Here is a 144,179-nt window from a genome sequence, read left to right as displayed (position 1 = left end):
TCAAAGTGCCATCCATACATGCTAGCACTAACCATGAAACATAAGAACAAAAGTATCACATAACACCAAAGTGATATTGGATTTCACCCCTAGAGGGCTACATCTCTGGGTTTGCTCAACTGCAAGACCCCTCTGATAATTAAATAAGTTAAGGATACATAAGGTTCATTTTTTTTTTACAATCGTGCCATCAAGGCAAACATAACCAATATACAAATGACCACTTTGGTCAATAAATACCTAAATGATCCCTACATAGAAACGGATCCAACTGAACATATTAAAAGAAAATACAAAAATCCCTCGTCTGAAGGTACTCTAACTAGGGACTTGACCATCTATGACCAACCACATGTCAACCAGACGATAGGGTCCCAACAAACATATCAAGTCTTGTCGTTACTTAAGCAAAAGCGAGTATAGAAATTAAACTTGCATAGGCATTAACCGGTAGGGGGAATCCTTTTTCCTATTGGTTCAAACAATAAAGATCGATCAAGTTTTCTAAAAGATCTAAGCTTTTCAAAAATTCATTAACAGAAAAATCACAATTACAAGGTGAATACAATGCCACAATTTCAATATTACCATTTGTCTAATTCTCATTACAGAGGAAAAGTATAACTAAACCATTTATTTCACTAAGTGACAATATCAATAACTTACCAATTCTCAATCGACACATTATTAAATTTCCAATAATTCTATTAGCATATCATTTAAGTCTTGAAAATATCCAATGATAAGTATTTCACTTCTAAAATTCCTAGATCACCTATAACATTCAAATCCAATAATAATACATCCTTGAATAACATATTATATGGAAATTACCAAGATATATTTTATTTCAAGAAATTTTCCAATTAAAAGATTATTTGGTCTTTTTCCAAAAAGATACTTCCTCATTAAGACGGATACCCAATTTAAGTATTAACTGTTATATATTTATTAGCCCCAGGAAATAAAATATAACAATTAATAATTTAATGATAATACCCAGTTTCAAATTAAATATTAATTAATATATATATATATATATATATATATATTATTCTCCATTAATAAATATATATATATTATTCTCCATTAATAAATATATAAATATATATATATTAATAATAATTTAATAGCTCACCGTTGTCAAATTAAATATTAATTAATATATATTTATTAACCCTCGTTAATAAAATATATATTAATAATATTCAATAATAAATAAATGAAAAAGATCTATTAAAATAGAATTTGTGTAAAACAAATTTTATATTATATTATCTCTTTTATTTTTTAAATAATAAAAAAAAACTTTTAAAACAATCTGGGGAGGCTGCTGCGGGGCCCACCTCCCTTCATGGGAGTGGTGGAAGCCACCGTAGCTCCCCCCTTGCGGCCACCACAGTGGGCGCAGAGGCCCCTGCGGCCACCGCGGCGCGGGGAAACCCTACGGCTGCCACGAACACAGGTCCCTGTGGCCACCACGGGCGCAGGGAAACCTTGTGGCCACCACGGGCGCAGGGAACTATGACCTCCGTGGGCGTGGGACCCTGCGGAATTACCGCAGGGAGGAGGGAAGGGGAGGCGGCGCGAGCTGAGCCTCGGCTCCTTCGCCGCCAAACCCTAGCCCAAACCATTTTCATTCTCCCTTTTTTTTTGTTGATTTAAATCAAATCAATAATCCCCCCCCCCACAAAAAAAAAGAATAAAAATAATGATAACTAAAACCCCCCACACATAAAAAAGGACTTAGAATTTTTTTGAGACAAACAAAGAATGGTTTCAGCCATTTTTAAACAAAATTTTCATTCCCAGGCAACCCATTCTGGCAAAATTTCGCCAGCATAACCCCCTCTCGGGGTAAAATTAGAGAATCTACTTACCTACAAGTATGGACTCCAACTAATCTAACAATATTTCCACAATACAAAACAATGCAAACCAGTTTTTTAAACTCAAATCTGAGAACATTCATGGATTTTTAAACCAGCATTTAATGAAGAACAACCAAACACAATTTTTGATTTAACAATGAAATAGAAAGGTAAACAAGAATCCTACCTCTGTTAGCATTCTTGACAAGATTTTTGAAGAAGTGCCCAACCTGCAGCTGTAGAAATTCTTCCTTCCCAAAATCCCTAATTTTCTCTATCCAAAAAATCAACAACCCTAAAAATATTTTCCAACCTAGGTTAAATGGAATAAAATTTGACCTAATCTCCTAATTTTGAATTTAAACACTTTTTAAATAAAAAAGAAAGAAAATCATTCTTTTCAACTATTCAAATAATTTAACTTGCTTTTCTAATTAAAATTAAAATGCCTCTTTCTCATTTAATTTTAATTCTCTCAATATTAACAAAGCTAACATTTATATTTTGCAATATTGATGAAGGTAAAATATTTTAATTAAATTAAACTCCCAAAATCAATCTTTCACACTATATCAAATATATATATAAATTAAACTTGCTTTCTAATAAAAAATGATTTTCTTAAATAATTAAAATTAACCTTTCTATTCCAAAAAGCAAAAAGGGATTAAATTATTTTTATTTCGAATAACTTTAAATCTTCCCTTTTTCAAAATGCATAAACTAAATAAATTCACGATTTTAAATTAACCATTAAATTAAACTTGCTACAACATAAATAGAGCAATCTTTTTAATTAATGATTAATCACATAAAAGAAACCTATTTATTTTAATTCCTCAATTACTAATGCGTAAATGAACACATTAAATCGAATTAAATACTTAGGATAAAATACTCAATTTTTTTACCACAGGCAAGGCACGCAACCCAAGAAAGACAACCAAATACATGACCCGCAAACCCAAACGAAAAGGGAAACTGGCGGACCACAAGTGACTCTCACTTGAGCATGACTAGGGTAAAATGAGGGTTTTACGACCACCTAACCCAAATTCTAAGGACAAAAGAGGTATACTCAACCCTGCGAATCTTGATGAAGACGAACCTCGCACCTAGGCGGTACTATTCCTGCAATCTCTTGCAACCATGAGTCACACAAGCATATATATATATATAATGAAAGTGTTAGCTCAAGATTAATAACAAGAATCAGGAGAACAATTAAACTTACATAAGAATATATGTGAAAGCACCTTAACAGGTACACACAGTAATCACAATATCTAACTACAACATTACATCATGGTAAATCAATCATTCAAGAATGCCACATAAAAAGTCAACCAAGGTCAAACCGGTTTGCAAAGTTGACTAGGGTAGGGGCACTACATACAGTCTTTGGCTTTGGTGCCTATCATCTCTCAACATCGGAAGGAGAACAACTTCGTGAACCGATCAACACTGTCCACTTAAAAAAGTTGTTCACTTAATATTCTCTGCTCCAACAACTTGTACAACTGAAAAAGTCCTGAAAAAAAAAAAAAAATCTTTGCCAAGCAGGTGAAAACCTGGTAAACATGTGCCTCTGTACTCAAGTGCTCCATCTATCAACGCAACTTTGGCATATCCCGCTTTTTTGCATCTTTGATTTCACTTGTACATATCTTTTAGTCACTTTTTGTGACATCCTAGTTCTTTTAGAACCCTCATGGCTTGAAACTGATCGATGTCCTAGTCTTAGGGTAACCGACTGAGCATTTTACGTGTCCTAAGAAGTATCAACCAAGTCATCAATCTATCAGTGATACCCGATCGTCGAATCTGAGTCAGTCACCTGTCTCCTAACTAGTGAAGAGTTCTATCACTGAGTAAACAAACAAAACAACTTTACTGAAAACAATCACTAAACAGTTTGAGATATGATTGAAATTTTCTTTGTGTGTTGTGTTTTATATTGGTTTTCGATTATTATTCCCTCTGAGTAACTCGAGGAAGTCTATCTTGACTAAGAGGAGCAAGGATTGGGGGCATAATATTTTCTTTGTTTTTTGCTTGTAGGAATTATTTCGATGATCTAGAAACTTCTAATTAGCTGGTGTCTGTGATAAGTGCCTTCACATTAAGGTGAAATCACCACACATACCTCAACTCTGCTTATTTGTATGCTACAGGGAGGTGGGCATTATTTCTTTTTCTATTTTGAGGGAATTTCTTTACATGTGCAATCCAGATGCATGCGTAATCTGTCCAAGGATATGAATGAAAAAAAAAGGGTCATTGCGGACAAGATAATTAATATTGCACATAAAAGGAAGGAACTCTATTCTGTCTACTATGTTTGTAAATGCTTGATGATGAAAATTAAGCATTTCAAATCCAGTGACTAGTTTTAGTTGCATTCATTCTGCATTTTATGCATTTCGAGTGATTTCTGCATTATAACAATGGTCTCTTTATCTTCTGAATGAGAGTTTGAAGTATCATCATTTCTCGGCTAAGTGGTCTCTTTTTCATCATTTCTCTGATCGAGTACTTGTGTATTGAGATGTTAGCTTCATACATAAGCATCTTATATAGATCCATACATTTCATTATACACATTCATTTGCATTCACATTATTGCATAGAAAATAAAAATTTACATTACTAGTTATTCATTTTCATCATTTATTTGCATATGAAAAGAAACAAAAACAAACATCCATATTCATCTACATAGCATACATCTATACTGAAGAAACATGCATACCTATAGAATAAAGCATATAGAAAAACATCTCATAATCAATCAACACAGGTACGATGACATCAAATCAAGATCTCGTATATATCATCATAAATATCTCAGAGTACAAATAAAAGTCTCAAGGTACAAATGATATCAACTCTCATCTACAATCTCCCATTGGAGTAAGAATCGTATGGGCTATAAAAAATAGGGTATATAACAAAATCTAAGAGCTATAAAAATCTATCTCTCTGCCTCTCGCTCATCACCAGGTGGTGGAGGAGGTGGAGCCTATTGACCAACATCCTGCCTAGGTGCCCGAGCTCCCTCAGATCGAGCCATATACTGAGAATATGGGACAACCTGCTGCACTACAGGAACTACTACGCTATAAGTTGCAACATAATAAACTGCTCGACTGGTCTGGTGCAAAACCTCTCGCTAAAGAGCATCTCGTTCTGCCCTCATCTCAGCGAGCTGACGATCGCGCTCAGCTCTGACCTCCATCAGCTATCGGTCTTGCTTTGCAAGTTGTGTCTGAGCCACTATCAACTATGACTGCAAACCTGCTAATCTCGATCTCATAGACCGTGCTGCATCAGCTGCCCCCTACTCCCTCACAGGCTCTCTACTACCATATCCACCCTGCTCATCCCTCCTCTGTTACACCTGTCTAGGAGCTACTTTCCCCTCCTCTCCTCCACCCTTTGTTGTCCTAACACCACTAACCTCCACACCAATAGCTCCAAGGGATCTTCCCTCTCCTTTTTGCCTGTCTCCCCCTAGATGGTACCCTGTAGCTGCTCGCACTAGGATCACCACCTACCCACCTAGGAGCCTTTGCTCTCTGTCCCTATCCCTATGCCTGTACCTATACCTGTGCCTCTGTAGGGGCCTCATCCTCAGCCTCCTCTATGAGAGGCGCATGCTCAGCTGGATCTGTAACCTAGGGAATGGATGCCGCTAGAACCAATCCTTGTACTGGGGCAATACCCCCGCATCTGCAATGTCATCCAAGTAGTCCCACTGAAGTCGTTGTAACCCTGCCAGCTTCTGCATGCTCAATGCGTAGGACAACCTAGGAGCCCATCCTCGTCTCTCCTCCTCCCCATAACGAGTGTAGGTCATGAACTCCTTTGGAATCCCCTAAGGCCTTCCATACTACCTCATAACCTGAGATACAACAAATCACTCAATAACTATCATAGACCTGCCGATAAGAGGACGAGTCATAAACATGTCATGCCGCACAGCTCTCCAGTAGTCCCGTAGCTCAGCACCCCTGTATGGTCTCCATACAACAATGATCAGATCATCAAGTCATCATCGCCAATACTCTATCTTACCCAGATGGGGCTGAGTAATGTATCCAGAATATCTATAAACGATCAACTAGTGTGGATCTCTGGCATCATCCACAATAGGTCTGCAAACTGGGATATGCTCCCAGACCCATATCTGTAAAACTAGAACACCTGTTGCCATGCTCTTCTCCTCCCTGTATACAATCTCATGCATCTCACAATACATGTGGGCTAATAGACAAGAACCCCACCCTAATCTCTCAGGATGATCCAAAAGTCTCTCCAGCATCTTGGCCCAACCACACATAAATCCCTGTTGTCCCCTGTTCGGCATGATGAAACATCCAATGAAACCTGCTAATACACATGCCAAGGGAAACTACTCACTGTACCTGGCCATCATCACATCCCATGTTAAGAATGTCCTCATCATGAAATATGTGTCTCAAGGCTAATATACCAGGACTGTGAGTAGAATCGTAGTCGACCTTATCCCCAACAAATGAAATCCTCAATATCCTGTAAACATCCTCTGGAGTGATGGTCATATCCCCAACTGGTAGATGAAAGGTGTTATGCTCAGAATGAAATCTCACAACCAGTGCAGTAAGCATCCCATGATTCACACGGATATTCGACATCTGTAAAAGGTGGCTGAACCCGCACAAGTCAATATGTGCTCTATCAACATCGGATAACTCACAAACTAGCCTCATCGTCGGAGGATAGACGCACCGAAAAAGGACATGTGGCAATCAAACCTACAAAGAATCAAACAATAGAGCATCAAAAAGTCATTCAAATTTTGCTACAAAACAAATTAAACATCATGCAAATCCAAACACATCAATTGCAAAATCAAATTTTCATGTTTGAGCCCTTAAAATGCTCACTGTTTTTCATACGACATTTCACAGTCTCAGCAGAAACTCGTACGAGTTAGGAATAAAAACAACACAACAAAAGACTTTCATACGACACATAACATACATTCACATGATAATATGGTCTCTTAGGAAACATCTCATACAATACGCGGGGAGGTCCCAGATGACAAAATTAATGGCCTAAAATGACAAAACAATAAAAGACAATTTGTCATACGAGACACAGTATCGTCTCGCACGACAAAATGACACTGCACGATTTTGAACGACATGCAAAATGCAAAAAATTAAACCAAAACTCAAAATTGATGAAATAAAAAGGCATAAGATTAGTCACTTACCGCTGGCTCATAATTCCGTGGCTGATTATGATGTCTCTGGCACTCGAATTGATGTCCTGGATCGGAATGGCCATTTTTCTTTGCAGAGGGCTTTTCAAATTTCAAACTTGGAGAGGTTAAAATGAATTGAAAATGACACTTGGACCCCTTATATAGCCAAAACCCTAATTTTTCAGCTTGCTCCAATGGACATGAAAATTGTACCCTTAGCTAATTTGCCCGTCCTGATTCCATTTTTGGGATCAAAATTGAAATTCGAGATCATTCTTCTAGTCAATTTCGCACAACTACGACCACTTAGAGCTTTCATCACATTCTCATTCTTTTCTTCAATTTGCGCTCAATTTCACATTAATCATTGCTAAATCTTCAAATATTCCTCTGAGTCATTCTTTGTGCTCAAGTCATTATCATTGCCAATAACTACCTATAATTGTCATGTACCCTCGCTATCTTTTGATTTCGCTCCTGAGGGGGCATACTCATGACCTCATGACCTCACATCTTCAAAATCGAGAAAATTTTCAAATCTTCATCAAAAGTCGAGCAAAAATCTTTTCAACAAAAGAAAATTAAACAAATTCTTCTCGCTAGGGGCATCTCAGCTTCATCGCTTCATATCAAGTTGAGATCTCTCGATCATCTAAATCAAATTCTTATCGCTAGGGGCATATTAGTTTCATCTCTTCATTTCAAGCTGATTTGTCTTCATCTGAATCAGTCTCTTAGCATTAATCAGTTTCATCACTTTTCATCGAGCTGATTATTCATTTAAACTCGATCAAAATTTTAAAGAGTATCTTTGATCACACGCTTAATCTAAGCAGGTGTTCAATTTCATCGCTTCAAATCAAGCTAGATAGTTTATCTTCGCTCGTCGTGTCTTGATCCATCAAGTTCAAGATCGATTTTATCTTTGCTCACTGTGTCTAGTTCAATCAAGTTCTAGATCAGTAAGATCCGCTTCTTGATCAATCAGGTTCAAGTTTGGTATCTTTGCTCTTCATCGGTCCTAGTTCAATCAAGTTTGGGATCAATATTGCTTTAATAAACTTTGTTTAGCTTCATCGCTTCAAATAAGCTAAACACCTCGCTCTTTATCTGGTTCGTGATCAATCAAGTTCAGAACTAGTATCTCCTAGACATCAACTATTCTTTGAACCAACGCGTTGCTTGCACATTAATTCAAAGAGGGGAAAATGTAATACCCTAAAATTGGTCACCTAAACAATGGGCCCCTAATCTTGACAACATCACCAAGGTCCTAACCAAAGGCAATTAATTCAACTTTGAGCACACAATTAATTAATTATTCAATCATTAAATATCACATGGCAAGTGAATTATTCTATATTAATTAAATATTTATTTAATCAATTAAATCATTCCAAGTAAATCATTTTGATCAATTATCCTATTTAATTTATTAAATATCCTAGCATATTTAATTAATTAATAAATTTGTCATTTAATCATTAAAAAGGAATTAATTTATTACTAAAGAGGAATCAATATGCAAAGCAAGAGTTAAATGGAAAATAAAATAAAAGAATTGAATTGAGAGAGAAATTAAACTTGAGATATTATTTCTTCTCTTAAATTGAGATAACTTGAAATCAGAAAAACAATTAAATGAATTATTAATCATTCTCTAAAATTGGAACTTAAAGCTTTTGAGAAAAGAAATTCAGTTTAATTGAAAAGACTTTTTCTTGAATAAATCAAAGAAATCGCATGGAATCACCTATTTTTATCTCAAGTGCATAGAATTAATTGAATTATATCTCCAATGCAAACTCAAACTTATAATCTGAATGCATTTCAATCAAACTATAACTGGAATCTATCTCAAGGTTAACTGAATCTGATCTCTCAATTATTTTAATTATCCTAAATTTGCTTTTTCTTGAATAATCTCAACCGCTCGTTGCTAATTGATCTTGACCATTGGTCTCTCTTGTGATTTTCTATAAATTCAGTCTTCATCTCTCATTCAAAACACCCTGGAGATTTATTCTTATTATGTAGTTTTTGCTCTGGAGTCATTGAAGATATTGTGCTTGCTTTTTTGAGATTATTGCATCTTAGTTTAGCTTTTTTTTTTGCACATTTAGTTCAATTATGATTGCTTGAATTCATATAGCTTACTATTCATCCATTTAGCTTTATATCATGCTCATGTAGATTAAATCCTTTGTCTTGGTGTAGTCTAGTCACTAGTATTGCTTATACAAATATGAGAGCAAGTCTATACTCGCATCTTTCAGAAGGCAATTGGTCGATTTGTTATGGTTTTATTATTCATGCTTATATCTGTCTAACTATACATGTAATGACTTAATTGAAGTGTTGTGTCTTACAACTTGCAAATACTTATTCCACTTTTTCACATTTTCACACACACAGTACTTAGACGAATGACCCCCTCAAAAGTCTCAATGCTTTATTCCAATGAACATCATCTACACTTTAGTTCGAATAGTAGGGGAAATGACCTAGTACTTGAGTGTGTTCCAATGGTTGTGATAGCAATTGTTGATTTAATACCCACACTTGTTGATCTAATGTCCAATTTTTTTAACAACATTGCACCAATAGTTATGACTTTAAAGTTGTTATTGTTGATGATGCCTACCCATAACTGTTAAAAGTAACCAATCATGTGATGCCACATCAGTTGTACAAGTATGGGTCTCCCTTTTGCACGACCATTGGTCTCACCTTTTTTTTGGGTTGTTTTGGACACTTTGGTAAAAAACATGCTGATGTGGCCCTGAAACCTTAATTATAAGCAGGGGACTTGCCAAGCAAGCTGCTATAAAAAAATGGGTTTGAAATTTTCATATAAGATTTTGAGAAGTGTGAAACAATGCATGACTGGTCTTCTCCTTTTTTCGTGCCCACGGTTGCCATTTTTGTCAAGTGCGGGTCAAGATTTTTAAAATTTGTTTTGAAGTGGAGCCCGTTGGTCCACCAACATGTTGGCAAACCAACAAAGTCCCCTTCAAAACAAATTTATTTATATTTTGGATAAATTTGATTTGATATTTAATGTATTTTATTTAATAAATTTTTATTTATATTTTTAGTAATTTTTAATATATTTTTTTAATATTTATGTTATATTTTAATATATTTTAATATATTCTATTTTTGTAAATATATATTTTTAATATGTTTTAATATATTTTAAATGTTATATTTTTTTATCGGTAATTTTGTAGTATATTGATTCAGAAAAAGATATACAATCATCCAAGGCCACGCTAAGATATAAGCATCGACCCAAATTTTCACAATCCTGACCTACTATGGAGAATATTCGAAGCTAAAAAATAAGGAAATAAACCCAATTCTGTGCATCTCTGCACTAAAAATATTACAGTCATCCTTAAAATGTATTTTCAAAAACAGCAGTGGAAATAAAAACAAAACAAGCATCATGGCCCCATGGCCGCTCAGTCGCTATCGCTCTGGTTCACCTTCTCCTCATCCACGATATCTACCAGTGCTTTTCCCTTTGCAGCTTCGCTCTTTATTTTCGGGATGCAATCCAAACTTCCAAAGTCAGGGTCACCTTTTAGACTTGCTAGCAATTGGACCGCCCGCCCTTCCTCAAATTGGTCTCGCAGATCTCTCCCAACCTCCATACGCGCCACCACCTTGAGAGCCTTCAATACTTCATCTGTTCTGATTAGCTTAACACAGAGTTTCATGGCTTCCCAACCAATGCGAGCTCGCTCACGACATTGCTCCTTAATGCGATTTTTCGGCCCTTGAACAAACGACAATATCTCCTCCTCAATGTCTCCCTCCCTAATGCGGATGCCTGTCTGAGGGACAACCCACTCCAAGATGGAGTTGAGGTTGATTAAGTATTCCCCGTCTATCAATTTTGTCAGAGTAAGCTTTATTTTTTCTACATCTGGCTCGAACCCGCATGCCCATGCCATTATCAGAGAATAAACCTCCATATTGGTCCGATAGTGAAAATGGATGTGCGACACCTCCTCTCCTAGCATCAAGCGCACCGCACTCCACAATTTCTCCTCTTTGTACCTAAAGAGCCCCTGCATTCTTTTATCCGGCACAGTCCCCAGAAATGGGACCAATTTCTTCTCGGTTCGCAAAGTGAAGTTTGCCTCCATTGGACCTGCACAAAGTATTAACACCAAACTCTACACTGCAAATGACATGAAACCACTTATCAGTCAAATTAAATACACACTCAATACTCCGCTCACAAACCAAAGGAGTTAAGTTCCTCCACCGTCATTTGGGACGGGTCATAAATGCATGATCAATGTCATATAAGGAAAGAGATTTCACAGTAGATTTGTTGCACTCCGCCATCATCTCTAATAGGTACTATGCTCACGACAACTGCCTCATTAATTGTAGCATTCTGCAATAGGATGTATTGTCGCTTCGGGCTTCCATGCGTGCATATTGAATGCTTCATGCTTCTAGGACTGTATTTAAGTCCAATTCCACACTCTACCGTCTCCCTTCCACCACTTGGCCATTTGGCTTGACATGTCACATCCAATGTTGGACAGTAGGTCTGCCATTGCATTAGCACCTTGCCTGACGTGGGAGACCTGAAATTCCTCAAAGAGGTTGAGTTTTTCTCAGATAATTGCCACCCAGCGAGATAATTTCCATGATGGAGTATTGCCCTTAGCAATTACGTTGATGACCACCTGGGAGTCTCCTTCCAGATGCAGCCTCTGGATTTTCATGTTTAAGGGCAACTCAGTTGCCATAAGTGCCGCATGTACCTCTGCTTCATTGTTTGTTCCATCCTGCAGTCGACGTGCACCTTTGAAAATGATGGCCCCTTTGTCATTTCTCGCAACTACCCCTACTCCTGAGGTTCTCGGGTTTCCCCTAGATGCCCCATCAAAATTTATTTTGATCCATTCCTTGCTCGACGACTCCCATGTAACCTCCTATTTTTCTAAAGTGGGATTAACCCTCAAGGACCCATTAACGGGTTGTTAAATGTTATATTATATTTATATTAATATTATATTTTTTTAATATATAATCATTAGACATAAGAGTAGACAAAAATTCAATCATTATATTCCTAATAATTAGAAAAAAATATCATCTTGTTATTTATAAAATATCATATTTTTATTTAAAATATAAGTCAAACAGTTCTCAAGTATTTTATATAACAATTTTTTTCATCTTTCTTTGGTTTGTTTATAAGTTAGTTTGTGAAAATTATTTAAATTCTTGTTTTATTGTTTGAATTGTCATTCAATTTTTTATTTTTATTTTTTCCTTACATTATGATCTTATATTATTGTTTATATAGATATAAAGGAAGGTATTCTTTTAGTTAGGTTAACTTCTTCTTTTTTTTTAATTTTCTTTTGGAGGGGTTATGTTGGAATAGTATTTTGATCAAATATTGATTCTTGGTATATTTGCTTAATATTTGAACTTGTAGTTTTACTCTGTAGTGTTGCATGTTATTCCATGACATCTTTGCATTTTAAAGCTATAAATAATCTAAGAGTTTGCAACAAATTTGGATAAGTTAATTAATTAATTTATTTTCTAAAATATAAGCATAGTTATTGAATTGCACATAAAGTTATTGCATGTACTCTTCATGGGACCACAAGAATTTAATTTACTTTTTTAACAAATCTTGATATGTTAAGTGGGTATACCATTTTTCTAAAATTTAATTAGTGTATTATGTGTCTTTTAACTCTTTGGATAAAAATCAAACAACAAAGTTTCAAACCTCAAACCAAACAAGAATCTGAATAATATATTCTATTTAAAATATATTAAAACATATTAAAAATATATATTTACAAAAATATAATATAAATATAATATTTTAAAATATAAAAAATATAATATAAAGAAACTAAAGTTAAAAATATATTAAAATTTACTAAAAATATAAATAAAAATTTATTAAATAAAATACATTAAATATCAAACCAAATTTATACAAAATATAAATAAATTTGTTTTGAAGGGGACTCGTTGGTCCAACATGCTGGTGGACCAGAGCTGAAGCTATTCTGGCTCCAAAACAGACCTTTTGTACGACATGATAGCGACGTGTTAGTCAATCCCAGCCGTTTATAAGAAATCGACGATGTAAAAGCCAGAATAGACGCGTCGGTGGACTGAGAGTCCACTTCAAAATAAATTTTAAAAATCTTGACCCGCACCTGACAAAAAAAGGCAGCCGTCGGCACGAAAAAAGGAGTCACCGTATAGAGAGGGGTGCATGGAAATTAGGAAGGAAATAGGGGCTATACATGGCTCCATAGCCGGTGCCCACCCACACCTAATATTAAAAATGAACCATTCACTTTCTAACCTTGAGGTGCAGAATCCGATCGGCTTGTACGACCGTATTTATGTATAACCTTGGAATACAGAATCCGAAGGGCTTGGACGACCATATTTATAACATTCGTACGGAATATGAACGACGAAATTAGAACCACAAATATTGATGACGTGGTAGGCATGATCATTGGATTTGTCTTGCTGGCATTCATAAGTAGGCGAAGTTGTCCGTTTGTGTGCTTTTTCCCTTGAGAAAGATCAGAACTTTCTGGAATCCCCGCGAGATGAAAGGGAAATCCTGTACAAACCGTCCGATTACAGAAAATATTGGGGGACCGCAACATATTCTTGGATGGGATTTTGCTTTTGTTTTTGGTGTAGATATTGTGTAGCTATGTAGGTCCAGGTAGGTAAAGAGATCCGATTAGGGAATGGTCATTCAGTTTCTAGTATGTATCAAATATCTTTTATAAATGTATAAAAGATGTTGATGTGTTTACGGGTTGGATAGTTTGATTTGAAAGTCATTAAATTAGAAAATTTGATTAAAATCTATAATTTGGAAGAGATCAACACATCTATTACAATTTGTAAGGTCTATTTATTAGACAATAAAATTGAACTTCAGAAATATGTGTGAATAAAAGTTGAGATTATTAAAGAAAATAAAAATGAGAGTTAGATTGTTTGGTTTTTTTGTTCCCTTATTTTGTATAATCAATATTGTTGTCAGTCAAATTTGTCAATATCTGATCACATTAGATTTTATTTTATCATAATTTTAGTAAATTAAATAAATGTAAAACAGTTTATTTAACTTTTTGTATTCCACCTCAAATCCCATTAGCTAGTTAAAACCAATAGATTAACTATTTAATCTCTTGCTCACACCCAATTATGATTAATTTTATTAGTCACATTCTCATCTTACTTATCTACAAAGTTAAAGGGAAAGTTTGACAATCTATTTGATCAATAAAATCATCACCTAGTTTAACATATGTCACTCTCATACTTGTGTGAAGTCACATGTCTTCTTCCACTCTTCCCAATGTGTCCTTGAAGGACACTTGTCTCATTTTCCCTTGCCAAGGTGTTCTTACACGCTTGAGAGAACACTTGTATCTACCTACTTTTTCTATAGACTCCACCATTAGATTTGGTCAAATAAATCTTAGCACTTGATCATTCGTCCATCCTCTCCTCTCCCAAAATCCATTTGATCAAGAAAATCATCAAAGTTCCTTGGTCCATTAGATGGCTTAGTCTTGTGGATGCGATTAAAATTACTTCATTTATTCATCACCTTTCATTACATATTTTATTCCACTCTTCCTCATGTGTCGTTATTTCATTTTCTTTTCCCAACGTGTTCTTGCATATGTGAGAGGACAATTGTCCTTATCCACTATTGCAAAGGACTCATCCTTTGCCATTAGATTGTGTCAAACAAATCTTAGCACTTGATCATTCCTCCATCCTAGATCTTCTCTAGAATCCATCAATCTAGTAATGATAGCACTTGGGATCCTCTCATTAACCCTAACCTTTTACAAATCCTCTAGTAAAAATGTAAGTTGCATTTAATCCCACTATGCCACATTTGTCATGTATAGCCATGTCTCATGCAAGAGAAACATCTCTCCATACATGTTATCTATTTAAGGATCTTTAGATTCATTTTATTTGATGTATAGAGAATATCAATTTTATAAATTCAAGCTCTTCAACTTTAACAATTGGTATCAGATTTAGATTTGATGATATTTGCATAATAAAAGGTGTTTGAATGGCTACTATGTGTTTTCTATAAAGAATCATGTTTGAATTATTATTTTTAAGAAACTTTAGGATCCTTGGAATAACAACACTTTGCAATCTCTAACCTCTTTAAAGTAAATTTGATTGCTTGAAGGAACTATGAATACATTCCACTCATTGTTGAATGAATCTATTTGAACAAATATGAAAAAGTAGCCACAAAGAACAACTACACGTAGTATCGATCCTTTAATATCTTTTAAGACACCAAATACAATGAAATACCAACAATGAGCTATACACATAGTAGAAATTTAGATTAAACAGAAAATAACATATGAAACAAGTGCATGAGAAAGTTTACAAAAAGAAGAAGTTGTTTAAAGGTAAGTCACCTCAACAAATAAAATCAACCAAGATAAGGATGAATCAAGCATATGAGAGTAGTTTGAGATAAAAGTAAACATTCTATATATATATATATATATATATATATATATATATATATATATATATATATATATATATATATATATATATATATATATATATATATATATATATATATATATATCTCAAGTCACATAATTTAATCACGGTCATAAATAGTTGCCTCGTATGTAAAGGAGTCAAACCATGAAAAGGGATCGTGCAAAACTGATATATTGCAGATGTAATTGCAATTATAGAAGGAATAGTCATCACCAAAGGAAATTATTGGTATGTAGAAACCCAAAGCATTCAAAAGGAAGTCATAGATGGTAATATTTGTTGACAAGAAGTCATTTCTTGTCGTTGATAAAGGCATCATAGAATGATCGAATATCATTTCCAAAAGTCACCAATGGAGATTAATCGCGAAGGTTATGATAGATATAAAGATCATTGAAGATGGAGAAGCTGCTAATAATTGAAAGGGGGGCAACAAAATTGGTAAAAGGGAATAAATTTGCAAGTTGAATTCACAATTAGTACCACTCATCACACATTTGTTTCGCCAACAGAGTTGGGATTAAGAAGATAACAAGTGAATATTGAAGTCTTAATTGGAAAGTATTTAAAAGATATTGAAATTTAGAAGGTAAATTGTAGCATAAAATGCAAATTTGAAATCAACAATTTTAATAAATTGTTGAGCAAAATATTTGAAGGAATCACACCATTTGTTTTGTGAGGAGTCGGCTTTTTGAAAGGAGAGGTCACTATAGTTCTAATGTATATAAGACAACTAAGCCACAAAAAAGGACAAGAAAAATGGTTGTCAAGGATTTTAGATTTTGAAGAGATTCAAATTTGTAAGAAAGCTACCAATTTTGGAAGAAAATTTCATGTGGTAAATGACAAGTGGTGAGGTGTGAGGTTTAGAGTTGTAATGTTGATCACAAGGATCATTGTTGAACCTCAAAAAATATAGTGTTGATTACAGAGATCATTATTGAATGGTTATAATGTTGGTCATAAATATCATTGTTGAACCTAAAATTTTTTAGTGTTGATCATAAAGATCATTTTTGAATGGTTGTAACATTGATCACAAAGATCATCGTTGAACCTAAAAATTTGTTCTATTGATTGTGTAGTTCATTGTTGAATGGTTGTAACGTTGATTGCAAATATCATTATTGAAGCTAAAAAGTTATAGTGTTGATCAAGGAGATCATTATTGAATTTTGTAATGTTGATCACAAAGATCATTGTTGAACCTCAAAGTTGTAGTATTGATCGTAAAGAAGTTGCTAAATTTGTGAAGGTTTTGATCATAAAAAAATATTGTTGAACCTAAAAAGTTATAAGATTGATCGTAAAGATCATTTAAATCTATGACTGTTTTGACTGCAAAGATCATTGGAATGCTTCACCTATTTTATTGATATAATTATGATTACTATAGATAATGATAGACAAAAGTAATCAAGGGTGTTCAAAACAAGGATACATTTTTATACTTCTAAAATGGCATTGGTATTTTAAGTATTCTTCATTATACATAGGTAGCTAATAAACCTATTTGTTATAGATGGACCCCAACATCTAGTTAAGCTATGTGATAGAATAAAATTTATGGGGGATGTTATAATATAAATTATGCTTAATCACACTATGCTACATTTGTCATGCATAGTTATGCCTCATACAAGAGACACATCTCTTAACACATGTTATCTATTTAAGGATCTTTAGATTCATTTATTTGATGTACAAAGAATATTAATTTTATAAATAACAAGCTCTCCAATTTTAACATCCTCCAAGATTGACCTTCAAATTAAATCTTAAGTGTCGACCAACCATCACGGGGGCTTCACTTAATGAACCCGAGTTATATCACGTGCATTCGTGGCATACTAAAGAATCCCCCTATTTTCAAAAAATATTGCCCTTAACTTCTTTCTTGTCAACCCCTCCCAATACATAGCCCGAATTAAAAACCCCCTTATTTTCACTAGATATTGTGTGTATCAAATTTGTCTTTTAACATTTTTCATGCCCCTTTATATTTCTATCTAATGTTATGATAAAGAGTTGGTTGGGTTTCAAGCATAATCCTAGATTTGGTAGAAGGTACTGATATTAATTGATGGGTTGCATAAAATATTTTGGGTTAAAATTTTCAAATAATCTTAGGTAGGCTTTTGTTTTAATTTTTAGTTGACCGACTCAACCAGTAAGATCTCCTCTTAAGTTGTCTCTAAGGGTTTTATCTCATTGTGTTAACCGGCCACGTGCTTAGGCTTTTGTTATTTTATCGGTTGGTATATTTTTTCCTTAGCCTTCACATGCATGTTTTTATTTGCCTAAGTCATGTGTTAGTGCTTATAAGTCCCCTCATATATCCTAGTAACTTTGTATTTAAAGCATGTACTTTAAGTCACTCTTAAGTGATGGTCCCACCTGGGAGTCATTGGGTTTTCATTGAAGTCTATATCGCATTCAACTGATCCACCAAGCTGATGTGGAAGTACACGATATAGTCTATCTAGCACCTAACCTGTACCATTGACCGTGCTTAATAATTAATTGAAAAACAAAAACTTGTTATATTTGAATTTTTAATTAATTAAAAATCACGATCAATGGTACAGTTTGGGTGTTGCATAGGCAATTCGTAACATAAGCAACTTTTCGATGATACCCTTCTTGAAGCTTCAACGACCTGATGGTGTCCACATGTACATCCACATGTCCACATGTCGGTGAAATTTTGTCTCTCGAAAACATTAAAAATTCATCTTTCCTACTCACCGATGCACATGTAGATGGACACATCAAAATGAATGACCATCGACAAATTTTTTTTTTCAATCAACCAATCATTTTAGACAATTTTTCCATTACTTTAGCATTCTTATAGTTTCCATTTTTTTAAACATTTAAATAATTTTAATAAAATTGATGTCGTCAACAATAATTGCAAGGCTGAATTGTCAAAGTAAAAAAAAAAGTATTCACAATCTTTGTAACTTTTCACTTGTTTTTGATCAAATATATATATATATATATATATATTACTAATGATTTAAAAGTATTACAAAATTTGTAAGGATTCTAGAAAGACCTCAGGAATCCAAACTATCATGTCAAAAACAACGATTTAGTAGAATCACTATAAAACCCATATACATTCTTTAGATTATAAAAAAAAAAGCAAAACCAGAAAAGTCTCGTACAAAATATAGCCCACGGGCTTATACATTGTTCAGATTATAAAATAAAAATCAAATCTTGAAATTGTTGGAGCGACAACGTGCAAGAAGAATAAATAAAGGGGCAAAGCAATCCTTAGACCTGGAATGGATTGGTCCTCAAATTTTTTCCCTTGCCACACCTGGAGTCTCGACTATGGCTTATCATCAGAACTAGAAGGCCAAACTTCATCTTCAATAACCTGTCCATGATGCTTCAGTTCATAGTTTTTGCCAAACCCTTCCTCATTGATGTATTCCTTGAACCAATCCCTGCCTTTGTTGAACTTCAGACCTAAAACTCTTAGCACAAATCTCATATGCTTAAGAATTTCTTCTGTTCTTGCTACAAACACTTCCACCAATAGCCTATAATGAATAGGCATCCTGTGAACTTTCCGATTCCCACGACGAGTTGCATTATAGTCCCATGGGAATGGAATGGTGAAACGGTCGTCAATATTATCAACAACTATTTCAATTTCTCCCAAAAAAGCATTGTTGAAGAGCTTCCAACACAAGCGCATGGTTGTCACCTTTTCTTCTCTTGCCCTGATAATCGAAGCTAGAAATACAACAAGGATGTCTGTATTCACTCTATATCTATGAGAAGTCATGATGAAATCCTCCCCCAGGATTTTTTTGACTGCATGAATGATGAGGAGGCTGGAATAATTCAAAACTCCTAAGAGGCGCCTATCTGAAATTTCCCTAAGAAAAGCCATTTGTTCTCTGGTAGAAAATAATCAGATAGGAGAATCCATAGATGCAAAGCTAAAAAAAAGTAGCAAGGCAAATGGTGGGAAAATCAGGGGCAAATGAAGGAATTGAAACGTGAATTGAAATAGAATTAAAAAAGACACCAAAAGGAGAAGTTGCAAATACCTAAATATATCTAGAAAATTAAATAATCGACAGAGAGAGATCATAAATACGGAATAAATGTGATACGAGTAGAGGTTTTGGAAATCCAAAACATATGGACATCGCAAAATATTCTCAGTCGCATCGTACATCATTTGTCCATCGACATGTGTGAGGAGAAGGTAAGAATGTAACGAGTTTAACCAAATATTAAATCATTATTAAATGAGAAAAAACAAATTTTGAGGAGAGACCGTAGTGGTCATCTTTTTGGTTTAAGCCCAAATACCTCCCTATAAACCCTAAAGTTACCCATGCAATCCTTGTCTATTTTTGTTATAATCTCGCAGTGACTTCCTGTAGCCGGTTTTCAGTCTCTTAAGTCATAACTTAAGCCTTTTGCATCATTTTTATGACCGACCCCTTCTTGCTAGCCACCCAGTTGCATGTGCTTTAAGTCACTCCTAAGTCATGGTCCCACCAAGATATCATCAATCCCAGCAACTTGACGATACCAATGTGGACAGATCGATGAGATTGTGCGCTTAGAAGAGGCTCTAATTATATCTTGTCGACTCGCCTATGCATATGTGGATGGACACGTAAAAAGAGAAATCTTGTTGGTGAGATTCTGCATCCTGGTGCCATTTAAATATCATCTTACCAAATCACCGATGCATACATGGATGTACACATATAGGAAAGTTCAACATGCAATGAATTAGTTTTTGGTACAATCAAAACTCATTGGTGATGGTTTTAAAATGTTTCAACTACCCAACGATGCCAACTATTGCACACGTGTTGCAAAACCATCGGTTAAAAAAATTGTGAAATTTTTTCAAATTTTTTCGATGACCATCAATCAAATCAAATCAATGGCAAATTTTTAAAGTTGCTCAACTACTCATTGCAAGGAATGAAAGCACCAATTTGAGAGAATTTTCAATTTTGAGCAAAAAATCGATTGAAGGCGAAAGAAAACACAAGCTCGAGCTTTGGAGATTGTGTTGCAGAGAAGCTAAAGAAGAATTATGGACAAGGGAATTTGGACAGTGAGTTGACTTCTTTACCATTTTCTTGTATTACTCTATAATTTTTGAAAGTTTAGAAGCTAAAAAAATTAGAAACCATAGCCATAGTAAGCAGAAAACCAGAAAACAATATTTAGGGGTCCTCCATAAAATTAAGAAACCAGTAAACATGTCAACCTCATCCAAAGCCTCTAGAGAAGAGGGCCCTAAAGCCAAAAGACAAAAGAAGGAGATGAATCTCTACGATGACCTAATTTCTCAATTGCCAGGGTCTTCTCAGAGACAAAGAATTGTAGGTAACGCAAATAGATTTCATGACTCACAGAGGAATTGTAAAGAAGCTTATATGTCATTTAAGGCCATAAAATTTTCAAATATTTTTACATGAAATCAAATAGAGAAGTGCTTGAGTGTAATACCTGGAGGCTAGGGTTGGATTGATTGGTAGTCCCAAATGTCTTTGTAAAATTGGACTTGATTAGAGTAATAGTAAAGCCATACAATCCCAATACAAGGTGCATTCAATCAATTTACGGGAACTTGATTGAAATCAGTAAAGCCACTATTTGTCAAGTGTTTTACATGGAGGATGAAGTAGGTAATGACATGGTTATCGACCTGGGTAGCTTGAAAGTATAATACCAGAGTGTCGAGATGATTTATAGGAGAAAGTGGCTACTGCTTCACAGGCCCAAGTTGGGTAATTTTTTTCAAAAGTTTGACAAAACAAACCTACCGCCTTATAGTGTTGAGTTGTTTCACAAATATTTTTAGATGACTTATTATGTTGTGTGTCAAGTTCCTGGTTTTGAGGGACACCTACACATGCCTGGGGTACTTATAGTGTTGATTTGTGATGTCGAAAGCAGTGTTGAAAATAGACCTTTTGACTATCCTCGCTTTATAGTTGAAGTCATTCACAATGCCCTAATCTGTATCCAAAGGGATAATTCAATTGTCACATTCAAATGGTATTCCTTATTGATGCATATGCTGCTATTTTTTGGACAGAGAAAAAGATTCTAGAGTAATGATTTGTGCATTAAGGAATTTGATAATGATGGAACAAGGTGTCTCGTGCAATTGTGGACATCTAGTTGGGACTATGGTTTTATGTCTGCCCAATATTTATGTTTTGAGGAGCATTTTGTTCAAAAAATGTATGGTTTATTTAGTCATAACCCTCAAAGGCTATCAGATAAGATCATAAAGTTATTGAGGCCTAAAGGAAGGGAACATGAGATAAAGGTTAAAATAAACCATAATTGGGGTGATTGGTACATTATAGAGAAGCATACTTACATAAGAATCTATGGATTTGAGGGACATTTGCTGCCTTTGATAGTTCCTGATAGATTGGTATATCTAGAAATAATTAGACAAATGTGTGGGGCAGATACTCCTTTTTATAAGTCACATAAGGCCTCTTTTCTCCCTTCTTATCTTCATAGTGGAGATTTCCACGTCTCTTCATCAACTGGCTGTACAAAGGTCATCAATCTCCTGGATAGCTATAAGTTACCCCTACATTCAGAGGGCCAGAAGTTTGATCCAGAAAGATACATCACATTTGCAAGAAGTTGTGTAAGTTTGGGTGCATACAGTCAGACATTTGTGCTCAAAGAGAAATTAACAAGGAATCACCCCACTTATGAAGCCACTGTGGAAAGGGTTAAAGCATGGATAAGAATCCGACAAGATAAGAAGCAAGAAAGCTAGCCGACCCTACATATAAGGGTGCATTTGTAGACGTCAATGATAAAGTCAGAAGAATGGAGTTGTTATTCCAACATGAATCTAGGTTGACATCAAATGTGCCAATCATTTCCCCATATTCATCCACTGTCTCATCCATCATGGTGCAAGGACATAAGGATGTTTCTCGTTTAGCTCAAATGTCTCCCACTCCATTAGTAATATTGGAAGTATCTGAATATGTGGGAGAAATTGCAGCACACCATGAGGAAGAGGAAGAGGTTATGCAACAAATGCAAGTGCATGTGTTAGCTTACCAACCCCCAAATGATCAAGATGATGACATTGCTGAAATTCTCAATTTCTTAATAGATGAAGTCAGAGATCTAGCTTCCAAGAAGTTTGTATCTGTAAAGCGGAAAATCGCGATCGAACCCTAGTTGCTCTCCCCTCTTCCAACTCCAAGGAGAGAGAAGGGAGATTCACTAGGGTTGATGGTTTTCACTTAGGGGAGAGACTTTACATTCAAAAGAGGGGTTGAAACCCACAAGATCCAATCCCACACAATGCAAGATTGGATGCTAAATGTGTTTCAAGGGTTAAGAAAGCAAGGCTACCCTCTTTTGTAAAGAATGTTGATAGAAGAATTAAGTTAGGCATGCATAGAAAGTGAGAAAGATTCGCTTATAAACTGAGATAGGGATATAGGATGAAGCTGCGGACCTGGAATTAGCAGTAAAATGTCGATACGACGCTGTCCTGCAAATTTGAGCAAAAGTTGTCGGGACGATGGCGCCCGGCGTGCACACGGTCCTCCGGAAAATCCGCGAAACGAAGGGGGATCTATTCGTCTCTGCACAAGGATTCCAGATCTTCAATTTCAGCCGTGTACCTACAACCTACACACAGAAAAGTGAAGACGATTGGGGGGTTAGGGATTAGGGGTTTGCCTTTAGGTCAAACCCCGGTTTTGGAATTAACCAAGAAATGAGAAATTGCTGTAAATGTAATGTAAACAAGTACTAATACCTTGTTGTAAGGATGTTTGTATCCTTATATGCGAAGGTATAGATGTTGTTGTTTGTTGTATGTTGTATGTTGTAGCATGTAATGTGTGGTAAGTGATCTCCTCTTCAATGGTTGAATCCTTGTCTTAAATGCAACACTTAGCCTTGAATGGAGACTTGAAATGATCAATTGCTTGAAGGAATGCTTGAATGCTTGAATGCTTGAATGTTTGAGTATAGTTTCCACGCTTTGTACATATGTCCTTCTTCTTTTCAAATGGGAAAGGCAAATGTAGTTTATATACTTTCCAATTAGGGTTAATAGACTGATTTTCCCGACCTTAGGCCGACCAGGAAAGTTTATTTTCCAAATTGCAAACAAAAGGACCCGAAGCCCCATAGGAAACTGGGCCCAAAATAGGGCCAGGGACCAGGGTGCTTGGCGCCATGGTCCTGGGGGACCAGGGCGCTGGGTGCCCTGGTCCTGAAGGACCAGGGCGCTGGGCGCTCTGGTCCCACCTCCCGGGACAGCAGGGTGCAAAGGAGGTTCAGGCCAGGGTGTAAGAAAATGCAGTTTTCAGTGTCATAATCAGGTTTCGGGGTCTCCATTCAGGTTGCATGTTGTGTCGCCATCATGAAGACCGAAATGCAGTCGAAATTGCAAGTGTCAGAATTTTAGGACGCTACATTTAGCCCCCACTTTAGCGGGAGTATAGGCGTATGCTCATACTTCCGGTAAAGTACAAGGAAACAACATTGAAAGACTTTCACCACGTCAAGGAGGCAAGATACACCAAGCCCCCAGTGGACTAAGGATCTTACGACTTCGATTGACAAAGTAAAAGGGAAGATCATGAGGGAGAACCATGACTGTCAGTAGTAAGGTTCCCTCACTATGAGTCATGCAAGAAAGATATCAAAAATTTTCAAGGCAAGGTTAAATTTGCCAAGAAATTTTCAAGTATCTTGAAAAGATATGAACGGGATGTATGCCCCCCTACGTTAAAGCGATCGCACACGCCTCACCGGGGGTGATTGCTTTAAGGTAGTGATACATATAAGAATGAGAAGGGAAAGGAGCACGTTATCACAAGGATTTAGCCCCCAAGTGTGAGATAAGCCCAAGGATAATAGACACAAAACACAAAGCACAAGGTGACTTCGCTTTCCTCGGGGTCAGTATGCTGTATGATAATTCATGTATATCATATGTATGTATGCATAATTGTTCTTCATTCCCCAATCAAGGACGGTCACCTAGAAGAAGGGAACACATGTGTCTTTTGAGTCAACATGAGAGAGACCAAAAGAGGTTGCAATGCTTTGCATCGTCCTCAAGTAGACAACACTAAGGACAACAAATAGAAGAATGAGAATAACATATAGAAGAAGTAACAAAAGAGAGGGGGAGAGAATCTGCTATGCTAATGAAACTAGTCTAGCACGTCATCTACCCCCTGATCTTGCTGATCAATGTTTCGGGAAGGTAGGGAAAACGCTAGAGGAGGAACATCCAACACAGCAGATGGAGCTATCACAAGATCCAAACAAGGGCTATGTTCATACCCCAAGCCACAGTGTTCTTGTCTAGGAGCTAGGATAAGTGCTTTAGAAAATTCATTAGATAAATGGTTATCAATATCAACAAGTTCATATTCACTATCAGAATGAACAGGAGAAGTAGCATTTTCATCATGAATAACATTTTCATCTATATCATCATCAAGATTTATAAAAGTAGGATCTTTAACTCGCACAGGATCAAGACCATCATGCATCTTATGTTTAGGAGATTTCGGCTCAATCGTCGGCTGAGGAGAAAATGGAATAATTCTTGTTGAAGGTGTTTTTGGGGATTGCAAAGTTTGAGCTCTAAGACGACGCTTTCGCCGGCGTTCACGTGCAGAACGATTTCGTCTAGTCTTAGTAGGAAGTTGAGAAGATTGAGGAGGAGGAATGTTCTCATCCTTAGCACTTGGGTGTTTAGGTTGTGGTCTCTTAGGCTGAATAATAGGAGAAGAGGAGGGTCTCTTCTCTCCATAAGAGGAAGGAGGAGGAACTGCTCCATATAAGGGAGGAATATTTGGTTTAGGAAGGAGACCAAGTCCATCATGACGAGGAGGAATAGGTCTACTTTTAGGAAGTTTATTAATCATAGGCATAGTCACATCCATAGGGATGGGTTGGGAATCTTCTTGAGGAAAGACATTAGTTTTATCTTTCAAAGGAAGAACTTCCTTCTCAAGAACGATAGGAATGTCAAGTTTGGGTGTTCTAGGTTCACTTAGAGATAGGATCATGTCTTTTTTCCACTTTTGATAAGATTTGAAAAGATGATCACTTCGCGGAGGAAGGGATTGGAATTGTTTAGGCCAAAAATAATCAATAGGAACACTAGGAATTCTTTCAGGTGGTTTAAAGAGACTATGATTGACAGTAACAACTTCACCATTATGGGGAAATTTCAAACACTTGTGAATAGGAGAAGCAATAGCTTTCATGGAAGACAGCCAAGGATAGCCAAGCTTCACACGAAATTGTTCGGATGAAGGAATAATAGCAAAGTTCACATCAAGGGACCTGTTATGGACCTCAATAGGTAATGTAATAGAACCAATTGCAGGAGAAGAAAATGCATCAAATAATTTCACAACCACATTTTTTTCATCATAGATCACTTGATTCAATTGCAAAGTAAAAATAAATTCTTCAGTAATGACATTAACCATACAAGAAGGATCAATAAGCACTCCACGGCAAGGTGTATTCTTGACTTTTGCAACTATATATAAAGGACCATCAGGTGCCCTGATAGTTTCACTGGAATCAAATGTGATGGAAGGTTCTTTAGGGATTTTCTGCTGTTCCACAAAGTTAATCACATTTGGAGTCATAGACACAAGATCATCAGGTGAGACAGAGGAATCAGTAGTATCAATCGCATTAGAGGTGTGAGAAGGCAATGGATCAGTAAAAATCTAAAGATTTTGGTTAGGAAGAGCTACAGATTTGTTGCCTTTATCATTCACGCTAGAAACAGAGATAGTATTATTATCAATCAAATCTTGAATTTTACCCTTTAAAGCAAAACATTTTTCAGTATCATGCCCAGGTTGACGATGAAATTGACAAAAAGATTTGTTATCAAAATAGGGTGAATTAATCTTCGCAGGATCTATTTGCCTTATAGGAGGAAGAGTAAGCACATTTTGTTGCAATAACTTATTCATAATACTATGCAATGATTCATTCAAAGGAGTAAACTTTCTTTCTTTCCTGAAAAACTTAGAAATAGGAGACACACCTGATGCTGCATTCACATTGTTGTTGATGATGTTTTCATTGAATTTAATGGACTCTCTATTCGGTTTAAACTTCCCAAATGGTTGTTGACTACTATCACCCTTATCACTCGGAGTCATAGGATGTGATTGTTCCATTTGACTCACAGTCAGTTGATAATTGTGAAGAGTTGCGCAAACTGTTGGAAAGAAGTAAACTCAGAAAACAGGAGTTTTTCTCTAATATCTTTTTGTAAATTAGAAATAAAGATTCTTTGAATATCATTGTCAGGCACTGGAAAAGAAATTTGAGCATACAAATGCTTATATCTACCAATGAAATCAGTCACTTTTTCTTTAACACCTTGTTTACAATGCATTAAATCAATCAAAGTAACTTTAGGACTTATATTGTTTTGAAATTGTTGAATGAAAGCATTTGCAAGTTTTTCGAAAGAAGTAATAGAATAAGAAGGCAACGAGCAATACCATTGTAGGGCTTTGTCTCTTAATGTTCTAGTAAACAATTTTGCAAGCAACCTTTGGTCATAAGCAAAATCAGTACATATTGTTTGAAAGGTCTTAACATGTGTTCGAGGATCACCCTTACCATTATAAAGCTCCAAATGCGGAATTTCAACATGTTTAGGGGGGTTAGCTCGAACAATATCAAGAGAAAGTGGGCTCGCGACATCAAATGTGGGCACACTAAACTTAGATTGATTCATAGAGGCAATTTGTTGCTGTAAAGAAGAGACAGTTTGTGCAAGATTGTTAATGGTCGCTTCAGTCGAAGAGTTCATATTAGATGTGTTAGATTGTGATGGAGGTGTTATGTTATTGAAAGAAGGTAGAGAGTAAGGTGGTGGGACACTATGATAGTTAGTCATAGGAGATGATTGGACAAGAGGAACACTACAAGGAGGAATGGAATGGTTAAATGAATTGCCCCCTTGCGTCATGTTCATTTGTGGAGATATAAGAGGAACACTCACTGAAGGAATGAATGAAGAAGTCGGATTGAATGAAGGAAGAGGGTTAATTGAAGAAGAGGGATTTCCCCCATGATTGGTGATCATAGGAGGAATGTCTTGTGTTGAAATAGTCATTATGTTTGATGTAAAAGTAGGTATACTAGCAATAGGAGTCGTCAAAGGAATAGAATGATTGTCTTGAGTAGGAGGTTGTGTATAACCTAAGGTTTCGGCACAACTCTTCATAGGCATCACATTTGAATCCACAATGTGTGCAATACCACGCAAAATATCAATTCCATTCTTATCACTTTGAAGCATACATTTTAGACCCTCAATTAAAGGAAGAGCTTGACTATCAGGGTATTCTTGAGACATCCATTATCGAAAATCATCAAATTGGTTATCCAATTTTGAAAGTTGTTCTACAGAAACCTCATGGAGAGCTTCTTCATCATTAAGAGGATTAGAGGAATTACCCATGTCCTCGTTAAAAAGACCATTCAAATTAGGTTCCATCTCCTTAGTAATTAAACCTTGGAAAGACTTAATTCTAAGGCTTCGTCTAACGGGAATAGTGTAAGTAGGGCTTATTGTTGTAAAACTCATGCACTAAAGAGAGAGAGAAGATTTTGAATTTTAGAGGTAGCAAATTTCAGTAAAACCAGCCAATCTTCTAGATTTAAGCTGTTAAATACAATCAGGACAATCTCCCGAAATTTCGGAAAAAATGTCCAGGACCGTGGCGCTCGGAGTGCACACGGTCCTTGCAACTTTTTTCGAAATTTGCAGGGATGAAAGTTATGATGATTTTACAGCTAACCTGAAAAAATTGAGTGATTTTACGATCTGTAGATAGGCCAAATTAAAGTTGCAATCTCAAAATTGAACCCTACCAAGATTGTCGAAAAATGCAAAATTTGAATTTTGAAAAAGAGAGGGAAACTGAAATTTTGAATTTTATGATTTTAGAGGGAATACCAAAAGCAATGCAAGTTTTGAAATTTGAAAGTTGACTCAATTTCACGCAAAATTCAATTTTGAAAGCGGAAATCAAAGTTGTTGTAATTAAGCACTTAATTTCAAAAGTCACAAATTGCAAAAATTTGAATAAATCACTGAAATTTCGAATGAATGATAACACACTTTTCAGATTTAGGACTGTAAGAAACACAATTTTGACACAAATTTCAATTTCAACAATTTTTGAATGATTAGAAGCCTCAATCCAAGCAATCGCTAGACCAACTTTGACTGTAATTTTGAAAGTGTTAAAATTGATAAAATCAGCCAAAATTCTGGATTTTAGCATAAAAATACAGTAAGATCCTGCTCCCGAAATTTCGGAAAAAATGTCGGGGATGATGGCGCTCGGAGTGCACACGATCCTCGCAACTTTTTTCCAAATTTTCAGGGATGAAAGATATTGTGATTTTATTGCAGAATCCAAAGTTACAGCCGATTTGGAAGTGTTTTGATTAGTGAAATTATCAGTCAAAGGTTGAATCAAGAAGGTTTTAAAAATTAGGGTTTTGACATTTAAACACAAATATGAATTGACAATTTGTAATAGAAGGGCAGATCTAAAACAAGCATCAACAATTAAACATTTCACAAGTTTAATTACTTAAAAAGAAAATTTAGGGTTTTTATGCAATTAACCTCTAAAATTTTGCACAAGATCAAACATGGAAATGTAATCAAGGAATCCAATTTTTAGATCTAACTATGAATAATCAGAAAGGATGTTCACGTCGGGTTCACCAAAATGTAAAGCGGAAAATCGTGATCGAACCCTAGTTGCTCTCCCCTCTTCCAACTCCAAGGAGAGAGAAGGGAGATTCACTAGGGTTGATGGTTTTCACTTAGGGGAGAGACTTTACATTCAAAAGAGGGGTTGAAACCCACAAGATCCAATCCCACACAATGCAAGATTGGATGCTAAATATGTTTCAAGGGTTAAGAAAGCAAGGCTACCCTCTTTTGTAAAGAATGTTGATAGAAGAATTAAGCTAGGCATGCATAGAAAGTGAGAAAGATTCGCTTATAAACTGAGATAGGGATATAGGATGAAGCTGCGGACCTGGAATTAGCGGTAAAATGTCGATACGATGCTGTCCTGCAAATTTGAGCAAAAGTTGCCGGACGATGGCGCCCGGCGTGCACATGGTCCTCCAGAAAATCCGCGAAACGAAGGGGGATCTGTTCGTCTCTGCACAAGGATTCCAGATCTTCAATTTCAGCCGCGTACCTGCAACCTACACATAGAAAAGCGAAGACGATTGGGGGGTTAGGGATTAGGGGTTTGCCTTTAGGTCAAACCCCGGTTTTGGAATTAACCAAGAAATGAGAAATTGCTGTAAATGTAATGTAAACAAGTACTAATACCTTGTTGTAAGGATGTTTGTATCCTTATATGCGAAGGTATAGATGTTGTTGTTTGTTGTATGTTGTATGTTGTAGCATGTAATGTGTGGTAAGTGATCTCCTCTTCAATGGTTGAATCCTTGTCTTGAATGCAACACTTAGCCTTGAATGGAGACTTGAAATGATCAATTGCTTGAAGGAATGCTTGAATGCTTGAATGTTTGAGTATAGTTTCCACGCTTTGTACATATGTCCTTCTTCTTTTCAAATGGGAGAGGCAAATGTAGTTTATATACTTGCCAATTAGGGTTAATAGACTGATTTTCCCGACCTTAGGCCGACCAGGAAAGTTTATTTTCCAAATTGCAAACAAAAGGACCCAAAGCCCCATAGGAAACCGGGCCCAAAATAGGGCCAGGGACCAGGGTGCTGGGCGCCATGGTCCTGGGGGACCAGGGCGCTGGGTGCTCTGGTCCTGAAGGACCAGGGCGTTGGGCGCTCTGGTCCCACCTCCCGGGACAGCAGGGTGCAAAGGAGGTTCAGGCCAGGGTGCAAGAAAATGCAGTTTTCAGTGTCATAATCAAGTTTCGGGGTCTCCATTCAGGTTGCGTGTTGCGTCACCATCATGAAGACCGAAATGCAGTCGAAATTGCAAGTGTCGCAATTTTAGGACACTACAGTATCTAATGATGATTTCATTGATACAAGTGAGTTCAAAGTGTTTATTAATAAATTCATGGGAAGTAAATTGAATGAAAGAACTCGTGATACACCCTTAGAGAAAATAGATGAGGTTGTCTAACAATTTTGGGCAGAGGTCCGTGAAGAAACCAAGGACATGACCCCAAAGAAGGGAAGACAATTGCTAAAAGAAGCAGGATGTATGCTCCTTCCAAGGACAGATATGTCCTCTTCCATTTCCTTCGAAAATCTCAAGAGATATCAAGGTTTGGATATGAAGTTAAGTGATGAAAGAATAGATAAGTTGTGCTATGGTTCAGATTTTAGGCCAAGTGACAAAGTTTGGCTATATGGTGTTTGTATCCACCTGACAAGAGGCCTATCACCATTGTAGATCCATAACATATTCTGGGGAAATTTATGGTTTACAGGGTGGAAGATGTCACTTCAAAATAGGCTAGAGGTTTGAATGTAAATACTGCATTATTTACTAGGGTTACAGTAGAGAAGCTCACAACTAAGAACATGGAGCTAGATCAGAAGAATCATGAGCTAAATGAGAGATTAAGCACCTCTACACAACAAGGTCTTCTATTATATAAAGTGCATCATGATAATAAATTGTATATTGACCGAGCCATTGAGAAGGAAAAGAAAATAGAAGCAGAAAGATGACCAACCAAGGCTCAAGAGGAAAATCAAAGGCTTAGTAACGATCTCATAATTTACAAGTTCAAAATGGCTTAGAAGTTGATCAAAGATAAATTTGCATGGATGATACCTCAATTCCAAAGAATGTGGAATAGGTACCAAGATATTGTTGGTCTTGTCAAAAGATAGAGGAAGGTCGAGTTTGGATTGAAATTGACTGACAGGTACATAAAGAGAAAGAAAGAATTGTTACAAATTTTTGAGCAAAATGGAAGTCATTTTGATAGTGATTTTCAATTGCAATTAGTAACTATAATGGATGAGAAAAAGGTTGTATTGTCAAAGATTGAACTATTGATGAATGAACATCAAAAATATCATGGGCAGCTAGGGAAATCTTTGAAAAATTTCAATAAATTGCAAGGAACACAACCACCAACATTTTTCAAGGACACAGGAGAAGATAAAAATAAAGATGAGTGGAAAGAAGATCTTGGGAAAGTATTTCTCCATGGCACAACGAATGAAGTGTTTGATGATGCTGACAAAGTAGAAGAAAAACTTCATAAGCAACTAGAAGGAATGTCATAAATGGAGTTTAGTGCGAGGTTCTTCAATAGACAAAATGCTTCGGTGACTATTGAAGATTATGAAAAGCATATAAAGACCTGCACCAAATTCTTTCAAAAGAAATGATTTCTCATGAAGACCATATTCTAGTTGAGGCTAATGAGATTTTGAAACATGTGCATATGGCCCGAAGCTTATTTGGCTCCTTTGCTATTATAAAAAGGAATTCAAGGCCTTCTGCAAGTTGTTTTGAAAATTCTCTTGGGCGGGTAGAATGTATTATGTTTGAGATTTTTGATAATAGAAGATAGTTGCAGACTCTTTACTGCTTTATGAAATTGTATATAGAATTGAGTTGAATGAAATGAATACAAGCAAATTCAGATTGTCTCTTATTTTATGTGTTTACTTATATGAATGGATGTGTCTACGGTGCATTAATCTATCTTCACAATCAATTGTGGATGTGTAGTATGAATTGTGTTGGAATGCCTTTTGATTTTTCTCACTAACTGGTTCAAGATTTATCTTCTACATTTTGAAGGCTTTTAGGATTAAAACCCTAAACCCTAGGTCCTTTTTTATTTTGCATTCCTTTTGTTCCATTTTGATGGTAACTGTCAATCACCCATTTTTCGGTTTCTTAAGCCTTTTATGTCATGTCAGTAATTAGCCCCTTGACGTTAGCCATCCGATTTATCTTTCACCATGGGCTCCATATTCACCATGCACCTCTGCCCTGATCAATGGTCGTGAGAGCCATGCCATTGTGTGATTTCGTTAACATGCGTGACAAAGCTAATTCCACAATGCCTCTGTAGATGTGTCAAGGGATGATGTGACTCTGCCATGCAAAGATGGAGGCCACTGAATGGTTTGTGTTGGAATCCACATGTCACATGGGCTGCGAACAAAAAGGTTGAATGTCGGTGAAGAAATAAGGGCCCCACCCGAGTGAGTCATTCCCTAAGTGAACTAATGAATGTTTTCCGCATGGATCATAGGCCATGAAGCAAGGGCATGCGTATAGCATGCCATCTCATAAAGGGAGATAAGTAGTGATCATTTTGATTGAAATCAAAGGTACAAGATGAATGCGCAATTGCGCGATTAAATAAAGATGCAGGCAAAAGATAACTCTGCAACTCCATCGATGACATGGCACGAGGGTCCCACTAAGATGAGTCACTTCCGAGATGAACCCGACGTGGGTAATATGTAGTTACTGTTGATCAAATCAATGGTTATGGTTTCTATGTGATTGCGTGATTGTTTCAAGGTGCACCCATAGACTAATTCCACAATACCACTACAGATGTGTCATGTAGGACCCACAAGGGACAATAGTGAAAGATCGAGCCAATGAAAACATAGATACGTGGATAAGTAAACCATGTAACATTGATGACTATGCAACAGGATGGATTTTTAATGACTAAGGTTGATGGAAAATAAAATATACTAAAACCATTGATGTGTCGAGCTCTGATTCATCGCCGACTTACTGGGAATTTGATGTTGGGACTCCAACATTCAAATATGAAATGCAACGGCTCTCTCCCACCATCACACCGGTATACGTGTATGCAATTAATTTTTCCATTCTGCACGTTATCATCCAAATTCTTAGTCTATTTCAAGCACCATTATTATTCCGAGTTATTCTTACAGTGCTCTATTTATGCTCCCAATTTCTTTTATGCTTATGATTTCACAATTAGAGATGATTGTCGACTGCATTTTTTTATTGCATTCTCTATTACTTTCTACTCTTTCATGAGAAATTATCAATTGCTTGCAGTCATCTGAATACATAGAATCTATCATGTGCTAAATTTTGATGCCTTTTTATTTTCATTACATCCAGTTCACTCATAAAACCCTAACCTTGAGAATGATAGAGTCATCCAGTTTACGAAAGATAAAGTTATTTGAGGAGATTATATTCTAGCTCCCCGGGTCAACTAAGCCTCAAAAAATATCAAAGCTTAGACTCAAGGCTAGATGAATTTATTGTCGATTGAACTGCAGGTATCAAAGATGTATTCATCCCACCATGGGGTTTCAGTCGATGGAGGAAGGTTTACAACAATAAAAAAGAAATATTTCTAGTTTCCAATATTTGGACTTGTTATTTGGGGAGGCTTGTTGTATCGAAAGTGTATGTGAACACATAATTGATTGTTGCAATTGTAGCAAACTATAACCCTGCCACTAGGGAAATTGTAGCTAGTGAAGGTGGCAAGCTAACAAAGATCAATAGAGATGTGATCAATGAGGTGTTCATGCTCAACCCCAATGTTGATTGGGATATAAATCTAAAAGAGATGAAATTGGAGTAGGAGAAGAATGAACACATATATAAAAAGAAGAATGTGCAGAAGAGAGGCAGTTAATATCAAAGCAGACAACCTGTTATAGTGTAGACCTGTTTGTTGGTTACCTTGTGGATACATACCATGCCCTCTTTCAAGTATGTCTTGTGAATGCCAAAGACTTTATACCAACTTGGATGTTGATGGTTGTCTAGATATCCAAAACAAGGATATTAACAAACCCTTTGATTATGCTTATGTGGTGGCTGAGGGTTTACATAATGCCATGTCTGATTTCAAGTTTGGAAAATCAAATATTTTCAGGTATTATTATCTTTTGATGCATATATTCTTATAAAAAGATCTTAAAGTATGGCATCCTTATTTGAAGATTATTACTAAGATTAGAGGGGAACCTCTTTTGGTTCAGGAGTGGACCTATATTTGGAATTTACACAGTGATCAGTCTAGTTATTTGATTTTTGAAATTTTTTTTATAAGGAAGCTTCTTAGAATTTTGTAGAAGAAAGTTAGGTGGGGACTAACCCAAGAGGATAAAGAGTTTCTTAGACCTAAGGACCTTAAACCTGAACTAGGAATCACTCATAATTGGGGGTCATGGTTTTATTTCAAGGACCATACCATCATAAGAATTTTTGGTAGTCTGGTTACTCCTAGGTGCTTGCCCATTACCATTCAGGATAAGGTGGCTTTCCTTGAAATTATGCATCAATTGGTAGATGCAGATAAGTATTTAGTAGGGGGGTCACATAAGAAAGGGTCCATGATCCCATCACATATTGTGATTGGGATGTATCATTTTTTGAAAAGGAAAGCATATGACATCCTGGATTCTATGCTTAATAAGTATAGATTTTGTTGGCCTTTGGTATTCCAGTGATTCTCCGGTAAAGATTGATGGTTCTTGATGCTTGTGTATTCTTAGGAGTTGTCATTGATGGGAACTCAATATACTGACTTAATCGGTATGAAGTTTTGGTTAACCGGATGCCTTGTACTTCTGGACTAAGACTGACAGCACAACTCAGTATACAATTTTATGTTTTCTAGTGAAGCAGTTTCGATTTTGGTGATCAACGACTAATTGGTTGGGTAAATGAAATAAATTATCACGTCAATCCACCCTTTGATAATGATTCCTACGCTTGTTTGAAGGTCCAATATTTGGTAGAACAGTAAAATAAGAGTACTCTTCATTTTTTATGATGTAACGTGTGAGCAGATTCTTTTTGTTGATCTCGGTGATTGAAAATGTGTTTGGAGTGATATGTGAGACCTATAGGAAGTGTGTGCTCATGAATTTTGGGTCCGGTATATGGTTCGGCAATAGATCTAAGCCGACTTGCAGCTACATGTTTCATTTTTTATATTTGGTGAAGCCAACTTGTGGGAAATTAATTTTGAGTGCCCGGATATATAAGACCATTTGGGTTAATGAATTAGGTGTCGAAAATAATATATGTGGTATTTTTGGAGTGATTGAGTGCAGTTTCACGTGCGCTCTGAATTGTGTTGATCTAGTAGAGTAGAACAAATTAGTTTATCAAAACAGTGCAACAGATCATTTGTGTCAAACCAAAACTGATATTTGGCATAGTCAGATGCTATTTTCCAGATCTCTACTTATTGCAATTAGTTTGTAACCTCTTCTAAGCAAGTGATCCTTCCTTCGGGGTTGTAGACCTATTTTTGTAAGTTTAGTAATGAACTCTAGGCAGTGTGCATGAATGCAAGTGTATTCCCCTTATGTAATATTGTTTTGTTTTTTATTACAGGAAAAATAGGTTTTGAAGAGACCCTGAAACCCTTTAGAAGAGATTCTTAAAAGATAAGAGCATTAAGAAACAAGAAAAGACATTCTGCAAAAAAACTAGGACAGTTCTACACAAAAGCCAACATAAAAGCCCAACAAAACCAGCAACATCTAGCCAAAATAGAAAAAAGACAAATTACTTAATGTTTGTAAGGGCATTAGCCAATTTTCCGCTAATCCCTTGCATATCTTTGATATTATCCCTGAGCATTGGGATTTCCTTGGAAGAGGCCAATGCAACTTTTTTCATACTCGCCCTAGTCCTTTTGGCCGCACCACCAGAAGCACTTTCCACGTTCCCTGCCTCAATAGCATCCTCATCAACATCTAGGTCCACAATAGGTTTGGAAGTGCTAGAGCCATCAAGGTACTTGGCAATTTCCTCCATATTCCTTGTCACAGAGTTAAGGATTTTTGGAATCATAATCAAGAAGTTCTTCATGGCTGTCTTTCCTTCCTCCAACTTACTAATCTAAGCTTCCAGCTTCTCCACTTTTTCCTCCATAACATCTTTCCACTGCTCCTGGTTACTTTCATCTTTCTTTCCCTTCTCTTCCTGTTGCTTAAATTTTTTTTCCAGTTTATTGATTCTTTCATATACCCACCTATCAAAACCCATACGAGCCTCTGACTGGTTCTTGAGTTTATCTAGAATAATCCCATCTCCAACTTTATCCCGTTCCCTTCTTAGTTTCTATTTCCCTTTCCTCCTTATTAATCTGATTGTCCTGCTCCTCCATGGGATGGTTGTTAACATTACCAATACTCACGCTGTGGGTAGGGTTGTTCTGATCAGAAACATCCTCTGCTCCTCCTTCCTCTTCCCCCACTTCCTCTTCTTTCTAGCTCTCCTCTCTGTCAGACTCATCGGTCTCCATCTCACTTCCTTCTTTTCCCATGTCCTCAGAATCAACCTTCGTATTCTTTTGTTTATCCATGTCCTCTTGAATTTTTTCCACAGTGGCCTTTTTCACCTTTTTACTCTGTATCAACTCATCCTTACTGGGCCCACATTCCTTAATTTTCCTCTTTCCTTTCCCCAGTGACACCAACAACCTTTTGTTTTCCTGAATAGCCAAAATCTTACAGCAAAATAAGGCCATAATGAAGCACATGAGAAGAAGGGTTCTTACTATGCTTGTTCAAAGATCACGACAGAGACCTGAAAAGGTAATAGGGTAGAGAAATCCTCTTCTCATGTCTAAAGTAATTTAGAAGCACAAAATGGTAGGTGTGGACCCTAGTGAAATGACCCTCCACAGTAATATACTCCATAATTGCATTAAGCACATAGCCCCAATTTTTGTTGATATTAGATGCATCATAATACCCCCCCCGAAGCTTTTCCTAATTTCACTCTCTCCTTCTCTTTACGCGGAAAGAGCTTCACTATATTATTAGACACTTTCGGGTCCCTAAAGAAATGAGGCCCACGTCCAACTTGAATCTAACACCATGAATTTTGAAGGAGCCATTTTTCCAATTTTCAGTAACTCTGGTAACCGCTAGGTTAACTCTACTTTTTTCATAGTCTACCAATTTTTCCATGAAATGCATCATGAAACCCTTCTCCAGCTTTGTCCATACCTTAGGCATCTCCCACCATCTGGAAATATTATCAGGTTCCTCTCTTCTAAGATCACCCCCCATTTTAGAATTCATTTTACAATTTCTCTGCTTCTGCAACTTCAGAGCTTTCTTCCAAATGACACTCGACTTTTTGAAAATGCACACCCACAAAGCATGCAAGATTTTAATATTCTTGTTTAGGACTCTTCCCTTTTGACGAGATATTATTACCTTTCTAAAAATTTGATGATTAATCATTAATACTTCCATGATTAATGTGCGATCCTTCTTTTCCCATAATCTGTCCTTTCGAATGAGTTCTTTAATATTAGAATCAATATTTTCTTCCCCATTCCATATGATTTGAACTTTGGAAATAATGCCAACATTAGCAAGGTCATCCGCTACGACATTTTTTTCCCTAAAAGCATGCTCAATAATAATTGATTTAAAGCTAGAAATAATTTCTCTGGCTTTAAAAAAAATATTTTCTATAGTCCACAAAGGCTCAACTTCTCCCTTAAGGCATTTAAAAATGTTAAGAGAGTCTCCCTCTAACCATAGATTATCATGATTGAGATTTTTAGCTATAATCAATGTATTCAAGGATGTCGAGGCTTCAACTTAATGACTAGTTTGGTTACCCAGAGGGCCAACAACAACCACAAGGCAACTTCTAGCAAAATTCCTGACAATGCCCCCATAACCAGCATTCCCAGGATTTCCCTTAGAGGCTCCATCAAAGTTGGCCTTGATCCATTCCTAGAAAGGAAAGCACTAGAAAATACCATCCCTACCTTTATCCTTGTTGTTTCTACTATTGGAGAGGTTCCATCTTTCATTAAAGTCTTCTTTAGTAGCTAAACCATTATCAATTCCATATAAGCATTCATAGATCCCTATATAGATTTTATCCACCACCACTTAAGGGTTCACACTTTTTTCCCTAAAAACCCTGTTGTTACGCTCCTTCCAGATGTTCCATGTGACAATAGGGAGAGTAAGTTTCTAAAGCTCAACATTATTAGAATTGGAACTAGGGCAATACCATTGCTACCAGAACTCTTCCAGAGAGTTTGGGAAAACCCAGCTCAACTTTCACTTACTAAAAATAATATTCCAAATTTCCTGACTGAAATTGCACTGGTAGAGGATTTGGCAAGTAGACTCCTCCTCCCTGCAGCAAAGAGAACACCTGCTAGGAAAAACAAATCCACACTTATGGAGATTATCAAGAGTTAGCACCTTATTTTGGATAAAAATCCAAAAGAAGATATTAATTTTGGGCATCAACTTCTTTATCCACACTTTCACCCACAAAGGGATCTCTTTCGAAACTTTGTAATGGATAGACACCGCTGAAGACACAAAATATTTCCCATCAGAATTTTCCTTCCAAATAAAACAATCCTCAGAATGCTCCATTAAGATTTTGGAAGAAAGCAAGATCTCCAAAAATTTTAATCTCGGACAAAGCTGGCTGAACTCAATCCACTTCCCATGTCTCCAGTAGTCTCTAACAAAGTCTCCATACCTAATTTTAAACCAGTCTTTCCATTCCTTAAGAATGTGGATTTCCTCCAGCGGTGTATCCATTAGCCATCTATCCTCCCAGAATTTAATAATTCTCCCATTCCCCAATTTCCACTTTCTTCCAACTGCAGCTCAACCTTTAGCCGTTTGAACTACATTCCAAATTGTAGAACCTTCCATAAGAAAAGAATTATCCATAAATTCTTCCTCAAATGGTTGCATGTGAAGGTATTTCTTTTTCCAAATTGAATTCCATTCCCTTTCCTCCCCTTTCATTCTGCAAATTTGTTTAGCTAACAAGGCATTATTCATAGTTATAATGTTCCTTGTTCCCAAACCCCCAAAAGCCTTAGGAGTGCAAATATTATTCCAGGTAATAAGGGGGATGTAATATTGTTTTATTACTGGCCATAGTGGAATAATATTGTGGGTTCAAATCCCGCTGTGGTTTTTCCCATTTCGGGTTTCCATGTAAAAATATTGGTGTTATGGTTGCATGGTTACTTGTTTTATGTTTCTGTGCTTTTATTTCTTTGTTGTTCATCCGGTGGTTAAAGAATTAGATTAACAAATTCAAAATTTGTAGAACACTGATTCACCACCCCCCCCCCTCACAGTGTTAATTGATTCCAACAGATTTCCACAAGCTAATTATAGATTTTATGATTTTGAATGGTTGGTCAAGAAGATTGGAAAAGCTAAGACACTAGATGGGATGACCAAGATGATGAAGATATGATAAGAAATGCAGAGGACTATGAGGAAGTGTTGAAAAGAAAAGAGAGATGGCATAATATCCAATATGAAGAAGATAGAAAAAGAAGAGAGGATAGTTCTTACTCTCATGCATGGGAGATGCAATTGATTCTAGAGGCTAGGATAAGGATGAATTTTCATGCTTATCCTAATGTTGATAGAATGCCTTTACCTCTTGAGTGGCCTCATTTGAATGTTGTCCCTCTAGTACAAATGGTAGAGGAAGAAAGGCTAGAATCTCCCCAATCAATTGGCTCCCCAATTAGCCCTACTTCCCTTCCATCAAGTCCTCAAGAACCTCCTCCTATATCTTCTCTTTGCCCTAAGCATCATACCCATCTCCTTTAGAAAGGTTGCTTGTAGAAGTAGCCAAGAATAAGCCCATAGTTGAATCATCTTCTACCGGCCCTGTTTTCCAAGTACTAGAAAGCCCAAGGGTTGTCACCCCATTGCACATGCTTTCCCCCAGAAAGAAAATTACATTCCAATCCTATAAAGGTTTTGAATTCCAAGGAGATGAGCCTCTACCCTCTCATATATTTGATACAAGGACAAGGGTTACTATTCAAACTCCTCCTAAAGAGTGGGCCCTTGATGCCTTTAAGCTTGGAGGAGTTCTCAGTGAGGATGTCAAATTGAATGCTTGTGATCAATTCATGAGTGATGATGATTTCATAAATACCATGGAATTCAAACATTTTGTCATAAGAAATCTCAAAAATGAGATGGAAAGGAGTAGAGGCATCAATTTTGATAAGTTGGGGAATGAAGAAAGGTTAAGATTGAAAGATGAGGTCCTGAAGGCTACAAAGCAACAATTTGCTACTATGATCTTGAAGATAAGAAGGGAGATTGTAAAGAGAAGTGGAATACTCCTTTTGGAGGGATGGGACATCTCCTCTGCCATCATTTTTGATGAATTAAGAAGGAAACATGACATAGATTTGGATTCAATGAATCCAACACAAAGGGATAAGGTACTTTTAGGAGCATTATTTGATGATCATCTTGATCAACTAGTTATTTGGTGCCTTCACAAGGTTACAAAGAGGCCTAGCATGAGCTATGAGGTTGATCAATTATTTGGAGGTCTATTAGTCAAGAGAGTGGATGACACTTCCATCATAGAGGCAACAACCCTCAATTTGAATGTGGAAAAGTTTACTCATAAGGTTTCTCTGAAGACAGAATCTGAAGAAGTCACAATCTTGAGAGGAAAGGTAATTACTCTAGAAGAACAATTAAGAACAATACCTACATACACACCCTCGGGTAGGATTGAGCATATATCTGATGAAAGTATTAGACAGAGATGATCTAGCTCAAGCTAGATTGTAAATTGTTGATCTCGAAAATGAAAGGGATAACCTAAAGGTGGATGCCTTGCAGACAAAGAGGAAAGTGATAATGAATATGGCAGGATCACTGCTACAATCAAGAATCAATGAAATCTTGGAGCACGTAGATGCAGCATGGGATGAGCATAGGGAGTTGTTAAGTATTTCTCCAGAACATTTGAGTTGGCAACAATTTATAGCTTTCTCATTGTCACATATGAGCAAAATGATCGTAGTATTGGAAATTTCATTGATTAAGCCTCTTCCAAGTTTTCTACATGTTATGGTGGATAGTTTTAAGGTAAAGTTTGAAGTCACAAAGCCGCTCTTCACCATTCATAGGATATACACACAGAGAATCAATAGTAAACTCAAAGGCTTTCATTGCCTAGTCACTAGCCATATGCCCACCTTGTTTGATAGAGAAAGAAGTAGGGCAGATGGAGAGAAGGTCCTAAGGTCTAATGCATAATGGATAGCTGACATCAGAACACTCCAAAGTCAGATGTTTCATGATGTTACTTCAGATGACGTACTACTTAATAAGAAGCTACAATCAAACATGGATGCCCTCTCAAGACTTGATAGTAGTATGCCCAGAATGGAGGTAGCCAGATCAGAAATTGCAGACAAAGAGTACTAGAAATACCTCAAGGCTTTTCAAGACCTCAAGTAGCATGGATTTGGAGAATTCTAATCCCTTCTTCCTTTTCTATGTCTTTCCAAACTTGAAATTTTGAATTTTTGAATTCTCAGCTTCCCGCCCTTTTTTTTGTAATCTTGATTTTCTTTTTATTCTTCTCGGTTAGAAAATATCTGATGATGTATTTCTTGATTAAATCACTAGTATTTTCTTCCATCTTAAATATTTTATCATATCTTGCATATTTATTGTATATCTTTGGGAAAATATTACAAGCTGCTCTTTGTCACTAGGTATTAAATAGTTTTGTAGGATTATCACATCTTTCAACTTCATAAGGGAATTGGCATGAAGAAAAGGAGGATTCTAGATCAGCTCCAACATCGGCCACTTGTAGAGGAAGATAAAGGAATGTTTGTGTTTATGGTGAAAAGTGGATAAGAACAACATTGAAAGACTAAATTAATTCAACCACAAAACCCTAGCCTAACAACAACAAAGATGCACCATAACATATGAAGATTACCTAAGACAATACAAATCAAATAAAATCACAAAGATTATACCATCACATGTCCAATGGGGTTTGAATCTCCATTCTTCCTATCTCCATTGATCTTGCTTGATATATTTTCTCTCAGATTTTATGTGTGCACAAGAGCTCAACAAAGAACAGAAATGTGGTTGCAAGTAGGCTTGATCGCATATGAAAGTGCGAAAGCGTAGAATGCTTCAAAGATCGATTAGGGTTGATAATGAAGGAAGCATCTCCTTATATAGAAGACACTATAAGAAATGGAGGGATAAGATTGAGAGGTGTAAAAGATAAATAGTTCGCTAGGATTAGAGGGTAGGTAAAGGAAATAAGAAAATAATGAGAGGGTAGGTAGTGTAGGAATTAAGAGATGAATGAAATGTGTCATAGGTGGAAAATGATAATGAATTAATTAAATAAATAAAGATTCATTTAATTAATAGAAGAAGTGGGATCAATTAAATAAATAAAAGTATTTATTTAATTTAGGAAAAGGATAATTTAAATAAATAAATGTATTTATTTAAATGAGAAATAAGGCTAGAAGAGGCTAAATGAATGAATTAAATAAATAAAGAATTATTTAATTAATAGAAGAATTATGCTAAAATAATTAAATAAATAAAGATTTTTATTTAATTAGACAAGACAATTTTAGGTGTCTACAATTTGTATCTATCAGAAAGATGAAAAGTCTGTTGTCTTTTTCTTGTCAGTCAATCACCTAAATTTTGGAATTGTAAAAGGCCCAAAGCTTGTTGCATCCTTGCTTTTATAAAAGAATAATCAAGGCCTTATTTTACTTCTTCTTTGAACAACAAATAAAAGATACAAAGAAATGATCTTTAAGAAGCTTGTATGCATTATTTTCACCAAGGGTGAATGGTATGCAATATATTTTAGGAGTTTTGCAGTACAGTACTGTGACTACATGTGTCCTATTTGCAATAAATTTTGCAAAGGATCAATATGTATGAACTCTACATATATAATACACCTTGACATCCAGTTTAATGATTTCAAAGTTGTTTCTCTTGACTTTTGATCAAGAATCTTATATGAGTTAATAGAAGAAAGGATTTTAAATTCATATATCTTCATTGTGTTGAATGAGTTTGAGTGGATATTGGCTTCTTCTAAAGTAGGAGATTAAAATTTGCTAATTTTTGTTCAAAATGATTCTATGTAGAAAGCAAGTATTGAGTTGCAGTCAAGAAATTTATCTTTTGTCGTGGCTAATACCAAATATTAACCACACTAGGCCCAAGGAACTACAAAGAATACATATCTTTCTATTGTAATAATGGTTCATCTAGTGCATATCCCAATGGACAAGGCATTGGTCATACTATTGTGTTGCTAACTGTAAAAGGAAGAAAAATTCATCAAAACACTTCAAATAATCATTGTAATTCATAAGTGATTTTTCTTTCAAGTTTTTTTAGGAAAGTTCAGTTCTCATTGTGACTAGAATTACACATAGATGAAGGCCACATCCTATAAAGTTAAGGATCATTTAAATTCACATAGTAGTCTGATAACATATCTAGTGTAGCATCATATCTACCTAAAGAGACTAAAAATGCTACCATAAGGAATACCCACCTTGGTCCTACAGAGCCTAAAGTGTAGAGAGTGTGATTAGGTCCTTATCCCTAGTGCACACTCTATCAATTGGTCCATTGATCTAGGGTCTTAAAGATTGAGATTGGCCTCTCATAGATATTTCTTGGAGCAATCAGTTGGAAACACCAACAAATTGTAGGTTCATTTCAAGGAAAAAAATTAATTTTGTAATTATATTGCAGCAAGGTAGACACAACTTATAGTGATTCTTAAGTAAAGACAACAAATCCATGAGGAATCTTTTGCAATTTATCAATTTCTTTATTATTATGCAAAGTTGAAATAGGATACAAATTAATAAAGCAATAGAGGGATAGAAAATCTCGCGTCTACCTTCAACAGTTAACACCAACAATCAACTTGTAATGGGATAACCTAATTGGTCTCATTCAAGTTCATAGAGGGCAATGCCCTGATTTTAAATAATACAAATATAGTGTCTATAGAGTTGTATAGAGCATGCATTGTGTCGTGTTGTTTGATTGATGACCTTTTAGCACCTTTAAATTTGATTTGATAACCCCATTGACATCATGAATGACATATGAATTTTTGTCAACCCATGTACCTGCACATTTGGATCACCATGTGAGACCCAAATTTGTATTGAAATTTCATTTAGAACATGTTTTATCTTTTATCCAATTTCATTTCACTACAAAATATGAATGGTTGGTGAAAGAAACTTACACCAAGAAGTGGTTAGCAACAAATTGGTTGAGTTATCCCGAACATACACCATTGAGAGTATTCATTGTACTTGAAGCTAAAAATTATAAAATCAATATTAGATTTGATAGTTTTTTTTTTTTAAACAATCTAACATATGGGATTACATAGTGAAGAAGAAAGTAGAATGTTTTGAAAATACACCTTGTTCATATTTTTAACAAAATCTAGAAAAAATTTGTGATCTCTTTCTTCTTATTTGTATGTATCATTCCTAGAATTGTAAGTTAAGTTGGTTGTTGCTATGATAGAATCAAGTTCCACAAAAGTATGATTTGTCAAATCATACTTGTACATGTGTTGCCTCATTATTCTATTGTAACAACATAATTGAATCTTGAAGTCTTCTGGCCTATCGAAAAGGCCAATGTCATTATGGTAATCAAACACCCTATTACCATCCTTCCTCTGTATTCTTTGAACCCTTCCAATGTACCAGGTTCCACAAGAAACACCTTGTCTTGTACTTTGAGAAACACCTTTTCTTGTACCATGTTCAGTAAGATGTATTGAATTGCTCTCAAACAACACCCCACAATCTGATCCAATTCCAAAGCTAATATAAACACCCTTTACTAAGGCCCTCTCATGTCGCCTAAAGTAGACCCCATTTCTTACTTTAGTCGACCTATCTTTGCATAACGTCAGATTTCCTTTCAACTGACTAACCAAGCAAGCTTTGAACATATCCTTACCATCAAGCTCTAACTCTAGTTTTATAGTTTTTTTTTTACATTTTCATCAATGGAATCTAAAATTTCATCTAACTCATGCCTCCACTCACTTTACATTATTTGTAATCCACCATGATTGTGTGCCACTGAAGACATAGAATGGAATATAGAGTTGGAATGAGTTGATGCAGAGTCATCAACTACTTCATCTGCAACTTAGAATGTTGGATAAATTTGGTCCTCTATCCATGGTTTAACCCACCAAGAAGATTATGTGTGGGATTCTCTGGCCGCATGCCAAGATATGATAAAATATCTTGTGCATCATTCAATCCTAGCTTGAGGGCTTCTAAAATTTTATCATCTATAGATATTGAATCATATTATGATAATATGTTAATGTTTAGTATCCTTTCTTGGTGCAATCTATTCTAGATACTTTCTTGCTTCTGATAAGATTTATTAAAATGAAGCCCTTGGGGATTTGATTCTTCTTCTACAACTCTATTTAGGTTTCCAATGGCATGAAGCAAGTCAATGAAATCATAGTGCCTTTCTACTCCAACCATCCCACCAACTGTGCTAAAGAAGTTCTCACATACATTTGACCCAGTCAGGTGCAAAACACATGACAAGTGAGAGTATTGATCTTGAAACAATCTCAACAACAAAACTTCAAAGTGGCAAGAAATTTTCATGTCTTGATATGCCTCTCTGTTGATGAAATTTATGTTGACATTATTATTAGATTCTTTTCGTAGCCAACATAACCATACTGTGAAGAAATGATGAACTCATGAAGCATTTCACACTCTTTCCCAAAGAGTCAAACTCTGAGACATAAAAATGTCAATGTAGTCAGCAACAATCATTAGATATGTCTTTGTACCTAGTGTCCTCTCTACCCTTCCAGTGGATGTGCTTCTCATCTCTTTCAAACAACTTTGAACATGCCTCGAAGCAATTCGTTGTGTTGAACCCTAATTTTGTCGATCTATCCTCTCTATATCTTCACTTTTAAGCTTGTGATCATCCACTTTAAAAGTGTTATAAACCATCCTAACATGATTAAAAATTATCATCTCTTCTCCTGAAATAAAATCTTGTCGACTGCTAAATAAATAATTCACTAGCTTTTTGTCATTGTGGATGTAGTCTTGGTCATGCAATCCTGTTACATTACAACCATTGGATAACCCACTTAGTCTTTGTTGGCATATGTGCTGAGTTTGATGACATGATGATATTGTATGTTGTCATTGATGTCAATATGCTGAAGTATGAACCAGTATATTGAAGTAAGCAAACTGGAAAGTGAACCGGTATGATGGTATGAACCGGTATATACAAAAAGGTGAACCGGTATGTTGAAGTGTGAACTGGTATATGCAAAGTTTGTATTAGGGTTTCATTTGATATGACTATCGATTGGTAGTCTTAGCTTCAAGGTTTCCGGTTGATGCATTCCAAGTCTGTGTGATTTGAATGACGACATCCTGTGATGAGTTAGCATTGAAATGAAGATCAGATCGTGTTTCCACGTCAGCCTTGTGCACGTGAAGAATTTCCTTGAGGATCTTGCATGAAGAAGATTGATTCTATCTACCTCAGGAATGTGCAAAATCTTAGTAAACAATGGAGAGCGCATGATGGGTTATCAACTTCCAGAAGTGGTAAATAACGAACGATGCAGAATGTCTTGAGATTTGTTCAAGATTGTTTTACCCTGTGTAATGTGTTTAAATGGCCAGGATTGGACCAACTGTATTGTTAACCTAGATGCCTAGGGTTTTAGGTTTTTGCCGCTGACCTAATTGTTGTCTATAAGGTCGATGATGATTTTCATTTGAAGTTGTTGGCAAATGGATGTATGTGAAGTGATTCTTTCCTGACCAGAGAAGTGAGTAGAAATCTATAGAGTGTGATTGCAGAAGTAAAGGAACTGAAGTGGACCTGCCTTGGCATTGAGTGTTGTTATCAGATCAGTGTATTACCTGTTGACTTCTAACCATTTCATCAGTTGGAAAATCCCTTTACTAGGTAGCTTTAACAAGATTTTTGTAAATCCTTTAACAGGGTGACTCAAAATAATTGAGTTCTTCAAATCCTCTAACAAGGTAACCTTTAACAGGGTTTTAACCTCTAACCGGGTATTTAGCCATCCCTTAACCCGGTGATCCCTAGCAGGATCGATTCCTAGCAGAACCTATTGTAAAGTCCTTAACCGGACTAGGCTCCTAACAGAGCAGACTTCAGAAGAGTTCAAGAACAACTTGTGGGTATTCATCTCGACCGTGGTTTTTCCCAGTTGGGTTTCCACGTGAAAAATTAGTGTGTTATGTGTGATGCTTTTTCATGTGATGATTTAGTGTTTTTTGTTAAGCGGTAAAGCATGTTGATCTAATGGTCATTGTATTTATGATGTATTACCTACTTAAGCATATGGGTGAAGTTGAGATGAGATATTAGGTTTTGTGAAGATCTAGATGTTACCGGTTTATGTCTTTTACAGTCATACTGTGTTACCGATAGTGCCTTGATTTAGATCGGTGATATTGTTTACTAGTTAGTGCAGTCTTTGTAGTTTAAGGTTGTTGGAGAATTTTTTGTCTATACTGATTCACCCCCCCCTCTCAAAATCTGTTGGTTATTTACTGTTCATCATTATTCATCAGTCTCCACCCTTCCCAAGGAATTTGATATCGAATACCTTATGTTGAACAATAGTCCATCAACATAAGTTGTCTACTTCTACTATCCCTATCTAAGGAATGACCAACAATAGGTCCCAAATTATTTTCCACATATCTCTTCCACAAAAATTCTATTCTTTCCCATTGTTGATGAACAAAATTTGCATTGAACCTATTACATGTTTGATGAGAAACCACAACCAAACGAGGAAGATTTTTGTGTAAAGGGTTTGCAATAATAACATGTGCATAGTGGCCAATAACACTGTCTTTTATCAAAGCCCACAACTCCCTCACCAACTATCACCAAGAAATGTGATTGGCATTGATGATCTTCTTTATTACCACAAAAACCCACCAATGTATCAATTTTTTCTACCCACCTAACATACTTTCTCACAATAGTTTCACCTTCAGCAAGGTAGATAGGAATTGGACCATCTATACCATGTTTGGTTTTATAAGAAGCATACAATTTTCCTACTACCTCAAATATGTAGTCGTGCTCCCCTGGGATGTATACCAGTGACTTTCTAACTTGCCTCAAAGTTGTAGAAATTGAAGGACCATCTAGATTCAAGCTAATAAACCTATATAATCTAGGACCTCCCCATAACTTGATTATCTCATAAAGGGATTTAGTAGATGTACTATACCTTCTCCTTGCCTTTGGATGCATTAGGTTGTAAAATATATCCTTGACAAAATCCCAAATTGCATCTTTACCTTGTAATTTTCCTTGTTTATGTGCCTCACACACATCCTTGCAAAACCTAAAGACATCCTTTCTTTCAATCAATTCAAACAACTTCTCCTTTAGTGATATCATTCTAACAGAGAGTATAAAAACCTTTATCTTTTCCCACCAAAGAGCTCACATTGTTGATCTTTGGCTAGAAGTTGAACCCTAGTAGCTATTCTGAGTTCATTTTGAGTCAAATAGTCTAGTCTTCTCCCTCTCCCTATATCCCTCCCATGTCTTTTATTGGCACATTTTGATTCATGATATAAACGCATCCTAAAATCATCACATTATGGAATCATCTTACAAAAGTTGCATGTCAATGATTCAAATGGGATCCCTATCTCATAATCCCTCTTGCAATGAATATGCCTATATCTGCCATCAATATAATATTCATTACCCTCATAACATAGCATCATCTTGGTATGCTTCTCTATGGCCCATAATTTTCCACCCCTTTGATAATCTATTAGGACATTTGTGTCTAATCTCTCTCCATTTATACTAATATAGAAATACCAATACCCCCAACATTGCAACATCAATGGGGATGAATGACCTTTAATAAGATGATAAAACAAAAAATAAACAAATTACAACATATCATATTCAAAATAAATTTGAAGTTGGGTAGTTAACACACTTGAAGTAGAAGGATCTGCACTTGTAGAACCCTTGTGTAATACAGATGGTGATGATGGGACCAAGAACATAGTCAATCTTTGTTGGGACTTATCATTGGTAGTGTTGGGTGAAAATTTTGTAAACTTGTAAAGGGTTACAAAAAGAGTGTTTCATGATAGCACTTGGGATAGTATCTCTCAGAAGGCAAGATACACTCCCTCCTAATTATAAGGGAAGGCTCCCCCCTTTCTACTACAATTATTCTACTTTCCTCTACCTCCTAACTTTACACTAATAAAAGGTACAACAACAACTTAGTTCTCTTTTTTTAGAACTAGTTCCATCTAATTCTCTTATAAGAATAGACTTTTCCCTTAATTTAAAAAACTTGAAAACTTGTAGTAATACTTAAACTAATTATTTTGGAAAGTAAAGTGTCCATGAAAGAATAAAGTCTCCCGTTACTTTCCTCTTTTGAAAATGACTTAGGGATGGGAACTCACACACTTAAGAACTCAAAGATTCTTTTTATGTATTATAACTCCTATCAACCACTATAACCCATACCATAATCTCAAAGATTGACAGGTATATTGAAAGATATTCTACTCTAACTAGATAATCTACGCATCACAAAGACTTCACTTTCTATATTTTTAAATTCAACTCGAGGGATAATTTGCAAAAGCACAAAGACTTGAAACAATGTTATCTTAACCAAATCACAATTACTGAATCTTCAAAGTAACTCAAAGATTACTTACAAAAATACAAAGTTGTTCAATATCTATCACCAATAACTTCCACCAACTTTAATAAATTGAGAACATATGATATTAAATGACATAAGAACATCAATATCACACAAAGATTTAATTCAAAACAAAGTTCGAATGCCAAGCTTCAATCCTTCTTGATTAAATTGTAAATTCCCCAAAAGAACACAAAGCCTCAATTTTTTGTTCACTTGGGAAGAGTTTTGTTGTGTAGTGTCCACCCTTGACTTGATTTGTTTTGATTAGAGTTGACTTTTATTCCATGTGTGATAGACTTATCTCGACTATTTATGATGATTTGGATGATTATTATTCATGTGTTTTAGTTACGCATTGTGATGATAGACATTATTGGGCATATGCTATTTTGGATGATTTATACAATGTTGATACTATCATTATTGATCATGTGATTTGATGGATACTATGTGATAGATTATCAAAAGATTATATTGATCATGGATTTGATGTTGATTATGATTACACTAACCCTGTTTCATGATTACATTTGATGAGATGCTTATGAGATGTGTTTGACTATTGTTTGACTGTCTTTGTGATAGAGACGATTTCACATCACTCATTGCGAGTGGGATGTGTCGTCGCGACTCTCTATCACTTGCCTGTTATGATATATATGTATATGTTGTATTATTGTTTTGTGGTTGCAGAACTTTGCAAGTACCAAACATCGAATCCACTTGGCTTCACAAGTCTGAGCGTGTCTTTAAATCCCAATGGCATGTGGTCCAGAGATGACATGAGTTCCCTTCACATACTCTAGGTTTAAGTTGTTCACTTTGAGTCATCAACGTCTTGGAGTAATTCACCATGTCAGTTAGTGAGTTGTGGCTTTGTGAGTATGCCAGTTAGTGTTGATTTTTTTAATTAATTGATGCATGATTTTATATGGCTCTTGATTGATTAATTTAATTGTTGGTTTAATATAGTTTTGTTTAAGTATTTATTTATGTGTGATTTAATGTTCTTTTATTTATTATTCAGTAATTGGCATTTTTATTATTTGGAATTTATTATTTATTTATCGCTCATTTGGAATTTATTGTTTAAATAGTTATTTATTTATTTATTGCTTATTTTATATTTATTGTTATTTATTTAGTTAATATTTATTAATGTTTTGAGCTTTAATATTGAATAATATTTTAGTAAGGATATTTAATTATTTTATAGTTTTGGGTTATTTATTAATTACCCATTTGGTTTATTTTATTATAGCCTATACTTTAATTATTTATATAGCTTGCTTAATAATAACTTGGGGGTGTATAAAATACTTTAGCTTATAAAAATAATATGCCCCCACTCATATAATTATTAAATGTTTATATTTCTTTCTACCTACCTTTTATTCCCATTGGTGGAATTCGAATGAGTAATAATATTTTTAATTATGTTGGGTAGGTCAAATATATTCCAAAATGGAATATTTTGATTGGTCAAGAATGTGGCTAGGGTTTTTGGTTTTTCACGACTTTTTATTTTCAAGCATGTGACTATTCACGGGTGGCTCTCTTTGGCCTTCTTTGTAGAAATTTGGTTTTGGCATTTTGGACTTAGGGATTTTGTTGCTGGAGATTGCTGGAGTGTGTGGGCTCTTCTTCAGCTTCCTTCCATCACACAGGGTGTAGGTTGGAGCTTCTTTGCCCTTGTTTATTTTGGTTTTCTGGTTTTCATGGTTGTATGCTCCATGTCTGCAATTGTTTTGGGAAGTTTAGGAATGAAATCTATTCCTAAATCATATAGTTTTGATATAGTTTATGGGAGAAAATTTATAGGTATATGATTTTATTATAAAGTTTTAATTTTGGAATATGGATGATGTTTCTGGGCTTTGTCGTGAATGCATGGCCTTTATATTCATTCCTTCTTTGGGGTTTGGTTGATCTGCAAATGTTTACGGATTTTGTCTTATTATTTTGGAGATTGAATCCCTTTGTTTCAAGTTTCATTGTTATGTGAAGGTTTTATGAAAACTATTTGAGTGGTATTGATCTTTTGAGAGTTATGAGAGTAATTTGGACTCCATGGCTGTGCAAGGTTTTTTTATTAGATCTTTTGCCTTGATTTATATTATTTCAAATCATTTTCACCTCTTGAAAGGTATTTGTTGGGCATCATTTCCTTGTTTAGTTTCGAGTTTTAGTTATTTTTTAATGATTTTTAATCTGAAATCGAAATTCTAGCTTTTCTGTGCATTTTTCTAAGTTTTTGTATTTGCGACAGGAGCTTCAGAATCTTCCTGTCGCAATTTTGTGTTCAGTTTGCAAAATCTAGATTTTTTGTATGTTGGATAGGAGCTTGGGAACTTCTTGTCACTTTTTTCTGATGCCCAATTTGCTTGCTTGTGTTGTACTTTTCAGATTAATCCTTGTACTAGAGGCATTTTTTGAGGGTTTGCTGATGATTTCTAGATTTATATCTGATATGATTTGATGTATTTTGTTGGCTTTATGCATATTTACCTTCCTATGTTATTGTGGATATAATTGTGCTCTGTTCCATGTTGATATGCCATGGTTGTTGAGTTGGATGTGTTGTTGTTTTGGACCAGCAAGTGAGTTGGCCTTGTTGTAATTTTACTTTCATTATTGGCAGTAGATTTCATGGCTTGATATGCCTATGCTTATTGTTGGCCAAGAGGCTCGTTTGTTATATTTGATGTTGTTGTAGCCTTGAGTATGTTGTGAGAGTATGTGTGGATGTTTTTGGCTGCATATGAATGTTATATTTTTATATTTCCTTATGGTTTAGAGCCTCTTGTGATTTATTATTGGGCCATGTTAGGGGGAGTGGGCTTCCATGTGATGACCGGGGTCACGAGAGATAGGCTTGCATGAGGTTCCTTGTAAGGATGCATGAAGTCTAGACTACGAGGGCACATTGGGAGTTTACCTTGATTTATAAATAAGTGATAACCGAATAATTGATGGGTTGGGTAGCTAGATTCATTAATAAGATAATATATTGATTTGAGCCTCATGTCTTAGTCCTAGGTAGGATGTTTTAGGATAAGCATGAGAAGGCCATGAAGATGGTAAGATAATCTCCCTTAGTCTCTCATAGCTTGATATGGCTCCACATGTCCATCAAGATAGTGCCTTATGTTATTATGTTCTGAGGATGGCATGTGATGACACTCCACTCCTACATGTGTTCCCCTTTGATGATCTATGATTATGCCTTATTGGATGTATTTATGTCTTGATGAGTTATACGCCTCTGGGAGTTTATTCTTGTTGAATTGTGTGAGTTCTTGCATGAGAGTCCTTGTGTGGTTAGTCTCTTTGGTTAGGGTGCCAACTTAAGTTTAGAGTGTGTGTTGGGACCTTGTGTCATCTCCTAGCACGAGGGGTGGTTCCTTTGGTTTCACATGGTCGGGTGGTTGGTGCTTTTTAACCATTGGGATGTTCTCTTGGATTCTTCATGCGTGGATGTGAGTTCTTCTTCATGACATTTATGGATGTACCTTGTAGCAGATGGATGTAATTGATATCATGGTTTATATAATATAATTATCTTGTAATAGCTATAGACGAAATTATGTGTAAAGAATTATGCTCTTCGAAGGATGGAAATATTCACGTATTGATAGATGTTATCTTAGGACTTGATTAGTATTCATGAAAGATGACATTGAGATGTATTGCAATGTTATGTTGTAAATGGATATTTAATATGCATGTATTATGATGATGGAATTAAATGAATATTTTTTATGGATTGTTTCTATTCGAACGTGAATGGGTAATTGATAGGATGGAAGGTTAATCTTAAGGAAATAATATGGCTAGCTTTAGTTGATGTGAGATAAGTTTTTGACTCTAGTAAGAGAATAATTGTGGACTTGTTTTATTATACCATGTAATTGGAATTATGGACTTTCTTGGATACTATGTGTATGATATGACGTTAAGACATTATAAATGTGAATAGATCATATTGCTAGTATTTAAACCCTGATAGAGAAAACAAATATGTTCTTGTGAGAATTTTGAATGTAAAGAAGAATTAGAAATAATAGGTATTGGTGCTCTAGAATGAAGCTAATAATTAATGATTAGATTGCAAAGTAATGGAATGCATATCATGCTAGATAGGTAGTAAATGGCTTGTATATGAAGTATTCCATGTACTTGTATTGAAAATGGAATGGATTTATATTGTTAGATGTTCATAAATTATTAAATGAATCTATAATTGAAGGAGTTATTGAGATGATGTACATGTTCATGCTTAAGTAAAGGAATAAGGAAATATGTCTCTTATGTTGGATAGGAAATGAATTATAATTATACATTAAGAGTAGATAAGCTTGAAAGGTGGAATGAAATCATATTAGTTTAGGAGAATGGATATGGGATATAGGAAACGTTGGATTTGGTTGATAAATGGACTAAGGTATTAGATTGGGTTCCATTGAAAGAATTACATATTAAGTGGCATAAACGATAGTGAGATGCATATCATGTAAAGGATTGTAGGTAAGAAGTTGCATTAGGATTTTTACATTATGCATTTGGAAATTAATGATAAAGAAGATGATCATGTTAGTATTGAATGCAATTGAAGTATGTTTAAATGGGTTAGTAAAGATGGAATATATCTCTGCATCAGGTTTGCATTGTCATGGAAAATGATAAAGAGCATGTAGATTGGGAATGATGGGTTAAAACACATCCGGTTTGGAGAATAAAATGAATGTAGGATTAAGGGGATTGTCTTGCATTTTTAAAAGAAGACATATAATATGCTAGTAGAATGATAGAACATTATGCATATCATGATGGATAGATAATCTAGTAGGTTGCATATCTCATGATTAGGAAATTAAATATGATGCATTAATTCAAGATGGAATATGTTTATCATGTGAGTAGGATGTCATTATGGTAGTTAATTAAGTAATGACGTTGAATTACCCTAGGGAAAGGTTACTGATGTTATGTTATTTCCATTTGCGTTATTTGATGAGTGTGTAATGATATACATTCATATTGGTTAAATGGTTAATGAAAGTAATTAGATGGAGATGCTACGTGTTATATTAGTTGTTACTAGATGTTAATTAATTTTTTTTATCTCCATTCGCATGTTAGATGTTTAAGTTCTTTAGGGTATTTTGGCAAGCATTACATGTTGCATAAAATAAAGATGGAAAAAAGATCCTTATTACAATAATAACCCTCATATATATAGAAGAGGGGTGCAACATGAAAATAGGAAAATATAACTAAATTATGACTACGACAAATAAGAGTTCGATTTGACTTAGGAATTGAGCACTCACGATGTGCACAAGAGCAAGTAAAAAAAGACACTTGAAGTGTTGCCGGATAAAACAAAAATCCACTAGAGAACCATGAAAATGACTAAGTGTCACTTTCCTTAGGTAGAATTCTTCTTCTGAAATTCCTCAAACTTTTGGAAAGCATGCTTCATCTAAACTCCATCAGGTCCCTGGGTATTACTGGTGATGATATTTACCCTAGTAATGGAATCCTACAAATTAGTACAACATTTCTTATGCTTTCTCACAATAGTATTCAGGAATTCCAAGACAAATTGAAGGTCAACCAACTTATCTATCGAAGATAAAGAGAAATCCTCTCTGTCAACTTCAGTAGTTACAAACAAATTGAATTCTTTAATAACCTCGTTTACTGGTAGCACTTTCCCATCCTGATCAAGGAACACACATGGAATTTCTAAAACCTTTGCAACAATCTCTTTCTTCTTGTCAACACATTCCTTCAAAGCATTCCTCATATCCTTGACTAGACACTTAAGAATGTTCATTCTATGTTCTAAGGCTTCTCTTTGATCCACATACATGTGTCATGAAGGAATGACATTATTTTGTATGAGTTCATCAGGATCAAAATCTTCAAATTTCGGCCAAGCCTAAAAATTTCTTTCTTGCATTTCGCGCTCCTAGGAGAAGACTTCTATGGTGCTACCTATCTCTGTACTAACGATATCAAGGTTGTTGACAATGGTACAAGCTAAACCTATGAGTCATGTTCCTTGAATCAATATACAATCCATCCATTCTTCCATATCTCTACTACGAGATGTTGCTTGCTCAACTCTTTTAACAGCCTGTTTGCTCAACAATCTCAGAAGACTTGTTTACCTTGATTAATATTAAAGTGAGTTGCTCGATCCTTTCTTTGAGCTGATCTTTCTTGACCTTGTCCTCATCAAATTTGGTAACAAGATCTTCCAAAGCCAATATTGCATCACCTAAAGCAAAATCATGAGTCTATTTTCCCAACTCAACCCTTTGTATAGTATAATCTATATCCTGCACTTGACTAATAATTGCATCTTGGGGAGGAATAACAACCTCAACATACTTGTTCTTATTCTTAGCGACCTTAACTCTTCACAGAGTCTTAGCCTTCTTGGTAGTTTTGGGTTTGATAGGGACAAGTTGACTGAAATCAAAATCTTCAGGGGAAACATCTTGCTTTTTCCTTTTTGGGACATTTGAAAACAACGAAGGTGGGAAGGTAGAATCATCTTCCCCACCAACCACCACATCCTGGGAGGGATTGATAGAGTCCAGAACGGTTGTATTCACAAAAGGAGAGGCTATGGTGATCACATTGGTGGGGATTTCTAATGAAGATTCATTTGACCTAGGAGTTGGCTCATTGATGAACTTATCAAAATAATCTAACATAGATGTAGACAGTCCATACAACATGGGAAAAGTCGAGAAAAAATTATCAATATTATCATGGGGTGTGTCTAGGGTTGACTCACTAGCACTTGTGGAAGATACATGAATAACAGTTAATGAAACAACACTTGCAAATACTGGAGGCTCGGGATCAGAAATAGAGACAGTAACTTGCAAAGTAGATGTAGGATAAGATACCTGGGGTAAAGGTTCATCTGTTTGTGGCAACTCTTCTACATTCAACCCATCTTGTTCTCGATCACCTTTTGTTCACGAACTAACTCTTCATCGACAAGTTCATCCTCCTCCTGCTTATTTGGTACATCCAATTCTGATATCTCCTGAACATTAGAACTTGAAGGCTCTTCTTGAGATTTACCTTTCTTCGATCCTGTTGTTTCTCAAATCAACAGATTGGAAAATTCTATGAGTATGCCTAGCTCAATGATCAAATCTTCCAATTGATTTGGCCAACTAATAGAGTGAACCTTTCAAGGCTTCTAACTCCCTCACTTCAGGCTCTACGGAACCTAGGTGAGTGTACCTACTCACCAACTGATCTTCTTACTCGATGCTTTTTATAGCAGATCTGTATATTGTATTTTCCACCTCAGTTGTTTATCTCAAAGTGGCATATGTATTTGGGACAAACTATCTTTGAATTATCTGATTCCCTACTCCCTTGGTGATCTTCTTTAACTGATTACCTTTTCTCTAATATGGTTCTTATTGTCTGATTTCTGACTTTCCTTCCTTCTAACTTCTACTTATATCTCCTACTAACCTAGAAATGAAACTGAAAAAGTATGGATAAGTGATTTATATTGAAACTTGTGTGTAATGAGATAAGTGCCTTATTTCTTTGGGAAATATAGTCATTCACTTGCAAACCCTATGTATAACTCTAAAAGACAATTTTTAAATCCTCCCTTGGATGGATCTGTCAATTACCTAACCCTCAATGTTACAATTAGATGTCTTTAATTGTAGTTAGTCTGATTAAATTTAACTCTCATAGAAAGACCAATCAGAATAGAATGCAAATCGCCATTTTTTTTCTCAGATGCACTCTATATTTTTCTAACTTGCAATTACAACATAAAATATTCACACAAAGATTTAAGATAACAATCACTTGCTTCAAATGGTTATAACAGTGAATTGATCTAAAGAGAAATTCACTACAACACAATAGAGAAGAAGGAAAACTGACTGTATTTTTTATTTCTATTTGATGATATTTTACAAATCCGTTTTTATTTTTATAATTACTGTAGCGTAGAAATTAGGAATCATCAAAACATAAGTAGATCAATCAAAAACACAAGACATGATAACATAATCAAAGGAATACTCATGAAATGAACCTAATTCCAAAGCACATTCAATAGAGGTATGGAAACAAAGCATTCAAAAGTAAAATTATGCAAACCATATGCTTCTTCCATGCGGCTCCATTGTTGTTCTTTCCTCTTCAATAGTTTTGTGGATCTCACCTACAAGTGCTCACACAATTGAAAGCAAAAAAGGCTCAAGAGTACTAGAAACGAAGGTTCGGTAAAAATTCGAGATTCATCCAGGATTTGATTGAAGAAAACATCCAATTTATAGAAGAATTGGATAAATGAGCAAATTAGTATGAAAGAGATTTGAATAGAAATTCAAATCAATAATAGCAAAATTATGACATATCTATGACAAATTGCTATGCAAGGCTTATGACAATTCATGACAAATTTCTATGTCAAGAATTTATGACATTTTATGACAAATTCATGACAAATTCTATGACACATTTCTATGTCAAGAATTTTATGACAATTTATGACATTTTATGACAAATTTCTATGTCATTGCCATAAATTTAGGAAAGAAATAGGAGAAAATTGAATTTAAGAATTAAGAAATTAGGAAATTAGAAAATAATGAAAATAGGAAATTAGAAATTGAAAGAAATTAGAAATTGAAAGAAATTAGAAATTAGGATTTAGTGAATTAATTAATAATTTTTCATTTATTAATCAATTCACAAAGAGGAATAATTAGACAATTAAATGAAGATTTAATCGTAATAAGGAAACTTAGGATAAATAAGTAATTTATTTAATCCTAAAGGAAGAAATGACAAATTAGGTTAAATGATTGAATCATGAAACCCTAGAAGACGAATTAGAAATGCGAGGATGATAATTAGGTCTATAATTGACTTGATCATGTTTTGATTTGATAAATGACCAATGCGACAAAATGATTTGATTGATAGATGCGCCAATTGACGAGGAACAATGACAAATTGATCCAAATTGACACAATTGAGACAAATAACGATCGATGACAAATCGGTTGAAAAATGACAAAATTGACAAAAGGACAAGAATCGATGACAAAATAGATTGCAAGACGACAAGATTGAAAATGACCACGATCGATGACAAATCGATCGCAAAATGACAAGATTGAAGGATTGATGATAAATCGACAAGATTGATAAACCGATCGCCAAATGATAAGATTGAAAACAGGACAAAACCCTAATTAGGATTGACGATGTCCAAAATGATAAGATTGATAGGAGGACAAAACCCTAATTAGGATTGACGATGTCCAAAATGATGACAAATGAATATGCACATTGATGCGACAGGGTAAAATCGATCAAAATCATGACTGAATATTGTTGTCGACAAGACCAAATTCAAGGATGAGATGATTGAAGAATATAGAAGAATGACTCGATGTTCGCAAATGATAAAGACCAAGTGCGTGACATAGGAGAAATGTTAATGCGATGCAAAAACCTAAAATGAGGCAATGCGCAAATGTTAAAGTATGACCTTGCAAGCGTTGACCATTTTTGGGTGTCTACAATTACAATTGATTCTAATTCCTCTTTTTTGAATCTCATTTTGTTTAACATATAAATATCACATATTAAGGTCACATTCATCCGACATGTCTTCTGGTTTGGTGCTTTTCTGCTTTGTCGCTGCTGGAAACTGTCTGTCTTTTTTGTTATTTCAGCATAGTTTATACCGACGAGTTGTTACTAGTTTGATTTTGATCTTTGGGTTATCTAAGTCAAACACATATTGAATGGTTCTTATCAAGATTGTTTCAACTATCGACATACCCAATAATCGTATGCTAACAAGTTATCCTAATGAAGATATTCACCTTTGATTCTACCTTTCACTATAAGTTATTCTGATATAGGTATTTGGTCGAGAGTGCACTATCGGAGTAACTATTCCGATATCATTACATATACTCATTTTTGAGATAAGTTGTCCAACCGGATTATAGATAATCCATTATTTTGAATTTATTAGTTTTACCGATAGGAGAGATAACGAGATGGAGATAGCAGCGCTCAACCTATATCATTTTCCTTCATCGCCATAGGTCTTAATGATATCAACTCCTCAGTCATAAGTGCATAATCGTGATAGTTCTCCCAATATCATTTTATTTACCCATCATCAAAATAGTTTTAGTGATCGAAATCTTGTTGACATGCTACCTCGACTTCATCAGTTATTATGATATGCTTGCATAACACTCTTTGTGTATTTTTCTTCGTCGGGATGACATTTCTCGAAATGTGTGTGTTCTAGGATATCTTACTCTATTAGTATTGCAAAATATCATTTGTCCACCTTTGATAGATATTCTGATAGACATCCACATGCTTGGTTCAACATAGCTATATCAAAATAGCGATATCAGGATAGTTAGTTCTATCGAAATCACAAAGAATCGTTATCCCGCCTTTCATAGTTATTCTGATAGGTGCCTCAAACATCTTGTTCGGTATAACTATACCCATCTAATGCTTATCAAAATAGCTTTTCTATCAAAATCTCATGAAATTGTTATTCTACTTTTGTTAGTCATTCTGATGGGTATTCAAGACTTGATGTTCGACATTGCTATCTCGATGTCCATGTTCAACATTGATTATTATATCGGGTTATCGATCCCGATATTGGTATTTAACAATGATTTATCATGTCGGAATAGATATTCCAATATAGACATGAAATGTCTACTTAGTGAGGTTATCTTGCTGATCTTTCTTGGATCTGTCAAGAAATTTTTACATATCATTAGGGCATAATGGAGACAATATTTGGGATTCTGTGTTAGGTAAAGAAAATTTTTGTAGCTTCAACATTTTACCAAAGCTTGGTGATCATGTCAGGGGTATTGTTATGAAATTTAGGGTTCCAATAGATCCAACTGTGAGTTTCAACTGAGAAGCCTTTGCTAGAGTAGCAGGATCATGTTTGTTCTTTGTTCTTATCTTTGATCTCTTATCTCTTTCCCATTGGGCCAATAGTTTCATCATCAGAACCAAAGGAGAAAGGTTTTAAAGGAACACCATGCAAAGATAACCAAATTTTGTATTCATGAGAATACTCTAAAAATGTGCTATGATGGAAGTGCACTCCTTTTGTGATCACTAAATGATAGGCAAAGGAGTAGAAGAAACCTTGTTCTTCTCATACGTTGGGTCCAAGATATCACTGCCTTCCTCCAAATCTTCAAGAACATTGGCAAGACCAAAGTTCTTAATTTGTTCAACTATCAAGCGACAATAATCAAGTTTCCTTAAATCATGCTCGGACCAATCAACCCAAACATCTTTGATCCGATGAACATGTACATAAGCCTTCTTCAGTTTGTTTCTCATCCCTCTATAGTCTAAGTCCTTCCTGGCTTTGAAGAATCTCATAGTGACTCTTCTCATCTCATCCTCCATGGCTATGGCCTTGAATTTTAGAATTGATAGAATATCTTCCAATGGAGATAGAGAATTTCATACTTGTCTTATGAGAATTGGATTGAGACTCGTGTACTACATTCATTTGACGAGAAAGATCCATTAGCACAATCTTGTCAGAAGGATATATAGGGAGCATGGAGGTCTCATAGTTGAAACATCCAACCTTGATATAGGTGAAGGTTGGAAACTGAAGAAACATGCATCCATATTGATTGACAACTTCCCATGTGTGATCAAACACCCTCTTATTATATAGGTTTTTATCTATCATAACCATATAATAACCAAAAAAAGCATCAGTCTCTTCGGAAATGACCATGACTTTCTTTCAAGACCAACTGGGTATAGTATTCATGTACCTCAACTTGCCTTCTATCACCAATAGTAGTCAAGCCAAGAAAGTGTCTCATTGAAGCCAAAAAGTACACCAAGTAAGAAGTCATATAGAACTTAAGAGTAGTTGGAACCTTGGTGAGGTTTTCACAGATGGCATCACTAATTTTCATTCCCCAAAATATCTTCTCCTTGTTCTATCTAATCACATGGATATACTGACACATACACTTATGGAAAGTATTAGAAGTGGGGATTCCTTTAACTCTACTTAAAAGAGTTATCAATTCATTGAATTCTTCAATGAAGTCACATCTAGGAAGAGTTTTTGACCATCTTGCAATAGTTGGCCTTGGAGTTTTAAGCCAATTATTATTTATATTATGCCTACACTTATCATAATTCCCATCAAAGTAGGCTACAACTAACTGCATAGTGATATCTAAATATCTCTTAATACTTGGAAATTTGAACACTAAATCAAATAACTCCTCATCAACCTTGATTAACTTCTTTCCAGATTCATCCTTCATGCTTCTGCTTTCAGGATCCTGTGCTGACATGAGTAAAGTTACAACTAAGTGTATACCACTATTGATAACATCTTCCATATCTTGATATGAATGTGGTTTCTTTTTCTTTTGAGAATTTCTTCTAGGTTAACATGACCTATCTCCATATATCTAATATGATTAATATTAGAATTAACTAAAGAAGGAAAAACTAGATGTAGGTCTTGCCTCTTCAATTTCATCCCTCTTTTGTTTGAAGATACCTTTGTCATTGATATGATAACAACACTAAGAGAAAGAAAAATTCATTAGTATCAACATGATACACTTGATCAATCCATTTTTGTTCATATGATTTGAACAACTTTTGATAATAGTTGTTTTGAAAAAAATAGGTTTTCCAAAAACCCTATTTTTAAATAACTTAATATTTCCAATGTAAATGAAATGTAAAACACCATTTACGTGTGTGAAAATAAATTAATTTCCAATAAAATATTTGAAAAAATCCATTTATATAAGTGTAGAATGAAAATCGTAATTAGAATTCATTTAAAAATGATTTAATTACACTTAGAAAAATTCTCAAAAAAGAGTGTAATTCGGGCCCATAAACCTGAAAAACACTTATTAAAAAAAGCATCAAAGTGTTGATCGGGTCTATAGACCCACCATACACCTTAAACATGGCATGAAAACAATATAATGCAAGGCAAGTTTATAAGACCGCATTGCATTCGAAGCATTTTGAAATGGTGTCAGGTGGGGTCATTGACCTGCCATACACCAATACACCATTTCATGGTGTATGGTGGGCCTACAGCCTCACCAAACACTACAAGAGTTGCAAAGAGAATAGGGCACAACACAGTGTTGGTCGGGGTCTTCAAACCGATATACACCACACCATGGTGTATGGTGGGCCAAAGGTTCCACCAACACCACTATAAAAACAACAAAGTAAATATGATGTGGTGGGTCAACGACCCACCACAGACCACAGTGTGGTGTGTGACCAGTCGATGGCCCCCCACAACATCACAACATATGAACACAACAAAGGAGAAAAAACATAGTGTCGTGGCGAGGTCGCAAACCTGCCACAGACCATTTAATGGTGTGTGGCGGGCCTATAGCCCCATCACAACACCTCAACATATGTTAAATCAATTGAACAGTCCAAAACCCGATTCAGATCAAGAGATCCAATCTGATTCAAAAAACTTGAAAATAAGTCATATGATTTTATTAAAAAGGAAGAATCAAAAATGGTTTTGAAAACCCTAAATAAAAGGGAAGAAAATCAAACCTGAAAATGGAAGTTGAGAATCCTTCTCCTTCCAGCCACAAAATTGATCTTTGAGAGATTAAAATGAAAATTAAGGAGATAAATAACTAAATGAAAAAAGAAAGTCAAGTTTACACATGAAGGGATTAATTTGGAAATGGAAAAATTAAGAGTCAATGAAGGTGTTTGTTTTCCTTGGCAGTTGCCCCGAGGAACTGTTTATTTTCCTTGCTATTGCAATTGGGCTTACAGAGGCATGATTTATGAGATCTTTTAGTTTCAGATAAGTGTAAATCAACATTTTTCACTTGGATAGAATGACATGGCTTAACATGGAACTACAATTGCATTCTGTAAGATTGCAAATATCCATTTTGGTAGAAGAGTCTTCCATCCATGAGGCCATAAAAAGGATAAAATAAAGATAACATTGGAACTCGATGAGTTGATTTTCTACCAAAACTAAAAAGTAATTGATCAAATTATCTAATCATATCTATTTTTGTAGTCAAAGGTACAATATATAATTTTGAACATAACAGGTGGCAGATGGTTGAAAGGGTCTTATCCTTTTCAACAAAACGACGACGATCTATAGCAAACTGAAAATTTGGGCAATAATTTCATAAACAAATTCGAAAAAGATTTTCTTTGGGATTTGTTTCTATCATTAGGATATGAAAGATATGAAGACTATAAAGTAGTGATTCCTTCATCAAGACTGTGTACAGAAAATGGCGAATTTATTTGGTGTTAAGTGTTTGTGTGAGAGCACGAACAATATCAGAGAATCCCTAGAGGAGAAAATTGCTCACCTATTTAACAAAGGGAATGATGACGAGAAGATGTATGTGATAAACATATTAGGGATAGATTTATGGGCTAATAGGCATGTACATGATGGAATTATTTATGAGAACTTGTTCTCCCCAATCATCCAGATTTTGGGATATGCCCTTGACGCTTATGGTATTGTGCATCACACAATGAAGGAGGATAATTCTCAAAATGTGAAGACTGCACTATGAACCCTTGAGATTGTACCATAGTCAAAGATAATGCTTGTTTTTTTTTTATCTTAATGCAGAAGGCAAAAAGACCAAAATGGCTAAAGCATGAAAGCTATTCAAAGTTGGGGTAGGCCAAATACAAACTTGATGAGTTTGAGGCCTTCATGAATGATAATGGTAATTTGTTCCTTGTAGAGATCACATAAAGGTTGAAAGTGATTGGAAAGGGGATTGATTATCTATATCACTGATCACCCCTGTGTTCCCTCTCTTATCAATGATCCCCCTGTGTCCCCATTGTGTCCCCCCTCTTAATATCTATGTTCTTGTAAAGTGGAAAATTGGATCCTAGTGGTTCTCCACCTAGGAGAGAGAAAGGAAACCACTAGGATGATTTTCACTTGGGAGAAAATTTACATTCAAAAGAGGGGCTTGAATCCACTAGATCCAAATCCAAGGGAAATAAGGATGTGAATACCAAGTGGATTGAAAGGATTGCAAAGTAATTTTCCCTCTTTTGTAAATAGATATGTTGACTTGTTGACTATGCAGAAAAGGAAGACAAAATTGATGAAATAAGGAGCTACCGATTCGGGATTGCGTTGTAACTTTGGATCTCGGATATTAAGACTGATACATATCTGCCCTACAAATTTGGAGAAAAGTTGTCGAGACAAAGTTGAAGTTGCAACTGTTCCTCTGAATTATCCACGCACCGAAAAGGGTTTTTCCATCTCTGAAAATGAAGCCCAAACCTGCAATTACAACCACACACTTGCAACCTACACACATAAAAGAAGAGAATAAGGATTGTGGATAGGGGTTTGCCTTAGTCAAACCCTGGTTGAGGAATCAACCTTGAAAGAAAGTAATTGCAAATGCTTAAATGTGGACAATGAAAATGTATACCTTGTAGATATGCAATTTGTTGATGATGGCTGCTTTGCTTCTTGAATGTAATCACAATTGTTGCATGAAATGGCATGTAACATGAGAAAACCCTAATATGTGCACACATACTTGCAAATGAATATTGTAATGTTGCTCCAATGGATGAATGAAGAAAACACATGAAGAAGGAAATGTTTGAAGACTTGAGCACTTAAACTCTTGATGACAATAATGGAGACCTTTCGTTTGTTTACCCAATTTTTGATTATGCAAATGAGAGGATTAGATTCCCTTTTATACTTGCCTTGGAGGATTAATTTTCATCTCACTGAAGGCCAACATAGGGGAATTTAAGTCCCAAAATAAAATTAGGATCAAGGGCCAAGTGGACCCATTTTAGGGGCACCTAAAGAGGGGGGACAGGGGTGCCACACCCCTATCCAAGGGGGATAGGGGTGCCACACCCCTGTCCTGCCCTATTTTGGGGCTTGGGCAGGGTCCTGAGGTGATATCAGGGTTAAAACAAAGGCAAATTTGAGGAAATAGGGCAGAAAGGTGTCCTAATTGGGTAGGGAAATGTCGTCGCTAGGGTGAGGACCTAAAACATGGTCAAAATTGCAAAGGTTTCAATTTTATGACACTAAATTTAGCCCCCACTTTAGCGGGAGTATGGCTTATGCCAATACTGCCAATAAAGTAGAAGAAAGAGAAATATGAAGCGAAGCAATATCACAAGGAGTATAAGACATCACTAATCTTGAGGAACAAAAGCCCTCAGTATTAGGATCTTAACTCATTCAAACATATGCAAAAGCACACAAAACAAAAAGAACAAGACAAACAAAACAAGACAAAGCACAAAAGACACATGACAAAAACAAAACACAAGACCACAAATCAACTAGCCGAAGAGACCTCAATACTAAAATGTCTCAAACAACTAATTGAAACACAAAAACAAATGCCATCACATAAATACCAATAATCATATAAAAGAGAAAAGCTGACGTCATCCATGAACCATTGATAATAGAACTATGAGTTCATTAGAGGAAAAAGAGAGAGAACATGAATACACACTTTGGTGATCCATGAGAAGAAAGGTGAACAAAAGGAACCATGGACATCTCGCCCCTAAAATTAGGTGATCCATGGAGAAAAGAGGACATGGAAAACTAGCCCTTGGATATTGTCTAGGTGATCCATGTAAGGGAGGAGGGTGAGAACACCATTAGTTCCACTCAACCTCGTGCGCGTGTGTGCAAGTGAGGTTTGAAGAACCTCACAAGAGTCTATGCTCGAGTATGCTACAAATTATATAAGATTTATAGTACAAATGTCAAGTAAGGCATGACATCTCGCTCTATGAGACTAGGCTCTGGTTCCAAGAATAATCACCATGTATAAGAGAAAAGTGGCGACATCTCGCTCTCAGAGGTTGCCCTCTAGTTCCAAGAATATCCCACTATATACAAGAGAAAAGTGGTGACATCTCACTCTAAGAGGCTGCCCTCTGGTTCTGAGAATGATCCATTGTATAAGGAAAAAAGTGGCGACATCTCGCTCTAAGAGGCTGCCCTCTAGTTACGAGAATGACCCACTATATAAGAGAAAAGTGGCAACCGAGAATGACCCACTGTATAAGGGATACAATGTGCGAGAGAAATATAATACAAAAGGAGCAGTGTGGGTGCCCCCCCCTTAAGATGTCAAGATAGTTTGATATTGCTATCTTAAGGAAAGTAGAAAAAGGACATCTTCTTTCGACACCAAGAAGATATCCATCATGCAACAATGTCATAAATCCAAGCAAAAGAATATTCTTCAAGCAAGGATAAAATAGTTGAAAAGAGATATCTTTCTATAAGTGTAAAGGATATCCTTGGAGGAGAAGAGAACTCCAGTCAAAAGACATCTACCCCCAAGAGGAGTTGTCTTAAACAAATATAACATCTTCTAGAACAAAGCACAAAAGAGAACAAGAATTCAATCCTTCCTCCTATTGCTAGGTGAAATGGATTCTTGATGAAGGATGACTCACTTTTATCCCAATTAGGATTGGTGAATTTATTATGGATGTACATTACCAAGTGTGAAAGAGGTTATAGTCAAAGCCTTACACCTCATGTATAAGAGAGAACCCTTGAGCAAGCAACAACAATCTCACACAAGGAATGACATCAAGTAATAAAACTCACACTATCTGCAAAAATAGGAAAGAGTGGAGAGAGAGAGAGAGAGAGAGAGAGAGAGAGAGAGAGATCATTTCCCCCAATTGTAGCGACAATGAGATGAGCTTACACAATCTCCTAGAGAGAGATTAAACAGAAGAAAATGCACAATGTACTTACATGAATGCATACAAGAAAAGACATTAGTATATGTAGAATACATGTATCAAGAAGTGGTAATCTTCTAAGAGAAGAGAGAAAGAGCATCACATATTCCCTAAGGGGGATTATTCATAAGAATATACCATTGTAAGAAATGATAATCACATATGAAAAATATAGCCCCTAAAGGGAATAATGATATATGAGATAGAAAGAAAGAGAAAGGAGCGAAATCCTTGCCCCCCAAGTGAGAAGAACATGGAGAAGTGTTACACCTCTTCTAATGATTGTTATTTTCAAGTGATATGCCTTCCTAATGGAACAAATCCTCTCAGGGAAGGGACATGTACTTCACAAGAGATCATTCCATGCTAGGCAGCAAATCATACTTGTGAATAACTGAGACCATAGAAGAGGTAAGTTTTCCAAAATAATAAAAGTAAGAGAAGAAGCAGATTACAGATTAAAGATGCTCCTCCCCAAGAAGAAATGAAAAACCAAAGAACAATTGTATGCTCACGTAAGAATAACCCTATGCAATAAAGGAGATCTAATAGTTAATAATGCACAAAGATAGAGATAAATCCATGGAAATAAGAAGGAAAGTGAACTTTATGTTGCTACCCCAAGGTGTTTAAAATTGAAATAATACCACCACAAATGATAAAGAACCCTCAATTAAGTTGGCTACTTATGTCATAGGGTGAAGAGCAACATGAAGAGAAAATAAGTTCTAAGGCACTAGATTTTTGCCAAGAAAGACAACTAGATCTATTGTAAGACAAATTCGTGCAAGATCATAATGCTTTTGAACAAATTTCTTAAATGCGTGACATTTCCCAAGAGAATGTGAATATGAATCATGAAAAATGAAATATTCATCACCTTTCACTTTCTTAAGATTGTTGTTTTGGTTTTTAGGAGGAAAGGAAATGTTCTTATCATATTTCAATCTCCAATAGATTCTTGTAGCTAGACTTTCGGGATGATAAATATGTTTTAATTCATTTTCTTGACATGGATGAGAAAAATTATTAGAAGAATCAGGATCATTATCCACGATTGTAATTTTTCCATTGTCTATGTCTTCTTGAATAGATTTTTGAAAATCAGGGCAATCATCGGCATTGTGATCGTGGGTGTGATGAAATGAGCAAAAAGGATGTTTTGAAGAAGAAGCATTTTTGTGGGCTCTTTTGATTTGTTGTCTTTGGAGATGATTTTTAAATTTTTGGAGCCTAAGGAATTCGTCCATAGGGAGAGGAGTCTTGTTTCCTAGGCCTTTTGTAGTAGCTTGTGTGGGAGGGTTTATAGGGACACAAATTCCTTGTTCAAATTTCCCAAGTCCTTGTCCTCTAAAACCTTGTTTTGTTATTATATGAAAGCCATGACTATAAGAATGTTGTAAATGACTAGGTGGGGGAATAGGATCATAAATTTCTTTGAAATCTGATGTGTAAGGGGGAATAAAAGGATTTGTAGATGATGAAGGAATATCACTTGAAGGGACATTCTCCTTTCTCTCATCATGCTTATCCTTTGTGGGAGATTGGGAATGAACATTTGCATTATCTAAAGGCTCATTTTTACTTATTTCTATGTGAGGAGAAAGATAATTAATAAAATGCATAACATCATTCTCTCGACATATATTTTAATGTTGAAGATAGGCCCTACGAGAATAAGGAGGGTCTAAAGATGTAAGAATTCTAATATTTTGATTTTGCCCCCCTTGCTCAAGGGTATGTGTATGAGAAGAAGATGGGCCCATGATGCTTTCCAATGCTTTCTCTCTTTTAAAAAGATCATTAGTTCAAGCATTATCTCTCATCTCATTCACAAAAGATACCCTAGGAGAGGTACAAGGATTATGATCTCTAAGATTGGGATCTATAAAAACCTTAAGGTGATTAACATATGAAATGCATTTGTTAATAACATCACCATAATACAACATAAATGATAGATGAAAGCTTTGAGATCAAATGGAAATGACTTTGAAATCCTAATGACACAATATTACCAAGCACTGTGAATGAAAAGAAGTAACATGAAATGAAAGAAGTCATTGTCCAGCACATGATTGCAATAAATATACATTAAAAACAATATAATCATATGGGAAATAGAAAATAAATCTAATCCATTGATTGCCATTGAAAGTCTCTTAATGAAAATCTTAATTTGTTGAAAAAGAAGATCTAAAATTAGGACCCTTTTATGCAAATTAATTTAAGAGTTGAAAGTGTTGGAATTCAAATTTCTTTTTGTGCTTAAGAGGTGTAAAAATTGATAAAGTACGCCAATTTTTTGGATTTAAGAAGAAAAATATAGTCAATTTGGACTCCTGAAATTTCGGGAAAAAAGCTAGGGATCAGGTGCAAAGTGTACCTGGTCTGACCAACTTTTTCTGAATTTTTTCAGGGATTATTGAAATTATTATTTTATTGCAGAATTAAAAAATAGCTGATTTGGAGATGTCTAGATCGCTCAAATGAGTAGTCAAAGGTCAAAATAGGAGATTCTTAAAAATTAGGGTTTTTCTTTTTAACCATTTAATTTTTAGAATGAAAAGATAGATTTGAATTGCACTTTTGAAATAGAAATCAGATCTGAATCAAGCAACAAAAAATGCTACACTTCACAAGCTTAATTTCCTTAAAATAAAAAATTAGGGTTTTTACGCAATTATCCTCTAAAATTTACAAAAAGATCAAACTTGAAAATGAAAATTTGAAATTCAGATTGCACTTATTCGAATCTAACAATAAGGAATGAGAATTAAAATGTAAGACGTCGGGTTCACCAAAATATAAAGTGGAAAATTGGATCCTAGTGATTCCCCAACTAGGAGAGAGAAAGGAAACCACTAGGACGATTTTCACTTGGGAGAAACTTTACATTCAAAAGAGGTGCTTGAATCCACTAGATCGAAATCCAAGGGAAATAAGGATGTGAATACCAAGTGGATTGCAAGGATTGAAAATTAATTTGTCCTCTTTTGTAAATAGATATGTTGACTTGTTGACTATGCAGAAAAGGAAGACAAAATGGATGAAATAAGGAGCTACTAATTCGGGATCGCGCTGTAACTCTGGATCTGGGATATTAAGACTGATACAGATCCACCCTACAAATTTGGAGAAAAGTCTTCGGGACCAAGTTGAAGTTGCAATTGGTCCTCTGAAAAATATGTGCATCGAAAAGGGTTTTTATGTCTCTGAAAATGAAGCCCAAACCTGCAATTATAGTTGCGCACCTGCAACCTACACATAGAAAAGATGAGAAGAAGGGTTATGGATAGGGGTTTTCCTTAGTCAAACCTTGGTTGAGGAATCAACCTTGAAAGCAAGTAATTGCAAATGCTTAAATGTGGACAATGGAAATGTATACCTTGTAGATCTGCAATTTGTTGATGATGGTTGCTTTGCTTCTTGAATGTAATCACAAGTGTTGCATGAAATGGCATGTAACATGACAAAACCCTAACACATGAACATGCTTGCAAATGAATGTTGTAATATTTCTCCAATGGATGAATGAAGAAAACACATGAAGAATGAAATGTTTGAAGACTTGAGCACTTGAACTTTGATGATGATAATGGAGACCTTCCACTTGTTTACCAATTTTTGATTATGCAAATGAGAGGAATTTATAAATTTTCATGTCATCGAAGGCCAACATAGGGGAATTTAAGTCCCGAAAACCAAATTTGGGTCAAGGGTCACATGGACCCATTTTAGGCCCACCCAAAGAGGGGGGACAGGGGCGCCACACCCATGTTCTACCCTAGTTTGGGGCCTAGATAGGATCCTTAGGTGATATCAAGGTTAAAACAAAAGAAAATTTGAGCAAATAGGGCAGAAAGGGGTCCCAATTGGGTAGGGAAATGTCGTCGCTAGGGTGAGGACCTAAAATGTGGTCAAAATTGCAAAGGTTGCAATTTTATGATGCTATAATTCTTATTTTTTGTTTTTGAACATATGGGAGCTACCCCCTTATGGCAGTACTTATGTAAAAAAAATTATAGTTTTCTAATATATTATGTTGTTGTGATAGTTTCTTTTTCTCTATTTGAGATCTTTATACTCGCTCATGGGCATTTTTCCTAGTTTTTTTCTATTGGTATTGTTAGATATTGTAAATTGTAACCAGTATTCACTAGCTCTTACTTACAGTTCAAATGATGGTTCTTCATGTGTTCTTCAGCCTAGTTTACTAACAAAATTCACAAATGTAATTTTTCTTTCCATGGTCAACATTACTAAATTGAAACAGATGAATGAGAATAATAGTTAAATGGAGGGGACAATTTTTTTTCTAAATACCTGATTAAGTATCGTTCCTTGGTCCTCTTCGATTGTAAATCTTGATAAGGGCTTGAAGTTGTAGGTTTTTGTGAGGTTTACTTCCCACCTTCTAAATGAACATTGTTTGACTCAAAATGAATATAATTTAAATTCAAAAATGTATTTACTGCATCCAACTTGTCCTTCGCGGCACCAATTTGTGCCTATGTTCAAATTGTTCTCACTTTTTGGAGTTAAATATACTCAGCAAAATGAAACTCACTGGTGAAATTCTAAGTTTTGGCAAAGTTCAAATCGCATCTTGTCAACTAGACGATGTATACGTGGAGGCACACATCAAAAGGGATGACCATCGATAAAATATTGTTATAGCTAATTCTTTTGAATTTTTGACTCCCGCGATCCACTTATGGTGACACATGTAGAAGTCCTATGTCCAACCCCTACTTCTGTCATTTGATGAATAAAAAATACCTTCAAATATTCGTATTCAGGATAGGAATTTATAAAACCCCTACATCCTTAATATATCAGCAATATATTGCTTTGTATTTTGGGGATATTAAACCCACCAATATGAACACACATGATATCATATTGCCTAGTAGGTGAAGCCCCCGTTCCCTCCATCCAATAAATCTATTTAAGAGAGGCCAGTCCCTCTCATTTCATGTCCCATCTTCATCTTAAAGTAATTTTACTATTTTTAAAAGAATCTACATTCCTTCAACATTCATCTCTTCCATTTTAGTAGAAAATCAATAGGGCTGGATTTTCTCAACATACCTGACACTTCCTCTTAAGTTCAATCCAAGGAGCAAATAAAGGAAAGTTGAGATGATTAATTTCCTTCTTTTAATTTTTATCTTTGTTTTTATTGTCATCACTGACCAATATAATTATTTTTGAAATTAGCACATTGTTAATGTAAGCCTTTAACGTTTAGCTATAAGAGGGTTGAAATATGAAACTTCTTAACTCAAAGTCAAAACCCTAGTTTTGATTTCATAATATTCGGAGATACAAAAGATGCATCATTCATAATTCTCGGGCATAAAATATTTTGATGATGAATGTAATTCCTAAATACTACTAGACAATAGTGCTCTTGATGTGATTGGATATGCTTTCCAATGTCCTCAGTTGATAATTAATATACTACGACTTGTCTTTAAAAATAACATCTTAGGTGCACAATTTGAATATGTTCATATGTAATTTGATGTAATACAATCTAATTTCAAAAAAGTGTTAGATCAAAATAAATGAGAAATAAGTTTGAATTAGGAGAACACAACTACAATTATGAATTTATCCACTGGACAAAATCCTAGTTATGATTTGGCCTAGGATAGAGGATCAAGTATGATTCAAAATATATTTGGACCTCTAATGCTAGGAAGGAAAATTGTTGATGAATTATTTGGATTTTTAAGCCGATAGGCTTTTAGTGGGAGAAAGCCTCCGGCAAATTGTAAGACATTCCGGCGGGCCACCAGAATGTCTTGCCGGCGGCATTCTTCCTTCGGTGCATGCGTGTAGGGTGTTTTCCCTAGTGCGTGCATGTGTCCTCTCCATGCGTGCGCTCTGTTTCACAATGAATGTTGTGTTTAATGATTTCTTTAATGATTTTTTCCTTGAGGTTGTGCACGAATGTCAACGTTCTTTATGCGTGTTGGCAACCCTAAAATGTTGTTTGTTTTGTTGTTGTCGCCAATATTTCGCTCTGCAATTTATGCTCTGGAAAAGTTCGCATAGACTGTTGCCTTTTGTTTGAGTATTTTTCTCTGCAATTTTCACTGTGGAAATGTTGGCATAGATTGTTGGGCTTTGTTCGAATATTTTGCTCTGCAATTTTCGCTCTGCAATTTTTGCTCTGCAAATGTTTGCATAGCTTCCTTCTGAGCTTGGCACCATTACTGGTTTGAAGTTGCAAGGTAAGCTTCCATTTTTTTTAAATACGTTTTCCTTTTGTATTCCATTTTGTTTATAGGCTGTTTATTTTGTGGTTCCGTGTGTTGTGGGCAATATTTCGCTTTGCAACTTTCACTTGGAAATGTTCGCATAGATTGTTGGTTTTTGTTCCAATATCCCATTCTACAATTTTCGCTCTGGAAATGTTCACATAGGTTGTTGGGTTTTGTTTGAATACTTCGCTCTGCAATTCTGGCTCTGCAAATGTTCACATAGATTGTTGGGTTTTGTTCTCGTTGTGACTGTTTTGGTGGTTACGTTTGGTTCTCGTTGTGACTATTTTACTGGCCTTCCTTCTGACGTTGACACCGTAAATGGTTTGAAGTTGTAAGGTAAGGTTGTGTTTTTTTTAGATATGTCTTTCTTTCATATTCCATTTTTTTTATGGCCTATTTATTTTGTGCTTTCGTGTGCTTGCAGGGTTGCTCCTTTGTTTCTGTTGCTTAACTGTTTGTGGGCGTCACTCATTCCAATTTGGAAGCAATTTTTGAGGTTGTTCCAAGCCGTGAAAGGTTTGAATTTGCAAGGTAGTTTTTTGTATTATTTGTTTCCTTTTCCTTTTTGTAATGCATTTTACTTAGTTTTTCCTTCTGTGTGCTTACAAAATTGTCGGTTTGTGATATTTAATTTGTTTTATTGTTCACATGCATTTGTATGTAGTGGTGCAGTTAGGTTTTGTTATGGTCGTGCCTATTTTATTAGGCTCCTTTATGAGCTTTATGCCTTGAATGCTTTGAAGTGCTTGCAAGGTTGTTTCTTGGCACCGTTACTGGTTTGAAGTTGCAAGGTACGCTTCCATTTTTTTTAAATACGTTTTCCTTTTGCATTCCATTTTGTTTATAGCTTGTTTATTTTGTGGTTCCGTGTGTTGTGGACAGTATTTCGCTCTGCAACTTTCGATTGGAAATGTTTGCATAGATTGTTGGGTTTTGTTCCAATATCTCATTCTGCAATTTTCACTCTGGAAATGTTCACATAGATTGTTAGGTTCTATTCGCATAGTTCACTCTGCAATTTTGGCTCTGCAAATGTTCGTATAGATTGTTGGGTTTTGTTCTCGTTCTGATTGTTTTGGTGGTTACGTTTGGTTCTCGTTGTGACTATTTTACTGGCCTTCCTTCTGAGGTTGACACCGTAAATGGTTTGAAGTTGTTAGGTAAGGTTCTATTTTTTCAGATATGTCTTTCTTTCATATTCCATTCTGTTTATGGCCTATTTATTTTGTGCTTCCATATGCTTGCAGGGTTGCTCCTCTATTTCTGTTGCTTAACTGTTTGTGGGCCTCGGTCCTTCCAGTTTGGAAGCAATTTTCAAGGTTGTTCCAAGCTGTGAAAGGTTTGAATTTGTAAGGTAGTTCTCTATATTATTTGTTTGCTTTTCCTTTTTGTAATGCATTTTACTTAGTTTTTCCTTTTGTGTGCTTATAGAATTATCGGTTTGTGATATTTAATTTGTTTTATTGTTCGCATGCATTTGTATGTAGTGGTGCAGTTAGGTTTTATTGTGGTCGTGCCTGTTTTATTAGACTCCTTTATGATCTTTATGCCTTGAATGCTTTGATGTGCTTGTAGGGTTGTTTGTTTGTTTATGTTATTTAACTGTTTGTGGTCGTGACTATTGAAATTGTTGTGTTTAATGATGTCTTTAATGATTTTGTCCTTGAGGCTGTGTACGAATGTCGACGTTCTTTATGCATGTTGGCAACCCTAAAATGTTGTTTGTTTTGTTGTTGTCATCAATATTTCGCTCTGCAATTTACGCTTTGCAAATGTTCGCATAGACTGTTGCCCTTTGTTCGAGTATTTTGCAAGGTAAGCTTCTATTTTTTTAAATACGTTTTTCTTTTGTATTCCATTTTGTTTATAGCTTGTTTATTTTGTGGTTCCGTGTGTTGTGGCCATTAGTTCTTGTTTTATTTAGATTCTTTATGTGCCCTTGGAACCCTAAAATCTAATTGGTTTTGTCATTGTTGCAATGTTTCGGTCTGCAAATATTCACATAAGGTTGCATATAGTTGTCGACCGTGAATGGTTTGTGTATACACCTAAAAATGGTCTGAAGATAGTTAATTAAATACGCAATTATTTGATTAATTCCCCTTCCCAATTAATTGAATTCATAAGCAATTTAATTAATTTCTCTATTCATCTACTAGTAAATAAATCTAAATGATTTATTTATATAGTTCATCTCACATCCCCCTTTGATTAATTAATTCTCAATTAATTAATGTCTCCCCATACTAATCAATTCTTCTAATCCCTGATTAAGATTAACAAAATCAAGTTTGTTGAGATTAATTACCATTTTTCTAATATTTGAATTTCTAAATTCAAATGAGCACATGGCTCCTAACTTTAACCACCCAACCTAACCATCCCCTAACTTAACCCATTCTATCTAATCTTGGGTCTAACTAAACCTATCCTATCTTGCACATTCTAACCTCCTTATCCTAACCTCTCATGGTGTGGATATTCTCCCCTTGAGACACATGGCACTTTTGCCACATGTCTCCTCCCTTGGACACTTTCCCTCTCATGAGAAAGGCTCCTTGACACTTGTCACCACAAAGATGACAAGTGTCCCTTCCTCCAACCTCTTCTCCAACTTCTTCAATCTTGGCCCTTGATATCTTCACATCAAATCTGGTCTGTCGATTCCTGCCACCTCACCTTTGGCCTTGGAATTCCTATAAATACCCCTCATTTTGGAGCAATAAGGATCCCATCTAATATCAATTTAGGCATTGTTACTTAAGGCATTTACATTTCAATTATCTAGTAATTAGCATTTGGATTAATCATAGCATGTTAATCTAGTTTCTTGAATCATGCATTTCATATCATCTCCATAGTCAATCATGATCAATTAGCAACTCAACTCTTGAGTTGTCACTTTGGATGTCATTACTCCGCTGAGAGCCCATCAATCCAACACCTTCAAGGTCCTCAAGAATAGAGGAAAATGGGACATTTCAAGGAAGGCTTATGGTTTGCATCTTTGATTTAGTTTTGAAATTAAGCCTTTCAATTATGTTTTTATTGTCTCATTATATGTGTATGCCTCTTATACTAACCACATTTTTAGCATCACATTAATTGGCGCCCACCGTGGGGCCTAGCCCCTTTGATCTTTAACAAGTTTGCTTGTAGGAAATTTCATTGACAGGTTGATTAGCTCTTTCAGAGTGTAGATTAGCTCTTTTGGGCTCCCGAATCATGTTCTTGGCATCTTTTGTGGCGTTCCGACACCTCAAATGACATTTATGGGAGATTCCTCAACTCTAGTTTTATGTTTTTCTATACTTTAGCACTTTCAGTCTGCACTTTAGCGTTTTTGGTATGTATGGTGGCATTTTTGGCAAATTTGTTAGCGTTTTCAGTCTGTTTAACAGCGTTTCTAGTGTGTAGAACAACGTTCCTGGTTTGCATAACAACATTTCTGGTGTGCAGAGCAGCATTTCTGGTGTGCAGAGCAACGTTCTTGGTCAGTTTGATGGCGTTTTCAGTTTTTTATTAATTTTGCAAATATTGTATGTTGCATTCCTCATTTCTGCTTCTGGACTATCATTTTTCTGAACCTAATTGGTAGATTGTTGGTTTTGCAGGTACTTATTTCACTGTGAAAGACCGGAGTCATAAACTATTTCGCCGCCAAAGAATGCAATATAAACTACTAACTTTGTTTGCAGCCGCAAGATTTTGCACTTATATTTGTTAAATTAGGCACATAGACTTATTACAATGGAAATGAACAAACATGTCTTACGTGTCTTGATGATAGGTGAGTATGCTCTCACCTTTCTTAGGTGATCAGAAAGCTAGACTCATCCTTTGCTTTCAATTGCATATCTTTAGAGGGCCTGTCAGAGTGGGAAAAAGTAATCACCCTGTGAGAATGACCCAAGTGAGTACAGCTGGACCTGAGCATTCCAACTCACTATAATAAATAGGTCTCTGATGATTAAAGTCTCAGAGGATGGGATTATTTGAGTTTTCTCTTTGAGATCTCTCATATCGGGCATTTTGTAGGGCCTCGTGGTCTCAATCATGTTTACATGACTACAACTTGTTTCAGTACCTTGTTGGGCTATAGGCCTCAATCATGCTTGCGTGACATCAAGGGGTAATTTCAAATGGAATTCTTGACTAAGAACCATAAAAATAGAAGCTACCCGATTCACCTCTGAAAGGGTGACAATCTTTGTGCAAGAGAGATAGTAACTCTCCCAAGACACTTGCCATATTGTGCCCCCATTAGTATTTGGAGTCGGATAATACGGCATGAGAATCCATTCCGTGAGACTCAACGGCCGTATTCTAATTATCTATTGGGTGTGTACCTAAGTCAGCAAGCAAAGGTTTTCATTCTCAGCCAATCTCCTTAGGATAAGACTGATTGATGTTTTTTTAACAATTAAAAAACCTTTGAAACAAAAATATAATTTGATTTCTGTGTTTGTAAGTCAAGTCAAGATATCATCCATTAAAATACAACAAAAATTGAAAACTCAAACTTCAAATTGTCAAATTCACAAGTTTTGCAGCAGATTAGCTCTTTCAATATAAACAGTCACACCTACAGTCCAAACAGTCGCATCTACAGTCCAAACGGTCTCACATACAGTCCAAACAGTCACATCTATAGTCTAAATGGTCTCACATACGGTTCAAACAGTTGCATTTACAGTCCAAACATTAGCGTTTTCAGTCCAAACAGTTGCTCTTTCAGTCCAAACATTAGCATTTACAGTTCAAACATTAGCTCTTTCAGTCCAAACGGTCGCACCTTCGGTCCAAACAGTCGCATTTTCAATCCAAAGGTCAGCTCTCTTGGTGTTAATCTCAAATTTCTCATATTTCAACATTAACTCTCAAAGGTTGAACATATTACAGAGTTGGGTCAAAATTGTAATCTCCTAAGTTCAAACACTCAATTTGCTAAACCTACATATCATTATTTGAACTTTAGAGTCACTGTATAGTAGAACAGAGTTCCTGGTTTGTCAGTCAACATTTCTGGTTTGTATGTCAGTGTTTTTGGTCAGTATAGTAGCATTTTTGGTAAGTTTGTCAGAGTTTCTGGTCCAAACAACAACATTTCTAGTCTAAATAGCAGCGTTTCTGGTCTAAACAACAGAGTTCTTGGTCTAAACAATAGTGTTTCTGGTCTAAATAGCAGAGTTCCTAGTCTAAACAGCAGCGTTTCTCGTCTAAACAGTAGAGTTCCTGGTCATTTTGTCAGCGTTTCTGGTAAAATACATCAAAATAAGAAAACAAAAACAACCCATTTCTCAAACAGTCAAACATATAGAGTAGGTCATCTTGTTGGGTCATTTAATCAAGTTATCTTCTATCAAAAACAGATTCAAGAACAAGACACACAAAAAGTCTCAAGTATTCACCTCAAACAAGTTAAAGATCAAACACCTTAAAGTGCAACAACACATTATCTTTGATAAACTGATCATTCAAACATAGTTTCTCATCAGGATTTATCATCCTTTAATCACGAAACTACAATGCTTGATCATCCTATTTGAACTTGGTCATATCAAAAATCACAAAATTTGCACTCCAAAAACTAAGATCGAAAAACTTGTAAACAAGAAAATACTTGAGAAGATCATTTTGTGTCTATACATCTACAACTTTCACCTCAACAATTGATCACTTATAGCGACACATTACTCAAGATTTAAACCCCGAAAAACATTCACAACACGTGTATGCCCATTCTAACCAGGGCTCAGAGACGGAAAATTGCGGAAACAAAAATAGAAACGTTTGAGATAACTAAAGACTATAGAACCATGGAACACAAAGATGAAATACAAGTTGAAGAGGAAATAACAAAACAAAATATCAGAGACATCAAGAAAGATCCTCAATTCGACAAATTTATGAAGAAATTATTGGAGGGAGAAAAAGAAAAATATTTCCTAATGTTAGCCAAATCTGGTGCTACACTCCCCCAAGATTTTGATGTAAACAAATTGAAACAAAAGAAAAGTGGTCCTCCTCCTAATGACGAACAATATGAGGACATCTTTGGTCTCAAAATTAATAACACGTCAATTCCTAGCAACACTAGAAATAATGAAGAAACTTACATTCCCACAAGGGACGAAGTAGAAATTCTAAACAACACTCAATCCAAAGAAGATACAAGAAGGGATAGAGATGATACAAGAAGAGATCAATATATTCCTAGAATGCAAAATCATGGTCATGTTGGCAATATTGCATTATAAGGATATTGAGAAGGTTGTTGATAATTATGGACATAATTGATTAAAGATGTTTTACTATCTTGATATTATTATTTTGTCATTGATGTCAAAAAATTGATTTTCTAATTCAGTATGATGTTGCCATATCTTGAGAAATATGATATGAAGATTATAAAGAAGTCGGTAAAGACATAGGAAAGAACATGATGAATAAGGGGATAAGATATTCAATGGGCAACTACTACCGAGTTAGACAATGATGAGATCTTGATGTTTTAGATTGTTTTAACATCATACATATGTTGTAAAATGTAAAGGTTAATACTATACTATGTTATCAAGCAAAGAATCTAGTCGGTAAACCCTAAGGAACCTAGGTGGTAAACCCTAAGGTTATCGCAGTCAGTTAATGAAGATAGAATGTCTATCGAGTGAAGTTTAGTACTCACTGAGTTGTAACCGAGCTATAACATAATGCATTTAATGTTTAGTACATGTGATATTTAATGAAAGATGCTGATGAGCTGGAGCGGATCAATGATTGGTAAGCCGTAGAAGAAGTTTGTTAATGAATCTAAGGCAATGGAAAGTCGGCAAGAAGATCTACAGCTTAGATTGAACCACATTACCCTAACACAAGTTCCAAGGTGAATGTGCAAGTTCCAAGGCAGGGTAAAACGTTTTCAGATCGAAAGATACAATGAACCTGGACAAGATTGAAGATCTGATGGCTATGATTGATCATGGGAAATGTGATCAAGGAGATTAAGCGGTTAGAAGATTATTTATAAATAAGAAACTGTTGATAAACAATGGATGCGGCCAAGTGTATGCACAGGGATGCTACATAGTGATAACCGAGCACAGAAGCTTGAAGACCTGTTAGAATAACAAAGTATTGATGCCCAGCAGATAGACAAGATTAGTTCTATGTCTAGATTGTATTGAACAAATAGGAATCTCCTTTAGCATTTTAGATGTGAAGTTGCAGATAGATTGTATTACTGTTATTTTGTAAAAGTGACAGGAAATCATACATGCTTCAAAGTTAACTACCTTCAATTATGAAAATTCTGACATACCTCTACTCTCTTTAAAATATTAGATATCTATCTAGCCTTGCCCTCAAGAAATTGATTCTATCAAATTGAGGAGAAGCAAGACCAATAGAACTTATTATGCAAAGAACAGAGTTGATATGTCCAAGAAATGACAACTGAAGCGTCATGCACTTCATAGACCTTCCAATCACTCAAGACAGTTATTAGAAACAGAAAACACTGATCTTGAGCAAATTAATCTCAATCAAACATTTTCTACTGCTCCTAAACTTGGTATGAAGGCTGCTTCGTTTGAAAATACATTGTTTAATTTCCAAAAAAACATTGATATGTTGGAAGTCACACAACCATGTTCTATTTGCAAAGAGATGTATGTGGGCATGACTATTAAAAAACTCAATCATGTAGTTGTGTGCATGAGATGTTATGGTGAAAAAGGCCTCCACCGCTTCTCATTATCAAGCAATATGGACCCAGGTGAGCAACCTTCTATTTTAAAGTCTCTCTCTCAAGTAGAAGAAATGCTCATATCAAGAATTGCCCCTGTTTTACAAGTAACACATGCAAGGGGAGGCCAATACAAATATTCTGGCCATACAATAAACTTCCCACAAGATATTTATGATATTGCAATAACATTACCTCGGCATATTAACCAATTAGAAATTCTAATTGTTTATAGAACAAATTCCCAAGGTTTAACTTATGATTGTTACGTGAATAGATTTCACATCATGAATGCATTGGATTACAAAATGGAACATGATCAATACTACAAGGATGTAGTCATTGATCTAGATGCAATGCTTCTATTGCTAGAGCAAACCACTAACATTATAGAGCTATTGCATTTAGTACATTCCCCGCAAGAAGATATTGTTGAAGATACCTCTACTGAATCGGATATTGACAACGAAGAACAAATCAAGGAGAATAGTTCCTCATTTGTCCCACAACTACCATCATCAATACTAGAACTTGATGCAATAAAAAACATCCTCCATCTAGATAACAACATCAACAACGTTATTCCTTGGCCACAAATTAGTGCATCACCTATCAATGAGTACAATACTGAGGGCCTCCTTTCCATGGCATTCCCAATGCTTTTCCCTACTGGAATAGCTTTACCACTACAACAAAGAGCAAACCAAGTGCATTTACATGAATATGCTTTACACTTGATCAAATACTATGACCAAATATTTGGGCAACATGTTCGCTTTAGATATTATATCTACAATCTCACAATGAGACATTGATCCCAACAATCAGCTTTTGTCTTCATAAAGACTAATCTGCAAAATAATCTTCCCCAGAATCTATATGGCCTAAAGGAATACTCATGCTGACCACAACCTACATTCTTCACCATTACGATTAATCATTCAAGGCACTACAGGAACTAGAAAATCATTTCTTATTGATTGCATACGCAAACAGTTAACTTCAAATACAGAACATGCACAATGCCCTTTGCTTGTACTAGCACCAACAAGTGTCTCCGCATATAATATCCAAGCAACCACAATCCATGCTGCCCTCCGTATACCCATTCAGGAATACAAACCCTTAACAAGCCATTCCCTATTAATGTTCCAAGAGAAATGCAAACACTTACATTACATTTTAATAGATGAAATGAGCTTTGTTGGCCCTCAATTACTCATTAAGATTGATAAAATATTGTGAGAAGCTTTTCCCAGTAGACAACATGAATCATTTGTAGGTATCTCAGTCATTTTGGTTGGTGGTCTTGCACAGCTTCCGCCAGTTATGGATAGGCCATTATATGCATCTCACTCAATGGCACTAGCTCTATGACACACATTCAATACTGTTGTCACCTTGGATATTCCATTTCATCAACAAGGCACAAGTTCTTCACACATAAGATTCCATGAAATATTGCTTAACATCCGCAACTCAACACCATTGCAAATAGATTGGGAATCCCTGCAGCTGCGGTCAACCCATGCTTTGTCACTTGATGAAAATAATCACTTCAGCCAACAAAAGCATTTGTTTGCAACAAATGCAGCTTCAAGTGCACACAACATAAAAATGTTAACACAATTGCACTCGCCCATTGCACGTGCAACTGCAATCATTGCACATCAAAGAGATAAGCAAGCACACCAAGAAGAACAACTAGCATTTGAAATTCTTCTTTCTATAGACCAAGAAATTATGCTTATTGCAAATCTATGGATAGAAGTTGGCCTTGTAAATGGTGCTTTGGGCCAGATTAAACAAATTGTCTACACTGCAGGTTTGAAACCACCTGATTTGCCAAAATATGTTGTTGTTCTTTTCAAACATTATTCTGGGCCTTCATGGGATCCACACAATGCAAAACATGTCCCAATTCCACCAATTACTAGAGGAAACAGAACACAAATTCCACTAGCAATGGCATGGGGCATTACAATTCACAAATTGCAGGGGTTGACACTAGACTTGGCCACAGTTGACATCAACAAAATAGAGAAACAAGGCCTAACATTCATAGCCCTTTCAAGAGTAAAAGCAATTGAACATCTACATATACAACCAGACTTTAGCTACCAAAGATACTCCCGATTGAAATGTGCAACATCAACAGTACTTCGAAAGGCAGAGGAAGCCCGGTTGCAGGAGATTTCACACAACACAGAACAAGCATACCTACAGAACAAACAAAATCAGGTATGCAAATCTAATCTTTATTGTGTTTTCATCTGTTGTATATCTTCTTTTCACTGTATCATCACAAAATAATATTTCTACTTCCCAGGATCCACAACACAATGAATGACTGTAGAAGTGAAGATCCCTTTTCCAAGGCCCAAGTCTGGAAGAAAAAAGGCACACACGTAACACCTACTCCCTATTCACAAATTTCATTACTTTCATGTACTATTACAAGATTCTCTCTTCCATATCACTTGTTCAATACATTTAATACTGACTAATGTTGTACTTTAATAGGTATTACACACATAATGATTTGTCATGCCATTTACTCACAGCAACACTATTTACAATTGGTAAGTATTATGGAATGTATCAATACAACATTCTCTCTACCATTTCAGCTGTTCAATAGATTTAATATTAACTAATAATGTACAACTACAAGATTCTTCTTTAACTGCACCTCTTCCATTTCATAGGTTTTACACTTTATGGTCATTAACTTTCAAAAATAACAAAATCCAATACACCAAGTTCGGTAATTTAAAGGTATGTAACAATCTTCAAATTTCCTATCCTCTACTTTCACGTTTGTTACTTTGCTCATGTTCTCTAACTGCTCACAATTTTCACCAATCACAAAACTATATTTCTACTTTCCAGGATCTACAACACAATGAATGACTGTAGAACTAGAGAGCCCTTTTGCATGCTACAACTCTGCAAGAAAAATGGTACAAATGTAACACCTGCTCCCTATTCAACAATTTAGTTACTTTCATGTACTATTACAAGATTCTCTCTTCCATATCACTTGTTCAATACATTTAATATTAACTAATGATGTACTAATACAAGATTCTTCACAGCCATTATTCTTTAACAGGTGTTAACACATATAATAGTTTGTCATGCTATTCAGTCACTGCAACACTGTTTGCAATTGGTAAGAATTATACTATGTACTAATACAACATTCTCTCTACCATTTCACTTGTTCAATACATTTAATATTAACTAATAATGTACAAATACAAGATTCTTCTTTAACTGCACCTCTTCCATTTCACAGGTTTTACACTTTATGAACATTAACTTTCAAAAAAAACAAGAACCAATACACCAAGTTCAATAATTTGAAGGTATGTAACACTCTTCAAATATTCTGTCCTCTGCTTTCAGGTTTCTTTCTTTGTTCATGTTCTCTAACTGTTCACAGTTTTCACCACTTCCAGTTTCCAACAGACCTGTTCAATTTGACACATTTATTTGTTATTTTAGGGTATGGTGTGTTTGCACGATTGTTACTTTGGTTATGGTACTTTGACAGGTATTTAGGTTTTGACCATTCTGCTATTAATTAAATTCTGGTTTAACTTATAAGTGTTTTGCAGTCCACTTCCCAAGAGATGTTGTCTTTAATGATTTTGTCATCAAGGCTGTGCACGAATGGCAACATCATTTATGCATGTTTGCAACCTTAAAATGTAATTTGTTGTCTTGTTGATGCCAATATTTCACTCTGCAAATGTTTACATAGATTGGTCAATTTTGTTATCGTTGTGACTCTTTTGCTAGTTACTTGCCTTCATTGTGAACTTATCACCGCTAATGGTTTGAAGTTGCAAGGTAACGTTCCATTTTATTTAAAAACATTTTTGTTATGTATTACCTTTTGTTTATAAACTGATTATTTTCTCCTATCATGTGCTTGCAGCGTTCTTGCTTTGTTTCTGTTACTTAACTGTTTGTGGGAGTCGCAACTTACACTTTGCAAGCAATTTTCAAGGCTATTCCGTCTACTCCAAGCAGTGAAAGGTTTCACTTTGCAAGGTAGATTCTTGTACTATTTGTTTTCAATCTATAAAGTACCTATATGCTTTCTCAAGGTTTTAAATCTGTAGCTATTATTCAATTCAACATTAACTCCCTTCTCTCTCTTCTAGCCGCTCCCACTTTCAGGTTCTCTTCACTACAAAAAAAAGCTTAAACAAAAGTTGAGCACAAAAGCTGCCTCACAATAAACAACTACTCACATGCATCATACAGGAAATTCCAATTCTGCAATTACACATTCATTAGGTATTATATTACTAAAAAATACTTTCTTTCAAATTTGCAAGAATTTCAAAGTTTTTAACTCCATCAATTTTTTATATTATCCAAAACTAACATATATAAATGAAAAACTGATGCAGGTCTTTCATCATATACATCACATGTAATTCAATAAAAGGCTATATAACATGTTTCTCTTACCAGCATGGAGGATGGAGGGTGGATAACAACAAGACTCTGGGTCCAACAAAAAATTTTGGTTGGGAACACTATAGCCTACAAAAAAAAATGTATAACTATATTCATAACATATTCTTCAAGTACATCATGCTGCATACAATAGCATGGGGGATGGTGGGTGGAAATTTTAAAATTTGGGAACAACCATTGGTTGGGATGTGTACATAAACATTTAACTCTTTCACTTTAATAAAAATTTCTTATTCAATTATATGATAGAATATACTGCTCAATATTACAATAAACTACTCAATATCACAACTTTTAATATGTGTGACTCTACAACATAAATCACCTCATGTCTCTTTTTCCCTCACTTCTCTAAGCACTCTCATTTATTGAAAAACCTTACTTTATAAAAAAAAAAAAACTAAGTGATTCAGGACACCATGCTACTCACCTGTTTTTGTATAACTCTATTGAAGGATTCTACCCTTAACTAAACTTTATCACTCATTCATTCTCCTTAACAATCACACCTATCGGCCTCCTATTGCAGGCACTTCCCCTGCAACTGCTAGTTCTAACTTGTGTGCAACATAGGCTTGATTGACTTTTGGAATATTATATTTAAGACAAGTCCAAAAGACAAGTCCAAAAGTGGGTGCAAAATGATTAAGCAAAAAGGGTCAAGTATGCACATTTACTTTTTCCCCACTTTGTGTGCATGTGAACTACAAGAATAATAATAATTGAACTAGTAAGTATATTTTTAAAGAATTTGTGATTGTAGTATTCTTCTTATTTTCTTCATACGTTTTGGTAAAGCTACATCTCTAAATTTGTATACATGCACTTGAATAAACATTAGTAGCGCTTGCAACAAATAACTAAATTATAAAAATATAGTCATTTTATATTTTACGAAACTGTGTTAGGAACAACAAATTTAAGAGCAATATGAAAGGTATAGAGAGATGAGTTTAGATGGTGCCATAGGACCCATGAAGGAGTCGCTTTATGAAATCACATATAAATAACTAATAAATATAAATTACACTAAATATGATACATAATCCAAACTATTGTAACATAATGTAAATAAAGGAAACACATGAATAAATTATATACCATGGAAAACCCCATTTGAAAAAACCCAACAACAAATACAATACCTATCAATATATTTTCAAATGGAATGATTACAGTATAATGTGAGATTTAATTTTTATCAATTTTGGATCCTTAATCATGTGATCAATTCATAAATATGTACCTACTCTAGAAACTCATCATAGCAACTTGTCCAAACACAATGGTAAATGCTACATTTATATGCATATGAGAAATCACTCACACGAGTTAACTAAAACATGAATCTTCAACCTTGGTCAATCCTCCAACCAAATCCATGTGTCCCACCCTATGAGTGCAATTCCAACTTTATAAATAGATTTTTTAAACCTTGGAAATAAGAAGTTCACCTAATTAAACCAAGTGCTCCAATTTGGTGCAATCAATTAACTTTACAAGATGCTTTTAAACATGACTAAATTTAGCTAGTTAAATGTGTGTTTCTTTAATTTCTTCATAACTCCCATTATAAGTGATCTAAAATATAATTCTTACATCAAAGATTCTCTTACAAATCTTACTTGTTGCCTATTCTATTATATAATGTAATTGCCATGTCATACATGACATTTGAAGCGGCAAAATTACTCTTACAAGGAAAACTCAAAATTTCTCTTCAATGTGATATTGTGGCACCGCATTCAATGATGGGCCAATATTATAATAATACTAAAATTATTATGCAAGGTGTACAATAGTCCTTCCTAACAACCTCTCATTCATATATACATTGTGTAAGGGGTCCAAGAAAATAAAAATAGATTCGTCTAGGGGTAATAATGACTAAAGACATCTAAAATTGACTAATGAATTTTCACCTTGTCATTTCATCGCGATCTCATCAAATTTTTTTATCTATATTAATTAAATATTTTTTAATTATTTAATTAAGCTAATATTTCCTCTCTCCATCTATATTAATTAATAGTTTTAATTATTTAATGATCCCAATTTCATTCCATATTAATTATTTATTTAATTTATCATCATCCCTCCAACATTTATTAAATAATTTTATTATTTAATTAATTCATTTTTTAGTCCACTATAATTAAATAATTCTCAAAATTATTTAATTAGCTAACACTTCTTCCAAAATCAAATAAATTTCAATTAGTTTATTTAATTTCCCATCGAAAATAAACAAAAATAATATTTTATTTATTCTCTCCATGAATTTGATCCCTTTTAGTTATTGCACCTCATCAATCCATGTGCTAATTTTAGATCCTACCCCTATCTTAATATAACCACCTCATTTATTTTGACAGCTAGGATATAACCACCTCTTCAAGCTTCAATTCAATAGTGGTACTACTAATTGCCATTGCTATGCTATTACTTTAATATGGTAATATATTTATACTACCTATCCATATTATCAACACTATTCTCCTAATTATCATCATATCAATCTTTATGAAATTTTCCACCATTTATCATTTATTATAATTTATTAATCATTAATTTATCATTAGTTTTTCATTTATTAAGATTTATTATTTATCTATATTTTATCCTTTTAAATAAATAAATAACATTTTCTTATTTTATTCAATGAAAGCTAATTTTTCATTTTTAATTAATAAAATTTCAATTTTCAACTCACTAGTTAACTTTATCTATAAATTAAAAACTTTTTTTTGACAAGTTAACTTTATCTTGTAATAAACAATTATTATTTTCTTTTATTCATTTAATAAATTAAATATTTTATTATTATTGGCAATTTTCTATTTTTTAATTTAGATGACTTTAAAACAATGATTTTTTTAGTGGCTAATATTTGCCAATTGGCTATTTTTTAAAATTTGGGAATCAAAATTTGGCTAATAAGTTCAACTTTAAGATGACTTGAATCGCCACATTTTTATAAATTTTTATTTTAGAGTTATTTAAATCACCAAAGAATTTATTTTATTAATTTTTTTAACTCAAAGATTCGCCACAATATTCCATACATATTTGAATCAAATTCACCAACATTTTATAATTTATTGTAGAAATCCAGATTAATTTGCTAATAATATATCATAATTATTAGTTACTTTAGAGTTATATGAACAATATCTATTTGCCACCAACTATTTTAAATATAATCTAATGACCTTCATTGTACATATTCTATGAGGTAAATTGTACCTACAAGGTGCAATGCTCATGGGGGTTGATATTGCTTTTGAATTGTTGACCTCGATGAAAATCAATGGTCTAAAAGAAATTTTTGGCCCCATGAGTATTACAAATTGTTGGTACATTTTATCTCACAAAATACAAAAAGGGCTATTAGATTATTTTAAAATAATGGTAGAAACTAAATAAAGTAGAGTCTACCCTTAACCTTATTAATGATTTCCATGTGCAGGCCTCTACTTTTCTATTAAAAAATATTTTTTTAAATGAAAAGATTTGTGATAGTAATTAATGCATACTCATTATTTTCCAAGATTCACCAATATTTTTACTAAAAAAAATGATATAAAAAAATTGCCAATAAAATTAATATTTTCTTTTAAAAAAGCAAATATTCGCCAATAAAAAATATTGTTTAAAAAATAAAAAACTAAATATTTGCCAAGATTTTATACAATTATTTAAGAGGGGGTTTCTTAAAGTTATCACTACTTTAAAATCAATCTATTTAACTTACGTCTTTAATTATATCTTGATCTAACCATTTGATTTTTTAAAAAGTTTATAAATATCTGCATCCTCTCATCATTTCAATATCTGAAGTCTTTATGCAAATCCATTATATTGTACACCATTATCAATTAAATACAATGTTATGCTACTAAGTTGCTTCAACAAGCTCAATTTGAGGTTTGCATTGAAATTAGTAAATAAGACTTGAATTATATGTGTTGTTTGTTTATATATTTCATGTTACTATTATCTTTTTTTTTATATTAAGAATAAGGAGATCAAAAATACAAGAGATTGCAGAGTATCAGAGAACAGAGGCTAAGCCTCACACCATCTAAAAAGAGTATTTACAATGAACCAACAGCATATATAACTTAAATTACGACAACTAGTAAAGCACATCATCCCAGGTGTCCACCCAAGCCAGCCAACCCATAGCGCCATCCATCCACACCATGCTTTTCTGATCTTGAATTTGTTTCAACATGTAAGCCGACTCATTAGTAGCATTGTGAGGTTTTCTTTTAATCCCCTTTCTAATTCTGCTGAAAGTTTGATTGAAATCATGTATATTATCCAAATGCAGCCTCCAGAAATATCCATTCTTAACGTCATTGGCAAAAAAGGTAGCATGACCGTCCTTGAGCAGCCTTTTGAATTTAGCCTTGTTGATTTTCATGGTGATCTGAATCTGCGAAAAAATTTTAAAATATGTGAGACTTCGAAAAGACTCAGTAAGCATTCTGGGGATATTTTGAAACCTTTCTTCATTTCTGCACTTCCAAATTTGCCATAAAATGCTAGATGAGGTAATATCCCAAAACATGTTAACATCTTTTTTAGCATTAGAGATAAACCTAGTAATAACTTCAAAGAAATTGAAATTAGAAGGGATAGAAATACTGAACATTAACCAAACCTCTTTAGCAAAACTGCACTCAAAGGAAATATGATTTCCCATTTCCGGGGTTCTGCAAATGGTGGAATAGTTAACATCAGAGAAAGAGCTCCTAACAGGAAGCTTATTAAGAATAAGTAACCATTTAAAACATTTAATTTTAGGATCAATGGAGGTTTTCCAAAGATAATCAAAATACTTTTTCCAAGAAGAAATATCCAAATCAATATTCCAAATATTGTTAACATGATTGATAACATCAACATTATAATTTAAAACAGAATAAATATTCTTAGCCTTAAGCTTAGAAATGATAATACCATCAGGCCATTTTATCTTTAAATAACTATTAGAGTCCACATGACACAGAAAAGGAATGTTTTTACTAGCTTTAACAATCATACTATAAGTCTTTTTATGAAAATCGGGAAGCTTAAACTTATTCTTAAGATCATCCCAAAGGATAAGTCTGTCCATTTCAAAGATATCAATGAATTGCTTGATTCCAAGGTTAGCCCAATACTTAGCCGAGCACCCTTGGGTAAGAGCAAGAGGTTTATCACCAAGCTTAAGGTTCCACCAAATGGACCTTTCACCATGGAGGGTTTTATTATCAAAAAAATCTTTGTTAGTGATGAATTGCCTAACATGGTTCCAGGCTTTCCAGATGGATTTAAAGACCGCTGAGCCTTGAATAGTAATAGGAAATTCACCACAAATGAGATCAATGAGAGGAAGATTTTTCCAGAATTTGGCACTTTTAGGATATCCCCTCTCAATATTGTTACGAATCAAAACATTATTATCTTTTTCAATTTCATGCTCACACATTCTAGTGTCATAAATTGTGACCCCTTACAATTTCACACTTGTCTTTAAGCCCCTTGATTTAGTGTGCTTTCTCCTATGTCATTTTAAGCTTATTTGGGACTTCATCATGTAGACACCTAAAAATGTCTCATTGATCATGTACTAATTATTCCTCTAATTGATTAAATAATTCTTTAATTCTTTAATTAAGTTAATTAATCTTATTCTTCTAGTTTCATATTTCCTCATCATCTTACTAATTATTCTATTTTTAATTCTATCATCATTTGATCATTTAACCCTCTTCTAAATATTAATTAAATATTTATTATTTAATTAATTGTGATTTTTAATCCCTCAATTTAAATAATCTTGATTATTTAAATAAATTCTTTTTCAATTTCTATCTCTATTCAATTAATCATTAACTCTTTTCTAAATATTAATTAAATATTTTTTATTTGATTAATTATGATTTTAATTCCTTTAATTTAAATAATCTTTATTATTTAATTAAAGTCCATTTCTAAATAATTAAATAGTTTCTTTAAATTATTTAATTAACTAATTAATTCTTCTAATTTCATTAATTCTCCAATTTCTTTTAATTTAATTTAATTTCTAATTCTTCTAATTTCAAATACATGTGCATGATTTCAAAAATCAAATTGAAAATCAAAGTCAAGTTCTAAATATATTCAAATAACAAATTGAATTTAAAATAAATTCAATATTTTAATTAAATCTCATGCAAAGATTAAATTGAAAATCTAAGTCAAAGTTCAAGCACATGCTAAATTAATTAATTCAATCTATTAATTAATTAATTCAATCATCTCTTCAATCTCTATTTCTATCTTTTAGTTAACTTTTTCAAAATAAAGCTCTCAAAAAGCTTTCAATCAGTTAACTGTCTCCTCCTCTTTATTTCCTCCAATCATTCTTTTTCATCCTTCAATCAACTTTTTCTCAATCAGTTGACTCATTTAATCTATTCAATCTATTTAGTTCCACCTCCAAATCAACAGTTCAACTATCAATCAACATGTGAGCTCGCCTGAGTTCCACCTCTCATTCAATTCCCATCCAATTATCTATAAATTGAGCATTCAATCTCCATTTTCAACAATCACGAACTTTGAATCTTTGTGTCATTTGTAGGTTGTCAGCGTGATATCTAAGAGCCACCATACCACAAAGAGGAGAAGAGAAATGAAAGCTATATGCAGCCTTGGAATAGGGGATTTTGATTGATAAACTTTATATTCCTATTTCTTTCTTGTTTGCATTATTCCATTGTCTATTTGTTTGAATTCTAATTAGGATAGGGATTCATGATTTCCCTTTTATTCCTATTTGATTTACATTTAATGAATTTCAACAATGTGACATTTTGGTGAACTCGAAGTGAACTAACAACAATTTAACCTTATTTTTCTTCTGTGTGATTTTGCAGATCATATGAATTTTTTTTTTTTTGTAGGTTTGTACAGATTGCAAAACAAATTCTGAATCAGGCAATCATGATTGCATCATCACTTAATTGAACATACAGGGTCACACATTCGTGCAGAACCCATTACGCAAAAGCCCTTACGATGTCACTTATTCGCTCTTACACAATCACGCATTCGTCAAGGTTATTTATGTGTCTGTTTCTTTGATATTTCTCGTTTCCTGCTCTCTGTTCTGTTAAATTCTGTATGAAATTTGGTAAATCTCAATACAGTTTACATTTATTGCATGCTTAATTATGACATTTTATGGCACGTAAGGTACAATTCAAAATTTTAGGTGCAAGAAGGATGAAGGAACAAAGAAGACAAGCCAGACACTATCAACAAATCCTTAAGGCAGAAAAGAAGATATGAGATCTAAAGGATCAACCAGCCATCGACTGATACAACAACCTAGTTCTCTCATATAGAGTAAAATATGATTTGCTTAATATAAAATGGATGATGAGAGATCTTGCTAGGGAATCACAATCTGTTTTGCAGGTTTCAGACCAAAATTAACTTTCTTTTTTTATTTTTTGTTTGGTCTATTTGTATCATGCAATCGCTCTGTTAGGATCACACAATCATTCTATTAGGATCACGCAATCACTTTGTTAGGATCATGCAATTGCTCTAACAGAATTACGCAATCGATCATACAGTATCACGCAATCGATCAGGTATCATTACGCATTCATGTTTTTCATAGTTTAGTTTTCTATTTTTCAGTAGGTTTTATTGTGTTACTGATTATCTATTGCAACATGTGGCAAATTTACAGAGAGGATCATATCATTAAAGAAAAATAAACACTCATGCTCTCACACTTCAGTTTTGGGTTTAAAATAAATAATGGTTAAAACGGACATGCATGTTATCACACTTCAGTTTTGGGTTTAAAATAAACAATGGTTAAAATTGACATGCATGCATTCACATTTCAATTTGGTGTTTTAAAATTGACATGCACATGCATATCTCACACCTAAATTTAGGTTTTAAAATGAACGTGAATTAGGCTACTCAGTAGAATAACTCACATTTCATTTTCTTAAAGGAAAGAATCTTTTTATTGTGTTTGGGGTGGACCTACTATTGCATCAACGACCTTTCCACCTACCTTAGGGGTCTTGCGAGAAAGGCAGAAGGTGATAACAACACCCAAATTTTTCATTTTAGTAGTGAGGGGTATCTTTGACTGGGAATTTCATCACCCCACAAAGGTACTTTGAATTGGGCTGCGTTGGGGATATCACCTCTCCCAACGTACTCTCGAGCGGGTTTTTGAACTTGCTATATAAATATACTGGTCAAGCGACTAGAGTGTTGAGTGAATTCGATGTATGTGGGGGCCTTCCTTGCACCGATAAGCTCAACTAAAGTCTTAAGTGGCTTGCTCTGAGAATCCGTCATTGGATCGGGACCCTTCAAAATTTTACAATAAGAACCAATTCAATAGCCTAAATCCTACATTCAGTGATTCCAGGAGTGCGGATCGTACCCCATAGATACCCCTCATGTACCTTGCATTATGAGATAGAAATACCTCAATGATAATATCTTCGGATCTTCGGGGTAAGAGAGATTGGCATGCCTGAGAAGTGTGTGATGTGGAGTGGAGCCAGTGCTGCCAGACTCTCTATCTGTCCATTTTGTTTGGGTATTTTATTGCGGGGGCCTCATTGAACGGTGTCCACTTTCCAGCCTAAGATTATATTTTGTGCTTTTTTATGTATCATTATACTAGACCAGTATTGAGTTAGTTTTTGGGCTATTTCAGACCCTATCTTACGTATCTCTGAATTCTCAGAGTTGGTCAGAACATAGTTCAGCCAGCTATACTTGTCTTCAAACAACTGTTCTTGGATTTGGAAAACAACAAACTTTTCCTACACACAAAATTACTGGAAACAAATTCCATCTTGAAACGTCAGACAATATTGCAAACTCAAAATTTTACATACTTGTGACCATAGGCAGTCTTTGCATAGTCCTCATAGTCTTCATTTACGTCCTTATTATCGTCCTTACAAACTTGCATAGTCCTTGCATAGTCTTCATTTACGTCCTCATTATCGTCCTTAGAAATTGCATAGTCCTAAAAGTCTTCATTTACATCCTTATTATCATCCTTACAACTTGCATAGTCCTTGCATAGTATTCATTTATTTCCTTATTATCGTCCTTAGAACTTTCATAGTCTTCATTTACGTCCTCATTATCGTCCTTAGAACTTGCATAGACCTTGCATACTCTTGATTTACGTCCTCATATATATCCTTAGATTTAGTCCTTGTCTTGACCTCATATACATCTATCTTAGTCAAATATTATTTGTGTACTCATCCTAGAAAGTCATAGCATGCATCCTAATGGGTCTCCCGGGTGATGGTTTGCCCCCCTTCGAGCAACCTAATCTAGTGCCAAATGGCGGTCAACGAGAAATCATTCATGGTTTGAGTAACTTGGCCTGGCAATTAAAGAGAAACATACCTCATTATGTAGGAGTCTAGTATGAGCTGAATATAGAGTATAAAATTGCCCATAGAATTGATAGAGAAATTGCTACAGAACTTCTAAAAGAAGAGCTTGAAAAACTTGCGTTGCAAAAATCTCGAAATACTCCACAAGTCTCACGTCAAAATCCTCAATAGAGAGTCTAGTCTAGTGTTGCATAGTCTACATTTAGGTCTAGAGTCTTGCATTATTGTCATCTTGCATTAGGTTATAAACCATCCTCATATAGGAGTCTTAAATTCCCATCACAAGGTCACAAAAGGCAAAAAGTAAGATGGGCCCAAACAATGACCTGTCAGTAAATCCAACTTGGAACATGGACATATCAACTAGTCAATAGTCAAATCCTTAGGCAATACCCACAATACATGACCTGCAATAAAATTTAACACTCGAAAAGATTGAATCATCTCAACAGGACCCACATGTCCTTATGATCTTAAACGCTCTTATACATAATGATAGGGACAAATATCTCTCGTTGTTATTACAAAATGGGGCCAAATTACCTAAAGATTTTGATATCACAACAATCTTACCACTAGGAAATACTTTAGGTTCAAATAGCAGTCAAATACCACATATGACACAAACGCAAGAGATGACCTCAAGTTTTCCTTAGAATGAACCATCATCTATACAAATAAATGTCATTTCAAACATGAATTATCAATCAAGTGCATCATCCTCAACAATAAATGTTAGCGCACCAATAGAGGCTATACCGATAATGTCAAGTGTCTCAGCACCTATTCAAACACAAGTTCCTCATACAACAAGTGCGACTCAACCTCCGATTTCCTATTCTATAGGATTTACATACAGTCATCAGAATACAAACCCAGGTTCTGCTAATACAATGAGTACAACCCAATCAAACATGGGTTCACATCTCGCTTATTTCATAGTACCTAGTGCAACCCATAACACGTGGAATTATAATTATGGTACCCTTCAACAATATCCTAGTTATACTACCATGAATCCTTTTGTGGGAAATATAGATGTGCAAAGTGTACCTCTGACTCAAACAGATATTCTGTCCCAACAGGTACAAAATCTACAACAATAGATGACAACTATGCAAACTGGTAACGATGAAAAGAGCTACACAATGCAGGACTTACGTCCCTATCCTTTTGATCACACATTATACATGTCGCCTTCCAACCACATTTTGAAATGCCAAAATTTGATAGATATCGAGGGAAAGGTGATCCTAGAGATCACATTAGAGAGTTTTTTACGACATGTATAGAGGTTGCAACTGAAGACACTTATCTAATGAGATTGTTTCCTAAAAGTCTGGGAGGCTCAACCTTAGAGTGGTTTTCACATCTACTACCAACTATCACATCATGGGGTGAATTAGCTGAGCACTTCATTGTTAACTTCTCGCATAACATTGAAACCCCAGTCACTTTGATGGACATGTGCACCACAAAACCATATGAGAATGAGACATTCGCGTCCTTCATACAAAGATGGAGAGCTCTCTATAGGAGATGCAAGACTATTATTCTAGAAATAGAGCAAGTTGACATGTTCACAGAAAACTTTATCCCTAAAATCAAGTACCTGATACAGATGCAATGTTTGACCACATTTAAACAAATCACTGAAAAAGCCCTAAAGTGTGAGAAAGGACTAGTAGAACAAGGTCTCATAAAATATGGCAATAACAACAACAATGATAAATCCAAATTGTGGTCGAAAAACAAAAATGTGACCAATGATGGTGTTGTAGACGCTCGTACAATGAACAAAACTCAACCGATTTTGTCTTTACAAGGTCCAAGTCAATCATTTAATCCACACACAAAGAATAACATTGTATCGACCAATGTAAATGCTGCGCAAACTATGAACACAAAATTTCCAAGGGTAAATACTCCAAAAAGGAATTACACACCTCCAGTGGAGGTTGAATTGGGGTTAAAAAATTTGATACAGACAAACATGATCACTTTTACAGAAGTAGGAGTATATGAAGCAGGCCCTTCCAAACCTACATGGTGGAATGATAGTGATTTCTGTGAATATCATCGTACTAAAGGTCACAAAACTACAAGTTGCTATAAATTGAAAAACTTAATCCAAGACATGATTGATCAAGGTGACATCATGATTGACACCAACAAAATGTCAGCAAACACAAATCATACCATCTTTAAGGATACATTTGTCAAACATGACAAAGGGAAGGCATCTACATCAGGAACACAAGATAATACAACTAACTACACAAAAGTCTCATACGACTATACTATTCATGTTGTTAGCTCAAGAGATGTAGTAAATGATGATTGACGAGAAACACTCAATAATGATCAGAAATATCAAGGGACTTACAATGATGATAACCAAGTTTGCATGATGTTAGAAGCACCAAAATATGATGAAGACAAGAATCTTTGTCCTATGGACTGGGGGCATGAAGAACCATTTTATTTGGGATTGTTTGAAGATGAACTTATAGCACATATCATGAATGTCAGACTTACACATGATGACTACAACAAGGGATATGAAATAAACCTTGATAGCACAACACATGTTACAAACAGTTCCCACACAAGAGATGATATAATGTCTACAATCACGATAACTCCCAGAGATAAAGACTGTGCAGTAGTTACTCATAGATCTAAAGTAACTTTACAAGGAGAACCATCGAACCCACCACCAATAGTAGGGACCTATAATTTTGAGAAACTCAAGAAAACCCCGACACAAATATCACTCTTTGAACTATTGCATATATCACCAACTCATAAAGCTATCCTAGACAAAGCACTTCAAGATTCAATAGTTGACAAAAATATGGATGAAAATACCTTCCAACCCATGGTGGGGAATTTGGCATAGGGTACCCGTATTATGTTCACAGAATAGGATATTCCCAGTGATAGAATTCTCCATAATGACCCATTACATTTAGAAGCTTACATACATAAGAGAAGAATCAGAACAATACTTATAGATGGAGGAGCTGGTCTCAACATCTGTACATTAAAGCTGGTTAAGGCATTGGGATATTCTGAGCTTCACATTGATCCTTCAAAAAAAAAAAATGTCAAAGCATACGCTAATGAAGAACGTCCCTCAAAAGGTATAGTTATGCTACTAGTACAAATAGGACCTATAAGAACAGAGGTTACTTTCCAAGTGTTGGACAGGGAACTAGGGTACAACATGTTATTGGGCCACCCATGGATTCATACCATGCAAGTTGTACCATCAAAATTTCATCAATGTGTTAAATTCCCATATAATGGCATTGAAGTCACCATAAAGGGTGATCCAAATCCATTCCAACACTGTAATCAGTTAAAGGCAAGTGCAGATAACCAGGTACCCATTAATCAAGTAGCGCCCCTCACTACACAAACAGAGTCATTAATGATCAAAAAAATATAGAAGAATGTGCCTACAACATCTTCTTTACAGATTAAAGATATTGGTTGTGGATAATACTCTATTCCAAGTACCTCAAATGGAAAATAGTTATCTATTTCTCCTATGTCTTTTGGGAAACCTCAAAGCATAGTAATGAAACAAGACAAAGAAAAGTAGTCAGATACTCAGATTCATTCTCTTTCATTAGGTGGGGAGATTTACAAAAATAATCTCTGAATGAAGATGTCAATCACTGGATATACAGAGAAGAAGATGACATGACAATACCTAGGTTACCTTTAGATCAGTATGGCAATGGATTCAAGATGCTACCAAAATATGGGTACGATGGTACCATAGGCTTGGGATTACAAAAGCAAGGAAGATTAGAACCCGTTGTACCAAATGACAATCCAAAGAATTAAGGGTTAGTATATAAACATGTACCAAATATAACGGAAGAAAGACAACATACACTGGATATATTGAACAAACCAAGGCTACCGTCAGAGTACATATCTGAAAGTCAGTTGTCAACATGAGTGTTTCCCTCTTCATCTCAGACAAGAAAGAAAGTACTAACATCTCCTAGCACAGAATCAGATGGTAAAGATATGAGACAACTTCTACAAAAACCCGGTACTGAGTCACCCAGCAATACAATATCTAAAACATCCGCACAAGCAATTATGGTAACAGACATAGGCTTAGCACCAGTAAATGAGCCTAATCCTTGGTTGTTGTCAATACTTTTTCCAAGAGAAACAACTCAAGATCGACCAAATGAATCAGATGAAGAAAGACTACAATGACTGATACCAAGTTTAAGAAGGGTGACCCCCATACAAAGGAGGCCCGCAAATCTATAGCAAAATCTGATGCAAGAACAAGAGGAGATAAGTGATACAACCTTAGAAACTGAAACATGCATAGAAAGTGAGATAGACTCTCACAACTATGAATTCCCATCTGATCATTATTCCATCCCACAAGCAATAGACATGACAGAGGGTCACAAATCTCCTATAGATGAAAATATACTAGGTCACTCAAACAACCAGGTATGCATGTTATCAGAATCAATTACAATAGAAGGGAGTAATGAATTATCCCTTGTACATTCACATTTGATTGACTAGGGACGAGAAGGAAAACCAACTCTAGATTGGTTTGAGAATGATGAAGCAATTGCAGAATTCCTTGGTGTTAGAGAAGGGTTTCCACAAGGTGATCACAAGGCAAGATTTGTTGTAGACCTAGATAGAACAACATACTTTGGAGAGGCAAGTGCTTCTGTAACAGAAGATATAGATCAAAGTAATCACAATGGCAAGAGTGAGTTAGACAACCTCCCTATTGAAAAAGAGAATTTAGCATTACTCAAGGAAGAAACTGAAGAAGTAAATATAGCCAAAGGAGAAGTTGTACATAATATCCACTTAGCAAAATCATTCAATCAGGAAAAAAGGGACAAATTCATACAATTTTTTAAACAACGTCCTATCAATTTTGCTTGGTCCTATTCAGATATGCTAGGCTTAGATCCAGAATTGGTATTACATCATTTACCATTACTACTAGGATTTAAACCATACAAACAAAAGCTAAGAATTTTGCCTTCACAGATTGCATTACTGGTCAAAATAGAACTCTAAAAGCTGTTGGATGTGGGCTTCATTTGACCTATTGATTATGCAGAATGGATATCCAATATGGTACTTGTGACTAAGCCCATTGGGGGCATAACAATCTGTACCAACTTCTGAGATCTAAACAAAGCATTTCCTATGGATGATTTCCCATTACCTAGCATAGACATGATAGTTGACTTAACTGCTGGGAATGAAATTCTTTCATTATTGGATGGTTTCTCAGGATATAACCAAATCAGGATTGCACTTTAAGATCAACACAAGATGGTATTTACCTATTCATGGGGAACATACTACTGGAACGTCATGTCGTTTGGTCTTAAGAATGCAAGAGCAACATATCAAAGGGCTATGACGACAATATTTCATGACATGATCTACAATATCATGAAAGATTGTGTGGATGATCTATTGGCTAAATCATAGACAAGAGAAGGTCATCTTGAAGTCCTTGCAAAGATATTTGATCGATTAGAGCAGTACAATGTTGGCTAAACCCCCAAAAGTGTGTGTTTGATGTAACATCAAATTTTTTTTTAGGATTTATTGTGTCTAACAGAGGAATTGAAGTAGATCCTGCAAAGGTCAAAGCAATTGTGGATATGCAACCTCCATCAACACTTAAGCAGTGAAGAGTGTTACAAGGAAGACTGCAATCTATAAGGAGGTTCATAACACAACTAGCAAATAAATGTCATCCATTCCATTATTTAATCAGAAAAGGAGTTACCTTCAAATGGAAAAAATAGTGCTAGGAATCTTTTCAAGCTTTAAAAGTTTATCTTCTGAATACTCTAGTATTAGTTCTACCTACTCAAGGAAAGCCCCGATTACTATATATATCAGCAACAAAATCGTCCTTAGGAGCCTTGTTGGCACAAAATGATGATCAAGAAAAGGAAAGAGCAATCTACTATATAAGTAGAACCCTAATTGGATATGAGCTTAATTACACTTCTATAGAACGAGCATGTCTAGCAGTGATTTTCACATCTCAGAAACTTAGACCAACTCATTGCAGGTTTTGATCCACTTAAATATTTGTTAAGCAGAGCAACATTGATTGGAAGATTGGCTAAGTGGGTCATGATTTTAAGTGAGTTTGATATAGAGTATGTGGACAAAAAGGCAATCAAAGGGTAGATTATAGAAGATCAGTTAGCAAAGGCTCCCTTGCAAGACAATCATCCGCTACTAATAGATTTTCCTGGTGAATCTGTGTTTATATTGACAACATCCACCATGTGGAAATTGTACTTTGATGGATCCTATACAAATCATGGAGCTGGAGCTGGGATTCTTTTCATCACCCCTCAATGTCATTATATACCTAAGTCATTCAGAATAAATTTGCCCTGTAGGAATAATATTGTTGAATATGAAGCTCTTATAATAGGACTTTGTACTGATGTACAGTGGAGGATAAAAGAATTACAAGTCTACGGTGACTCACAAGTGATTGTAAATCAAGTCAATGATGACTATAACACAAAAGATGATAAAATGTTTCCTTATAAAAAAATGGTAGAAGATTACAAAGAACATTTCAGTAACATCACTTTTGAACATATTCCAAGGATGTAGAACAAGGCAGGTGATGCCATGGCTATAGTAGGGTCTCTACTAAATATGCCTAATAATGAAACTCAATTTGAGTTTATTGTAAAACAACTGATGATACCAGCATATGAGGCTCCCTCATTAGAATATGTATGTGCAATAGTGGGTCCAGAATCTTCATGGTATAATGAGATATACACACTTACATACTCAGTATATGTCTCCTGATTTGTTTAGAAATCAAAAGAAAATTCTTATTCGTTAGGCATCCAGACACACTATCATTGCTAACACATTGTATAGAAAGGGATTTGATGAAACTCTTCTCCGATGTCTTGATAATGAAGAAGCACAACTTGCCCCAAAGGAGGTACATGATGGAATTTGTGGGGCGCATCAAAGTGGCCTGCCATTATCAAAGAAATTGCTACGAACAGGATACTATTGGCCAACTATGGAAAAGGATGCCAATAAATATGTACAAAAATTTAAACAATGTCAAATGTATGGAGACCTCATTCATGCACCGGCACAAGATCTTCAACCTATTACAACACCATGGCCATTTTCACAATGGGGGTTAGATCTAGTTGGTAAAGTCAATCCTACTTCTTCCAATGGGCATAAATTCATCTTAACGGCTACTAAGTATTTTACTAAATGGGTCAAGGCAATTCCCCTTACATACACCACTGGTAAGCAAATAGAAAAATTCATTCTTAATTACATTATTTGTCGGTACGGGATTCCAATGTGCATAGTGACAGACAATGGACGTCCACTCAAAAATCAAGAAAAGAGAGAATTGTGTGAAAAAATTAAAATACAATAGAGATTTGCAACACCATAGTATCCGCAAAGAAATGGACAAGAAGAGGCAACAAAACAAGACAATATTGAAGATCCTAAAGAAAGTTGTCACTGACGCAAGACGAGACTGGCATCTCCAGTTAAATCCCACTCTTTGGGCTTATAGAACAGGAGTACGCACCCCTACAGGAGCAACACCATATTCCTTGGTCTATGGTATAGAAGCAATACTACCTATTGAAATAGAACTATTGTCTTTAAGAGTATCCTTTTAAAACGTCATATCAAAGGAAGACTATCAGGTTGCAAGATTACAAGAGCTTGAAATGCTCGATGAAAAGAGACAAACTAATTTAAAATATTTGCAAGGTTACCAACAGATTGAGAAGGAGTTACAATAAACGAGTACACCCAAGGAATTTTGAAGTGGGAGATCTAGTTCTCAAGGAGAACCAAAGGAACCCAGTAGAACGAGAAAATCCAAGGAAGTTTGAACCTAACTGGCTAGGTCCTTTTATCATAACAAGGGTTATTAGAAATGGAGCATACAATTTGGCTACCATGGAGGGAGATCCACTCCCTAACTCTATGAATAACATGCACCTTAAACGATATTATATCTAAGGGTTGGGTTATTTTAGGTTTTACTTTCCGCATTGCATCTTATTTTATTCAAGGAACTGCATCACATATAGTTTCTTTTTCAAATGCATCGCATTCACAAAATTCTGGCATTTGCATATAGCAACATCAATAAAACAAGGCAATTGTCCAAGTTTATCATTTGTTTGCATTCAAGAGAAACAAGGGTCATTTCCTTTCGCAGATATTCAGACATGAAGTCTTCGAGGTCCTAAGGTCATTCATTTTCAACATTACTCTATGATGATGCCTTACTTATGGTTGGGTAGTGATTTCACTATTTGAGACTTGTTAACCCACAATCTATCAATTGCTATATCTCAAACACATTAACAAAATCTCTAATTCATTCAAGACACCTAGTTGATCATATGAATAGTGAAAAATCTAAAATTCTACTTTAGCGCCGTTGTAAATGTCACACCCAAGTAGGTTTCATTACTTACAAATCAAGACAAGAAACTAAAAAATAAAAAGTGCTATGCCAAATATCCATCTCAAGGCAAAAGAGAAATGATATATAACTGAAATATCATGCATACAAAGTGCGACAAAAAGATTGACTATGGGAACATGCAAGTAACTCCATCAGGGCTATGAACGCTTGCTGGCAATGGAGCAATATTTGAGAAATTACAGTCTATAACCTCGTCAGAGCTCTAAAAGCTTGCTGGCAATGGAGCAATATTTGAGAAATTACAGTCTATAACCTCGTCAGAGCTCTAAAAGCTTGCTGGCAGCGAGGCTCTATTCGGGATGCTTTTGAAGTTAGAATAATCCATGTAGCTAGTCATATAGGATGCTAAGGATCTTTAGTTAACACAAGAGCGAGAAATTAACTCATTTGCACACACATGGGCAAAAGAAGATCAAAGTTTCAAGAACCAATGGGGAAGTTTTCCATGTCTCCTTTTGTAAATCCTAGTCACTAAGTGTGTTAATTTGGATGTTCCATGGGACCTTAAGGATCGATTGACTACATATCTATAGAATATTTTGTACCTCCAATTCAATTGGTGTATTACAAAATGCTAAACAAACACAGTCATCCTTGTTCGAATAGGAAATGCATCTTCATCATGCATATTGCATTAACATAGGTCATGTCAAAAATTCATTGTCTCCACATACATTATGCAGATCATCATGTCATACAGGGTTGTACACTGGGGGCATAACTGAAAAATGCTAAAAATCATATAAAGTCCTGAAAAAACCTTAAAAATAAAAAACAATCCTGAAAAAAATCAATCAAAAAACATTCTGATATAATCCACAAAATCCAAAAATATTGAAGAACATAGAAAATCCAAAAACATTGAAAAACATAAATATTCAAAAACATTGAAAAACAAAAAATCAACCAAAAACATTCAAATATGATCCTAAAAAAAAAAAAAAGGCAAAACAAAACAAAAAAACAAACAAAAAACATTCAAATATCAATCCACAAAATCCAAAAATAATCAAAAAACTTGCAAGAAACAAATACCCTAGCAGATATCCAGCAAACACTTCGCATGAAGTTAACAAAGGATACAACTATCTAGTCAAACATCTGCAATCAACTAATCAAACTGTCTTATCAATTGTATCATATCCATATCAAGTGATCATTATCTTGTTTTAAACATAAGAGGATACACTCGAAATCAGACAGGTCAGTCTTAAACGGGGTCCACAACTTTCTGAGATCAGATATTGTCAACTATTAGATCAAGCAACTAAAAACGAAGGCACAAGGTCAGTATAGCTGCTGAATTTTGTCTGGGTCAGTCTTTATCTTTTATCATTTGGTGACATATTGTGTTCCTATGCTACTCAAGGATGTCCACAAGTGACTAGAGGAGCCATGATGGGCATTATCTTTTTCTTTATTTGTTGTTTGTGGTGTGAACCAATGAAGTTCTAGGGAAATTGCTCTAGTGGGTGTCTGTGATAGGAGCATTCAACTAGTGAATGCCACACATACCTCGACCCCTAGTGTATTTCTCAGAATGGAGGGGTTCACTCCTTGTCTGCTACGTGTTTGTTTCTTCAATGAGATATATTTACATCTTGGTTCCTTATACCCTGATGTGCTAAGCTTCATTGTTCAATAATAAGGCTCAATGATGAATATAAATTGCGCAATAAATAATGACACGAGTTCGTGAATCATTCATTCTCATTCTCATCTCATCTTCTTATTGCTAGTTTGTTGATTTCTCATCTTTTTTCTAAATCATTTTTTCTTGTCATCTAACATTATTTTTTCATCAATCTCTTCTTTCTTTCATCTTACTAACATTTCTTCAAGGTACATCTGAGTTAAAAGAATGTTCTCGTATTATCATACAAAAAAACAAAATTGCATTCATATAGTTAAATTGCATTCATATAGTTTAAATTTCATTCATATAGCAAAGTTGCATCCATTCAATAAACATTGCATTCATTCATAAATCATATAGAAAGCATCTGAACTATTCATTCATCATTACATCACAAATCATGTAGAAACCATTGCATTCATAAATATCATTTAAAAATCATATAGACATGCATCGCATAACTCATAGCATCATAAAACATACATGGACAACACAACATAATAGATCACCACCAAAAAATTGCATATCATATATATATAACTCAAAAATGGTCATGTGTCTGAATACAACAATCATAGAACAAGCCCGAAGGCTCAGATAACATGATCTCATGTCTCAACCAACACTACCTCTGTCAACAGGTGGACCCATGACACCACCACTACTGGTCCTCCGTGTAAAAGTCCTACGAGAACCAGAATGACCTCTAACCTCACTAAATCTAGGAGCTATTTGTCCCTCAGGTACAGCGTCACGATAGAGTTGTCAATAATAAAAAGATGCATGTGCAGTGTAATAGAGTATGTCAGACTGTCTGCGTGCATCAGTACTTGAAGAAAAATGTTGATCATAGGCAGCTTGAATCATCTACAACCGTCTAACTACCTCATCTCTCTCCCTCTGGAGATGATCCCTCTCAATCTCTAGTGCATCGTAGTCTCTGCGGTATGCCGCTCACTCAGCATCTCGTCGTTGCCTAAGTCAAGCAACCTCATCCTCTAAACTCTGAATCCACGCTCTGAGAATCTGCGGATCATCATCATCTCCATCACCACCTTGTCCTTATCCCCCCCTCTATAGAAAGCACGTCCTCTAACTCTGGCATATCATCATCATCCCCATCCTCACTGCTTGATGACTCTGTAGAATCATCATCATCCCCATTGCTCATAGACTCGGTGTCTCCACTAATGTCTACATCCTCATCTCCTCCCTCATCTCCTCCAACCTCTTCTCCCCCTCCTCCCTCCTCTCCTATGTCATCTCTCGCCCTCTCCTCCATGTCGATCCTCAGTTGCTATCTAGGATGTCATAATCTGCTGCGATGTGATCGAAACAGTCGGATTAGTAAGTGGAATAGGCCTATGTCTTGCCCACCATGCATCATACTCCAGAGTAGTCCCTAGATCTGCTACACTTGCACTCCAACCCCACTGTAATGCTTGAAGAGCATCAAACTTGGTAGCCACCACATGTGGCTGTATACATACACCCCAATCAAAAACCTCATGAGAAACACAAGCAAAGTACACTGTAACAATAGGTGTCACCTATACCTCCCCAAACTGTCTGAGTACTCGTCCTGGAAGAGACATCTCAATAATCCTCTGAGTCTCAACAATCCTCCCAATAAGATATATCTATTGTTTGCAGAAAGGCAAATAATGTGCGTCATCTGCCCAACCGGGGCAATCTGAATATGGTCTCCGAATGAAATTGTAAGATATCAAGCTGATGTCGCCAGTACAAGGTGTTACCTGAACCCCTGTGTCTAATACTTTGTGTGTACCTGTATGCATATGGATCATCAGGCTGCAAGTCAACACGAATAACTGGCCTCGAGATAGAAATGTGCTCCCACGCCCGTCTGGAGCAATGTCACGCCACAATTGATCGATCTGTATCCCAAGTATACAATGTCGTGCATCTGATAATAAACCATGGCTAATAGACAAGGACCCCAAGCATATACTCGACGATGAACAATCATATCATGGAACACTCTGCCCCATCCAACTGGAAAGCCATGGCCTCGTTTATCAAGAATTAACAAACGACCTATGATATTGCATAATATTAAAGTAATATCATCATAGTCCAGGTGAGCCCAAGGGATATCATAATGACCACTGATCTGTCAATCTTGATCCTCACACTCAAAAAGAGAACATAGTCTAGTGACCCCATTGTCATGATCATATACAACTCTCACACCATGAATGGGAATATGTAGTATATGCCAAACATCCTCCAAAGTAATGTATGCTTCACCAGTAGGAAGATGGAAGGAACATGTCTCTGAATGCCACCACTCTACTAAAGTTGTAATCAAGGCCATGTTGGTCATAACCTCTGGCAAATGTAAAACATGATATAATCCAAGATGTCAGATATGTGCAATCTCCTCATCAAGTAAATCAGCTCGAAGATCAAGTCCATTGGGTCTACTCTATTGGCAGTATAACACTCCAATATTCCCCTACACAGAGAAAATATAGAAAATATTAGATATTGGATGCCATGAAAAAAAATATGATCAAAAGCATGACAAAAAATTTCAATTAACAACAAATGCATAATGTTTATCACTTATGCGTAACATTTAAGACTATTGTGGTACAATGAAAGCTTGTGCGTAGCAATTGCAAAGAATGCGTAGCATTTATAACTAATGTGTAAATAGATAAATGTATGTGTGACATTAAGCACTTATGCGTAACACTTAAGCTTTTGTTGTATATTTACAGCGTTTGCGTGACACTTAATGAGTGATGAATAAAACCTAGCTCTCTGAATTTTTTTTAAAAAAATTGCAAAAAACAGGAAAACAAATTAAGTAAAAAATTGGAAACATACCATGCCACCAGTCCCGAGAGGTCTCTGATAAGAACGTACTCGGTTAGACAAGTGCACTTGTGCCCTATAGCCAACCATGATGATAAAATACTCGTAGGAAAGCAATAAAACTCGCAAGGATCTCGAAGAACTCAACACAATGCCAATGAGCAAATGAAAAACTAAACTCTTTATTTATAGCTCAAAATAGGGTTTTTCCCCACTCCGATGCTCGTGGTCCCCGTGAACTTCAAACAACTTGTAGACTACTCAAATGATCTTGAAATTGCGTGAAACTTCACATGATTGTTCATTATACTATTATCGAAAATATGGTCTCAATTTCCGGATTTTTTGACCAACTTTTCTGAGGGGGCATATTTACACTATATAGTGGTACCAAGGCATACTAAGGCAGAATTTTTTTTTCGTTTTATTTGAAACAAAGTCATCCCGACATTGTCTCAAAGAAGGGTAAATATAGACACCTAAAAATGTCTCATTGACCATGTACTAATTATTCCTCTAATTGATTAAATAATTCTTTAATAATTTAATTAAGTTAGTTAATCTTATTCTTCTTGTTTCATATTTCCTCATCATCTTACTAATTATTCTATTTTTAATTCTATCATCATTTGATCATTTAACCCTCTTCTAAATATTAATTAAATATTTATTATTTAATTAATTATGATTTTTAATCACTCAATTTAAATAATCTTCATTATTTAAATAAATTCTTTTTCAATTTCTATCTCTATTCAATTAATCATTAACTCTTTTCTAAATATTAATTAAATATTTATTATTTAATTAATTATGATTTTAATTCCTTTAATTTAAATAATCTTTATTAATTAAAGTCCATTTCTTAATAATTAAATGGTCTCTTTAAATTATTTAATTATTAATTAATTCTTGTAATTTCATTTAATTCTCCAATTTCTTCTAATTTAATTTAATTTCTAATTCTTCTAATTTCTTCTAATTTCAAATACATGTGCATGATTTCAAAAATCAAATTGAAAATCAAAGTCAAGTTCTAAATATATTCAAATAACAAATTGAATTTAAAATAAATTCAATATTTTAATTAAATCTCATGCAAAGATTAAACTAAAAATCCAAGTAAAAGTTCAAGCACATGCTAAATTAATTAATTCAATCATCTCTTCAATCTCTATTTCTATCTTTTAGTTAGCTTGTTCTAAATAAAGCTCTCAAAAAGCTTTGAATCAGTTAATTGTCTCCTCCTCTTTATTCCCTCCAATCATTCTTTTCATCCTTCAATCAACTTTTTCTCAATTAGTTGACTAATTTAATCTATTCAATCTATTCAGTTCCACCTCCAAATCAACAATTCAACTATCAATAAGCATGTGAGTTCACCTGAGTTCCACCTCTTGATTTATGTGTTCCACCTCTCATTCAATTCTCATCCAATTATCTAAATTGAGCATTCAATCTCCATTTTCAGCGATCATGAAATTTGAATCTTTGTGTCATTTGTAGGTTGCCAGCACGATATCTAAGAGCCACCATACCACAAAGAGGAGAAGAGCAATGGAAGCTATATGCAATCTTGGAATAGGGGATTTTGATTGATAAACTTTGTATTCCTATTTCTTGCTTGTTTGCATTATTCCGTTGTCTGTTTGTTTGAATTCTAATTAGGATAGGGATTCGTGATTTCCCTTTTATTCCTATTTGATTTACATTTAATGAATTTCAGCAATGTGACACATCCCATTTTAAGTTTCAATACACTTTATTTCCCACTTAAATATCATCAATCTAAATATAAATCCTAGATTTCATATTAAGATCCTATTATCTAGCTTTCCTTAAAGTTTGGGCCTACTTTGTTGAGGCACTAATATAAAACTGAATAGTGTTTGATGTTTTTTTGGCTAAAATTTTGGGCAAGTAATGTGTCGGCCTTAACATTACTGGATCTGGCCTTGATATTGGGAAATGATCCTTAGAAGTTAGCCTAAAATGTGAATTATCTTGAGAACCCTACATAAGACATCATCTCTAATTCATTTTATCATCTATCAATTTCATTCTTAAGCATTCCTAATTCATTGAAGAGAAGATCTAAGTATTAGGGGCATCAAGCTACAACAAGCTATCGTCAATTACATTTTCATTATGGATTCTATGATGATTTATCATGTTTTTTATTAAGTAAAAATAGGTTTTAAGGGACCCAAAACCCAATTACATTCGAAAGATATTCCAGAAGGAAACAAAACAAAATAGCTACAAAAGACCAGCAAAAAAATCAGCAGTAGAGAAAAGGACAACAAGAGGCCAACAAGAAATTGACCCCAAGCCCAACATTACAAGAAAATTAAAAACTCTTCATGGTTTCCTCTGCATTCTGTACCAAGAGCATCATTGCCTTGGCCTCTTCCCTCAAGTCGGTGTTTTCCTGAACAATCTGACTCTCTTTCATTTTTGTGTCCTTCTCAGTAGTAGTCTGCCTGGTTTTGCGCCTAGGGGTCTGGTGGGTTAGGCTGGAAGTTGGAGCATCTTCTATAATTACCAGGTTCTTCTCCTAGTTTTTCTTTTCCAAATGATCCACTAGTGCATTCATATTCTGGGAAGAAACTTTAAGGACTTGGAGGCTGTGGTTCATAAGGCTTTTCAATTCTTTCTCATTACATGCCATTTGGGTGTTGACGTTGTCTTTGTCCTCCTCCACCTATTCTTTCATGGTTTTAATAACGTCCTCCAAATGTTTCAGGTCACCTTTTATCAGATCTTTCTCCAGCCAGTCCTCCATTTCCATTTCCTCCTCCACTTCACTATTTTCCGTCTCCTCATTCTGTTTCCCAGAGTCAGACATCTTAATTAGCTTATTGATCTTATCTTCCAACTCCCTTTGCTTACCCTGCATGCTAGTGATGTTTTCAACAACCCACTTCTGAAAATTGAAGAATTCAAGGGTGCAGTTGTGAGCGGTGTCCAAGATGGTATCTGCAGAGTCCTTGCTCTGTTCAGTGTCCTCAGCATTAGGGTTATCACCCTCCTTAGGATTCAAAGCCTCATTCTCACTTTCTGAGCCCTTAGGGTTGGAGTGAAGATTCTCAGAATTTCCCCCTTCCTCCCCTTCACCATAATTCTCCTCCTTGTTAGGCTCCATTTCAGTATCAGTGTCCTTATCCTTTCCCTCTTCTTCATCACAATTCACATCCTTTTCTTCATGCTCTGTTTGAACCTTCCATTTTTTATGGGTAGGGGTGCTGGGCTCCCCATTCAAATCAGAATCTTTGCATTTCTCAGATATCTGAGCATTGATGATCAAAGGATCATCCTTGGTTTCCCTAGCCTAATCCTTAATATGTTCATAAATAAGCAGAATGAGTCCCTGGTGCGCTAAAGGATAGGAGCTAGGCTTTTTGGCATGGTTGGCAAGGCTCTCATTTAGAGAGGAGGCTAAATAGAAGGGCCAGGATATTTTAGCCCCATGGCGGAAGTGGTTCAGGATAGCAAAATGATAGTTATAAATTTTTGTAAATCTGCCATCCACAGTCAAATATTCCATTAAAGCCCTAAGAACTTTTGGCCAGAAAGGCTTTACCTATTGGGGGGTGTAGTATGATATGTTGTCCTTCTTCGCCAGGTTGCCCTTCTCGTCCTCCATCTTTGGGAAATTTTTGAAAGCCTCAACGGCATACTTCCTATCCCTGTAGAATTTAGTCCCCTCCATATTGAGTCCCATGACCTCCGCAATCAAATTTTCATCGATTTGCCAAATCTCCCCAAATAGGGTAGCCTTGTTGTTGCTCCAGCTTTTAGCGAAACCGTAAGACATAGAGTTTCTACTACCATGGAGCTTCTCCATATAATCAGTGAAGCCGTTTTTGTGGAGCCTTCTCCAAACCTTTCTTTTGCTCTTCCAATTCTCACAACCTGAAGGCTCATTCCTGTTTAGGTTACTGCCCATTCTGATTTCTAGGTAAAGATACCCTCTAGTGCAATTCTCAATCCATGGATAAAGCTTTGAAAACTTGTTATTTTTGGTTTCCCCATGTAAAGACTCTTTCACAGCTTTGAGATTGCTACTCATTTCCACACAAACCCAGCTATTATTACTATTATCTTTTGCACACATATGATCTTGGTTATGATGCCAAGAAACACTCATCATCTAACAGTTAATCCACCCCCAAAATCTATCATTGGTACTTGTTCCTCAGAAATAAATCATGAGATTAACTTGATCCATTGAGGTGATTAAAGTATAATTGCTCCTTAATCTCCCATTTGATGTGATTTTCTCCTATGTATTTGACATCCTTCTCCAAATTGACCCCTTCATTGGCAAGGATATCTACAACCTTATTGTCCTCTCTAAAGGTATGAGTTATAATAATGCTAACATAGTTATTTAGAATATCTTTAGCATTTTTAATTACATTGGCAATATTCCAAGAAACAAAACTAGTACCTTTAAGGGCTTGTATGATGTTTAAAGAGTCCCCTTCGAGCCAATTTTTTTTTAATTTGAATTCCTGAGCTAGCTGGAGGCTCTTTAGCATTGCCAAAGCTTCAGCCACATGGTTATTTTGGGTTCCAAAAGGGGAAGCAAAAGAAGCAATGCAAATTCCTTGAGCATTTCTAATAACTCCCCCTCCACTAGCCTTTCCAGGGTTCCCTTTAGCCGCCCCATCAAAATTAACCTTTATCCAGTCATAATCAGGAAACCTCCATACAATGTTATCTCTCTTCTTCTTATTGTTCGATCTGTAGACCTTATGTATTAGGTTCCATGCAGTAAGGATGTCTTTTTCCATATCATTCATATCTGTAGTAGACCATTGCTGATTATTCTTGTGAGGAATGTTGATGTTCTCCTTTATAGCCCTGCATATTTTTCAAATACCACCTGAGTATTACACTTAACTTCCCTAAATATCATGTTATTCCTTTCTTTTCAAGTGCCCCAGCATATCATGGGAGGGTCAAAGACCACATGTTCATGATGATTTGGCCATTGGTTGGAAAATTCCATTGCCAAATGATATCCTTGATGCTCTTGTTCATGACCCAGTTAATTTTCCATTTTTCCCACATTTTGCACCAAATATCCCAGGTGAAGGAGTAGTGGAAAAATAGGTGATCAACTGATTCCCCTCCTTCTGACAAAGCTCACATCTATTAGGGAATTTGAAACCCCTTTGGATTAAATTGTCAAGAGTAAGGGTGCTATTATGAGAAGCAAGCCAAAAGAAAATGTTGACTTTAGGGATCAGGATGTTGTTCCAAACTTTGCTCCAAATGGGATTGCTGGTTTGAGAGAAAGTGTTTTTATAGGCAGAAGCAACCATAAATTCACCTTTAGGATCACTTTTCTAGAGGAAAAAATCATCATGGCTTTTGTTAGGGGAAAAGGACAGCAACTTCTTCTGGAGAGAGGAAAATCCAGAATGGAGGTCACCAAGTCTAACCCACTTATTCTCCTTCCAATAGTCACATACCATAAGCCCAAACCTCCTTTTACACTCTTCAATAATTTGACTATTGTTTTGATCATAAAGGGATTCAGTCTTCATTCAGGGGTCTTCCCAAAATCTTATTTTGTCACCTTTTCCAAGGACCCATCCAGCCCCAGCTTTTGCCACTTTTATGGATTTGGTAATACTATTCCAGATGAAGGATCCAGCAGGGATATCTTCAGAGTTAAGGACCCCTTGGATAGTCTGATTCTAAATGTATTTGTCAAACCAAATTTGATTCCAATCTTTCTTAGTGTCATAGGCTCTCCATAACTGCTTGGCAAGAAGAGCTTTGTTAAAGGTTTTTATAACTTTAATCCCCAACCCTCCTTTGTTCTTTGGTCTACACACTTTTTCCCAGGCAATCAAAGGTATTCTCTATTTTTCTTCCACTCCTGACCATAAAAATATCTTCTGGATTCTTTCCATAGCTTCAACAAATTTAGCCGGAATACCAAATAGGCTGAGGGCATAAACAAGGAGATTTTGAAGAGTAGCTTGAAGGAGCTGCATTTTCCCAGTCTGAGATAACATTGAGCCTTTTCATCCAGCAAGTCTCTTATTAATTTTATCAATGAGCATATTCAGAAGGAATTTGGGGGACCTAACCCTAAAGGAAGGCCCAGATAGGTGGAAGGGAGCATTTCCACTTTGCACCCAATAATGTTAGCAATTTTTTGTTGTCTTGTGACCAAAGTATTGAGGAAGTACATAGCTGATTTGTCCCAATTAACTTGTTGACCAGTAGCCAAAGCATAGGAGTTAAGAGTTGTTTTGAAGGCATCAGCCTCCTTGACTAAAGAATATCCCATGAGGATAGTGTCATCAACAAACTGTTGATGAGTGCAAAAAACATTAGCAGAGGAAGGTTGAAGACCTTTGATAGTTTTTCTTTGTTTCAACTTATGAATCAATCTGCTCATACTTTCAGCCAATATGGTAAAAAGGATATGAGATATGGGATCTCCTTGTCTTAGCCCTCTTGAAGTTTTAAAAAAAATTGTTGGAGATCCATTAACCAGAATAGAGAACATAGGAGTAGTGATTAGTTCTCTGATTATTTTGATAACCTTATCATCAAAACCAAAAGCCCCCATGATTTTAAAGAGAACATCCCACTCAACTCTATCATAAGCCTTTGACAGATCTAGCTTTATCAAGAAACCTTCTTTTTTAGCAGCACTGAAGGAATGAATGTCCTCATGAACAAGAATGATTGAGTCCAGGATCTACCTACTAGGAACAAAGCCTTTCTGCTCGTCAAATATGATGAAAGGAAGCACCGCCAAAATTGTAGTGGTCAAAACTTTGGATATAATTTTGTAGAAAGAGTTTCATAGGCTAATTGGCCTAAATTTTCCCATAGAATCCACCCTAGCAACTTTGGGGATTAAGGCTATAAAAGTGGAATTAAGTTCCTTAAGGATTCTTCTGGATCCAAAAAATTCTTAAACCACATTAACCGTATCCTCCCCCACAATACGCCAAAATTCTTGGAAGAAGAACATAGGGAAACCATCAGGGCCCGGAGCTTTATGCCCTTGAAATGAGAAGACGGCTTTTTTGATTTCTCCAGCAGACGGGATAGCAGTAAGGGCCTTATTCTGAATAGGGTTAATGATCTTAGGAATAATATTAACCAAATTGAGTTGATGGGTTTGATCAATGTCCTTGTTACTAGAAAGGAGCTGCTTGAAGAATCTGACAACTTCATCCCTGATTTCATCCTTATTAAGCAGAGTGTTGTTCTCAATAGTCAGTCTTGTGATTCTATTTGCAGCCTTATGTTTTAGAGAAGTCATGTGGAAAAATTTAGTGTTTCTGTCCCCTACCTTCAACCATATAGCCCTAGATCTCTGTCTCCAATATATTTCTTCCCTAGAAATAATGTTGTGGATGTTGACTAGGACCTTATCTTCTATGGCTTTGGAATACTTTTTGTAGCGTTCTTTCTAGATTGAATTTTGTATCTGGTCCAATTCCTCCTTTAATTTTTTCTTTGAATCAAAGATATCACCAAAGACCTTCTTGTTCTAGGTCTTAATGTTGGTTTTGATATTTTAAAGTTTTTTGGCAACTTTATACATGGCAGTTCCATTAACATCAAGATTCCACCAGTCAGCAATGGATTTTTTAAGATTAGGGTGGGAGGTCCACATCTTTTCAAAACGAAAAGATAATCTCTGATTATTCTTAGAGTTCTTAGCAACAAAAGAAATGGGATAATGATTTGACCCAATTCTATTAATAACAGAAATGGAGCATCTATGAGAAAGAATCCAATCATTAGAGAGAAGGGATCTATCAAGTCTTACCTGGATGAGATCTTCACCATCTCTTCGATTAGACCAAGTGTAGGAAGCCTCATTGAGATCCAAATCAATGAGAGAATTGTCATTAATAAAGTTCATCAGGTCAGATCTGCTATCTAGTTGAGCTTAACTACCTCCAAATTTTTCTATGTCTTGCAGAGGAGTATTGAAATCTCCCATCACAACCCAGCTATGTAGAGGGAATTTTTTCCTTTTATGCTGAACTTTATTCCAGAATATACTTCTAGCAGATTTGGAGTTAGGAGCATAGATATTAGTGATAACAAATTCCTTACCATCAAAGATGCTTTTAGCTTTTAGGGATAAAATATTGCCGTCCACATCAATCATATCTCCAGAGGTAGTTCTTTTATTCCAGAATATAGCAACCCCTCCTGAGGCTCCATTTGAGCTACTGCCACAGACTCCTCCATTTTTGAAAAACTTTAATTTCTCCACTTTCTCTTTACTCATTTTGGTTTCTTGAACCAAGATAATATCCGGATTTTGATCTCGAATAAGGTTCCTTAATATATCCTGTTTATTGAGACCATTTAGGCCTCTGATGTTCCAAGATATTACTTTCATTTGGAAGCCTGAGGGCAAGACTCCTTGATAGTTCGCTACCTTCCATTAGCTATGTTTTGCTTACTCTCCTGGTCCCTATGCCATTTCATAGTTTTGCATCCCGGTGGGGATCTTGAGGCCCCAAAATCAGTCTTAGATCTGGTTTTGGTTTTTACTCCATTAGGACCTCCTGCCTTCTTGGTTTTAATTTTCTTTACATTTCCTATTGTGTTTTCTTCTTGTTGTTCTGCTCTAGATTCATCTTGCATGTTGCTCCATAGATCTTCTCTTTTCTGGGATAAAGTGGTCATATCGACTTCTATATTCTGGAATAAAGCATTTAAGTTTTCTTGCGGCGACCCAAACTTGTTACTCCTTCCCATTTTTATTTCCTATTCTTGAAACTCTTCCCATAAACAGGGTTCTTCTTTATTTGATATGGGTTCATGTAGATCCTTAGGATGAAAGTCAATGATATCCTCAATCTCACTATCTTCAAGTGTCTCTACACTAATTTCATTCTCCTTCTCCTGTGACTGTAGAGCCTCAAAGGTATTGCCTATTTTGATCTCAAGCTCCTTGCTTTCATTCTCTTTTATCCCCTTCAGGGGGGGGTCTTTAAGAGGGTAAGTGGAATCTACTTTCAGGTGTTCTGGTATGTTTACCAAGTTTCCACTTTTTTCTTCTAACTTGTTGCAGTCTTTGTTGTTATTTTTTTCTTTCCAAACTGGTTTGTGAATGTTTTTTTCTTTCATCACAAGTCTTTTAGGGTTGCTAGGGCAAGCCTTAGCCCAGTGACCTACTTTTTTGCAAGAGAAGCACACAAAAGGGAGAGATTCAAATTCAATGGCTTGTTCCCATAACCCAAGTTTGGAGTTTATGTCAATAGTACTTGGGAGATCCATATTCTGTGTTATGTTGATGCAGATGCACGCATACACCAGTCTCTTGCGAGCTGTTGTCATTGGGTCTATCGCAACAAGCTCCCCGAAGGAGTTAGCGATTCCTGAGAAAATATCCTCCACCCAGTATTCCAATGGCAGCCCAGGCAACCTAACCCACACTAGAGAAAATTCAAAAAAAGAGTCATTGAGTTCCATATTAGGGGACCATTTGCTAACAGAAAGAGAGGATTTACCAAACATCCAGGGGCCACCACTTAACACTGCTTCCAAATCTTCCCCACATGAAAAAGAGAACACAAAAAAGCCTCTAGGCAAGGCAGAGACTTCAACCTATCCTTTCATTCTCCATTTTCTCTTAACAAAGGATCTAACATCCTCAATATTAGGTCAGGGTCCAACAAATTCCCCCACCAGAGAAAGAGTCATTAAAGAGATACTATGATCAATAACCAAATCAGGAATCTCAATCACAAGTTTACCTGTTCTATTGTCTGATATATCCTTCACAAAGGGGAAAGATGATTTACCAGTCGGTTTACCAAATGCTTGTCTTGCGAAGAGACTATTCCAGGGTTTAGGTATTCACCCCTCCTTGATATTTTCTGGGTCGATCTTCACCGCCTCGGGGCTTGAATCTTGAGAATCTTTTAAGTTTTCGGGATCGGGAGGAGGGTCCCATGTTCATGGGTCCCCATCCTGTCTTCCATCCTCATCATCAGATGCTTGTCCTTGAGTTGCAGTGGAGTCAGAACCAGAAGCACCAGCATCACTGTTCCCTCCATTTTGCGAATTCAAATTTCCCACTCCAAACGTTGTTCCCTCCATTTCTTGAATTCAAAAGTTAGGTAAGTGTTATACCCTTATCCTTCAGCAAGTTTTTGCAATAATGACACAATTAATTGTATGATGATTTATCATGTTATTGCATTAACATTTGGAGGACTTATCCTAAGAGCATCGTATCATTAATCAAGGGTATTAACATTTCATTTCAACAATTCAATTCAACATTTACTTTCAAATTTAGTCTATGCCCTACAAGGGTAAGTTCTCTTTTTCATCATCATTATTGTAGGGTTAATTACAACTTGAGGTTTGATTAGGCAAGCCCCTATACAACCCAACACCATTTTCCTCTTCTTTTGTGTAGTTGTAGGTTTATAAACATGTTATAGACTCAGTTTGAAGGTACAAGAGAACAATGCAAATAGAAATAGAGGTTCCTAAAAACATTTAGTAGAAAACACCTGGACTATGTCAACTAGCACCAATGTCCTTTAGGACTATGGTGCCTAGCTCTAGTGTCCTCCCATTTTGAGCTTAGGTTTTTGTCATGGGATCATTTTTGTGTCTCCCTTCCAGATCTGAGTTTGTTTCCTAACTATCAATTTTGTAACTTATTGTTTATGCTAAGTATTGTCAATTTTACATCTTTAGACCTAGTTCTTGAATTTTCTCATTTCATCTTATCCAATTATGTCTTCACTCAAAAAAGAATAATCTATTCACGTGCCTAGGTCTACCAAGGGTTTGAATTTGGGCCTATTGATTATTTCCCTAATATAAGTTGACTTTTGATCATATGATTGGACAGTGAGGTTTAAAGTGGAATCACACCATGCTTGTAAAATTAAGGATGTCCCATCATGAATTAATATATGATAATATAATGAGATTAAAATATATTAGGGAAGATAAAAATATTATCATTAATATATTAGGGATTCAAACAATTAAAATTAATTAAACTAAAGAACTTAAAACATTGCTTATGTTGAAGTCCCTAAGGGAATAATCTAAGATAAGGTTAGATATACTTGTGTATGCAGGCCTCTAAGGAATCACAAAAGAAAGTAGTATAAAATCACTTGCATCAAAATCCCTAAGTAAATCATGCAAGACTAATATTCTAGTACACTTATGCTCTAAGGCATTGAGGGAATCATCCAAGATAACAACAATATACATCTAGTACTTAGTGAATCATTTACCTTTTTTTGTTGGTGCATTGGTATTTGATGTGTCCTTGTGATTTCCTTTCTTTAGTGTGATATTTTACAAACTCATTGCTTTAATTTTGGTGGTTGTTACCACATCATCTTGTGTGTTATTGGTTAGAGACCATAACCATTGTTTACTATAAAGGAGAGAAATTTTGATTTAACTAAAAGATATCTACTTTTAATTAATAAATTCCTACTTTACTTCAAATGAAATAAACAAAGAATTTATATTGGAATATAGAAAATATAATTACTTAAGATGATATACTACTTATGCTACTTGAATATTAATAGATAATAACACATGTTGTGATAACAAGAAATATAACATTTAATTAATTGAGATGATATAATGTTTATGCTATTTGAATATCAATAGAAAATTAAAAATGTTGTGTTAACAAGAAATATAAAATTTATTTCTAATTTTTTTTTTAAAATATGGAAGGTAAATGCATAAAGTAACTTGGCATGTTCGAGCTCACTACCTAAGCACCATCATGTTACACTAATTTATATGTGACATGTTATCATTCATATGCCAATTATAGAAAGAAGTTTCAAAATGTGTGACTTTATCTCTAGACTTTGTCTAACCTACAAATATAGAGAAATGTTGGGGTTGTTTAGGGGTTTGCCTTTGTTAAAGCCTCATTTTGGTCTTTCAACCTCCATAGATGGTGCAGATAAAGGATTGGTTAAGATGTGTGTTTCTTTACTCCTAAGTCTTCTACCTATAAATAAATTGAATAATTTATTTATATGGTTCATTTTCTTAAATTCATTCCCTTCTAAATCATATTCCTCATTTCTCCATTAAATGAACAAGGTTAATTAATTTGTTCCATTTAATTATTCTTCCCTTTTAATTTGAATTTTCAATTCAAATTAATCTCACATGTGTCTCTCATAATTTAAACTAAATCACATGTCTCCTACTCCTAACCACCTTCTAACCTCCCTCCAACTTAACCTCTATCTACCCATAGGTTAACCTAACCTCCTATCCTCTAGCCAATTCTATCTTAACCTCCTATGGGTTGATTATCCTCTCTTGAGGACACATGGCTTTCTTGCCACATGTCTACTTCCTCCATGCCACGTGCCCTCTTAAGGGACACGTGTGGCCTTCTTAAGATCCTTCTATGTCACTTGTCCTCTCTAGGATGACAAGTGCCATATCTCCCTAGTTCTCCCCAACTTCCTCATTCTTCCACCATCCATTTCTCAATATCATATCTCAACCGTTGGTTCCTACCACCTCACCTATTTCCTTGGAAATTTTATAAATAACATCAAATTTAATTCATGAAGACCCCCTTAATCTTGCATCCTAGGCTCACTCTATTATTTTGTATACTCAAAATAACATATTAGAAATTTAATTGAGTTATCAAACATTTTATCATAGCTTTCATAGAAATCTAGCATCAAGTTTTTGCATTTAGATTTTAGAATCATATAGCTACTTGTTCTTCAAGTAGTAATCTTGTTGATCATGTTGCTGACAGGCAATCTTTAGATACACAAGGTCCTTGAGTATAGAGAACAATGGGACGATTTGAGGAAATTTTCTAATTTGTTTATTTGTTTTACTCTCTCTTGTAATGTTTCATTGAATGCTGTGTTTAATGTTTGATTAATGGATTGATACACATATTTTTGCACACATTAATTTTGGCACCCATTGTGGGACGTAGCCCCAAATTTTTGATATCTTTCTTGCAATTTTTTCTTGATAGGTGCATCCGGAGACCCAGTCTAGTATTTTGGTGACAAATTTTGGTGTATATTGACTACAAATTAGTGCATTCAAACCCTATTCTAGCATATTCTTCACCCAGAATAGTGCATCCATATCAGACTGTAGTGCTTCTATAGGATTTAATTCTATCCCTTAGTTTGTCTTACTTTTCAATGTTTTACTTTCACAGAATAGCACGTTGGTTTCATAGAATAGCGCATTGGTTTCACAGAATAGTGTATTAATTACATAGAATAGTGCTTTTCTTATACATAATAGCGCATTGGTCATTCAGAATAGTACATAGATGTCATATTTTAGCGTATTGGTAGCACAGGATAGTGCATAGATGATTCGTTTTACTACTTTCATTTCTGCTTGCAAAATTTTGATTTCTAGAGACTAATTTTCACCTTTCTATTTGTAGGTGTTTTTTACACTGCCAAAGACTAAAATTGAAAAACATTACAGAGTCAAAGAACTCTAATTGAGACTACTAATATTGTTTGCAGTCGCTGGAGTATTGCATTTCTTTGTTTTATTTAGGCACATAGTCTAATTAAGGGATCAATAAACACCACGTCTTATGTGTTTGAGATGATAGGGAAGTATGATATCCCCTTCATTGGGTGATTAGAAACATGAATCATCAAATCTTTCTTTTCAAGTATTGCAACAACTTTAGTAGTGGTCCTTCCCTCCTGAGTATCCCATAATGTTGGGTGATAGGGGAACAACCCAAGCGAGAACGGCTAACACCAAGTTCATCTAACCCACTTTATAATAAAAAGTGATTTCGATGAAAATAGAGGTCAATGAAAGTGATTGGGAATAGTTGTTCTCATGTACCTTCGGGTATATCAAACCTTGGTTCTCAAGGCTAGGAGACCTCTTAATTAGGTTAATACCCCAATGCGTTGAACAAATGCCCTTACTAGTACCACTACATTACAAGCCACCTTTTTAAGCCTTGGTGCGGTAATCTCAATGCAAGGGAATAGCTGGTTTTCCCCCTAAGACACTCACCATATGTATTTCCTTGAGATGAGATAAAACTTTATGTCTTTGTATAGGTTATTTCTAGCTTTTCGGAAAAAGGGTGATCAGGTTATCCTTCCAGTCCTGGAGGCCCCTACTCATCCTCTCTGGCAAAGCCAAGATTGTTAAACACTCCTTAGGCATTTGAGGTGAAGAAATACTAACATGTGAGCTGAATTATCTCATTGCAACCACTCCTTAGGCTAGAACTACTTTAAGTGTTTGTCATGTGCTATACCCATGGAAACTTGGGCTTTATTTGAGCCTTGAACATAATTTTTGTGTTTATAATTTATTTAAGACAAAACAAGCGTTTGGACATTGGTTGTTGTTTATTTCAAATCACAAATTAGAATATCATCCATTGAAACACATAAGGATTCAACTTGTAGAAAACCTCAAACTATAAAAATTATTTCAAACTAGACATCATACCACAAATTAGTGTATCTCTTGGAAATAGTAGTGAAATCATAGAATAATTTAACACATTAAGACCATATATTAGCGCTTTGGTACCATATAGTAGCGTATATGAAACCCAGAACACAGGTTCACATAGAGCAAAATAACATATTAAAAACCCAGATTAGCGTATCGATATCACATATTAGTGCACTAATAGGACAACATAGCACATACATAGTGCATATTAGCACATTGAGTGAACAGATTAATATTTTGATACCCTGTTCTAGCGCATCTGTGCATTTTCACCACAAACGAAGAGTAAACTGCAACTTTTCACAAAAAATTAAACACATTTTTAGACACCCTTTTCAGAGTGCTTCTGAGGTCATTATCATCAGACCAATTTGAAACTAGACAAAATAGGTTTTTACAAGTACATGCATTGTAACAAAGTTTATGATTCAACATCCTAAGTGCATAGTTGGCATACCAATTATTTGATTCTTCAACATAGTTTATTTATCATGATTTATCATCCTTCATCGCGAAACTGAACTTTAGATCAGATTGACCTTGTCTTCTTAATAGGATAAGATCTTTCCTATTGGAGTTGGTCAAATTACATCATAACTTGCCCTCTAACACTGATCAAAAGCTTAAAAATCTTAATTACTTGTATCTCGGTTTTGACTAGGAATCAAGAAAAGAAACTGAGACAACAAAAACAAAGACATAAAGCTACAATGGAATAAGTTCCCTTTATATCACGCAATCAAGATGATGATGAAGAAGAAATATCAAAAGAAACAATTAAGGAAGCGCATCAAGATCCCAAATTCAGAAAATTCATGAAAAGGTGTTAGATTCTAATAAGGAGAAGTATTTTTTTATGTTGGCAAATCTAGGCATGAAATTTAAAACAAAATAAAGAAACAAGTAAAGCGCAAAACAACACAACTTGAACCACTAAAAATCAAACACCTGGTGACAAAAAAAAAGATGATAGAAACAATGAAACAATCAATAATGTGGACAATCCCCTCTTGGAACTCATGCAACAAATACAAACCCTCCAACAACAAATCCATGATACGCAAAGAAGGACAACCAAAATGTATTCACTAGATGATATTTGTCCATACCCGTTAGATAGGAGTTTGAATATGATACCATTTCCACCTAACTATAAAATTATGAAATACAACAAGTATAGTGGGAAAACTAACCCTCAAGATCATGTAATGTGGTTATTCCCAAGGAGTTTAAGTGGATAGGCTATGGAGTGGTTTTTAAAACTACCACTAGGGATTAGATCATTTGAAGAACTTGTGAATAAATTTCTCTCAATAATAATATAAAATTCAACATGAGATCACCATGCTTTATTTGTGCAACATAAAACAGAAAAATGGAGAACCCTTCATGAACTTTTTAGAAAGATGGAGGCGGTTGTTTGCTAGATACTCTCGTTCTATACTTGATAATGAAAATATGGATATCTTCATTGATAATTTGAATGGTGAAATGAGTTATAGACTCAAACTTCAATGTCCTCCAAGTTTTTGAAAAAATGATTGAAAGTGGAATCAAGATTGAAGATGATTTGGTTAAAAAGGGAGCATTAAAACTTTATAAAGAAGGAACCGATTTTCCAACAACAATAATAACAACAAAAATAAACCAAAGTTTTGGACTAGAAACAAAAATATTATCAATGATGGAGTGGTGGATGCTAATAACTTAAAACCAAAGCAACTTGTCTTTAATCTATCAAATCATACACCAGTGGTTAACCAAGATATCAATAAACCTAAACCATCTTTTCCTAATTTTCGCAGAAAATTTACTTCCATTGGTGAGCCACTAGAATCGGCCTTAAAAACACTCCTTGCAAATAAATTGATCACATTACTAGAATTAAGAGATTTTGAACCTAAAGTTAAATGAGCATGGTGGAATGACAACCATTATTATGATTATCATTGAAGTAAGGGACGTCAAATGAATGATTGTCAAAGATTGAAACATGTCATTCAAGAATTGATAGACAATGAGGTAATAATGGTGGATGGACATAAGACAAACAAATCACACACCGCATTTAAAAATCCACTCCCAAATTATGAGAAGGGCGAAGCATCAATGACACGAGATGGCAAAGGAAAATAAAAAGTCAACTATGCTCATGCATATGACAATGTGCTTAATGTTATTATAATTAAAGAGAAATCAGAACCAGAACCAACACATGCCATCACTAGGAGTAAAGCTAAGGTAACCTTGTTAGGTCCAACAACTAACACATCATCCACTTCTAAGAAATATAATGTAGTGGATCAATTGCAAAACACCCCTGCACAAATATCAATACTAGAGCTTTTAAAACTTTCACCAACAGATAAAGAGATTTTGGGAAAAGCTCTAGTAGATACCACAATCTCCAAAGATTTGGATGTTGATCAATTTCAAGCCATGGTGAAACACCTAATAGCACCTCATTGCTTATCCTTCACAGATAATGATGACATGTCCTTGCAACATGCTCATAATTCTCCCCTACATATTGAATCCTTTATCCATAAACTGTGTGTTAAACATGTCCTAAAAGATGGAGGAGTTTGTTTGAATATTTTCTCATTGAGTCTAGTTCATGCTTGAGGATTTTCTACAGAAATAGTTGATCCTAGGAAAAAGATCACCATAAAAGCATATGATGAAGAGGAGTGCTCTTCCAAAGGAATAGTGGTGTTACCCATCAGAGTAGGACCCATACAGAAAGATAAAGCCTACCAAGTTTTGGACCTGAATTTATCTTATAATATACTTCTGGGCAGACCATGGATTCATTAGATGTAGGCAATTCCATCAACTTACCATTTTAGCAGATTCTAATCCATTTCAATATTGCAACAATCTAAAACCATTCCAAGAGGTCATTGTTCCACATAACAGAGAGGCATCTTCTTCTAATTCATTGTACAAGTCAACTTTGGCAAGTTTTGAGAAAAAGATACAACTAAACGACAAAGGAATAGGACAATATTCTCTACAAGATTTACCTGTCTCTCCTAGGTCTTATGGAAAACCATCAACTTCAAAGAAACTAGTGTCAAAGTCATTTTAACACTCCAAGTTTGGGGTATATGTGCAAAGAAGTGAACAGGTATATTGAAGCTAAACAGTTGGCAAAGTGGAAAGGGCCTGTGCTAGGGACATGGAGGGTAGTCGGATCCAGTATTCAAATTTGAGTGGGAGTTTTGGATCGACATCGGGACAGCAGGTGGTAGAAGACACAGAGATTCCTGCAGATGGGGGGGGTTCAGATGGAAAGGACCCTAATGATCTCATGGTTTTGGGGGACCCAGGGGGAGGACCAACACCATGTGATGAGTGGTTAACATATGAGAGTGGGAAAGAGCAAGTTCAAACTTCAAAAATTGAAGATGGCAACTCGGTAGGAGCCCAAGGACATCAAGAGATTTGTGTCTCAGAGAACACGGTGGAAGGAAAAGATCACCCAGAAAAGGTTTTCTCATCAACGGACCCAAAGGGGGGACCCAATGGACAGGCACGTAAGTGGTCCTCACTGTTTGGGGTTAAGCCTAAAGGTAAGTCCTCATTGCCTCCTGTTAAAAACTCCTCGAATGTGTCTCAAGGCAAGTTTGCTATCATTGTTCCAAACCAAATCATAGACCAAAACATTGCCAGAATGGAAAACAGTTTGATTGGTAATTTTTTTGGGTCAAGACCTAATATAGAAATAGTTTGTGGATTTTTCAAAAGAAAGTGGAACCTAAAAGTTCAGGTTGATGTGGTAGCAATGAACAAAGGCTGTCTATCTTTCTCTTTCTCCTGTGATGAGGATAGAAGAAACATTCTTTGTATTGGATCTTGGACAATAGGTAAATGCATTATGTACATCCAGAAGTGGTACCCTAATGTAGCGAAAGGAAAGAATTTTTTGGTCCAAGTCCCAGTGTGGGTCAAGCTCCCTGGGCTCCCAATGGAATTCTGGGAGGAAGACATTTTTGCAGGAATGCCAATACCTTTGGGGAGCTCATCGCTATTGACTAGGTCATGGCATCCAGAAGAAGACCGATTTACACTAGGATATGTGTTGGAGTCAGACCTGACATGAACATGCCAGAGGAAATAGAGATATAATCGAAACTGAGGAAGTGGAAGCAAAATATTGTTTATGAAACAATCCCCTTCACCTGTTTCCATTGTAAAAAGGTGGGACACTGGGCTAAAAAAAGTCCAAATATGGAGGATAAACCCTTCCCCCAAACTAAGGTCTAGAAAAAAGTAGACAAGCCACCAAAAGCCTTGGAATCCAACGATCTTAATTAGGAGAATCAGTCTCAGATAGGATGGGTGGAGGAAGAAATTACCAGCAAAGTGGGTAATGAACTAAAGCTTCAGATGATGGAGCAGAATGTTGAGGACTCAAAGTACAAAGAAAAAGACAACACTCAGCAAGAAGAACCGAAAGAGGATAAGAAAGAGTTAGTCCCAGATAAAGGAAAAAAGAAACCCTCAGTCAAAGAGGAAGGAGATAACTTTAACCTTGTTTCAGAATCTCAAGATCAAGATAAAGAAATAGACTGGTTCCAGGAGGCCCAACTTGATACCATTCTGGGCCAAGAGCTATCGAAAATTTCTCTAACCACCCCAGCAAAGGGAAAGCTGGCATTTTTGGAAGAACAAGATCCAAAATGGGGAGATGAAGAAGACATAAAAAAGGCACTAGGGAAGAATGAAACAAAGTAGGAGGATGAAGAAGCAACAGAGGATAAATGAAGGAACAAGCAAAAAAAAAAGAATAACAACAACCCAGTCAATAGTACGATGACTAGAAACACTAGAAGTAGGCTTGGTGATGTGGGAGCACAACATACTTCTCCAGGAAGACACTCAAATGCCAAGAAAAGATCTTTGGAAACAAGTAGGAAATTAGCAGATGGTACCCAAAGAACCATCTTTGAGGCAAGTATTTCCAAAAATCCATGAAAAATCATCTCCTGGAACATTAGGGGACTTAATAGTCCCCACAAGCATAATTTAGTTAAAAATATGATTAGAGATAAAAACCCTGATATTTTTTTGATTCAAGAAACTAAGATGGTTAAAGATAAAGTTGAAAGTTTGAATATGTTCAAAAATGGTGGAGTTAGCGGAGGTAGTTCAGAAGGTGCATCGGGAGGAATTGTTACCTTCTGGAACAAAAACAATGTAGGAGAGGTGTTGATTCAGGACAACAATCTAGCTTCTATAAGATTTAAGCACATCAAGAATTGTACAACTTGGGTTCTAACTAGCATTTATGCCCCCAACACAAAGACTGGTAGAAGTGAGATGTGGAGATATCTAACTGGGTTGAGAAGTAAGTTTGTTGAGGACAGTTGGATAATTATGGGAGATTTCAATACTCCCCTGAAGGAAAATGAGAAAAAGGGAGGGAGTAAAGCTAATCTAGACAGTAGACTGGACTTGATGGACTTCATAAACAATAATGCAATTCATGATCTGGAATTGCAAGGAGTCAAATACACCTAGACCAACAGAAGAAGTGGTGAGAATCTGATCCAGGTTAGACTCGATAGAGCTCTACTTTCCTTAGATTGGTATAATCTTCATGATTGTTCATTATCCACTCACATAAGGGTTGGATCAGATCATTATCCCATAACCTTCATGGCTGATGTAAAGAACAAAAGAAGACATTTCCCATATAGATTTGAACAAATGTGGACCAGACACCCAGATCTGGAAAACAAGATTAAGGAATGGTGGCAGGTTAGTATTGAAGGGAATGCCATGTACAAAGTGGTCAAAAAGTTGAAGAATGTTAAAGATAATGTTAAGAAATGGAATAAGGATTGCTTTGGAAACATCTTTACCTCAAAAGCTACAACCCTCTTAGAGCTCAAGGAAATCCAAGATGAGATACAGATCAATGGTTACACTAATATGTCTAGAAACACTGAAGATGCTATTCTTATGAGATCATGATATAATAGCTAAAGAGGAAACCTACTAGAAACAAAGATCAAGGAATGTCTAGTTAAAGGAGGGGGATAGGAACACTAAATACTTCCATATGTCCACCTTAAGACATAAGGCCATGAATAGAATAGTTCAGATTAAAGTGAATGGAAAATGTGCTGTTGATGATGATTCCATGAGCAAGGCTGCTATGGATTTTTTCTCTAATTTACTTGCTAAGGACCAGTATTTAGAAATACAGGCATAGAGGGAACTCTTGGACATCATACCTACCATTTTGGGGGAGGAACAGAATGATCACCTGTCGGCTATCCCTTCCCATGAAGAAATTTTGATAGCTGCCAAATCCTTTGAAGGCAACAAAGCCCCAGGTTCGGATGGCTTTCCCATGTTTTTCTTCCAAATGTACAGGCATATTATAGGAGAAGATATCACCAGAGCTGTAAAAGAGTTTTTTGGTGCTAGGAAACTATTAAAGGAAGTTAATGGTACTTTTATTGCTCTCATTCCCAAAAAGATGGGGGCAAACTCTATGGATCGTTTCAGACCTATAAGTTTATGCAACTCTCTCTATAAGATTATCTCTAAGGTCCTAACCTCTAGAATTTTGAAGCTTTTTCCCTCCATCATTTCGCCTTAACAAAGCGATTTTGTCCCAGGAAGACAAATTTTGGATTCTATCATCTCTGTTCATGAAAATATCCACTCACTAGCATTCTCTAAAAAAGAAGGTTTTTTTTTTAAACTGGATCTCTCTAAAGCCTACAATAGAGTGGATTGGGATTTTATGGTGGATGTTCTCTCTGCTTTTGGCTTTAGTCCTAGAAGTGTCAGCCTTATCAAACAACTTGTTTCTTCGACATCTTTCTTTGTTTTAATGAATGGCTCCCCCTCTCCTTTCTTTAAAGCCTCAAGAGGTCTCAGGCAAGGGGATCCTCTATCTCCAATGATCTTCATCATCATGGCGGAATGCTTGGGGAGATGTATTGGTAAGATGGTTGAGAAAAGGGATTTTTGTGGTTTGAATCTTTCTTCGGCAGATCAAATATGCTCTCATTAGCAGTTTGTTGATGACTCTATAATAATGGGAAAAGCCACTATTAAGGACTCCAGAAGACTAAAAAAGGCTTTGGACAACTATGGAGAGGCCACTAGTCAGCTAATTAATTGGTCTAAAAGCTTTATTTATTTTATCAATACCCCGAAGAGAAGGAGGATTAAAATTAGTAACATTCTGGGAGGCCAAATTGGTAGTCTACCTACTTCTTACTTGGGGCTCCCCTTAGGCCTTGATCCCCCAGACACCTTTTGGGGAGCCTTGGTGGATAAATTCCACAAAAAGATGTTTGGATGGAAGGGAGCTATCCTTAGTCAAGCAGGTAAGGTCCAACTACTTAAATCCACCCTACAAAGTATCCCCCTCTATGCCATCAGTCTGTTCAGGATTCCAGCTAAGTATGCTAAGGCCATTGAAAAGATTTAGAGATCCTTCTTATGGATAAGGGTGGAAGAGAAGAAGAGAATGAACTTAATTGCATGGGAGAAGGTCTGTAAGCCTAAGAATAAAGGAGGTCTTGGCCTTAGAAGAATAAGAGACATAAATGATCACCTCATGGCCAAGTAGATTTGGAGAGGATATAGAAATCAAGGAGAGTGGAAAAAAATATGGGACAACAAATACAAAAGCCAATGCCCGAATCTTCAAAGTTTCCTCAAAGCGAAGACCATCCCAATTGGTTCCGATATTTGGGAAAATGTCTCTAGGACTAGAAACTTAATTATCAAAGGTACAAAGTGGAAGTTGGGGAAAGGGAATCTTATTCAGTTTTGGGAGGACCCTTGGCTTCTGGATTCCCCTTTGAATGGAAACCCTGAGTGGAACAGATATCAGAACCAATGCAAGGAAAGATTTGGAACCAAGGTTGAGGATTACTGGAAAGATGGACACTGGAAAGACTTATCTCAAGTGGATCAGTCTTTAGGTAGTTTGAACAAAGTTATGAACTCTATGGTGAGGATTGAAGAAGAAGACCAAATAATTTGGAAACTCATAGCTAGTGGTAATTTTTCAGTGACTTCTCTATATCATCAATGGTTCAAGAACATGGAAAGTCCTTGCTCGGCCAAAGCTTGGGTGAAAGGCCTCATACCCAAAATCAATATTTTCTTTTGGATAGCCCTTCAAGACAAAATTCTTGCTACTGAGAATATTAGAAAAAGAGGTATCAGCATGCCTAGTTTCTGTATTCTCTACAATCAGAATGTGGAGACAATAAATCATATGCTCTTCCACTGTCCCTTCTCTGCTGATGTTTGGGGAAGCTGTCTGGATCAATTCAATATTAGTTGGAGCTTCCCTAATTTGATTCAGGAAATTTTCAAGTCTTGGCATCATCCTTCAAAAAATAAAACTACAACCTTATTATGGAAAATTGCTTTACCCCACATGTGTTGGGGTCTTTGGAAAGAGAGAAATGATAGGATTTTCAGGGAAAAGACTACTAAGGCTAAAATTGTGTTTGAAAAAATAAGAAGAAGCATAAGGGAAAATCTGAATATCATAGGTGGCTTGGATAATCCTCAGACTAAGGAGGATAAATGTATCTATAAAAAGTGGAGACTAAAGGCTCAAGAGAGTGTTCAGAGCAACCCTAGAGAGGGAGTGAGATGGACCAGCCCGCCTAGAGGATGGATGAAAATCAATTTTGATGGGGCCTCTAAGGGTAACCTGGGGGTTGTTGGATGTGGACTAGTCCTAAGGGATGAATGGGGAATATGTAAAATCATTAAATGTATACCCATAGGAAATCAAACCAATCATGTAGCTGAAGCCATGGCAGCCTATCATGGGATGATCCTTGCAAAGGAAGCCAAATGCACTAAAGTTTGGTGTGAAGGAGACTCCTTAAACATTATCAACTATTTAAATATGAAATTCCCGCCGTCTTGGTCTATTAGTAATGCTATTAAAGCTACTAGGAAAATTAGCGAAGAGTTTGACATGTGTGTTTTTACACATGTTTACAGGGAGGCCAACTCTTGTGCTGACTGGGCTGCCAACCTGGCTTGCCAATCGGGAGACATCATTACTAATTATGGTGAAATGGAGATTGCAAGCGAAATGAATTCCTTGCTCAATCAAGACCGAAGCTATACAAGGCAACGTGGTACTTTTAATCATTATTTCTAATGACCTTTCCACCTTTTTTGATGCAGGGCTCACTCGAAGATAATGAACTTTTAAATAGGTGTCTTATCATAATTAATTGGCATGGATTCTGGGCGCTCTCAAAGAATAACCACAGAAATTAGAGGGGAAGTGATCAAATCGAGGGAAGGAATTGCAAGGAAGGAGCTGGAAAAATGGGAGGTAACAAGGAGAGATTTGAACCTGCTTCCTGCTCGGACTGGAGAAAGAATGATGAAGTCTGGGATATCCTCCAGCAGGGAGGAATGAATGTTTTCATGGAACGACTAAGTGGGGAAGACCCCACAATTACTTCTTACTTCATCAAGAACTAGAAAAATGGAAAAATTCTGATTGGTTCACAGATGATGAATGTCGACGAAGAGGTTATTGCCGAGGCCATGGGGATGTCTACTGAGGGTATGAAATTTTATAGGGACAGAGGAATATCTGACAAAGCTACAGACAAGTTTCTAGTTACGGATGGAGAGAGGCAAAAGATGATCAAAATTGACAATTCCTACCACTCCCCGAAGAGAATTTGCAGGCCTTGGAGGTTTGTTCTTTTCGCTTCTATTGAATACATTACCTTAGACGGTAGGTTTACCAGGGCCTACGAGCATCACTTTGTTCTTCTTAATCATTTTCATCATGGGGAAAGGGTTAGCCTTCCCTATTACCTAGCCTATTCTATGGATCATACTATAAAGGAAATCCAGAGGGATCCTAAAGGTGATCATGCCCTCCACCAGGGGCTTATGGTCCTAGTTTATAAAATGCTAAAGGGGAAGTGCATTGAAAAGCTTATCAAAGGCAAAAATGCTAGAGATGAAACTATAGAAAGTAAGGATAGTGGTTTTAATTTTGACTCAAAAACTGAGGGAGAGTCGGAGGAAACTAGCAAGAAAGGGAGGATTAGGGCCAAGAAAAGGAGGATTATTGTGGACTCTGATACGTCGGACTCTGCAACTGAATCCCTTGAGGAAAAAATTGCTAAAAAAAGGAAAGGGAAAACCACTGGAAAGAAGGCTCAGAAAAAGAACATTAAAAAGGGGAGAAATTCCGACTTCAATCATGTTCTGATTGAATCGGAAGAGGAGGCTGAAGAAAACAAGGTGGTTGATAGTCAGGATAAAGAAGGGGAGGGTAACCCGGTGATGGATAATTTGGAGACTATGAATACCACAAATATTCATAAGGAGGAAAAAGGGGATAAAAGTGAAAATGGTGACAAAGACACTGTTAAGGCCTTCTGTGAGACCATCGCTACTATGGTGAAGGATGTTAACAATTTGAAAACCGATACACAAGCCATTGCAAGAATTACAGTTGGTGACAAGCCCTTGGCAGAACATGTTAAAGAACTGGTAGTCGTCCTACATAATGCACAAGCTATTGAATGTATGGTTGGAAAAATTATGGCAACAGAGAAAAAGGTCAACCAGATGGGAGATCCTAAGGAAATGGAAAACAAAATGAAAGATTTCAGCACCAGAATTGACAAGCTGGAGCTCAATGTAAAGAAGATAGCCGACCAAAACTTCCAAATCCTCAAATCCTCGGTGGACAACATGAACATCCTTATTAACAGGTTTGAGAATGATGCAGAAAAGGATGGTGATAAAGAGCAGTCGAACAAGAAAGGGCATGAAAGTAGGACCAGAGAGAACACAAAGAAAAAAGGCGACATCAAAGGTCATGAGCTGGAGGATCTGAAGACCTCAGCAAACAACATGAAACAAATGGTTTTTCACACTGAGGAAATTATGAATAGTATTTAGTTTCTGTTGCTATCCCTGGTTAGGTCTCTTTGTTGTCTTTATGCTTTCCTTTTGTTGTCTATACCGAGATACTTTATTATGTAATATTGTGTTTAGTTGATCCCTTTTGGTGGGTTCATTTTGTTTTTTGAAGTGACCAGGCACTTTTTTTAGCAGTTCTCTCTCCTGGTTTGTACAAGGTTCAGGTACCTTTCAAATACCTGCTTTTACTTAATCAAAACTAGTGTCAAAGTCACTCACCATATCTGATGGAGCATTTGTCAAAGAAAGAACCCTATCTGAAGAAACTGAAGACAAAGACATTTTACATTGGCTATATAAAGATGAGTCTCAACAAGAAATCAATAATGTTAGCATACCAATAGAAAGAAATGGAAAAGGATTTCACATCCTGCAAAAAATGGGGTATAAGGGCAAGGGTCATGTAGGCAAAAGGAAAGAACGTATTCTAGAACCCATACAACCTCCATCTCAACATGCTAAAGATAAGTAGGGATTAGGTTTTGGACAAGACATTACCATTCATGAATAGGAAGGAGCATCTCGCAAGCAGCAAGAAAAAGAAACAATTCACAAACAACGGGAAGAAGAAGCAGCTCGCAAGCAACAAGAGGAGGAAAATGATAGAAGATAGGAAGACCTTGCCATAAAAAGAGAAGAAATGACACATAATCTTTATGGACAAATCCTTAGATTACAAGATTTTAGTGAGACTGACTCTAATGAATGAGACTGGGACTCATATCATTCTGAAGAATCTTTAGAAGGATATTGCTATGCAAAAGATGTGGATGTCAATATAGTTCAGTCGTATTAAGGACAAACATCAAATACAGACCACTTGAATTAGAATCACAATCTATCGATTCTAACTCTATTGAGGACAATCAAATATGAATTAAGATAGGTCATCCAGAGGAGAGTGACATCCTGAAGTTTGAAATGATCACTAAAAACTTGGACAATTCCATCATGACTCTTAATGCATTTGAGACTAACCAGTCAAACGATCATTTACCTTTGATGCATCTAGAACTATTTGATTGGGAAAACAATGGTCCCATTGAGCTAGATACTTTCCCGAATGAGAATGTCATATCCCTATATCTAAATATTGTAGAACCTATAACACCCAAAACGTCTTCCACCAGTGAGTTTTATAACACTTCTTCTAGTCAGGGGGTGCGAAATCTCTCAGTTGCAAAAGTGAAATAAGTAAATCAAATAGCAGATCTAATGCTGAAAACCATTTAATGGCAACATTAGATCGAGGAAAAGTAAAAAGAAAGGATGTATCCACTGGTGAAAACCTCTTTGAGGTACTAAAAGATGGGAGTTTTGACACTCTTCCCAAATATTATCAGGAGAGGTCTTCTATATTGATCGAGCCAACTGACACAATTAACATTGGTACCTCAAACAATCCCAAGATTTTAAATCCAACAACATCACTGTCAGAATAGGAGAGGCAAGATTATAGTGAATTATTCAAAAGAAGACAAATAAACTTCATCTGGTCATATGTAGACATGCCTGGGTTGGATCCAAATCTCATAATGCATCACTTAAATGTCTCTCCAAGAGTCAAACTAGTAAAACAAAAATTGAGAAAGATACATCCTCACATAGTTGTCCTTGTCAAAGAAGAACTGAAGGAATTACTAGATGTGGGGTTCATAAGATCAGTCGCATATCCAAAATGGGTGTCAAACATTGTTCCTATTTCCAAGCCACATAAGAGCATTAGGGTATGTACATATTTCAAAGATCTAAATAAAGCATGTCCAAAGGATGACTTTCCCTTACCAAGCATAGACGTCATTGTAGACTTAACAGTAGGACACAAAATGTTTTCTCTAATGCATGGATTTTTAGGGTATAATCAAATCAAAATAGTACCTGAATATCAGGAGAAGAAATCTTTCACGAGTCTGTGAGGTACTTTCTATTGTAATGTCATGCCTTTTGGAGTGAAAAATGCAGCTGCTACATACCAAAGAGCAATGACTATTATTTTCCATTATATGATGCATACATACCTGGAAGATTATGTAGATAGCATATTAGCAAAATCATATACAAGAGAAGAAAATCTAGAGATTTTGGATAAAATCTTTCAAGGGTTAGAAAAATACAAGTTGTGGCTAAATCCAAAGAAATGTGCTTTTGGAGTTACATCAGGCAAATTTATGGGATACATCATTTCAGCTCAAGGATAGAAGTAGATCTGGAAAAGGTGAAGGCAATCATGGAAATGGAATCACCTAAGAATATCAGTCAACTACATGCTCTTCAAGGAAGATTGTGTTCCATCAGAAGGTTCATTGCTCAGTTGGCTGACAGGTGCCGCCCATTCACTCATTTTCTGCATAAAAACGTTTCATTTAAGTGGGACAACTAGTGTGAACGAATCCTTCGATAAAATAAAAGAATATCTAATGAATCCCCCTATATTGATGTCACCAATAGAAGGAAAGCCATTGTTTCTCTACATATTAGCCACAAATGTATCATTAGGATCTCTGCTAGTAGAACAAGATCATGAGGGATGAGAGAGAGCTATATATTATATCAATAGAACCTTGATTGGTTATGAGCTCAACTACACACCTATTTAGGAAATGTGTCTAGTTGTGGTGTTTGCATCCCAGAAACAACGATGTTATATGTTAACTCATTCAGCCAAGCTAATAGCTAAAGTAGATCCATTAATATCTCCCTAGTAAAGCAACATTAACGAGCAAATTAGCAAAGTGGGTCATTATCTTGAGCAAAATTGATATTGAGTATGTTGATAGAAAGGCTATTAAAGGTCAAGTGATTGTAAATCAGCTGGCAGAAGCACCCTAGCATGATGATAATTCATTAAACATTGAGTTTCCAGATGCAAATGTTCTTACAATCACCAGAAAAACTTGGGAATTATATTTTAATGGCTCTCATATGCAACATGGATTGGGAGTGGGTATACTATTCATAACACCTCAATGTCATACTATCCCAAAGTCATACAGATTGAATTTTCCTTGCACGAACAACATAGTATAATATGAGGCATTGGTCACCGGAATCAAAATGGCTATAGAATGGAACATCACAGAGCTACATGTTGATGGAGATTCTTAGCTAGTAATCAATCAGATTAATGATGAATACCCAACAAAGGATGATAAATTATTGCCTTACAAGAGATTGGTTGATGATTTCAAAAAGTATTTAGTTGAAATCACTTTTACACAAATTCCAGCAACTAACAACAAAGCAGCACATGCCATGGCTACGATCGCTTCTCTCTTACAGACACATGAAAATCAAGATCGTTATGATTTTTTGGTGGAAGAATTGTTTTACCTAGCCCATGACTCGCCTAATACCCAAATTATTTCCACCTTGTCGAACTTGATTCCTCTCGTTATGGTCAAATTTATACTTACTTGAAAGATAATACCCTTCCTCCTGACTTATCAAGGAATCAAAAGCAAAAATTCATTTGCCAATCCGCTCATTACACCATCATCACTGGTACACTTTATCGATGAGGTCTGGATGGTAGTCTCTTCAGGTGCCTCAAACGTGAATAATTTGAGAAGGCCTTAAACAAAGTCCATGAAGGTATTTGTGGCACTCATTCAAGTGGTCTTACTCTTTCCAAGAAACTCATACGATTGGGATATTATTGGCTCACCATGGAAAAAAGATCCTCCTAGTATGCTAAGAAATGCAAACAATTCCAAATTCATAGCAACCTCATACATGCACCATCTTAGGAGTTTCATCCTCTTGCAAATTCATGGTGTTTTTCTCAGTGGGGTCTTGATCTAGTGGGAAAAATTCATCCTCCTTCCAACAGACATAAGTTCACCCTGACAACCACAAAATACTTCACAAAGTGGATTGAAGTGGTGCCTCTCACGACAGTCACAGGGAAATAGATTTCTTCTTTTATCCTAAATAACATTATTTGCCACTATGGCATCCCCATCTCCATCATTACTGACAATCGACGACTGTTCAAAAATCAATATGTATAAGAACTTTGTGAAATATTTCAGATCCAACATGGATTCTCAATGCCATATTATCTTTAGGGAAACGGACAGCTAAAGCATCCAATTAAATTATCCTAAAAAAATATGAAAAAGACAATCAATGAAGCTGGTACAGACTAGCATGTTCAGTTGAATCCTCCTTTATGGGTTTATCATACTAGTATCCATACACCCACTGGGGCAACACCATATTGCCTTGTGTACGGATCTAAGGCAATCTTGCCCATTGAAGTAGAAATACCTTCTTTGTGAGTGTCACTCAAAGGGCTCATTCCAGATGAGGAGCAATGAGTATATAGGTTATAAGAATTGGATTTGTTACAAGAGTGGTGCCAGAATGCATCTAATCACCTAAGAGCATATCAGTAGAGAATTTCAAGGAGCTATAATCACCGGGTCAAGCCTAGGGTGTTTCAAGTTGGAGATTTGAGTTAAAGGAAAATGCATGCAACCTATAGGATCGTGAGAAAAAGGGTAAATTTGAACCAAATTGGTTGGGTTCTTTTGTTGTGGTAGTTGCATATGGGTTTGGTGCATATAAATTATCAACACTAGAAGGGGAATTGTTCAAAGAACCCATCAATAGTATTCATTTGAAAAAATTCTATGTCTGAAAAAAAAAATGAAAAAAATTCCCAAAAAAGTAAAAAAAAAAATGAAAAAAAATGAAAAATACAAAAAAAAATTAAATATAAGAAGAAGTGCAATAAAAATAAATAGTGAAAACTTGGAAACGAGCGCTATTTGTCAACTAGCTCTTCCATCTATTAGGTCATGCATCATTCTACTTGCATTCATTCATCAACATTGTTCCTATCCATAATAAAGCCTTTTGTGCATAATCAGGCATCATATGTAAATTATCACCATGGTTTGGATCAAAGTATATATCCATAATAAAGGTTTATTTCTAGACTTGGGGCAAAATCTTGAACCTAGTCGATAGTAATCCGCATTGAGCTTAAACACAATAGACAAACAATAGTAAGACAATCATCGAACAATAGAAATCAAAAAATCCAATAATGAACATTGAGCACAAATCTTAAAATCAAACTCAGTATCAAATAAACAAGCATCAATGGATGATATCTTATGAATCATGGTTGAAACACTTTAGCAAGAATGTTCAACTATTGTATTTTAATTTTTGTTATCATACATCCCGAGTAACTCAAGGATGTCTCGCACTAGAGTAACAAGGAAGGAGCATGATCTTTTCTTTGTCTATTCTCTGTCAGTTAATCAATTGTACTGTGCAAATTTGTTGCAGGACGTGATCAATAAAGCATTATCAAGGACATTTTGGATTTGCATTGGAAGATGATTAACTTTTTTCTATTTGAATGCAAGCAACACTCAAGTCATCGAGGTTTAATCATACCTTGATGCTTGTGCTAACTTGCATTATCAAAATCCATGTAAGCGATACTCAAGTCATCATGGTTAAATTATACTATTTATGTTTGTAATAGCTTACAACATTTTAAAGGCTCAATATACACTAGTACATTCGGAGCTGATTTCCGACGGCCGTTTGTCGGATTTTCGATGAATTTTCGTCGGAGTGTCAACAAAATCCACCGTTGAAAACTCGACGTTGGATTGGTCGATGATGCTATGCCCATCGGAAATTCGACAATCCAATGGACTCTACCGATGGTCAAAGAAGTCGTCGGTCGAAAGCTTGGTATTTGTCGTAATTCCGACGATGACCATTTTTATAAAAAAAATAAATATAAAAGAGCCATCGAAGGAAGGAAGTTCTTTCAATTTGTTTTAAATCCTAAGGGGTTCAGTGTTTAGGTTTTAAGTCGCTTCAATACCTGAGAAAAGCCCTTTTGGTTTCTAATTTGGCGTTACTGTATTCACTTAAGCGATGGGTCCATTTATCATAAAAGTGTTCTCCCCTTGTCATTTACCTAGGCAGTCCCTTTAAATATTTTATTCTTGTTCGCTTTTAATCTGCCTTTTCTAATGTCCGTCGGGCCTTATAAGTATCATGCGATTTTCTGTTGATCTGATGGCCCGCGTTGATTCGTGACCAAAAAGTGCTCAAAACTTAGTTTCCACGAAGTAGCGAAAGGAGAAGGTGGACCCGACATATAGGTTTGGACCAAAGCTAAACACCGGTCAAGTTTCATCTAATCGAACGGACAACGTGGTTTCGTGAGATCAAGCTGAACGTGTTTTAACCTTCATGAAGTGGCAAAAGGGTTTGGCGGGTCCCAGAGATAAGCGGTCTTCTTTGGTTAAAGAATGATTGGGTTGGAAAAAGATCAATGGCTTCTCATTGTTTCGTGGCCAGGAGATGCACGAGCTATACCTTCAGCGAAATAGCGAAAAGGTGGAGGGTCATGCTAAGAGTGGTAGTAAATGTGGTAAACCCAGTTGGCGATGACATGGTGGTGACAAGGCACTCAGTTGGCGTTATGCAGTGGGTCCGGGCAAGGTTGTCATAAAAATACTAAACAACGAGCAAGTTCTTGAGATCTAACGGCTCGCGTGAATTCGCGAAGATAAGATACTAGCAAGTTAGTCATTGCAAAGTAGCGAAAAGGCTGATGGGCCCCAGGGACAGGCATGGCATGAAGTTAAAAGCAAATCAGGTCTGTTTTGATCTAACGGTTCTCATGGTTTCCTGGTTACAAGCCAAATGAAGAATAATGTTTGCGAAGTCGCGAAAGATAGGTGGAAATCACACGGAGGAGTGATGTGGCATAATAGCTGCCGCTTTTTGTAGAGCTTGGAAAAAGGTCAATGGCTTCTCATTGTTTCATGGCCGGGAGATGCACGAGCTATACCTTCATTGAAATAGTGAAAAGGTGGAGGGTCCTGCTAAGAGTGGTAGTAGATGTGGTAACCCCAGTTGGCGGTGACAAGGCACTCAGTTGGCGGTATGTAGTGGGTCTGGGCAAGGTTGTCATAAAAAGAGTAAACAACGATCAAGTTCTTGAGATCTAACGGCTCGTGTGAATTCATGAAGATAAGATGCTAGAAAGTTAGTCATTGCAAAGTAGCAAAAAGGCCGATGGGCCCAAGGGACAGGCATGGTATGAAGTTAAAAGCAGATCAGGTCTATTTTGATCTAACGGTTCTTGTGGTTTCGTGGCTGCAAGACAAACGAAGAATAATGTTCACGAAGTCGCGAAAGATAGGTGGAAATCACACATAGGAGTGACGTGACACGTGGTTTAAAAAAGTGGTTGAGGGCCCGCCTAGGTGTAACTGATAGTTATGTGGGAATAGTATAAGGGAACACGTGGCGGATTAAGGGTGGAACCAAAAGGAGTTTCCAAGGCTAATGGCTGACCGCCATGTGGCATTTATTAACCGGATAACAAGTGGGGTAAGTAATTCCTAGATAAAGGGCCCACTTAAAAGGCATTCATCTCAAGATTGATCCAACGCTTCTTATTTATCGTGACCCGAAGATGCCCACAGCTTAACCTCAGCGAAATGGCAAAAATCGTTAGCCGTCAAGATGAGGCATGATTAGTTAAAAGGATTGATGGTCCCGGTTGGAGTTAAAGGCTGGGTGATTTGAGTTTGATCTAACGCTTGGCGCGGCCTCGCAAAGGAAAAGTGCATGACTCTTAAACTCCGCGAAGTGGTGAAAAGGAGGTAGGGCCCAACACTAAAGCAAAGAGATTAAACAAAGATAAAGGCGATGTAAGTTCTTAAGATCCAATGGCCAGTGTTGTTTCACGAAAGAAAAGAGCATGGGTTTTGCGTTCTACGAAGTAGTGAAAGAGCAAAACAGAGGAAAGACTTAGAGAAATTATGACCCGTTGGAGCCACTTTTGAATTTGATTTGGCGAATTTAATTCTGAAAAGAAAGCCAAAGCATGCGGAGTTAATTTCTAAAAACTTAAATTCCAACTTGCCCTTTCAGTTTGCATCAACTTGATTGCTAAGTATTGTTTCATTGAAGTTTGTTGCAAAGCGATTTTCTTCAGGTGAATAATCAGGTTTCTTGTGTTTTTCTTGATAACTCTTGGTTTGTTCTCAAATACTCCTGTGTGAATTACTTCATTAGAGGTTTGTGCTAGCTTCTAGTGGTATAATTATTTGACAAGAATGGCACCCAAAAGAGAATTAACAGGGAAAGTGAATTACCAGGACCAAAATATCTGTGATGATTTTTTAGAGCAATTAACCATGTCCACCAATGTTGGAGCTAAGGCCAAAGAGCTAGTACCTAAGAACCCTCGTCTAAAAATTGGAGATGGCCTTTATGATAAGGGTAATTGGTTGAGGGACCCTGAAATAGGATTTCCAGGCTTAGGACTCTTCAAAGTTGGTTTTGGGCAGAGGAATTCCCCAGCTCCTTTGAATGGCATATGGGAGCAGGATGTAGGAAAGGTTGTGGTCCCAGGTGTTTTTATGGATGTAGATCTATTAGCCCTGATTGCACAGAATTATGACTCTATGGCAAGATGCATTAGGAACATAAAGGGATCAGTCTTGATTCAGATAAATGAAGATGAATTCAGGAAAGTGTTTAAACTTAGTGAGTCCTCCAATTTGTTAGAACCTATAGACTTTGAGTCATTAGCCCAGGTTTACAACACACAAAGGGATCATCTTAGAAGTGGCCCATTGAAAGAATTCTTTTAAAGATAGGGGGGTTAATAGTTGTAGGCCCCAACACAATGGAACAATTATCTCTCAACCTATTCACTCTAAGAGCTAAGGGTATGTATTGGGCATTATGCTAGATTTTTGGAGAGGTTGCTGAAAAGAATGTGCCAACCCATTATATGTTAATGATTGCACAAATTCTAAACCCCTCCCTAGCAATAACATTTGATTATGCCTCATAGCTTGCCAATGCAATTCATAAAGGGCTAGTAGGAATAAAAAATGGTAAGGTGGATAGGCCATTTGGATGGTACTCCATGTTAATGCATATGTTTTTGTTCAAAGGGGTTGATTATTTTGGAAAGGAGATGGACCTGATTAAGGTCAAGGATAAAGAGGAGATGCCAGTGCAATTGTGGACTACTGTTCTATCTTGGGATAGAGAAGATGCAAGTTATTTAAAGTTTGATGGATGCTTTGCATCTAAAATTAGGATTCTTCTATGCAGAGAAAACCCGAGAATTCCTAAGGCTCTTTTGGAGTTTCTCAGACCAAAGGAGTTTGCAGAGGATATCTTCACAATTGGGGAGACATATATTTGTACCCTGTGTCTACTGTTTTTAGAGTGTTTGGATTTAGAGGCACCCCCTTTTTACTACCCTATCAGGTCCCATTGAAGAAATGGATTGAAGAAGTCCTGAGACAAATTGGGGGAGTACAAGAAGCAGAGCTAACCAATAGAGGTAAAGGGACTATTTTCCCAACTATTACCATGGCTCACCATTTTGTGATCACTAAGGG

The sequence above is a fragment of the Cryptomeria japonica genome, chromosome 4 (genome assembly GCF_030272615.1).
Source record: "Cryptomeria japonica chromosome 4, Sugi_1.0, whole genome shotgun sequence".
Taxonomy (NCBI): domain Eukaryota; kingdom Viridiplantae; phylum Streptophyta; class Pinopsida; order Cupressales; family Cupressaceae; genus Cryptomeria; species Cryptomeria japonica.
Note: the sequence above shows the minus strand (reverse complement) of the source record.